At 41.9% G+C, this 121,964-nt stretch overlaps 13 protein-coding genes and 2 long non-coding RNA genes across 23 annotated transcripts; 8 read left to right on the top strand and 7 right to left on the bottom strand.

The window, feature by feature from the left end:
* Positions 1–712: 712 nt before the first annotated feature.
* Positions 713–7,014, top strand: aifm4 (apoptosis inducing factor mitochondria associated 4). 2 transcript variants are annotated; one of them, XM_086215824.1, is made up of 19 exons: positions 713–1,032; positions 1,810–1,896; positions 1,977–2,086; positions 2,377–2,486; positions 2,903–2,947; positions 3,037–3,118; positions 3,197–3,309; positions 3,395–3,481; positions 3,561–3,652; positions 3,736–3,866; positions 4,212–4,327; positions 4,421–4,492; positions 4,572–4,635; positions 4,885–4,961; positions 5,047–5,164; positions 5,266–5,364; positions 5,439–5,514; positions 5,605–5,709; positions 5,849–7,014. In XM_086215824.1, the coding sequence occupies exons 2-19, from the start codon at positions 1,811–1,813 to the stop codon at positions 5,877–5,879; spliced, it is 1,614 nt and encodes a 537-aa protein (XP_086071950.1). In that variant the 5' UTR covers positions 713–1,032; position 1,810; the 3' UTR covers positions 5,880–7,014. The 2 variants fall into 2 exon arrangements, with proteins under 2 accessions (XP_086071950.1, XP_086071949.1); XM_086215823.1 differs by having other exon boundaries at positions 1,798–1,896; positions 5,849–7,013.
* Positions 7,015–8,644: 1,630 nt separating this feature from the next.
* On the bottom strand, positions 8,645–13,408 carry LOC147254223 (arsenite methyltransferase). Of its 3 annotated transcripts, XM_086215817.1 has the most exons (10): positions 12,994–13,408; positions 12,557–12,687; positions 12,216–12,366; positions 12,004–12,140; positions 11,842–11,911; positions 11,675–11,756; positions 11,442–11,573; positions 11,036–11,178; positions 10,623–10,745; positions 8,655–10,015 (listed from the first exon to the last, which is right to left on the bottom strand). In XM_086215817.1, exons 1-10 carry the CDS (start codon positions 13,027–13,029, stop codon positions 9,938–9,940), a joined length of 1,083 nt encoding a protein of 360 aa, XP_086071943.1. In that variant the 5' UTR covers positions 13,030–13,408; the 3' UTR covers positions 8,655–9,937. The 3 variants fall into 3 exon arrangements, 2 of the variants coding, with proteins under 2 accessions (XP_086071944.1, XP_086071943.1); XM_086215818.1 differs by lacking the exon at positions 11,675–11,756 and having other exon boundaries at positions 8,645–10,015; positions 11,036–11,137; XR_015118132.1 differs by lacking the exon at positions 8,655–10,015 and having other exon boundaries at positions 11,036–11,137.
* A 161-nt stretch (positions 13,409–13,569) lies between these two features.
* prpf8 (pre-mRNA processing factor 8) lies at positions 13,570–30,061 on the top strand. Its single transcript, XM_086215815.1, has 43 exons — positions 13,570–13,775; positions 14,363–14,483; positions 14,586–14,754; positions 14,877–15,041; positions 15,165–15,383; positions 15,487–15,699; positions 15,816–15,941; positions 16,033–16,138; positions 16,505–16,695; positions 16,800–16,919; positions 17,039–17,228; positions 17,411–17,530; positions 17,931–18,065; positions 18,213–18,342; positions 18,457–18,653; positions 18,993–19,199; positions 19,582–19,745; positions 19,841–19,967; positions 20,291–20,483; positions 20,622–20,809; positions 20,992–21,230; positions 21,454–21,600; positions 21,704–21,914; positions 22,028–22,144; positions 22,224–22,471; positions 22,557–22,736; positions 22,872–23,007; positions 23,158–23,327; positions 23,498–23,627; positions 23,738–23,884; positions 24,038–24,198; positions 24,358–24,549; positions 25,038–25,275; positions 25,382–25,510; positions 25,602–25,715; positions 25,827–26,000; positions 26,291–26,484; positions 26,603–26,842; positions 26,957–27,098; positions 27,427–27,567; positions 27,682–27,821; positions 29,015–29,217; positions 29,442–30,061. Exons 2-43 carry the CDS (start codon positions 14,375–14,377, stop codon positions 29,594–29,596), a joined length of 7,017 nt encoding a protein of 2,338 aa, XP_086071941.1. The 5' UTR covers positions 13,570–13,775; positions 14,363–14,374; the 3' UTR covers positions 29,597–30,061.
* LOC147254221 (uncharacterized) lies at positions 29,408–31,236 on the bottom strand. Its single transcript, XR_015118133.1, has 2 exons — positions 30,799–31,236; positions 29,408–30,695 (listed from the first exon to the last, which is right to left on the bottom strand). It is a non-coding gene; the product is annotated as an uncharacterized LOC147254221 (long non-coding RNA).
* Positions 30,469–40,624, top strand: rilp (Rab interacting lysosomal protein). The gene is made up of 8 exons (XM_086215816.1): positions 30,469–31,063; positions 32,800–32,923; positions 35,010–35,131; positions 36,360–36,545; positions 36,645–36,811; positions 37,330–37,452; positions 37,654–37,743; positions 38,260–40,624. The coding sequence occupies exons 1-8, from the start codon at positions 30,731–30,733 to the stop codon at positions 38,384–38,386; spliced, it is 1,272 nt and encodes a 423-aa protein (XP_086071942.1). The 5' UTR covers positions 30,469–30,730; the 3' UTR covers positions 38,387–40,624.
* A 295-nt stretch (positions 40,625–40,919) lies between these two features.
* scarf1 (scavenger receptor class F, member 1) lies at positions 40,920–51,513 on the top strand. Its single transcript, XM_086215813.1, has 11 exons — positions 40,920–41,194; positions 41,435–41,496; positions 41,645–41,746; positions 42,292–42,832; positions 42,921–43,136; positions 44,200–44,328; positions 44,793–44,899; positions 45,119–45,230; positions 46,605–46,729; positions 47,421–47,558; positions 47,673–51,513. Exons 1-11 carry the CDS (start codon positions 41,094–41,096, stop codon positions 48,791–48,793), a joined length of 2,754 nt encoding a protein of 917 aa, XP_086071939.1. The 5' UTR covers positions 40,920–41,093; the 3' UTR covers positions 48,794–51,513.
* Positions 49,296–54,381, bottom strand: vtna (vitronectin a). The gene is made up of 8 exons (XM_086215814.1): positions 54,238–54,381; positions 53,456–53,575; positions 52,975–53,373; positions 52,716–52,855; positions 52,480–52,636; positions 52,226–52,381; positions 51,608–52,144; positions 49,296–50,450 (listed from the first exon to the last, which is right to left on the bottom strand). The coding sequence occupies exons 1-8, from the start codon at positions 54,293–54,295 to the stop codon at positions 50,329–50,331; spliced, it is 1,689 nt and encodes a 562-aa protein (XP_086071940.1). The 5' UTR covers positions 54,296–54,381; the 3' UTR covers positions 49,296–50,328.
* A 1,258-nt stretch (positions 54,382–55,639) lies between these two features.
* On the top strand, positions 55,640–62,174 carry sarm1 (sterile alpha and TIR motif containing 1). Its single transcript, XM_086215803.1, has 9 exons — positions 55,640–55,734; positions 55,996–56,590; positions 57,564–58,182; positions 58,257–58,469; positions 58,561–58,652; positions 58,729–59,055; positions 59,491–59,680; positions 60,227–60,348; positions 60,561–62,174. The coding sequence occupies exons 2-9, from the start codon at positions 56,127–56,129 to the stop codon at positions 60,670–60,672; spliced, it is 2,139 nt and encodes a 712-aa protein (XP_086071929.1). The 5' UTR covers positions 55,640–55,734; positions 55,996–56,126; the 3' UTR covers positions 60,673–62,174.
* Positions 61,754–66,949, bottom strand: slc46a1 (solute carrier family 46 member 1). 2 transcript variants are annotated; one of them, XM_086215809.1, is made up of 6 exons: positions 66,436–66,949; positions 65,074–65,465; positions 64,478–64,956; positions 63,661–63,744; positions 63,155–63,311; positions 61,754–63,051 (listed from the first exon to the last, which is right to left on the bottom strand). In XM_086215809.1, the coding sequence occupies exons 1-6, from the start codon at positions 66,742–66,744 to the stop codon at positions 62,997–62,999; spliced, it is 1,476 nt and encodes a 491-aa protein (XP_086071935.1). In that variant the 5' UTR covers positions 66,745–66,949; the 3' UTR covers positions 61,754–62,996. The 2 variants fall into 2 exon arrangements, with proteins under 2 accessions (XP_086071935.1, XP_086071936.1); XM_086215810.1 differs by having other exon boundaries at positions 64,478–64,707.
* LOC147254214 (solute carrier family 13 member 2-like) lies at positions 66,458–78,561 on the top strand. Its single transcript, XM_086215808.1, has 13 exons — positions 66,458–66,751; positions 73,002–73,130; positions 73,249–73,385; positions 73,487–73,740; positions 73,832–73,894; positions 74,054–74,225; positions 74,415–74,537; positions 74,617–74,826; positions 75,359–75,453; positions 76,332–76,447; positions 76,528–76,689; positions 77,338–77,475; positions 77,751–78,561. The coding sequence occupies exons 2-13, from the start codon at positions 73,032–73,034 to the stop codon at positions 77,877–77,879; spliced, it is 1,698 nt and encodes a 565-aa protein (XP_086071934.1). The 5' UTR covers positions 66,458–66,751; positions 73,002–73,031; the 3' UTR covers positions 77,880–78,561.
* LOC147254215 (uncharacterized) lies at positions 72,559–74,701 on the bottom strand. The gene is made up of 3 exons (XR_015118131.1): positions 74,672–74,701; positions 73,470–73,641; positions 72,559–73,329 (listed from the first exon to the last, which is right to left on the bottom strand). It is a non-coding gene; the product is annotated as an uncharacterized LOC147254215 (long non-coding RNA).
* Positions 78,562–78,833: 272 nt separating the features above from the next.
* Positions 78,834–93,274, top strand: foxn1 (forkhead box N1). Of its 4 annotated transcripts, none has more exons than XM_086215804.1 (9): positions 78,834–79,025; positions 85,611–85,740; positions 86,424–86,744; positions 86,878–86,973; positions 87,089–87,219; positions 87,724–87,820; positions 89,209–89,416; positions 90,334–90,771; positions 91,014–93,274. In XM_086215804.1, the coding sequence occupies exons 1-9, from the start codon at positions 78,853–78,855 to the stop codon at positions 91,307–91,309; spliced, it is 1,890 nt and encodes a 629-aa protein (XP_086071930.1). In that variant the 5' UTR covers positions 78,834–78,852; the 3' UTR covers positions 91,310–93,274. The 4 variants fall into 4 exon arrangements, with proteins under 4 accessions (XP_086071930.1, XP_086071933.1, XP_086071932.1 ...); XM_086215807.1 differs by lacking the exon at positions 78,834–79,025 and adding an exon at positions 82,335–82,397; XM_086215806.1 differs by lacking the exon at positions 78,834–79,025 and adding an exon at positions 82,594–82,723.
* Positions 92,963–110,163, bottom strand: unc119a1 (unc-119 lipid binding chaperone a1). Of its 2 annotated transcripts, none has more exons than XM_086215811.1 (5): positions 109,793–110,163; positions 95,941–96,054; positions 95,701–95,794; positions 94,530–94,702; positions 92,963–94,425 (listed from the first exon to the last, which is right to left on the bottom strand). In XM_086215811.1, the coding sequence occupies exons 1-5, from the start codon at positions 109,914–109,916 to the stop codon at positions 94,313–94,315; spliced, it is 618 nt and encodes a 205-aa protein (XP_086071937.1). In that variant the 5' UTR covers positions 109,917–110,163; the 3' UTR covers positions 92,963–94,312. The 2 variants fall into 2 exon arrangements, with proteins under 2 accessions (XP_086071937.1, XP_086071938.1); XM_086215812.1 differs by lacking the exon at positions 109,793–110,163 and adding an exon at positions 96,207–96,348.
* A 464-nt stretch (positions 110,164–110,627) lies between these two features.
* Positions 110,628–113,696, bottom strand: crybb1l3 (crystallin, beta B1, like 3). The gene is made up of 6 exons (XM_086215802.1): positions 113,667–113,696; positions 112,807–112,880; positions 112,588–112,706; positions 112,370–112,502; positions 111,702–111,844; positions 110,628–111,587 (listed from the first exon to the last, which is right to left on the bottom strand). Exons 2-6 carry the CDS (start codon positions 112,870–112,872, stop codon positions 111,419–111,421), a joined length of 630 nt encoding a protein of 209 aa, XP_086071928.1. The 5' UTR covers positions 112,873–112,880; positions 113,667–113,696; the 3' UTR covers positions 110,628–111,418.
* Positions 113,697–116,651: 2,955 nt separating this feature from the next.
* cryba1a (crystallin, beta A1a) lies at positions 116,652–120,131 on the top strand. Its single transcript, XM_086215095.1, has 6 exons — positions 116,652–116,793; positions 117,193–117,259; positions 117,414–117,532; positions 117,805–117,946; positions 118,473–118,615; positions 119,671–120,131. The coding sequence occupies exons 2-6, from the start codon at positions 117,221–117,223 to the stop codon at positions 119,816–119,818; spliced, it is 591 nt and encodes a 196-aa protein (XP_086071221.1). The 5' UTR covers positions 116,652–116,793; positions 117,193–117,220; the 3' UTR covers positions 119,819–120,131.
* The last annotated feature ends 1,833 nt before the right edge of the window (positions 120,132–121,964 follow it).

Here is a 121,964-nt window from a genome sequence, read left to right as displayed (position 1 = left end):
TCTCGTCCGTTTATGTAAAAAGGTCTGACAGAGAAGTATTCATACATTCAAGTGCTCGTTTAGTCCCGGAGTGATCAGAAATATTTTTTGTGTAAGTATAGAGAGAAAAATATGGATGAATTTTTAAGGCAGTAGTTTTATGTCCACGATAGAACTTATTTCCTCTCTTTTGTTCTGTGTTCTTTTATAGTCGGTAACATTACAGTGGGAAACAAACACACAAACACGAGTACAAAGAGGCAAAGTCTGTCAATTCCGAATTCACGAAAATAAACAGAATCATCTTGAATCAATTGAGGTTTCATGAGTTAATTTCTTTTGCAGCAACATCAAGTTACAAACGTCTACCCGTAAAATATTAAATTACGAACAACTTATGAAGGCAGCATAATTCTCCACCCACCTTACCTGTGACGAACCAATGTGGACTTATGGGTATTATAGTTTCTTATGTCAACAGAAAAATAAAGCATGGGTTTTGTTAAACACTGGAGGATATTAATTCAGATTCAGTATCACTGTGTTTTGTTCTGGTACCATTATGAGGGGTCGATATTCTCAGCATCGCTGTTTTAATTTACTCGAGGTGAGCAAAACATCAACGTCCTTATCGGTACAGCCTGCACAGACACGGCTTTACGTTTGATACAGCAGCGCCCCCTTCAGGCGCCTGTAGAAATAGCAGCTACTAGAGTTGATAAGCTTGTTGATAGCATCGGCTAGTCAAAGAAGCAAGGCGAGAAAACGGCTGTCGTCACATACGTTTTCTGTAAAATTAAAAAAAAAAATTTCCTTTGATACGATGTTGGCTTGAGGTGGTCAAAAAACATCAAATGGCTGTTTTATTTACTTCTTCTTCCGTCCGTAGCTAATTTGTCCGTTTGCCTGTCCAGCTGCATGTCCCAAGACTGGTCAGTAGGAGGAACCCGTTGGATCATGTGACGGACTTGTTCCTAAATGCACCATCAGTGGTTATTTTTATGAAAGCATCGGCGATTCTGTGGCAGGCAGAAGCTTCGTGGAGGAAGAAAGGTGAGAATAATGCAGATTAATGAACTGACGGGTACCCGTGCAAGATGAATGATCGCTGAAAAACAAATTTGCTACGTTCAGCTGTTTCACATTAGCGGTAGCAAAATAATATCAACTCATACTTGAGGTTACTGCTTTACCTACCAAAGGTTAAAAAAAGACTACTAATATGTGTTTGACATCATTTTCCATTTTACTGTTTGCGTTTGTCTGTGTCAAACAAGGAGGTGGAAGAGGGAGTGGAACTGGTTTAGAACACACAGTAACTAACTCCATCGTGAGCAAATACAGTATCCAGGTGAAACAGAGTGGCTCCTCTCTCAACCACGTGATGCAATATGTGGTTTAAATAATCAAGAACAGAATGCAGAGTGGCTTCAAAATGAGCAGTTGACTGTATTCAGTGTGAATATTTTCTCACATAATACACACAAGTATTTTGTTGAAGTATCCGTAGTATTTGATGCAGTTTTATGTAATGGCTTGAAGATGGTACATTAAAAAGTAATCCTCTTTAAATTGAGTTACCGCTCACTTTTTATGTTCAGTGACTGAAGGTGACGTAACAGTTGATGATTGGCAAATACACCAACCCCTCACCATGTTCTTACAGTTCAAATTAAATTGACTTACTTGGAGTTATCAGCAAGTTGTTCTTAGAGCGTTTTTTTTGTTTGTTTGTTTTTTTTTACAAATGTGTGTCTGTGTGTTGCGTGGTCATAATAAATCAGCAGTAATCCAAGCAAGCTGACTTTATTAATGCAGGTCCTGTTTTAGAATGAATCCACACCAAGAATCAAGTCCAGGTGAAGATGAGGAGGTGACCCAGCTGGTTTGTCAGGAGGCGGAGCTTAAAGATGGGCAGTGAGTTTCAAAACTGACACTAAGGGGGTGCAAAATATAAACCTCCCTCTTTCCCCTAATGCGCTTGTGTGTTTGTTCAGGATGAAAGAAGTATCCGTGGGGGAAAAGAAGGTGCTGCTCGTCCGTACAAGTGGGCAGTACAGCGCCGTTGGAAACCAGTGCACTCATTATAACGCTCCTCTGGTTAAAGGTAACGTCCTCATACTGCTACCAGTTTTTAATTTGTTTTCTTTGCATAAAATCTGATGTTTTGCATAGAACATTGATTCTTGGTTGGACTTTTACATGTAATTATAAAACCACTATGGACTACAACTATGATAGTACAATGAAATACGCATACCACGATGCACCAATATTGATTTAGAATATGATTAATTAGAAGTGAATACAGCTCTTTCTCCTTTAAACTGCACTAATCATTGAACTGGGGTGGAAGGAGCTTTTGCATTGACTTGAGTATCTTCCCTGATGATCCAGGGGCTCTGGTTGGTGACAGACTGAGGTGTCCCTTCCACGGCGCCTGTTTCAATGTCAAAACTGGAGATATTGAGGAGTATCCAGGTCTGGACTGTCTGCCCAGCTACAAGGTGAAACAACATTACAAATAGACTCACTGCTTCTTTGTTTTCCGACAGGAAAAAAAAAAACATAAAAAAGATAGGATGAAGACAAAAATAATACAAAAAAACAATACTTTTAGACGTTGCTAAAATCATGAAGGAGAGGGCAATACATTTGCCTGTTGAGCATCTGTTTAAAGTACGCCGCTGACCTCGCCTATTTCCTCTTTGTCGGTTCAATTTTAAAAATGAGTCACATTTCTAATGGTGTTAAGTCACAATTTCAGGCTCCTACTGCCGTGCATGAATCAGTAACATTGTACACCAGATTATATAACTTTTCTGCTCACAAATGTGATTTCATGGTTGTTGCAGCTATCATGAGTGAGACGGTGGTGATATCTGATAATACCTTAACAAATCTCTTAAAAATCTTTTAACAGGTCAAAGTTCAAGATGGACAGGTGTATGTTTCCGTCAACAGAAAGGTAACTATGGCGAGGTCAGATAGAGGAAATTGTTGCAAAGTTTTCTTCTGCTGTCTGTCAGAAAATTCAGTTTGAAACTACTTTCTCAGTCTCTGAATACGACCAGGAGGGTGAAGGAGATGTGCAGCGCTGTACCAGAAATCAAACACACGATCTTGCTCATAGGAGGAGGTAAGGACTAGGCTGGCTGCTGCTGCTGCCTTCTCACCACGTATCCGTTCATAAGAACTGTACTGCTTGTGCGTCCAGGTCCTGCCTCCCTGGTTTGTGCTGAGATGCTGCGGCAGAACTGCTACCAGGGTCGAATCATCATGGTGACCAAAGACACCCTCCCTCCATTTGACAAGCCCAAACTGAGCAAAGTAAGATGTTTCTTATCATGAAGCGTAAAGGAGCACATTTCCCCTTGAGCGTTTTGTTTCCCTTCAATAAAATATGCTTTTTCAGGCTCTGAATGTGGAGAGCAGCAGCATCGTCCTCCGCTCAAGTGAATTTTTTCAGCAGTATGGGATAGAAGTGTGGACCAAGAAGGAGGTGAAAAGGAGAAAAAGAAAGGAACTGTGTATGTGATGTTGTCTATGGTACAGAAGCAGATGTTGGTTTTACGTTCCAGGCGGTGTCATTAAACCCATCTGACAAAGCAGTGAAGATGAGTGACGGCACTCTGCAGCATTACGACCAGCTCCTCATCGCAACAGGCTGCAGGTTCGACTTTGTCTAGAAAACACGAATGAATAAAGCAGATGGAATTATTGAGCTGAAAGTGAAAGTCTTCCCTGCATCCTCAGAGCGAAGCTCCTCAGCTGTCCTGGTAACGAGCTGACAGGAGTGAAGGCGCTGCAGAGTTACGAAGATGCCAAAGAGATTCACAGCTCCTGCCTGAGTCGGAGGGCGGTCATCATCGGGGCCTCCTTCATCGGTAGTCTGACCTGAGTTATAATCCTTATGTGTATACGATGTAGAGGAGGGTGGGCCTTTCTCACAGTATCGGTTCCTTCATGTTAATCTAAATGAATGGAACCTTTCAAGTATGATAAAGATAAAACACAAATGAGTACTTTGACTCGACATCCTAGAATTGAAAGTCTGACTCATGTACGTTTGTAAGTCATCCCAGATGTGAAAGAATTTAGTCTGAAATAATTTTTTTGGCCGTTTTCTCTCATTAGTAACACCAGATAGTATTTTGCTAACATGAGATAAAGATATTTCAGCACACACACGATCCAATATTTGCCTATCAAAGTATTCATTAACTAAACAGGTATGGAGGTGGCCTCCTACTTAGCAGACAAAGCTGCCAGCGTCGCTGTTGTCGGCACCACCACGTACCCGTATGAACGTTCTCTGGGCCCGGATATCGGCAAGATGACCATGCAGGTATATGTTTCTTTTAAACAGCTTTTTGTAGTGTCTTTTTTTTTATTTATTTATTTAATGCAACACATCATAAACCCAGTCCTCTATTTGCAGATGTTGGCAGAACATAATGTGAAGTTCTACATGAATGACGGTGCCACAGAGATCAGAGGGGAGAACGGAAAGGTAGTGCAACCACATGAAGAGCGCCGACATTGAGCTGCTTCTCACCTTCAGTGGGTCTCTAAAGGTTTTGTGTGTGCAGGTGAAGGAGGTGGTGCTGAAGAGTGGTGCCATCCTTGAAGCTGATGTGGTGATTGCAGCGATTGGTAAGAAATCATTTCTATGTACTGAAATGCGCATTTGAATTAAAATACAACCGAAAATAAGTGACGTTTGGGCCACTCAGTCGTTAAGTCACTGAATCCCTCAGTCAGTCATTGGGGCGGTGAGTGACATGCTACTGCTCTCTGTGGGACTGGAAGATGGAACAAACATTTTGGTGTGCAATCATCACAAATCTGATTTTCCCTGTTCACCTTTACTCAACTCTAATTCAAACATGTTTTGTTTCTTAGGTGTAATCCCTAATTCAGACTTCCTGGCAGGAAGTGAGGTGGATCTGGATTCAAAGAAAGCAATAATTGTAGATAAGGTAAAAAAGAAAAATAGAAAAGCTAGTTGTATGTGAATTGTGTTTTTATTTGCACCCACTTGTTTATTTGGATGTGTTTCTTCAGTTCATGAGGACAAACATAGCGGACGTTTTCAGTGCAGGAGACGTTACCTCCTTCCCTCTGGCCTTTCATGGAGACCGAAGAGTTAACATTGGTCACTGGCAAATGTCACAAGCCCAGGGTAAGACGGTGAATGATTCACCTGAGGCATCTGTTATTTATTCAGTCAAAAACTACTCTCTTTGAGTGGCAACTAATATGACTTATGCTCATTTCCCTAAGGAAGAATTGCTGCCCTCGCTATGCTAAAGAAACCCACCAAACTTGAATCCGTCCCTTTCTTCTGGACTGTGTTGCTTGGGAAGAGTATCAGATTCGCAGGTAGAGAAAATATCTCCTCTCTGCTTGAAAAGTGAAACCAGTGCTTCTCTGAATTTCATTTACCTGTTTTACAGGTTATGGGGAGGGTTACACAGAAATCATATACAAAGGCAAAGTGGAGGACAGAAAGTTTGTGGCATTTTACATCAAGTAAGCAGATGTGAAATACTGCCTGACATCGATGAACATTAAATGCTGTCTATGCTACCTGTGCTACATTAACGTTCGCTTTGTCAACAGAGATGAGGTGGTGGTGGCGGGAGCAAGCCTGATGTTTGATCCCGCTGTGTCTCAGCTAGCAGGACTGATGGCCACAGGCCAGCATATACCAAAGGCACAAGCTCAGTGAGTGGTATCGAGAGTTCTTATTCTTAATTGACCTTTATAAAACATTCAGGCCCATTCACGGTGATAATGACTGATGATGTGGATCCCGTTTTAAAGCTGTGGGTTCTTATCCTTGTTTTGTCATTTCCTCGTCTAGAGCTGATGATTTGAGCTGGCTGCAGATGTAGGAGGTCCACGGCGAAAACGAGTGACACCTATCAGTGACGAAGAGCTTCGCCTCCTACTTTGTCGCTCCTCTCCAATTGTGCCACATCCAACCACATTTACTGCCTCAGACCTCATGAAGGCAGTCAGACCTCTGCTCGGCCTCAGATCACCGTTACCATGACACCAAACGGAGCTTGAATGGATTTACACCATCAGTAATTTCTTAGCCTGAAGGTTTTTGGCTAGAAGTTCAATTCATGGTCCAAGACGTTACACTTTCATGTTTTTTTATCCACTGAAAACTCTCTGAAATTGTAGAAGGTTCAGCATTACAATGCAAGACAATTTTAATCTAACTCTTAATGGTAATGTATTGTTGTTTTCAAACATTCTTTCTTTATGTTTGCATTTTAATGAATTGAATTATGTGTTAGCTTAGTGAATTGGCTCAGTTTTTTTTGTTTACTCAGATAAGGAGAAAGGAGGTAAGAAAAGCACTTGAAGGTAAATTTAACACTTGAAGATAAAACCTGGATGTCTTGTTGTACCTCACTTATGCTCAGGTAGGAAACTACTCCTGCACAAGTTTGCAGCGAAATGTTTTCCCTGGTAATATTTTGTTTTGTTTCTGTTACACTGACTAAGATAAACCGTTGCTCGTGTGGATAACCTTGGCTGCTTCATGTGTCTGTTCAGTTTTTTTTTTTTCAACCCCAGCTTGGTTTGGTTAGGGAAGTAGCAAAACTAACAAAGATGAACAGGATGTAGAGAAGTGAAAAAATATATAAACATCCATTTGAGGAATAAATGACATTCTCTACAACAAATCAAACACATGACACACAACACAAAACCTCTGATGTCAAAATGTCTTACTGCTCTGATTGTCTGGGTTGTACTCCAAACCAGGACCAGGTGAATCCCAGTATAGGACCTGAAACATGGTCGGAGGGTCAAAGTGTGGACACTGTTGTACAGATCTGTTTGTAGTTGTGTCCATAGTGCGTATTCCTGGATATTATATGTTCATCTGTTTTTTCAGTGGGTCAGTAATACTAGTCTTTGAAGAGTACAGGGAAAAAAATGCCATGGTTAAAGTAGAAGTACTTTAAATCAAGTAGGAAGGACACAGTTTGTCACTCAGTCTTTTAAATGGTAAAAATGCACCCTTATCCTTCTGTTGTCATTTTATTAAAATAACATATCTTACAATATAAAAAGGACATAAATAAAAATGTAGTTTTGACACTCTCATTTACCAATTTGGAGCTTGCTATTATTTTCCTCTCTGTACGTCTAAGGATTTTATTTTTCCACAGACCTTCATTCTCCTCAGCCTGTTGTCTCCATGACTACGGCTGCGTCCGAATTGCCAAGTGGCAACCTACGTCCTACAGCTACGACCTACAGTTACAGCCTACTTCTACAACCTAAACACGGCGGTACCATTCGGACACCCTAAAAGATTGGTGGTGAAGCACGACCTCTGCTGGCAGAGCACAGATACCGCAATTAGGTAGACGGCACCAACGAAAGTCCTAACTGTCGTACTGCACTCCACTCTGAGCGCACCCTCCATTCATTCTCAATTTTTAAGCACATCAACGCACCTGTAAAAGTGTGTTCACACGCGTCGCGTTTGGTGTGAACACACTTTTAGTTATCAACAACGACAATAAATGTTCGTGTTGCATAAGAATGGGAGACTGTTGGTGGCGCAAACTTGGCTTGCGGGTCCACACGTTTACAGGGGACGAAGAAGTCCGCGGTGCATTATGGGCCACAGGTTGCTCCGTAGGATGCACCTGGACCTAACCTTAATACCCTGTAGCAAGTTCGAGCTTCATTAGCATTGCCGCCAACATTGCACTTCCCGGGCTGCGGTCTCAGAGCCTTTGAGGTCGGGTTTATCCAATGCGCATGCGCAGACATGATGTTTGCTGCCGCGTGCACATTTGTTTCCAAATGGTCCGCATCTCCAGTTTAAATACCCCGACAGTCACTCAGTTGGGGTATTTAAACTCAACTTCAAGAAGCATGCAAGAAAAGAGAAGGAAGCACCGCGCCGGAATCGTCTCACCTGCGTCGCCGTCGTCGGTCAAGTGGCGGTCTGGGGAAGAGGAAGGCGGCGGGAGAAGGGGGTTGGCGGCCAATCTAAAGAGCATCCCAGTGCTGCCAGACCCACCTCCCCGCCCCGTCCGCGCGGCCTGGTCTCACCCAGTCCCAGCAACCAGCCCTGTGAAGAACTCTACCGAGACAGAAAGGCGGCTATTCTAAAGAGCACCCCCATGCCGCCAGGTGCATCTGCACCTCGTCCCGGTATGACAGAGGGAACTCCTCCCCCACGTCATCAACTCGCAGCTCCTGGTGACCACCTGACCTGCGAAAGCACGACCAAGACCTTTGTCATGGTAACGGCGGCTAATCTAAAGAGCATCCCAAGCCGCCAGTTACCTCGCAAGGTCGTGACCTCCTCAGCCAAAGATTTCAACCAAGTTCCTCCGGTCATCCGTGTGACGGCGGCGAATCTAAAGAGCACCCCATTGCCGCCGCCACCGGGACATGCTCCGAGCATGTTGACTGGTAGGAATCGCAATCCAGACTACAGGGAATCAGCCTTGATGGACGGGTATGAATTCATCTGACGACGTCGGAGGGAGGACAACCATCGTGCCGGCGTCTCCTTCTTCAGCGGCCACGCCTGCACCATGCCGTCCATCTACCAGCGGCCGATGACTTGCCACTTCCTGGACCAGTCCTTCGATGACCGGACCCGGTGAAACCAACGGTTCTTTTAAGAACCACGCATCCGTTTTAAATGAGCATTTGTTCCTCAGCAGTTGTTAGCATCGAGACAATCGTCATCTCTCATCTTCTTATTTATAAAGACTACCTTCATACTATTAATCCAAAGAATATTGTTATTTTCCCCTCAGTATACCATAAACACAATGCAGTCCATTTAATAAAAGTTCTTTATTATTTTGGTCAATACTTGTACGTCAGAAATACAGGGTGTTACTGTAAGTAATTTTTAAAAATGTTCTTTTAATATGGTAACCGCTTCTGTATGCCTTTATTTGTTTTGCCCATACATATATATATATATATATGTATGGTAAGGTATTGCGTGATAAATATTAGTATTTTTGTTTTGATTTGCTCTGATGTGTAATTTGGTTTATTTGCTGTGTTTAAAGGTATAGCGATGTTGAGTCTTTGACCGTTAAGCTGATGGAGTTACAAGAGCTTTCTAATTTCTTCATGCGTTGTTGTCAATGTCAGTTAATTTTTCATTTATGCATTTACGTATAGTTTTGTCATAAAGGTTATGTTTTTTTTAAGATTTTATTGTATTTTATTTAACTGTCTTATCCAGTTCTTACGGTGTTTCATGGAAGGTTAACGGCTGAACTTAAATAAAGACTTCTGAGAAACAACAGTACGCTTTACCATTGACTGGCTGGGGCCGCTACAGTTACTGCCGTTCCTCGGAATCAAGTCCCAAAAAGTATTCTGAGCGCTGATTGGTCAGTGGTTGGCCCAATCAGATCCTGGAGATGACACACTCTGACTTACATAATCAAAGTTTAACTACCAGGAAAGTTGATGCAGGCAGATTTCAGTGGTCAGCGCTGTCACTTCACAGCAAGTAACTTCTGGGGGCCAGACTCGAACACGGGGTCTTTCTGTGTGGAGTCTCCATGTTCTCCCTGTTCCTGTGTGGGTTCTCTCTGGTACTTCGGCTTCCTCCCACAGTCCAAAGACATCAAGTGGGGACCAGGCTGATTAATACTCTAAATTAACCGTAGGTGTGGCTGTGAGAGCAAATGGTTGTCCGTCTATATGTGTTGGTCCTGCACTGGTGCAACTGGTCTTGGTCCTCACACTGCTGCTTCATCCTACCATTTCATATCAAACATTTCCAATGTTACTGTTCATTGCTACTCTGAATCTAGGCTATTGTTCACAGTTCAATTCCTAGTTCCTGTAAGACTTGAAATCAACAATCTCCCACACAAGGAAAAAAAATAGGCTGCAGGTTTTCTTCTGGTGCACATCAGTTCCTTCAGTAGCTCTATTTGCCTGTTTTGGAACATTGTCTCACAGAGGATCCAACTTTGTCAGCCAGCAGAAATGGGTTGAGATGGCAGCACTGAGGACAAAAACAAAAACATAACTTGCTTCTTCTTTTTTTGTCTCAATCAGGAATGTATTGTCCTTTGACATGGTGTTCAATTTTCATCAGGAAATTAGTTTTCTAGGTGTGTCAGTGTTTACCCTGCCATGACATGCAAAAATGGATCAAGAGAAATCATATTTGCCTGTTTAAGAAGCAACATTGGCATGCAGAGTGCAGGTTTACTTAAACGAAGGAATTTATGACGTTCCTACAGGATAATAACAGTGAACATGCTTCGGAGGAAAGTTAAATGTTGATGCCCCAACTTCTGACTTTTATATTTCAAAATGTATCAACATGGTCTTGGATTATTTAATCAAAGGCTGTTATGAGATATTTTTTAATCACAGTAAGATGAAGTTTCACTGTCAAATTGTGCCACTGGAGACTCAAATACAAATTCCTATAAAAGCTCACACTGTAATTACTGGGAAAAACAATTTTTTCTGTAAATTTGTTACACATTTTTGTGTTTTTACCAATGGTAAAATATATTTTACCGCACACAAAAGCAGTTTATCATGACTTTCTGAGTGGGTGCAGTGAACATGCAGACAGGAAGCATTAAAACCAGAAATACCTGTGATGCTGACTGAGAACTGGTTGCTGGTTTATCCATAATTTGGATTTTAAAATCCGGGGAGAAACGTGAACTCTGAAGGATTGCAGCCATCTCACCATTTACCTCCAGTGGAACATCTTTCTGCAGAGCACAAAAGTTAAAACCATGTTTGAGTGTCTACTGACTCAAATTAGTATTTTTTTTCAAATTACTAATTAATACATTAATTAGTTATTACATTAATTAATATATATATATACACACAATATACATATATATATACATTAATTAATACAATATATTAATAATTCAAAAACTCAAATTAGTATTTATCTGTGAGAAAATGTGGAAAATCCGAGTAAGAACCGGACTGAATCTTCTTTAAACAGTCACAGAGTGTTCTCGTTGAAGTTATTAGAGTTTTATATTACCTTGAAACAGTGGGATGAATCAAAGTCCAACTGAGCTGGGAAATCTGCCACGGTTCCCTTGTAGGTCACTGCAGCCTCAGACATGACTGGAGTTTTGGGCAACTTAAAGAGACGATAGGTTCCTGATGCGTAGCGGATGTCGCCTGCATATTTATTAGTTTGCTCAGTTGCAGAATTGCTTTTAAAGGTAATCGAAAAAAATAAATGTTTTTTGTGTGTATTATGTGAATTCTCTAATATTAAATGCTCCTCTGCGATTTGCTGTCATTATCCCAGCAATGTTTGTTACTAAAACGTCACACACACACAAAACTGCTACAGCAGCTTCAGTTACGATACCAAAGGCACTCCATTACAAACTTGTTCACAGTGTAGTTACACTCCTCGATAAAAGCCACAATTTTACCTGCTTTTGCTTTGAGCTCACAGTTGTGGACCACAATCTGGCTTGCTGAGACCAGGAGGGGGGTGCTGAATCCAACACTGTGAGCCAGTGAGATGAGATCCTGCCAGAACAGAGAACCAGCCATCCCTTCACCTGAACCCGAAGCAGAGAACACACAGCCAGGGATATTTTAATTTATTGCATGTATTCTGAAACCTAGAGTTCAGATTTATTGATATGTATATATTTTTTACCCCACAAAACCGCATCTTGCTTCATGTGATCAGGTATGACTTTGCTGGCATACATGTCACTGAAGTAGAGTTCACCTCCCTCCTGAGTCAAACAAGAGAAAATCCCTTCTGGCACAATTTCCCAGGATAGTTTCTACTTCAATGTTGATAGGAGAAATTATTCAAACCTTGAGGACTCTGTGGGCTTCCTGCAGCACGGCTCTTTTATCAGGACACAGACAGATAACACAGTTGGATCTGCACACATTGTAAACTTAGTTCAGCCACTTTTCCTCATTTCCAACCCCAGATCTGGTGACACGTTGGGATCCATTCTTCCAAAGACTTACAGAACAACATCCATTGAGTCACTCTGAATGCCGGCTTCACCGAGCTTCTCCATGTAGCCCTGCACGAAAGTCACGTTGGGCTCCTTATAACCAAACTTCTTCTGATGGTACTCGATGTATTGACGGGACATCGTGATCTAAAGAGATACAAGTTAAATCAGAATGCAGGAGTAAAGCACGCTGGTCAGAGTTGATGAACGATGCGCCATTACCAGCTCCTCTGTCATGTCGATCCCTGTCACATGTCCACTCGGCCCAACAAGTTTACTGAAGGCGTAGCAGTCTCTGCCAGAGCCGCTGCCAAGATCCAAGACTCTGCAGCCATCGAGCTTGGCTGGAAATGGGAGGCCGCAGCCAAAGAATCTGAGGGAGAAGCAGTGAAAAAAATCTGCTAAGCACACGCAGCACGCAGACTGTCTGATGGATTATTACAGATTTTTCTGGCAGTACTGAGTATCCTGTTTCAATCAAGCAATCTAAATAATCTAGGAGACAGTCCAGTCATTGGTATTGATCCATAAATCCTCTCCCTGTAGTTTAAGGACAAACAAACCTTTTGGTGACCTCCGGGTGAACCAGGCTCAGAGCATCAGCTACACTTCTCACTGAGCTGCATGACAAACTGCAGGAAGCTGCGCTTGTTTGCAAATCATTGGAGGAATCCAGTCGACTGCCGTAGTACTTCTGCACGCAGGACACACAACACACACGCTCATATACTGACCAACTTCTTTGTCAATAAAGTGTCTGTTTAAAAAAATCCAATCTGTCATTTGAGTAAACTAAAGAGAGACAGACTTAAAAACTGAACCGAGCGTCCAGTTACTGATTAGCACTGACCGGCCTTTATGAAATAATATCCCAACAAAGCAGCTATTGTGTAAGATCCTAACTGACTGAAGTCAAAACTGAAGAAGAAGTAAAGCGTTGAGACCTCGGATGACTAAAATACGAACGGTCAGGTAAACAAATGAAGTAGTGCGGTGTTACCTTCACGTTTTCCCGCACGTCGTCACCATTCTCCATTCTGTCTCACAGACGCAAGACGAACTAACGCGTGAGAACTACAGGGACGGGCTGCGGCTCTCGAGCAGCAAATATACGACCGGTAGATATTCGCCCATGAAAGGGGAACGCCCCCTGCTCGGAGGCTACAGCCGAGTTTTATAACACAGAAAAGTTCGTGAGCGGAAACAGTATAGGTTGCAAATAAACACACGGAATTGCGCTACGAACAACATGCGAAATGACTCTCTAGCGTGTTCCTCAATCACTGTTTGAAACAGTGGAACAGGATTTTTTCCTTCATCGGAACGTGTGAACACGAATGAGTCCAATCAGGTGTCGTAGACTGGCTAAAGGGGGGCTTAAACTGTGGGTCTGAATCCAGTACTTCACAAGTTGGTCAAAAACCAAAACGCCGCGGATACACTCCAATCCTGTAGAGGGCAGTAAAAAAACGGAAGTAGAAGCATCCGGGTATTTTCCAAACTGCGCTTATTTTACGTTTGCGCAGTTTTCTGCGTAGAACCTCTTCCTTGAATGGTATGATACAGAGCCTTCTGGCGTAGATGTCGTCCTGATTACAAGTGGGCCGCGTCCATCGTGAGTCCGCCGTCGTTCGTCGAGCGTGATTGTAAGAAGACGAATCAACTGAACAGTAAATCCGAGTGAAAGAATCTTTCCGGAAGAAAATGTCTTGGTAGCCGTAAGTGAGCGAGAAACGTCTGTCTTCAACATTTAAAAATCGCCGTGGGAGTGAAGGCAGCAAGGTGTGTTAGTGTTGCATGCAATTTCGTTTTTGTTAGCTGAAGTTTCCGTCGTTAGCGGCTATGCTAACATTTTAGCTCACAGCTAGCTCATAGCTTTAACCGCGCTTGGCCTAAATTGTCTCAGACTTCCCCCTCAACCACATCATGTAGATTAGGCATGTAATCTTTGGAGATATAAACATCTTACATAGACTTCTAAGTGTTCTTGAGCGTGTAATATCCTCAGCCTTTGCGGAATGTTTGTGTGTTTCATTCTGTGAGCCATGTTGTGAAACTAAAGTTGGCTAGCATGCTGCCGTCGGCGAGCCAAATTCACATAGTTACGGAGGACCATCTCCTTAATAAATATACGCCAGTTAATACCGCCAATATTTATTTTCATAAGTAGTGACATTCTAAACTTTACCGTGTGTACAGTTACTGGTGTAGCTTCTGTGTAAAAGGACTTAATTAAAACGAAGTTGTATTTGCTGTCTTTGGGTTCTTAGATATTTTTTCTGGCCGTCGATGGCAGATCAGAAGATAAAAGAACCCTACACCCATGTGTCCAGTTTTTCATTACTGTTCTTTGTTCATGGTCTTTGTAGTTGTGAGGTGCCATGGCAGCAACCTTTCCCTTTAGGGGAGTCCCTGCGGGGATCCCACCGGGTGTACCCCCTCCTGCACAGGTCCCAGACTACATGACAGAGGAAAAACTGCAAGAGAAAGGTGTGTTGGTTTCCTGTGTAGTAACTGTATTTATTATGGTTGTGCAGTGGTCGCTAACAAGCAGAGCTGATGTGGTGTATTAAATTTCTTTTAACTCCACAGCAAGGAAATGGCAGCAGTTGCAGGCAAAGCGCTACTCAGAAAAGAGAAAGTTTGGCTTTGTGGATGCGCAGAAGGAAGACATGCCACCTGAACATGTCCGCAAGATCATCAGGGACCATGGAGACATGACCAATAGGAAGTTTCGACACGACAAAAGAGTCTACCTGGGGTAAAAATCACTGCTATTATGTTTGCATAATGGTATTCATTGCTTAACATCACCAGTTGTAACTGTAAACATTCATGTTGAGGTGAACTGGCTCAGCTGATGTTTTTCATTCTGTTGCGCAGTGCCCTCAAATACATGCCACATGCGGTGTTGAAACTGCTGGAGAACATGCCCATGCCCTGGGAGCAGATTCGGGATGTGCCTGTCCTCTACCACATTACTGGAGCCATTTCCTTTGTCAATGAAATTCCCTGGGTTATAGAGCCAGTCTACATCGCCCAGTGGGGGTAAGAAAGAGCCCCTCGTTGTCTGATGTTAACCCCCCCGTATTACTATTTGGCATTGATATTGCTACTACGTCGTGTGCTTATATGTGTAATACAAACACTGGTATTCTTTCTTTGTCTCAGCACCATGTGGATCATGATGCGTCGTGAGAAACGCGACCGCCGACACTTCAAAAGGATGCGTTTTCCACCGTTTGATGATGAGGAGCCACCGCTTGATTATGCAGACAACATCCTTGATGTGGAACCACTGGAGGCCATTCAGATGGAGCTGGACCCAGAAGAAGATGGTTCAGTGGTGGAGTGGTTCTATGAGCACCAACCTCTCAAGGACACTGCCAAGTAAACTTAAACTTGCTACTACTTAAACCCCCCCCCCTCCAAAAAATAAATAAATACAACTTCTCTGAATCTATTGAAATTAATGACTCATTTACCTATTCAGGTTTGTGAACGGTACCACATACCGCCGCTGGCAGTTCACTCTGCCCATGATGTCAACACTGTACCGCCTGGCCAACCAGCTGCTGACAGACCTGGTGGATTATAACTACTTCTACCTGTTTGACCTGAAGGCCTTCTTCACTTCCAAAGCTTTAAACATGGCTATACCTGGGGGTCCAAAGTTTGAGCCCCTGGTCCGAGATATTAACCTCCAGTAAGCACCTCCTGCTTTAATGTATGATAGCATAGAAATGCATATTCTTCTCCTTTAAGTTGCAGATGTACTCAAGGCTGTTCACCAGAGCTGATCTCCTTCTGATTCTTTCATAGGGATGAAGACTGGAACGAGTTCAATGACATCAATAAGATCATCATCAGACAACCCATCAGGACAGAGTACAAAATCGCCTTTCCCTACTTGTACAACAACTTGCCGCACCATGTTCACCTCACCTGGTAAGCAGCGATGAGTGATTCTTTAAGGCGCTTTGATATCTTTGATTTGTAGTGAGAAATCAGCTCATAGTGATGACTGTTCCTTCTCCAGGTACCACACACCAAATGTCGTCTTTATCAAGACAGAAGATCCAGATCTGCCAGCGTTCTACTTTGACCCGCTGATCAACCCCATTTCACACAGGCACTCTGTCAAGGTAAATGTGTGCATGGGCTTTTTTGTCTCCGGTCTACCTTTGGGATTTGAGGAAGGCTGACTATAATATCTGCTAATATCTTGATTGTGACAAAATTTCCTTAAAGTGCAACATGAAATCCTCTTACAAAGGCGCACTTGCATTGGCCTGCATGCCTGTGCGTAAGAACCAGAGGAACATTAACATGAATGTTGGTTCTTTTATTGTCACTGGCTGTGTTTGCAGTCGGCCTGTCACCATTCTGATATCACTTCATCATCTACTAATTGGAACTCACTTTGTTTGGGGTTTAACTAAAAGGATCCTTTCCTTTATTTCCAAGTTGATATTCATAAAAGTCTCATTGTATATCCTCCATCCGTTCAGAGTCAAGAGCCTCTGCCTGATGATGATGAGGAGTTTGAGCTTCCTGAGTACGTGGAGCCCTTCCTCAAGGAGACACCCCTCTACACAGATAACACAGCCAATGGCATTGCCCTGCTGTGGGCCCCCAGACCCTTCAACCTCCGCTCAGGCCGCACCAGGAGGGCCATTGACATCCCACTGATCAAGAACTGGTGAGAGAAGAGAAAGTTTGGAGCCCTTGGTTAACTTTTGTACTCACTTAAATCAAGTAAAATTGAAAATGGTGGTTTTCAGGAAGTTCTAAATGATCTTTCAGGTACCGTGAGCATTGTCCTGCAGGACAGCCTGTGAAAGTGCGTGTGTCATACCAGAAACTGCTGAAGTACTATGTGCTCAACGCTCTCAAACACAGACCACCCAAGGCCCAGAAGAAGAGGTGAGCGTCACTTGATGTCTCAACTATGATTTCCCATGCTTGTCTTTCCAGTTGAAGCTTTTCAATATCATATCAGTTTTGTTTTTTTCCTGAAACATTTTTCCTCTTTTGGCTTCCAGGTATCTGTTCCGCTCCTTCAAGGCCACCAAGTTCTTCCAGTCCACAAAGCTGGACTGGGTGGAAGTGGGCCTGCAGGTTTGCCGGCAGGGCTACAACATGCTCAATCTGCTTATCCACCGAAAGAACCTCAACTATCTGCATCTGGACTACAACTTTAACCTGAAGCCCGTCAAGACCCTGACCACAAAGGTATAATAACATTTACATTTATCACTTACATCTGAATTTTTACTATAATTTCAGCAAAGCTCCAAATGTTTATTAAATGCAAAGATATATTTATTGTCAAGCAATTTCTTGCTGTATTCCATTGCTAAGATCAATGTTTAATCTTGTTAACATGACATTGTCTTCTTGTTTCTGTCCTCCAGGAGCGCAAAAAGTCACGTTTCGGCAATGCCTTCCATTTGTGCCGAGAGGTGTTGCGTCTCAGCAAGCTGGTGGTGGACAGCCACGTGCAGTACAGACTGGGAAATGTCGATGCCTTTCAGGTTAACACAGTTACACTTATCATGGCTATTTTTTCCATGCAAGTTTTTTTGCAGATTAACTGGATATTCACTGCTTAAGAGAAAGTACAAGTATCCCCAACCCTTAAATAGTAGGAGGTTTGTCTTTCAGCCCAGCAACACTTAACTGGCTAGTTGGCTTTTGGTTGAAAACAAACTGACTGACTGTCATTTATTTCATTTCATATTTTTCAAATTGTTATACTGACAATATGGAATTTGTGGCTAATTTGGAACATTCGCATTATGAATTCGCCATGAGAACATTATCCACTCTGGGCGGCAGTTTGAAAGCGCTAGCTAAGTTGGCAGATTCATGAAACAGGTTGAACTCTGCTGGTTTTTACGTAGCCAACAACCAAACGTTGTCTTTGTGTCGTAGTTGGCTGATGGGCTGCAGTACATCTTCGCTCATGTGGGACAGCTGACTGGCATGTACCGTTACAAGTACAAGCTGATGAGACAAATCCGGATGTGCAAAGATCTGAAGCATCTCATTTACTACCGGTTCAACACTGTAAGTATGGTTTTAACGACACGCACTGACATTGTGCAGTAGGCCTGCCTGGAGTTGCTTTCCCAAAGATTAAAAGACTGTGGCTGGTCCAACTTTGACCACCTCATCAGTGTGACTTATTTTTGTATTTCATGCGTGTTTGTTCAGGGCCCTGTGGGCAAGGGTCCAGGCTGTGGCTTCTGGGCACCTGGCTGGAGAGTGTGGCTGTTCTTCATGAGAGGCATCACCCCCCTGTTGGAGAGGTGGCTGGGGAATCTTCTGGCCAGGCAGTTTGAAGGTGAGCGTCCCGTGCTCTTCTGATACACTCTTATTTGAGCAGATGGGGAAAAGGCATCCCAGTTTCATGCCGGTGGCAATTTAAAGTAGCTGCTGTTTTTAATTTGTCCAACAGGGCGCCACTCCAAGGGTGTGGCCAAGACCGTGACCAAGCAGCGTGTGGAGTCTCACTTTGACCTGGAGTTGCGTGCTGCAGTCATGCACGACATCCTGGACATGATGCCTGAAGGCATTAAACAGAACAAGGCCAGGACCATTCTGCAGCACCTCAGTGAGTCTTGGAGGTGCTGGAAGGCCAACATCCCCTGGAAGGTTTGTACCTCCTAGACCACTGACACCTTTAGGAGAGTGTTATTGAAAAACCTAATCTAACAGGTGTATTAACTTGTGAAACTGGTCATGTAGGAATTGGGAACAACTTGCACTGATATTGCATGTGCTTTAAAAAAAACAAAGTTTAGCAATACTAAGACAAAACTTTCATATAATTAAGACCATATCCAGACAAAATCAATTTCGATGAAGGTAAAAGGGCATTACATAAATGCTGTTATAACCTTATTGCAGGATGGTTTTGCAGGTTAATAAGCTCTTTTATATATATATATAAATAGAATATTGTTTGCTAATTTGTTGTTTTTTTTGTTTCAGGTGCCGGGGTTGCCCACTCCCATTGAGAACATGATCCTGCGCTATGTGAAGGCAAAGGCTGACTGGTGGACAAACACGGCCCACTACAACCGTGAGCGTATCCGACGTGGAGCCACCGTGGACAAGACTGTGTGCAAGAAGAACCTGGGGAGACTGACTCGTCTGTACCTGAAGGCTGAGCAGGAGAGGCAGCACAACTACTTGAAGGTAACACAATGTAGACCGCATAGACGGACTCTAGTTCACTGACTTGAGACTAGTTTTGCCCCATTAATGATTACGCGTTTTTTTGGTGAAATCCTCTTACAAAGGCGCGTTTGCATTGGTGTGCTTGCCTGCGCGTAAGAACTGGAGGAATATGAAACTGAATGGTGGCTTTTCATCGCTGGCTGCAGCTGCAGTTGGCCCTTCACCATTCAGATACTTCTACTTCTGGAAAAAAAAAAAAAAAAGGTTCCTGGTACGTTTGTGTATTTCCAGATAAAAGCCACCCGGATCCTAAAGTCATGAAAAACACTAGAACCACTGGATCGCTACATCACAACTACTGTCGTGCATTTGCATTGAAGTATCAATGTTCTGCCCCCAGGATGGCCCCTACATCACCGCTGAAGAGGCTGTAGCCATTTACACCACCACTGTTCACTGGCTGGAGAGTCGGCGCTTCTCTCCCATCCCCTTCCCTCCCCTGTCCTACAAACATGACACCAAGCTGCTCATCCTGGCTCTGGAGAGGCTCAAGGAGGCTTACAGGTAAACACATTTGATATTATTACCGTTACCAGTGAAGATGAAGTCTGCTGCTCCCTATCACTAAAATATATATACTTTTTTTTTGTGTGTTCCAGTGTGAAATCTCGCCTGAACCAGTCTCAGAGGGAGGAGCTTGGTCTAATTGAACAGGCTTATGACAATCCACACGAGGCTCTGTCCAGGATCAAACGTCACCTGCTCACTCAGAGAGCCTTCAAAGAGGTCAGGAGCAGGACTGGACAAAAGCGCTTGTTCTGTTCACATGCAGTCTTTCACAGTGAACTGTGGTCATTCAGATTACATGGAATTTTAACAACCGAACAGCTCGAAAATATGTTTTCCCCAACTGATAATACACCGTTACTTGTTTAAGACTCTTTATTATAATGCTACTTGTGTCTTTGGATTGTCAGTATTGACGTAAGCGTCATTATTTTGCTGCTCAAACGTGTCGTGACTGTCGCAGCCTCTGGTTTCTGCAGTGTTGTAACGTAACTGTTCTCAGTCACCTCCATCAGTCTCAGCACTCCCTCCTTCCCTCTCAGGTGGGTATTGAGTTCATGGACTTGTACAGCCACCTGGTGCCGGTGTACGATGTAGAGCCCCTGGAGAAGATCACCGACGCCTACCTTGACCAGTACCTGTGGTACGAGGCAGACAAGAGACGTCTCTTCCCTCCCTGGATCAAACCAGCTGACACGGAACCACCACCACTGCTGGTTTACAAGTGGTGTCAAGGTCAGTGCTCTGACATTCTGGGGAGAAGACAAAAACATTCATAACTCAAATTTGACCCAGCGGTTTCATTTCAAGCTGGGATTATTGAGAAGTTGTCAACACTTAAATTGGAAAACTGCATCCCTTTGTTCTTGGCAGGCATCAACAACTTGCAGGACGTGTGGGAAACTGCAGAAGGAGAGTGTAACGTGATGCTGGAGTCCCGTTATGAGAAGATGTATGAGAAGATTGATCTGACACTGCTCAACAGGCTGCTGCGTCTCATTGTCGACCACAACATCGCTGATTACATGACGGCCAAGAACAACGTGGTCATCAACTACAAGGTAAACAGGCATTTCTTGAATCTTAATTTCAAAAGCAATTCTCAAATACATATCTTCTAGTGCAGTGTTTTGACATTTCTATTTGCTTTAATCACCCCTTAGTTGCTGGGAAACTGCCTTCCTAGTTTTAAATGTTATTTGATTTAAAAGTCTTCTCTTTTTCTTTTTTTTCTTTTCTTTAGGACATGAACCACACCAATTCCTACGGCATCATCCGGGGACTCCAGTTTGCTTCGTTTATCGTGCAGTACTACGGCCTGGTGATGGACCTGCTGGTGCTGGGCCTGCACCGTGCCAGCGAGATGGCTGGTCCGCCCCAGATGCCCAATGACTTCCTCAGTTTCCAAGACACAGCCACAGAAAGCGCCCACCCGATCCGTCTGTACTGCCGCTACATTGACCGTATCCACATCTTCTTCAGGTGCGATTGACTCACTGAAATGACAAATCGCAGCTCTTCCTAATCATTCCATAATCACTGGAAATATGGCAGCATAGTGCATAATCTCCTTTGTCCACCAAGAAAAGTTTTTTTTTTTTGTCATATTCTTATTAAGATGAGATTGTCTTACAGATTTGTGGTCATGATGACGGTGACAGATAAATCATAATTCATGTGATGGTCTTGTTCATGTGTTCTCCAGGTTCTCTGCTGATGAGGCCAGGGACCTGATTCAGCGCTATCTGACAGAACACCCAGATCCCAACAATGAGAACATTGTTGGTTACAACAATAAGAAGTGCTGGCCTCGCGATGCCCGCATGAGACTGATGAAGCATGATGTCAACCTGTGAGTCTTCACCAGGCCATCATGAGTCTTTCATACTGTATTTAACTTACTTCACCAGGATAGCAAGAATTGGCTCCAACTTCTCTAATCTTGTTCTTCCCAGTGGACGTGCCGTCTTCTGGGACATCAAGAACCGCCTGCCGAGGTCAGTAACCACAGTCCAGTGGGAGAACAGCTTTGTGTCGGTCTACAGCAAAGACAACCCCAACTTGCTCTTCAACATGTGTGGCTTTGAGTGCCGCATCCTGCCTAAGTGTCGCACCAGCTACGAGGAATTCACTCACAAAGATGGTGTCTGGAATCTGCAGAATGAGGTGAGGAATCGATGCAGCTGTCGTCTCTGAAAAAGTACTGCACAACCAAGAATTAAGAATAATTCTGCTACTCATGGTTTACTGATTGTATTACACTGTATTTGCATGTGTAGGTAACCAAAGAGAGGACAGCACAGTGTTTCTTGCGTGTGGATGATGAATCGATGCAGCGTTTCCATAACAGAGTGCGTCAGATCCTGATGGCATCTGGTTCCACCACATTCACCAAGGTCAGCAGGCATCTTCATTCTAAAAAAACATACAAGATTACACTCGTTGGAATACTAATTTTCTCTTCTTTACCCCAAGATTGTGAACAAATGGAACACGGCTCTGATTGGCCTGATGACGTATTTCCGTGAAGCAGTGGTCAACACCCAGGAGCTCCTGGATCTGCTGGTAAAGTGTGAGAATAAGATCCAGACACGTATCAAGATCGGTCTCAACTCCAAAATGCCCAGCCGCTTCCCGCCTGTTGTTTTCTACACCCCCAAAGAGTTGGGTGGGCTTGGTATGTTGTCCATGGGCCACGTGCTGATCCCGCAGTCGGATCTGCGGTAAGTCACCATGTAAATTGTCGTTCTGATGTTCTCTGTAAAGTTTCTTGTGAATTGGACTTTAATTGTTCTCCTTCTCCATCAGCTGGTCCAAGCAGACAGATGTGGGCATCACCCACTTCAGGTCTGGAATGAGTCATGAAGAGGACCAGCTCATTCCTAACCTGTACCGTTATATTCAGCCATGGGAGAGTGAGTTCATTGACTCCCAGAGGGTCTGGGCTGAGTACGCCCTCAAGAGGCAGGAGGCTATCGCACAGAACAGGTACACCTCTTACCACGTCAGCGAGTCAGTCTTTGTTTGAGACATGAGCCAGGGTTAATGTCTGGTAATTTGGCACTTAACTACTAATTCAACAAAAGTGAGCTGAAACTAGATTGCTGTTTTTCTGTGTTTCAGACGTCTGACTCTGGAAGATCTGGAAGACTCATGGGACAGAGGAATCCCACGAATCAACACACTTTTCCAGAAGGACAGACACACACTGGCATATGACAAAGGCTGGAGAGTCAGGACTGACTTTAAACAGTACCAGGTATGCTGGACTGACTTTTGATAACATATTAGATAACTAAATAGCTTCAATTGGATTTAAATGGAAACAAACATACAGTGCCAAAAACTAAGAAAGAGCAAGTATCCCAGTGTTAATGTGTTTGTTTTGTTTTTGTTTTTCCAAATGTAGGTGCTGAAGCAGAATCCATTTTGGTGGACCCACCAGAGGCACGATGGCAAACTGTGGAACTTGAACAACTACCGCACAGACATGATCCAGGCTCTGGGTGGAGTGGAGGGCATCCTGGAACACACACTCTTCAAAGGCACTTATTTCCCTACCTGGGAAGGTCTTTTTTGGTAAGAGTACTTTACAATGTGTGTGTGATCCTCAAAAGTTCACGTGACCAAATCACTTGATGAAATGTAGTTAAAATGTAAGATGGTCGGTCTCCTCTTGTTGTAAGTGCTGTCAATGTGGTGTTTTGATATTTGACTAAAGCAGCATCAATTGTCTTTCCGGGTTTTAGGGAGAAGGCCAGTGGCTTTGAGGAGTCCATGAAGTGGAAGAAGCTGACAAATGCCCAGAGGTCCGGTCTCAACCAAATCCCCAATCGTCGTTTCACTCTCTGGTGGTCGCCAACCATCAACAGAGCCAACGTTAGTACAGCTAGCTGAAAGATGTCTCTTCCAAGATACAGGCTTAATTCTAAGGTGGGAAATGTAAAAGTCCTACTTCAGCTTTGTGTTTTCTCCCCTCTTGTCTGTAGGTGTATGTGGGTTTCCAGGTGCAACTTGACCTGACAGGAATCTTTATGCACGGCAAGATCCCCACACTCAAGATCTCCCTCATTCAGATCTTCAGAGCTCACTTGTGGCAGAAGATTCACGAGAGCATCGTCATGGATCTCTGTCAGGTAACTTGTTTTATTTTGTCTTGATGTGGTCCCCATCCTGCTGCAGCATGACAGGAATATTTCTGTCAAATAAATGTTTTGACTCATTTCACTCTTAAATACCTTTTAGTCAAACCAATTTATAATGCAATTTATTCATGTCTTGGTCCTCAGGTGTTTGACCAGGAGCTGGATGCTCTTGAGATTGAGACTGTGCAGAAGGAGACCATCCACCCCAGGAAGTCTTACAAGATGAACTCATCCTGCGCAGACATCCTCCTCTTTGCATCATACAAGTGGAACGTCTCTCGACCATCTCTGCTCGCTGACTCCAAGTATGATTTTAACGCGACTCACTTCCAGAAAGGTTGTGACTGATCCAAACATTTTTGGCTCCTGGTGCAATCAAAGTGCAACACGTTTGTGTAAACTGTCGTCATGACACTTGTGAAAATCCGTTCAGCCTCATTTACAATGTGCACCTCTTCCTCCAGGGACGTGATGGACAGCACCACCACTCAGAAGTACTGGATCGATATTCAGTTGCGTTGGGGTGACTATGACTCCCATGACATTGAACGCTACGCCAGGGCTAAGTTCCTGGACTACACCACCGACAACATGAGTATCTACCCATCCCCGACTGGGGTGCTCATTGCAATTGACTTGGCTTACAACCTCCACAGGTTAGTATTGTAAGGAACATGAGTACTTGAGACAAAAACATACGTAAATTTTGATTGCTTCTTAATTCATTTTATATGGAAAATGGCTAGCTTTCTTCATGTAAGCCACTGCTAAGCTAACTCCCTTGACCCTACTTCAGTTCACAAATTTCACTGCAGTTTCTTGAGTAACAAGGATATTCTATTCAGCGTGGCATGTTTTGTTATGGAAGGAGACAAGCCAGTGTTTCAAAGATGAATATGAACACTGGCAGGCTAGTGCTTGACAGTATTGTCTGGATTTTGTCATCCACTTGTTCATATCAACAAGAATGTTTTTCAGCAGCCTGTCAAGTCTTAACACTTGGTTTCTAACTTGTTTCACATCACGGTGCTGTAGTTCTCCACATTAGCTTAAAGGTTGCTGTGTAAGAGACAGACATTGAGGTGACATTGATAAAGGAAGACAATCAGTCCAATGGTGTAAGTCACTTCCTCTCCTCGTACAGTGCATACGGTAACTGGTTCCCTGGAAGCAAGCCTTTGATCCAGCAGGCCATGGCCAAGATCATGAAGGCCAACCCTGCTCTGTATGTGCTCCGGGAGCGCATCCGCAAAGGCCTGCAACTGTACTCCTCTGAGCCCACTGAGCCCTACCTGTCCTCTCAGAATTACGGTGAACTCTTCTCCAACCAGATCATCTGGTTCGTAGATGACACCAACGTCTACAGAGTCACCATCCACAAGGTGAGTTTGGGCCTTTGATCTTCTACTGCTACTTCTGTTGTCCTCTGATGATGAAAAATACTAGTTTCCTCTTTTCGTCAAATGTTTTGTTCATCTCTCTCATCAGACCTTCGAGGGTAATTTGACCACGAAGCCCATCAATGGAGCTATTTTCATCTTCAACCCCAGGACTGGCCAGCTCTTCCTGAAGATCATTCACACATCTGTGTGGGCTGGACAGAAACGTCTGGGACAGGTGGGACTTCTACCTACTGCAAGTGCAACTATTGTTAATTTGGTTGTTTTCTAGAAAAAGTAGAACACTTGGTTCTCTTACGTCTCTGTAGCTCGCCAAATGGAAGACGGCTGAAGAAGTAGCTGCCTTGATTCGCTCCCTCCCAGTGGAAGAGCAGCCGAAACAGATCATAGTAACCAGGAAGGGCATGCTGGACCCTCTGGAGGTGAGACCATCTCGCCCTGTACTGCTACAACAAGAACAGTGGTGTCAGATCTGCTGGTGAAGCAGTATTTCAATGCTTTCCTGCACTAATATCGTTCTTGTCTTGCTGCAGGTCCACTTGCTTGACTTCCCCAACATTGTGATCAAGGGCTCTGAGTTGCAGCTGCCCTTCCAAGCCTGTCTGAAGGTGGAGAAGTTTGGAGACCTGATCCTGAAAGCTACAGAGCCTCAGATGGTGCTATTCAACCTCTACGATGATTGGCTCAAAACCATCTCATCCTACACAGTGAGTCTCTCTCCAGCCTGCAGTATCACCCAAGTTGTAAAGGGAATCACTGTAATCAATCTTAATGAAAGTTTGTCATCTTGTCCAATTGTCAGTGCATCTTTATTTTTTTTTAACCAAGCAACAAATTTAGTTTGTTGTACAGTACGATGAGCTTATTTAAAAAAAGAAGAAGAAAAGAAATAAATGATTTTTTTTTTTAGAAATATCAAGGGAAGGCTTTTGGTTTCAGGATACAACTTATTCCCCCGTGGTAATGGTGTGTGTTTGGTGGGCTGCTCCATTTCTAGGCCTTCTCCCGACTCATCCTGATCCTCAGAGCGCTCCATGTCAACAATGACCGAGCCAAGGTGATCCTGAAACCTGACAAGACCACAATCACAGAGCCCCATCACATTTGGCCCACTCTCACCGACGAGGAGTGGATCAAGGTGGAGGTGCAACTCAAAGACCTCATTCTGGCTGACTACGGCAAAAAGAACAAGTACGTTGGCTGAACATCTGTTGGAAATAGTGTGTGTTTCAATTTCAGATGTAGTCTAAACCAGTTATAGTAAAATAACACACCAAATAATAGCACTGTAAATTTTTTCCCTCTCCAGTGTGAACGTGGCTTCGCTGACCCAGTCAGAGATCCGTGACATCATCCTGGGTATGGAGATCTCCGCTCCCTCACAGCAGCGCCAGCAAATTGCTGAGATTGAGAAGCAGACCAAAGAGCAGTCACAGCTCACCGCCACACAGACGCGCACTGTTAACAAACACGGTGACGAGATCATCACCTCCACCACCTCCAACTACGAGACTCAGACTTTCTCCTCCAAGACTGAGTGGAGGGTCAGGTAAACATCCACACACCCTAGATGCTGCTGGATTGAGTTTCTTCTCCAAAAGAATGAAACCGTCATATTTCATGTGGTTCGATAATAAAATGGTTGTTGCACCTCTGCTATCAGGGCCATTTCTGCTGCCAACCTCCATCTCCGAACCAACCACATCTATGTGTCGTCGGATGACATCAAGGAGACGGGCTACACCTACATCCTCCCCAAGAATGTCCTCAAGAAGTTCATCTGCATCTCAGATCTGCGAGCTCAGGTGTGTTTGTCCAGGTCATCGTAGTTTGTAGACAGTCTCCAAAGCTGCGTTCACCAGCTACATCACGGTGCTAATTTGTGTCTTCCAATAAGACGATGAGCATAAAACCTTTAAAACACTTGATTTGTGAAAGGAGTTTGGATTTGATTCCCTACAGCAAGTTTGGGATGGCACATAAGTTTTGGTTTAGGCTCATGAAGTTGGCCCAGCCGAAATGCAGATGTTACTACATCAATGAACAATTTTTACATGCAGGGTCCCTGATCACATCTGTGCAAAGTACTTCTACTGTCTCTGTAGACGGTAAGCCTGGTTTGTGTTTTTCCAGATTGCAGGCTACCTGTACGGAACCAGCCCCCCCGACAACCCCCAAGTGAAGGAGATCCGTTGTATTGTCATGGTGCCCCAGTGGGGGACGCACCAGACTGTCCACCTGCCCAACCAGCTGCCCGGACATGAATACCTTAAAGTAAAAGACTCATGCAGAGCCACAGCAATCTCAAAGCATTTTGGATTATTATTTGTTCAGGCGACAGTTGAACAGGACGATACTCAACCAAAACGTGTTTGTTGTCCCTGACAGGAAATGGAGCCACTTGGCTGGATCCACACGCAGCCCAATGAGTCCCCTCAGCTGTCCCCTCAGGATGTCACTACCCACGCCAAGATCATGGCTGACAACCCTTCCTGGGATGGAGAGAAGACCATCATCATCACATGCAGGTAGCTTTCAACACAACGCACCTGTTTAGGTGTCCACCGAAGTGTTTGTTTGCCAGCTGCTCTCTGAGAGGCGCCAGCTGGGGACTAAAAAGACTGAACTTTTGTGGTGCATCGTTTGGCTGCTCTGATGCAGAAGGTCGGCAGAAGTAAAAATGATGGCACAAGGTACTTCCTTCCTCCCCCAACCAAGGGGGACTGAATCATAGATGAGAGGGGACAGCCATGAGTTTGTGTGGGTTCATGAGATATTGTGGGCGAAGAAATGTGTTGAGCATATTTGTCATATGTTCTTCTGCTCCATTTGTTATGTGCGCGCACACACACACACACACACGTACACACGTTTTTCCTTATGGCATTTGTTCTACCCATCCTCAGCTGTAATTGAACTTCTGGATAAAAGTGACAGTGATGAGCGCTGCATTTTACCCATATTAAACACATTTGAACTCTTGAGCGGCCCGAGAATATTGCCGAAAGCTCAGTGCTGGAAAGTGCCTCGTCACACTGTTTTGTTTATATGCCATAACAATTAAAAAAAAAAAAGATGACTAACACAGCAGCTTAAGGACAAAGGCTTTTCTAAACACTGGCGCTTACTTCGACTGTAATAAGGTGAATTTGGAGCAAGTGACTGTTTGAGTTTAGTTTCTAGATTTGTGTGCCAAATAGTTCGGTGAACTTGTTTGTGCTGATATCAGTTGACAGTGAAGCCTGAATTGTCACCAAGATACAAAAGTAGAAGTGTAACTCATCTGTAAGATCCATACAAGAGGACTTTTTGTTGCCTCTCGCTTTATTCTTGCCAATATTTACAACGCTTGTGTTTGCCAAGGCAGAACAACCAGTTGAATGTATTTGTTTCCTCTTTTCACGTTGAAAGGGAGATTTTCTTCACCACTGTTGCCAAGTGCTTCCTCAAAGGGGGAATGCTGCAGAGTACAGTCGAGATCTGGCCTGCATGTAAAGTACCCTGACAACATCTGTCAGGATGTGGACACGTTTGGCCTGAGTGCAGAATTGTGGAGAACCGATGCAGAGGAGTAATAAAAGGCAGCGTTAAGATCCGTTGGTGGCAAACTAACCGTTGATATTGTGATTCCTTTTTTTTTTTTTCATGATGTTATGAATGACAGTTGGCACGTAGCAGGGATTTATTGTTGTTGTTTAATAGCATTTCACCTCATTTTCAGCTTCACCCCGGGCTCGTGCACCCTGACAGCCTACAAGCTGACCCCCAGCGGTTATGAGTGGGGCCGACAGAACACAGACAAGGGCAACAACCCGAAAGGCTACCTGCCATCCCATTATGAGAGAGTCCAGATGCTGCTCTCAGATCGCTTCCTGGGCTTCTTCATGGTCCCGGGCCAAGTCTCCTGGAACTACAACTTCATGGGTCAGCACTCTTGGTTTTACTTTTCATAAGTGGAAATGCGTAAGGGTCACATGCACAACATGATATTGAAAATAATGCCCACATCCGTCATTGCCTCAATACTGCCGCTCTATATTGACGTGTCCTCTCAGTCCCGGTGTCGATGTTATTGATTTGCACTGTGCAGTTACAGAAATCACGCCAGACTGAATGTCCTTGACAGTTTATTACTCTTCTCACCACAGGTGTGCGCCACGATCCCAACATGAAGTACGACCTGCAGCTGGCCAATCCCAAGGAGTTCTACCACGAAGTCCACCGCCCCTCGCACTTCCTAAACTTCGCCTCGCTGCAGGAGGGTGAGATCTACAACGCGGACCGGGAGGACATGTTTGGCTGAGCGGGATATCCTGTAGATAGCTCTGCCAGAATTCAGCCCTTGTAATATTTCTGCTCAACACATATAATTGTTGTTTGGAAACTTTTATGTAAAGGCTCCTGAGCCATTTTTAAGAATTTATTTCATGTTTTCTTTTTTTTTTTGGTTGTTTTTTTTTGTTTTTGTTTCCACTGTTGTCAACCCTCACTAGATTCAGTCAAGCTGATGCATAAAAGTGCTGTTCTAATTTTTGTGGCTTCTAGTACATCAGATGTGCATCTGTGTCTAGTTTTCAATACTTTGGTGTAAAATTTGATTCATTCTAATTGTTTCAAAGGAGTAAAGATGTACTTCCCCTTCACCCTTCTGAGAAATGAAATTGGAAGTTGTATTTCCAGGCCATTATTATCCTGTAGTGTACAATCAGTGACATTGTAGCTTGGGTTTAAATAAAGATCACCATTTTTATAAAAACATCTGTAATGTGATCATGATATCCACTGTCAATTATTTTTCTAAATATTTGCTACTGAAAGAGAAATGACGCATTTGTAAATATTTAGGGGAACTTGACCCGCTTGCTTCCCTCTGCAGAGGCCAGAGGTCAGCGCTTTGTGAGGTTGCACCGTCCTCTCAGGCTCCAGCACTTTGGGAAAACACCTAGTGAGAGACTGCAGTTTTACAGTCCTGCTATGCTGAGATACTGCAGTTACGCTGCTGTGAGTCTCCAACAAGCAGGATTAAGGTTAAATGTAGTGACGCTATTGATAGCTCTTCTGTACTAGTAATTATTTTTGACTGCAGCTCTACAGGGGGACTTCACGCTCTGGTGCATGCATGAGTCTACTGACACTGGCAGGAGAGTTAGTTCATGTGAAGAATTGTGTGTGTGTGCGCGCTCGTATTACATTGGTCAGAGAAGTAGGAGGATCCTGCAGCTTGATAAACCAGCCTGCTAATACATGGCTTTGTGGAGTACTCGATGTCCTTCATTTGCCGGGGCTGTGTGACCCTTCTGGGGATCGGGTCAAGTTCAGGCGTGTTGTCTCGATCGGAAGCGTCATGTTTTGTTTGAATAATATTTGGCGCTAACGAGCCGCCTCCGCAGGTTTCGATATAGCTGAAAAAAGAACAGAAGAGCATGTCAAGTGAGACATGGAGGGACCTGCATCCAACTCAGAGGCCAAAACTAGCTGCTTTGACAGGAGCTTCTCGGCTCTAACCGTGGATGATGTGTACGAGATAGCCAAGGTAGTCGGTACCGAGGTGGAGAAGCTGATCGACGGCTACGGCAAAGAGAGCGTGGTGGGTCTGGTACCGAGGCTGGTGAAAGTGCTGGAGCTGCTGGAGAGCTTCGCTTCCAGGAACAACGCACACAAGCTGAGGGAAGAAGAACTGCTGAGAACCTTCGAGACGTTACAGCTCCAACAGCAGAAGAAACGCGCGGTGAAAGAAAGCGACGAGGGACACCAAAGAAATGAAATACGGGTGAGGAAGTTTCCATTCTGCCCGTCACCTCGCCGTCCACCGGGTCTTATTAGAACCGAACCAGCTTCAATTAGTGCTTTCTTCCAACAATGACGCCCCCGAGGCTCCATGTCCGACGTTTTCCTCGTTTTTTAGGGCGTGTTGATGAGTGTTGTCACGGATCAACGTTAACTGTCTCATTCGAGCTCGTGTGGTAACGTCAACAAACAAACGTAGTCTTGACCTTATTCTCAACGTCAACTACGTCAAGTCTAGACTTGTGTACGTAGTTCAGACTAGCTTTTTACCCCATGTAACAAAAAAGGGGGATAACTTTGTAATTGCACGTTCCTTGAATTCAAATGAAGGTCCTGCTTCATGAACGCACTGCAGTGACCGAGTGTGACCATTTAAATGACTTAAAGTTGAGCAGAATGGCCGAATGGTTTCAACTGGAGGAGATGAAAATAGAAAACTGCTGCATAGAATTAAGAAATACTTATCGATTAAATAATTAATCCAAAGCATGTATAATATTGCAGTATATTCCCGTGGAGGCACCGTTTCACGTAGTAGCAACACGTAATAGATGCACTAGTACAAGTATTTAACTGTTTTTGTGTCGCACGAACATTTTACCTCTTTCAAAGTAACATCAGCGTATTAGCAGTGGTCTAGATTTACTGAAAATGAGAATCAATTAAAGCAGGCAATAATTTCTGTCAGATGTAGATGCACAAGTACCACCGGTGATGATGTAAATAGTGTAATATGTCTGTGTTGGTATTAATATGCTACTGAACAGTTGGCAGTGTGTAAAACCTGACTCCACAAAGTCAAGAAAGAGCCAAACCACAAATGAAGTAAAAGTAAAAGGCAAGGCAATTTTATTTGTAGAGCCCGTTTTCACAACCAGTTTGTCTCAAAGGGCTTCACATGGCATCATAACAACATCCTCTGCCCTTAGACCCTCACATCCACTGAGGAAAAACTCCATAGAAAACCCTTTTAACAGGGAAAAATCTGAGAAACCTCAGGGTGAGCAACAGAGGAGGGATCCCTCACCCAGGACGGACGGACGTGCAGTAGATGTTGTTACAGACAAGAAAACAGTTTACAATACAAAATGTGGGAAACATGGAATAAAGCTTCAAAGGAACTGCCAGTTCTCCATAAAAGTTAAATTCACATCGAAAAACTTGTTTAAGTGTTTTGTTGTTACTCATAATCTTTAGTTATGTTGCTTATTATATTTTACGGTACAGGATTATAAAGAGTTAAATTCATGCACTTTGATCTTGTGTACGTAAGGTTGATGTCATGACATCAACTGTTACATGCTGCCACCGCTCCGTACGGCTCATCATGAAAACGGTTTTGTAAACAAGGAGATTCAAGGTGAAATCATTTTGAAGTTCTGGGGAACTTTATGTGCTTTCACAATCTACAATTCCTCTCAGTGATATGAATTTTATTTTGTCACTGCCTGACCATGCATGTTGAAGACATTGTTGCAGTAATCATTGTTGAGAAATGTAGCAGCTGGGATTTACGTTCAACAAAACATCTGCAGTAACTTATCAGCAGAATGCCACACCCACTTGGATCCGAGCTTTTTGTTTTTTGTGCTTTGGCCAATCTTCTAGATACCCAAGAGACATTTAACAAGCACAGTACTGTTTTTTTAGTGTGAGTTAAGTGTTCCTCCTTCCCCTGAGGTTGCTGTTTGATCGCCTGGCTTTTGTTCTGTCCATCAGGAGCTGCAGGTGAAAGAACAGCAGTGGAGGAGGAGGTGTGAAGAGCTGCAGGTCCAGGTACAGCAGCTCCAGGAGGACAAGGAGCAGCTGCACAGCAGGTTGAAAGGCAGCCATGCACAGGAAGGTATGGCGAAGGATTTTCCTGTTAGCTTAGAGGAACATGCAAACAATCACGTGAATGCAGTTGTGTACAGTACCAACTGCAGCTCAAAGACTTTCACAGTGATAAACAAAAATGTAGGATGTTAAAAGGTGAATGAGACTAACGCCCTCCAGAAGAACTAAAACTTAAAGACAAAAGTCAAGGATATGTTGTTCAGACAGTAAAAGACAAATGAAATACAATAAAATAGGAATGAAAATAAAATCATGAAAGATTAAAAAAAGGATTGTGATAATTTAATAAAACCTTAATTGAGTAAATCATGAGTGACTGATGAAACACTGATAAAATAAGGGCTGATAAAATAAACAATAAGGATAATACAAAAATAATAATAAAACCATACAAAATTTGACAACACCCTATAAAAACCGGAATGAAATGATGGGTTTTTAGTCCATGTTCTGAAATATCGACATGTTCCTCTTAGATCCTCTGGAAGGCTATTACAGCGTCTTGGAGCATCATGGCCAACAACAGCATCAGAAAATGTAGCTTTCAACCTTCAACAGAGGTTGCAGTGGCTTTTAGGGCTGGTAAAATGAATAGATGCAATGTTCAAAGAATTGTAGTGCCTCCTCGATATTAATGTCTTGGAACACAGGTCCACCTCTCCACCAATCACAGTGCAGAGTGAAACTAGTAACTCATCTCTGCTGTGTTGATGCTTGTCCAGACGTGAGGCTAAGCAGTCAAACCAGTTAAGCACCCGTTCAATAATGTTGAGACTCGGAGCAGCAGCTGATGTCACTCCTAGCAGTGGACTATTGTGCAGACATTTAACAGATGCATTCACTAGTCATGATCTTAAATAGTTAATTTGCGAAAAGCGAGAGTTTATAATCATGTTTTGCTCCGTAAACTACTTGGAAGTTGAGTAAACAATAATCATTTAACTCGCATGATCCACTTTTATGATTATTGTCTTTCCTTGTATTCCGAGGATGTAGACGTCACCGCTCGTGATTTAAGACAGATGTTTACTTTTACTGACTATTTATGTGGTTCGCTTGACCGGCGGTCATTTGGCAGGCGAATGTGGCTGTTAATTTCCTCTGTCATGGCTGATACTCCACGCTCCCATGGTTCCTGAAACTGAGATGACATTAAAATGCACTTTTTAAGAAAACTACACGCTACAAATAAAATCTGCTAAAGCTGAAAACAGTCAGATAGTCCAACTATGTGATAACACAGCACTGTATCTGAACAGCAAGTGTATAACACACAGAAATATTGTATAGTGATGGTTTTTGCTTCATCCATGAACATGTTAAGGGTTAATTTAATAGAACTCACTATGTGGTTTTATTTGCTTGAGATTTCCTCCAACTAAACACAATCGATATAAATGGAGAGTTATTTGCGGAATGTTGGCATTTGAGATGAACCTTAGATAAACCCCACTCTCAACGGTTTTCATCAAAACTACTTTCTACTTTAAAAAAAAAAAAAAAAAAAAGCTCCCCTGATTGTCTGTGGATTAGCTGGATTTGGAGGAATGTTGTCTTAATTTTCAATTGATATATAATCAATGCTTTGACCACCACAAGCTGAACTCTGCTTGCCTCCAGCGATGGTGTTGTGTTTTTATTACGTTCATTCTGAAAACCTTGGTACTGCTACGTCTGGCTCGGTTCATGTGAGAAACAATATTTGTCACTTGCGACGTGAGTGAGCTGATGTGATAAGTCACAAAACATATCGAGGGTGTGTCCGTCACTTTGCTTTGCCTTTTGCGACACAGTAATGCAACTTGCTTGTGTGAGGTCATGTAGTGATAAAGCAGCTATGTGTGCATGTCCATGAAGACACTTTGTCTTGTGAGGTAACCTTCATCTCTATCTTGTCACATTTAACACTTGTTACAGGATTTACAGGAGTGTAATGATAATAGCAAAATGAGCGAAAAAAACATTTCAGGAAAAAGATGTAGGCTATGAACGCACTCTTCCCTGTACCTTATCCCCCTTCTGTGTGTGTGTGTGTGTGTGTGTGTGTGTGCGTGTGTGTGTGTGTGTCTGTGTGTGTGTGTGTGTGTTTGTAGATCGCATCCAGCGGCAGGAGCGAGAAGTCATGCTTAAACTGAAGGAGGTTGTTGACAAGCAGAGAGATGAACTGAGAGCTAAAGTCCAGGAGATCACCACCATCTCCAAAGAGGTGGAGGCGGTAAGACCACGTAAACGCAGACAGTTACAGTATGGGGGGGCTGTCCCATTCCTCCCCCTTCATAAGGCTCATTTGCACACAGTGTTCAATTGCACGGCGATATTTAAAACATTTGGTTCACGCTTTGTCGTGCAGTAGTTTGAAGTTGGGTTACTGATACTGCTCTATATGAACATGCCGCTGAACACGCCAGCTCCCTTATTAAGAGAATCCATAAACATTTACGGAGGGAAACAAACTCTTTGAACCAGAATGTTCTGCTGTTTTTCTGCATCAGATAATTCTAATTATCTCCACTTTTTTTGTATTCTCACTATTTCAACTTGCATACATCACCCCCTGGACACACACGCACGCACGCACACACACACACACACACACACACACAGTACCCAAGTGTATAAGTGTGATCAAGCAGGAATCTTGGGACAGACCCTCTGTACGATGATGCTAACGTTCAACTATGCACAGCAGCTCTTGTGTGCATTTGTGTAAAACACTTGTGTGTAAGATTTGAACTGACCCAGGGTCAGTTTACCTACAGGCATGTTGATTGTCCACACACATAAAACAATTTCGACCACATTATTGGTTTATTGGTGTCAAGAATTGTAGTATGTCATACATAACACACACACACACGCGTCATGCATCAGGGTGTGAAGTTTCATGGAGGTGTGTTACTGTCAGGGTCAGAGAGAAGCAAGGAGAGATTATCCTCAAGCTGACTAGTAGAGGATTACATGGCACTTTGGACAAGTCTGAGCAGTGACTGTGTTTGTGTGTGTGTGTGTGTGTGTTTCTGTGTGGTCATGTCAAGGCACGTATACCACATGATTTAAGTAGCAGCCATAACTGGGTGTGTATTTGTTAATGCTTTGCTTTTTCAGTCAGTTGACCTGGGTGAAGTGAAACAAAGAAACCAAGTTAACTTCCATAGTTTCTCTGTTTGCTCTAATGGATGACTGGAATTGTTTTCCCCAACGTGAATCCTACACTTGTCTTGACATTTGGTGGATTCATTCCGATTGTCCCTTTTCCCTGGAATTCTGGTCTGAATGTGACGCATTCCCCTTGCTCCTTTACTGCTGATACAGATTGTGTTTTTGCTCTGGTTTAATGGTTTGGGATTAACTTTATATCTGGAGAGACATACTGTCTCAAAACCAAGTTTATAGCCCAATCATAACAAAACTTTATATGCATCACTGTGTGTGTGCGTGTGTAGCTCCAGGAGCAGTTGGACCGCTTCATGAAGATGAACGCAGAGCTGCGACACAAGCAGAGCGTGCTGCAGGCCCAGCTGAAGAGCACCGTGGAAAGAAAGGCTGACATGGAAGCAGACCTGAAGGAGAAAACCAAAGAGATAGAAAACCTCCAAGCACAGCTGGACAGAACCAACAGCAACGGCCCCGTATGACCGTCTCTTATAGATTATCACTCTTTGTTCGTGTTTCTTTATTCTTTGCATAAAAAAGTCCCTAACACTAACGTCTTTCTGATCCCTCATTAGTCCAGCCCAAGTCAAATTGCTGGTGAAACTAAAAAGTCCTCAGTAGACCAGAAGGACCCTGATCAGCCATGCTTTACCAAGAAGGAGGTGAGAGACATCATTTTTGAAAGGAATGAGCTCAAAACCAACCTCTTCCTGGTGCAAGAAGAGCTCAAATACTATCAAAGGTGGGTCAGATGTGTGTTTGACTACACACTTGTTACGTAGTCCCTTGTGTGGTTTGTTTCATGAAATGCTGTTGGAGCTCACTGTTTGTGCTGGCAACTCCCTTTGGAAGTCATAGATATTCCAATTTTAACATAATCTTAAGTATCTTTGATGGGTTCATGTCTTATTTGGTGTATTCATCAACAGGACCCATAGATCCCAACAGTTGTTGGTTGCTGTTGCTAACTCCCTCTGGCAGCCATGTTGGATCATGCTTTTTACATTTTTAATAGCGCTAACCTGTGTTGATGAATTTTGTGAATGGTGACATTCAGTTGTTCCCCTGAGGGTTGGTGGCTGAATATTGGTGAGATGATGAATATGCTGCAGTCAGCGGACAATCCCAGCAGTTGCTTGCAATTTTAGTTAATTGCCAGGGCTACTTTTGGGTCCGACCCCAGTGTATAGTGATGTCACTGTGGATGAAGGGGGACTTCTACACTGGCTCCCTTATATTATGTGTGTGTTATTTCTACAGGGAGATCCTCAATGAGGAGAGGTGTCCAGGCTTCCTCTTGGAAGCTGTGCGATCAGCCATCACAAAAAGGAGAAAGCTCATCAAAGCCAAGATGCTTGGAATTCCTGCAAACGACTGCAGCAGGTCTCACACACACACACACACACACACACACACACACACACACACACACACACACACACACACAAAACCTAAATTCATTATGTCCAAAAGTGAAATCATAAATTAAGCAGCTGCAGAAATATGTCCAGAAGGGAGATGACATTTGAGTCAGCCGTTGGCACGCAGACCCAGAATGACCTCATGCTTAATTCTTCCCTCCAGCGATGAAGAAGACAAGAGTCCTCTGACAGAAGTAGACGAGTCAGAAGTAGACGGCAACAACAAACCAGCAGAATCACGCATTCGAAACCTGTGAGTGAAACTTCTAACATCTGAATAATCTCAACCAGACACTCGAGCTACACGGACGTGCCACTGCCTGGTTGAGAGTGAATTTGGTGTTTGGGGGCACACTGGATTTTAACAGCACAAGAGGAGAGCAACACCAAGAAATGGAACGTGGCACGATAATCATTATACCTCAGTTGTCACATTTCATTATATTGGAGGTAAAATTATACTTGAAAATGGAGTTTGATCACCTGCTCAGCCCCTCATGAAACATACTTTTGCTAGTAACTATACATTTGCTCAAAAAAAGTCATGCAGTTATGGGATCAACTCTCATATTATACGCGAAAGCAAGAGAATTCACCCTGATTGTTCAAGTAAACACACTACCACTGTCGTCATCTGTGAATCAAAGCATTGCTTTCGTGGCTCTCGCTGCTGACATTGTCACCAGTCAATCCTGGGTTATATTTAGCACTAATCCATCACAGCAGAGCTGACCTCAGGCCTGTCTCTTTTCAACTCCGTCTGCTGCAGCTTTGGCTTCCTGACGCGGTCGGGAAGCAGCCGGAGCCCCACCCACATCCCCAACTCCTCCTCCACCTGGGAGATCATTGGGGACTCAGAGGCCAGCGGAGAGACAGAGCAGCGAGCATCTTCCTGAAGGCGGAAGAGACGTGAGATTCTGCTGATCTGAGACCAAATTCCTCTCAATTTAGGCGAAGCTGCTTGTTGCTGGCTGCTGAACGCTCACTTGTTTGTGTTACCACACAGAAACATGATTAGTGAGAAGAAAGTATTGCTTTTCTCTATCTCAAGTTGTGCTCTCCCATCATAGTTCTTCTCAACTCCTCTGTTGCCAAACGTACATTGGTTGTTAGTCCTTGTATTTCTCCAGAGATGTGACAGACGACAAATCACAGCATATGCAAGAGACATCAGCAGTATTAAGATGGACTTAATACGAGAAAGATGATTTAATTTGTGTGACTCAAGTATTAATACAACAATGTCTTTCCACATTGTAGGAAAGTTTTTTTTATTGTTGGTAATACTAATAGACTAACTAATAAGTATTTATATCTATCCTGAAATGATTTTTAAAAACCAAAGTAATTGCTCAGGTATGCTTTGAAATCTGGGGAAGTAGAATCAGTTTTTAGGTACATGTCTGGTCCACAAGAGGGCATTGCTTCACTTGCTTAGCAACCAGTAGCCTTGATCTAGGGCTGCTGCACCCCTTGGCCTTGTAGGATGTATGTCCTGGGCCAAGGACACCCCCCAGCTCAGTCTCTGCAGTCAGGGATGTAACAAAAACAACCACCGCAGAAAGGTTGTCGTGAAATTAGTAATGTTCAATGGGTACAATAATGAGTTAACATAACTCAACAGAACTCGGGGCAGAAGATCTCACTATACCCATGAAATATATAAATGAATAAAAACTACACGGAAAACAAAAAGCACAAGGAGTGACACCAGTGTGTGTGTTTGAGCCGAGAACCATGCAGGACATTGGTGTTTGAACAATAACCCGAACTAATATGACCTGCCCTGATTGACTCAGCTGTACTGTAGAATGCTAAGCTACATGTAGCATAATCCTTGATTGCCCCCCCCCCCCCCCACCGGGATAAATAGTTTTCTGGGTCTGAATCTGAATATGAAGAGCTACTAACATGAAGTCACAGTCAATCCCAGCAGCCACAAGTGAGATTTCCAGTGTTTTTTATAGCTTTGACTCCACAGCTGACCACAATTAGCTTAATGAGTAGGTATGGAGGAGAAATCAGTGGTGGAGTCAAATCTGATTGGTCGATGGTCGGCCCACTTAGCATGTAGAGATGGCCCATTCTGATTTGTATAATAACACATAGTTTAAATTCAAGGGCAAGAGCTGCAGCCACAGTAACAACCAAGTTATTTTAAAACTTTTACTTCAGTTTAACCTATTTGAGAATTTATATGTTTCTTTTTTTCTGAGTGAAGGACTCATACACTCAAGGATAAAAAAAAAAACTTGTAATATTATAAATCTCTTAGCAGTGAGCAGTTGAACCTCATGAGCCTTAACTACTGCTTCTATTGTTAACAAATATATTTTTTCAATCATCAGACCTCAGACAGAGCGAAAGTGTTTGGCTGGTGTGTATTTAATGGTGGTGCCATGAATATATATGTATATATATATATATATATACACACACACACACACACGTGTGTGTGTGCAGACATGTCTTAGTTACTTTAATTTAAAAGGGAGTTATGTGCTTCCTTGTGGAAATAAGAGATTGTGTGTTCGGGTGTTTTAATCCACATCACCTTGATCTGACACATCACCATCTAATCTCCACATTTACGGTCTTTCTTGTAACAATATACTGACAATTACCTGGATATTTAAATACTTAATATCGCAGTACTAAAACACATGATAATGCTGTAAATAATCCAGCACCAATACGATTAGTACTGAGGTCATTTGTTTGCGTTCCTCCTGGTTGCAGACTCACTACACTTTGAGTGAATTTGTTTGCCAAAATAGAGACAAAACACACCAAAAACAGATTTAAAAATGAATTTGACTGACAGTTATATCATTGATTTTTTTTCTTATCAAACTTTATATAGCTATTAAATGATACTGTTATTGTGAGTTATTTTGGTCGCATCATCTGACTGCTGCGCCATTCAAACTGTTTTTCTGTTTATTACAAGAGAAAATATGCGGTGTGACCCTTAAATCCCAACAGTTTTCCTACAATACGATGTGTGCAAATTATTTTTTGAGGCATGTTTTACATAGAAACTTTTACAAATGTGTTTTTGGACAGAGGTTATTTGCGTGTGATGAATTCAAAAATCACATTGTCTGCGAGATTTTGAGAATCAATAAAAATCATGAAACAAAACTTGTATTGAAAATTGTTTGTCCCCTCTGGTCTACATTCAGATGTGTTTTTTGGGCGGCATTGAATGGATGCTCATGTTTTACAGGAGTGTCAAGTGGTCATGTGATCATCTCTGTTTTTGACTTATAAGGAGGCTTTCTTTATCGTCTCCTGGAAGATGGTCAGATTCTGGGAAACAAGGCAAGCAGGGTTGGGTGTTTGTGTGTGTTAGTGTTCGACCATCTTTAAAAAGCTCTGGCTGAATAGAAGGAAGTGGCTCTGACTTCCCCAGGAAATGGGATGAGGAAGCCCAGTGGCTTCGACCTCTCTGACGGCACTGGAGCCACAAGAAGATACACGGGAAAGAAAGAGAGAAAAGGAAGAAGAAGGAGAAAGGGAAAGGTTCACGGAAAGAAAGCTCCCTCTGACTGAAAGGAGAAAAGAGAGGGAGAGGCTGACACTGACAGATATCTGGAGAAGATGAAGCTTCTCCTCAGAGCTCTGAGTGCTTTGCTGTGCTGTTGGCTGTCCTCCTCACAAACACTGGACCCTGCTGGGAAGAACGTCTGCCATAATCCCAGGTACATTCAAATTTATTCATACCTTTAAGGTTTGGATGAGAGCAGGAGCCTTGTGAAAGAAATATTTTGACATCCTTGGATGGGTTGAGGAGATCAGGAGGATAAAAAACTTTTCAGTCATTTCTTGTATTTTCGGATACATTTCCTGCTTAGATAAGGTCGGTCCAAAAGCCTTCCCTTGTGTTATTTACTAAATTTCAATTTCATTAAGTTCTTTAAGTTTTTTGAATATGTACCCAGGGATCCTTCAACTCTGGTCTGCTGCACTGGGTGGAGACAAGATGGGAAAGAGTGCACCATACGTGAGTCACGCTCCTCAAATGATCAGCAATCTGCTAGCTTTATTTGAATTTCTCTTTGTTTCTCATTCGCTGTTGTGTGTGTGTGTGTGTGTGTGTGTGTGTGTGTGTGTGTGTGTGTGTGTGTGTGTGTGTGTGTGTGTGTGTGTAGCGGTGTGTGAGGGTCATCAGTCCTGTCTGAAGAATGAGGTCTGTGTGTATCCGGGAGTGTGTCGCTGCCCACCAGGCTACTATGGAGCTCACTGTAAAACACGTGAGTTTCAGTCACTGGCATCAATATGTGACTTTTATTGTATACTAACTGCTTTAATAACACTTAATTAATAAACGGTATTAGATAATCTGTTTCATAATCTGTCTGGTATGAGATATTTCTGTTTAATATGGTTTTAGACAGGTTCTATGGATGTTAGTTGAGTTTTTAATGTATACATTTTTCATCATTGCTGCTGTGTCTCAACTCTACACCACATTGTAAATACTTCTCATGGTTATGTGTTGTTCGCAGTGTCGACAAGAAACATATTTTGCCGCGTTACAGCACCAAACCCAGATTAAACACTTATTTTATTTTATGAGGTCTCCTGGAGTAGCAGTTTTTTCCTCCCAATAGTGTTAAGCTGATTAATTTCCTCCACGTCTCACACTGTGCCCCTTATGACCACTCTTTCTTTTTACTATTAAATTAAATTAAATCAACTTTTTGTTAACACAATATCTCAGGACAAATGTGAATGAAGCTGGATTGTTGTAGTGTTGAGTATTGTCTGTGTTTTTGCTGCGTCTTTACTAATCCAGGTTGTCCACTTGAGTTCTGGGCAGCAGACTGTCGCCAGGTCTGCCCGTGTCATCCACACGGACGCTGTGACCCCGTCACCGGTGAGTGCACCTGCAACGCCAACCGCTGGGGGCCATTGTGCCAGTTTGCATGCAAGTGTGCTCGCTTCGGTCGCTGCCACCCCGTCCATGGAAACTGCACCTGTGATGAGGGCTGGTGGACATCAACCTGTGCTAAACCGTGCCAGTGCGTCCCAAGGGGCTCTGTGGGCATGGGCTGTGACCAGCTGACAGGCCGCTGCCAGTGCAAAGATAACCACTGGGGAATGAAATGTCCTGCCACCTGCAACTGCTACCTGTCACCATGTAACCAGCGGACTGGTGTGTGTGAGTGTGAGGTCGGCTGGTGGGGACCCAGCTGTGACTGGAGGTGCAACTGTGACCTTACACACAGCAGCTGTGACACAGCTACAGGACAATGTCTGTGCCACCCGGGGTACCAGGGGGTCTACTGCAACCAGCCGTGCGAATCTGGGATGTATGGCAGCCAGTGTAAAACTAGGTCAGTGCTCAGTTGAAAAATGACACTGTCTTGCTATCAGAGCTTATAATGCTTTATAAACTCGCTCCTTGTCCCTCCGTGTCCTCAGTTGTGGTCACTGTAAAGACAACCAGGCCTGCTCCCCCACTGATGGCACATGTGCTGCCTGTGCGCCTGGCTGGAATGGGACACGCTGCGACCACCCGTGCCCACCTGGTTATTATGGTTCCAGCTGCCAGAAGTGTCCACGATGCAGAAATAATGAGCCCTGTGACCTGAACACTGGGAAATGCTCGAGGTGTGACCCTGGATGGAAAGGACCCAGGTGTGTGATGCATTCATGTACCACAGTGCACAATAAGCCAAGTTTCACATCTTTTCTGTTTGTTAATACCAGTAAGTTGCCACTGGAATTTGAAGAAGTTTTGGTCTGTATTTTAAAATGCATGGAGGGATATCTGACTGTAGCATTTCTAGACTATATTCAAACATGGTGTGCCTCCTCTTCCAGCAGGACCTTTTTAAAATAAACCTTTATCAGGAATGTATTGCTGAAAATTTGCCAGAATCTTTTCATTCTGGTTCATATAATTTACCCAAGTTCATAAATTTGAAACATAAAACAAACTTGTAAACAAATTACCGAATCAGTCTCATGAGCCAGATCATCCTCGGACTTTAATTATTTTCTTCTCTGTGGCGTGCTCTACCAATTTTAATTAAAATCCGCCAGGTAGTTGTTGCATTATCCTACTGGCAGACAAATGAATTGCACTGAATTTATAAAGAAAAAAAAGCTTTTTTCGAAAATAAATCACCAAACACCAAATAACACTAGCGGAAAAAATCCATGCTGCGGTGGTGCAGCTCTGCAACATCTGAAAAGTAGCTGTTAAATTCACTGACGATTCACATGATGTCAGAGTATGTTGATTTTTTACTTTATTGGCTTAAGTTGAATTTGAGTAATAAAATCCCCATGTGATGATCACATGAGATGTAGAGAGCAACTCTAATAAGTTTCATCTCTGCTAGTTGACTTTTGTACCGTATCAAAATGAATGGAAACAGTTCTCTGGAGGGGGAACGTGGCCAAAGGTCAGCAACGTCATGACGTTAAAGCAATTGCCACGTGCCTGCACACATCCAGTTCTGGAGTTGTTTTTTGGGTTTTTGTTTTTTTTTGCAACCTACTAAAGGTGAAAATTCTCCTTAATGATGTCTTGTCTGTTTATCTTGTCTTCATATTTCTAAAACCATCATCTTCAAAACTGAGCAAACCTCCTATGAACGGTCTTTCCCTTTCTTGCAAGTGATTGTAGATCACGTCAGTGTCCTCATGTGTAACCAAACACTGTTGTGTTCTTGTCATCATCCCCCTCTGCCAGGTGTGAAGAGGCCTGCTCTGACAGGACATACGGAGACGCCTGCGGCTTCCTGTGTAGCCCATGTTTCCATGGTAACTGCCATCACGTGACAGGAAGATGTGTCTGTCAGCCAGGCTTCCAGGGAGAGAGGTGAGCTGGAACTTAAATGCTTCTCCTCTGTGAAGAATTCATTTAAACTTTGTGAAAAGCATCTTTTATTTTAGAAGAGAATTTTAGAATTAAACTCAAAACAGTATAATCTGTAATTTTAAGCACTTAAGAGTTAGCAGATTAAAACAGAACTTTGTTAATTGAAGTGTGTTGTAAATCAGATATGACTCAGTGACCTCAGTCTGAAGGATTAAAGAAATAGCTTTGTTCTTCTGAACATGCAGGTCAATTAAGTCATGTGACCAGTTCATACAATAATCTAATAAAGGCCTCATTTAAAAACACAATGAACAACCAAACAACAAAATCATATATGAGCAATAAATCTGAACTGAGCTCCAATGCTGACACAGCCTACTTTCACTGAGTACCAGGGTAGATGATGAGTCATATGCAGACTGCTGTCTTTTCTACAGTGTAATTACATCATTCTCTTTTCTCAGTTGTAACAACAGTTGCTCCACCCAGCAGTTCGGCATCAACTGCTCCTCCACCTGTAACTGTGACGACGGGGCCAGCTGCCACCCGGTCACCGGTGTCTGCCCCAACAGTAAGTCCTCCATCCTTCCATCCTTCCTTCTATCCATGCAGCGATCCATCTGTCAATACATCCATCCATCCAGCATTTGTATTAATGTGTGCTCGTGCATGTTTTAGGAATTAAATGTATCTGTATAAATGTATGTGTGTGTGTGTGTGTGTGTGTGTGTGTGTGTGTGTGTGCGTGTGTGTGTGTGTGTGTGTGTACACACACATACGTGCATTTCAGGTAGCCGAGGCGCTCTGATTGCAGGTGTACTGGTTCCTTTGTTGCTGTTGCTGCTGGCGGTGTTCTGCTGCTGTCTGTGTTGCGGAGGAGCTCCTGCTGATGGCAAAGACAGGTCAGAACCTCACTCTCTATGTTCAGCTAGCATGGCGTCCAGGTCCACACACTTGGTTCTGGTCTCATTACTTGTTTTCAGTCGACGTAGTGGTTGGTTGGTTGGTTGACCAAGCGCCCATGGGTGTGTTAGGTGCACTGTTATCATGTTTCTGTCTTGGGGTACAGAAATTGTTTGCAGCATTACCAACAAAAAACAGGTCTAAAGGCTCCTGGAAAAGATGCAATGTTCAGATGGTGAACTGCTTGTGAGGGACGCACAGCAGCTCAAACAATAAAAGACCACAATTACATCATCCTGGTCGTTTTTGTGAAGATTGTTTCTGCTTTGTCTGAGGAAGCTTCATTTTATTCCCTCTGCTCTCAAAGCTCGTCTGCTCGACACTCATGCTGGCACATCTTTTGTCCAAACCTTTGCACAACTGAATTGTTAACAGGATAAACAAATGTACAATAGAAGTATATTTGCAGCAGAGCTGATAAGAGTAGATCATTTTAAAGTTTAGAAAAGCTGCTTTCAACCATTGTTGCCTTCATGCAATAATGTTCCTGTATTAAATATTTTGGGACATTAAAACAGCAAAAAATAAATCTGTACCTCTAAACTTGACAAGACCAAGGGAACTCCTCTGGGGAAACAGATCAACTTTTGCTTATGAAATTTATTTTAGACAGAAAAAGGAGGAAAAATATGTTTCTCAGTGGAATTTTACTCAAACGTCCATAATTTCATTTAATTAGCATTTAATTAGCATACCCAAAGCAACAGGAAATGTCATTTTGACTAGTTACAATTACATTATGCCCCAAACACAACTATGATACATTTATAGATGAACAACATCTTTCAGCCCAGATTTTAAATTGTTTAACTAATTGACGGAACATGTTCTTGTTGCACTTTAGACTGTACCCTATAGACTGTGTAAATAGGACCCTGTAACTAGCATGTGTAGAAATGTGGCTTACATGCCAAAGCACAAACTGTTACCATGTTGGCACACACAGGTTGTGACAACAAATGTAATCTTGATGGACGATGAACATCCATGAATCTGACTCAGACACAATGCAATCAGTGCGTCAGGATGTTCTGTGGAGGCAGTAATTCTCATATTCCATCTCACTGTTAGCTTTTAAACAGACAAGGTCCCGGTAAAGGTCGCTTCCCATGTTATGGCTTTGTATGCTAAATACACATGAATAAAACACACATTTGTAGTCCAGATCTCACTCATATGTCTTCCTCTTTGTGCAATTGTCAGTGTTTTTCAATTAACAGGACACTCAAGGCGGAAATACTTTCAGTCACCTATCGTGGGATTCAAACATGCAGTCAACAAATAAAACAACCTCTGTCCTCTTGTCTTCCCAGGGCAACTGTGGCTGAGGGAGGTGTGTCAGCTCGGACGAAATATCACGTCTACAACGTCCTAGCTAACATCGGCGCCGCCCTCCCGTGCATTTCGAATTGGTCTTCTGGCCTCCCGCGTGTGACTGGTCAGATTAATAATTTCACCATAACAATGCAGTCTACATTCATGTATGAATTATCTCTGTACGGTGGACGAGGCCGGACATCTTCTTTGAGCCTTATTTAACGATTAGGTTTAGTCCTTCGGTGTAGTATTTGGTGATCTTGTGACGAGGACAGTAAACGTTCTATGTAATTTTACTCAAACATGGCTCCACTTTCATGGTGTTATTGGTTAAAATAACACTTGAAGGAATAATATATATACTTAATAATGCAGTTACAAAAGAGTTTCCAATCTGCTTTTTCAATTTCTCTGTGATCAAACAATATTAACCAACCTAAAGTAATAATTCACCTAAAAAGTGTTTTCTTGCCCTAAGAAAGGTGTCCTGAGCTCACAAAGACTTTTTTTTTTTTTTTTTTTGCAGAAAGAGCAATTCATATCGAGTTGAGTTTGAGACTTTGTAAATGGAAGTTTTTTGGATAGGTTTGCTGTTGTTTGTAGTTGGTGACTATGGGGCGCCATTAGCTTCATGCTAAATATACATAGCTGACAATTTCTACATTCTGGAGTCACATGCAAGTAAGGGAGGGGGAAGAAAAAGTCTTTGTGAGCTCAAGTCACCTATTTATGAGAACTTTTGCAATCTGTCACTTGGAGCAAACAGAGGAAAACAGCAGGAGACCTTTATAAACAGTTTTCTCACCTCACAGTGTCTCATCATGACCCAGAGCTGACCTTCAACCACAGCTTCATCGAGCCTCCATCCTCTGGCTGGGTGATAGAGGGCTCATCTTTTGAAAGTGATGAAGAGGAGGGAGAGGCGCTCTACTGTATCCCCCCGAGAGAAGGTAAGAACCTCTCATCGCCCTCATTTGGTGGTGAGTGGAGCTGCCATTGTAAATGTACCTCTCTGGTTTATTACTTTGAGTATTTCCGGACTTTTCTCTCCATCTTTTTGACAGACATCCCGACTGTGGAGGGCCATGAATTCCAGGAGATGAGCTCCAAGTGTAACATGCTGATAGACCCTTCAGGATTCAGCAGCGAGGACATAGCCTCACCCTTCAACATCCCCCGCACCTCCAGCATCGCCAAATCCAAGCGTCCATCTGTCTCTTTTGCAGAGGGCACCCGCTTCAGCCCAAAGGAGAGACGTGGCTCAGGTCAGGACCTTGGCGCTCTCTCTGGACACCCTCGCAAATCTAAGTCTGCCTGGGGGGGTTTGATGCTATCAGCTCTTCAAAGTCAGGGAGGTGCAGCCAGACCTGGTGAGGAGGATGGAGATGAGGGTGAGGAGAGGGAGGATGGGGTGGATTTACAGGCCCCAGACAACCAGACCTGTGAGGCAGGGGACCAGGAAGTAGATCGAAATTCCTCATCCCGCAACATCCTGCAGAACCCTGGGGCTTCAGGCCGAAGACGGACAATGTCCAACACAGCTGCACATAAAGGGACCCACATGCCAGCATCTGCTTCTGATAGCCCAGCTGGGGTCTCAAATAAGGTCACCACAGTGTACGTGACGGTGGGCAAGGCAGGAAAGCCCGTACTGAAGACGGAGTCGAGTTCAGAAGGCCCTGTTCAGGCAATGCTGCGGCGACTTGGGAGCCTCCAGAGAAAAAAAGAGCAAGAGCCCAGCAGGCCCAAATCTGAAGGGATTACCAAACCCCCCAGGAGGAAGCTTGGAGCTCGGGCAAGTGTTTGGGAGCAGGGGGGGCCTTCAGGCGAGGAGGCTGTCATTTGTAAACCCACCAGGAGGAAACATGCATCCCTCAACTCCCCAGACACAGCGGGTGCTTGCGACACTGAACCGTTGGAGAGTGGACCTGCTAAAAGACCATTGTCGTCCATTTTGCAGAGCGTGCCAGAGATGGGTTTGGCCAATTCAGGGTCAGAGCCAAGGACCGAGGGAGACAAAGGTCAGGGTGACGGGGCCGGCTTGGAACAGACTGAGAGCACCTACCTTACTGTTGGAGCAGCAGGAGACACTGCAAGCCTCACCGAGGTCATCGCTAATGAAGCTGCTGTGGTCAGTGTGAAAGATGAACCCTGCTACGAAAATGTCATGATTCTACCCTCATGAGCTCTGAGGGGAACAACATCAGCAGCTCAGACTCCAATAAAGCACACACACACACACACGCACACACACACACACACACACACACACACACACACACACACACACACACACACACAAAACGAAGAGAGTTTAATTGCAGATATGAATAAATTGATCAAATGTGATATAAATTGATATTTATATTGTAATTTTAGTGTATCTATTTAATTACCTCAACTCATATTTGAACAGCGATCAGAGCCTACTTGCAGGGTTCTGCTGTTGGACACGTGAATTACAGACCCCTCATTTGTGTAATTACACAGAGATGCAAAAATACATTTTAAAAAGAATAAACTAGGGGAAAGAAGGAAAAGGGATTATAATGATAAAAAAGGAAGTAAATAAACATTAAAAAGCACATTAAACACATTCATCTCACACTTTATCAATGAATTAAGGTCGACTTGCATTTCCACAATGATTTTAGCCCGTTTAATGTGTTTAAGAGGTCATTTTTTAAAATCTCTTTATTTTCAACTGGTGCAGTTTTGGTTCTCCCTGGAAGTTTATAAGTCTAGCTTTGAAAATTAGATTTATGCAGTAATTTTTACAAAAAATAAACTAACATTCTTCCAAATTTTGTGAAATCTATAAGAAATAAGCATAAAAGAAATGAGTTTCAAAGATAATGATGTCATACTAGCTAGAGAATATTGCTGTTAACATCCTTCATGCCAGTTCAGCAGAATATTTGGGCAAAAAAATTGTTGAAATTTGTTTTAAAAGAACAGTTACATCCATGGTAGCTTTCTTGCGTCAGGAAGGATGAAGAAATATGAACACCAAAGGTAATATTGTCTTTTATGGAGAAGCAGTTAAAAAGATCTGAGTCGTTCCCAGAGGACAAGAACCAGAAATATAATTACAGCTGCTATTCTACATTTAAAACAGGGAGAATAAGACTTGCTGCTGTTCTATTTTTATTTGTCACGGATGAAAACACAAGTAAGTGTGGAAATAAAATAGGAACATTCAACAAAGTTGTAATGTCACACTGTGTATTACACGAGTAAGAAAACATGACCTATGGCTATCAAAGTGACCATGAACCCTTGGGTCTCAGGATCCTGCTGATTGATAAAATCCAAGTGATTACATATCTACATCTGTCAAGAAACCAAGTCAACACAGTCTTTAGGTCTGTGTAAATGCTATATGTTGACCATTAATAAAGGTTTCTACTGTCTGGATGGTTGTCATGGAACATGCATCATACAATATGTGATACAAAAGGATTTAGTGTGGATTTATGAAGACAGAAAGAGAGAAATATAGCTTTATTACAACTTAGCTTGAACAAAATGTCTTAAAAACTGTTTCCTCTGAGTGGGTCAGCTGAGATTGATTTGCAAACACATGGACCTTTATTGATCTTCAATATTTGCTAATGTTGACGAAGCAGGGAGCCAGAGTGAGATTCACCTTTGACAGCACAAAAACAATGATCTTCTCTGCAAAGATCTTGGTTATATTTAAATACCTAAAACAAGAAGCTACTTCTTCTCTGCCCCGGTTGTGTCTGAGCAGCCGAGCCAGTACTTGGCAATGGATCTGGGATACGGAGGCGTGGCAGGGTCCACTCTCTTGCTGCTCAGGTCCACTCTGTAGTACTTATCTGGAAAACAAAGATAAGCCAGTTAGTCATTTTCATGGCTGGGCAGCTTGAGAGAAGCGCGTTGTTATTTGTGTTATAGTTCTATTATTGCGCATGTGGAGGCTGTCATAGATGTTACAATTATAAATAAGAAATAAACAAAGATATGGTAGTTTTGCATGTTTTTTTTAATCAATCTGAACTTTATGAGTACATTTATAGTAAATGCTTACTTAGATATGAGTGTATAGTTAACTGTTTTTCAACGCTCTTTGTGACCCGTGTTGTGAAGTGGGGAACGTGTACCCCTGAAGAAACACTTCATCACACCACCACCTCCCCCATTTTCTAGGTCTGTCTGTCACCTGTGAAGATTATAAGAATCATAGTAAATGTTGACAGGACACTTGAGTAAACTTGGAACAAACAGTTCACTACAAGTGAATTAACCGTTATTAATGCACCCTTATTGTAAAGTGTTACCCAGATGAGAATGCCACTTAGAGGCAACAAACATCAGTGGAGCAGCAGTGACTCACACGCCTGGCTGTCTGAGGGACTAATACACAGCATGTGAATCTAATGATAAAAAAAACACTGAGGAGGCGTTCTTATGACTTCCTGTCTCCTCCTCTAGAGTCTCCACGTCTGTCAGTCTGATCAGAGTGTTTATGTCTGCCTTTTTGTTCTTATCGTTCATCTTTTTTTGACCTTATTCAATTTTATTTGAGCTCACAATTTAAAATCAACTAGAGGAAAGCTGAGAAAATCAAGTCTTGACTTCAGCTGTCTTTGCCAAATTAACCATTATTGTGTTCCATTGACTGTATGTCGAATGATCAGGATCTGGATTTGACGTGTCGATCATATGGAAACAATAAAAACAATAGAAATGTGACTGAAGTACTGTATAACTAATCAACAGATGTATTAATCAGAAACATAATGGTTCGTTGAAGATCAGAATGTTCAAAATATTCAAGCTGTTGTACACAGGGGTAGTGCAAGAAAAAGCCAACAACTTAGAATCAATCCCAAAATGAAAGCAATTCAGCTCTGAAAACCAAAAACAAACCACACATTATCCTACCCACAGATCAATGCTGGTAATCACATGAGCGCTTTGGTGGAAGTAATAAATTGATAATATAAATAATTTTATGTCTTCATTGTTTTACCTCCTTTGAAGAAGTAGACGCTCTGAGTGGGCAGGCTTCCCTGGTAAAGGTCCCAGTAGGACCTGTCGTCCCGGCGGTAGTCCCTGTAGTCATAATTGCCCCTGTTGTTCTGACGGTAGCCATCTCTCCGTCTGTCCTGATCCCAGTCTTGATCCCAGTCTCTGTCCCAGTCTCGTCCAAGTCGCTCCTCCATCTCCATCCTCTTCTCTGCCAGCCTCAGTCCCATTTCCATCCCTTTTTCAGCAAAGGTTCGGCCCATGTTCATCCCCATCTCTGCTATGGAGCCCCAGAATGGTGAACGGTTCTGCCTTCTCCGCCCCCACTGCTGCCCCCACTGCTGCCCGTACTGCTGGTATTGCTGGTTCCACTGTTGGCCTTGTTGTTGATCCCACTGTTGGCTGGGTATGAATCTGCTGCGGCCTGGTGGGGGCCTCCAGGGAGTGACATAGATTCTGCCAGCCATTGCAGCATCCAGCGGTGACGTGAGGCCCTTCCAGTCTTTGTCGATGAAGTGGTGATTACCATGATGCTGAGGCACTGTAGAGAGTTAAAAACAAAAATAAAAACATACATTCCTCACCCACAAGAACCATGAAACATCACGCTAGGATAACTCACAGTCAGAGAAGAGCTGACTGAAGAAACGCTCGTAGTTGTTGTTGTAGTAGATGTCAGTGTAGCGTCTGAACAGTGTGGAAGGAGACCTCTCGGTAAAGGTGATACACTCTTCATGGGACGGTTGGTGCAAGAACTCGTATGTATAATACTGTTCCCCTGAAAGCAGCCAGAGGCAGACACCAACAACAGAACATTACACACGATGAAGAACGACTCTTTTTTAATGTGTGTAACATAAAAAAACCTGGCTGCACCTTTGAAGAAGTACACCTTCTCTTTTCCATGGTGGCTGTGGGCCGGGAGGGCGAATGCTGCATCCACGTTATCAGGAATCTTGTCAAAGCCGACGCTGATATCCCGAGGATAGTCCTCATCCAGAACACCGTTGTCAAACCTCCAGTACTTGTTTCCCTGTTTGGATTTATTTAAGCTTTACTCTCTTATCACAACAGAGATTTCTTTTCTTGTTTACTCATGATGCTGACCAAACCTTAAAGATGTAGGTTTTCCCCTGACAGTTGACACGGGTGAAGGCAGCATCGATAGGCCCACTGATGCCCCACACATCCTGTATGAGCTTTGGAAATCCAGGGACTACTCTCTTCTGGTCCAGCTCAAAGAAGTATTCCCCTGCCATGGGGGAAGAAGCATATGAGATCATATCCCTCTTTTACTGGCAACCAGGAGGTTTCTTAAAGGTCAGGCATGATGGGAATGACATCATTGTTTTGTTTCTAACAGTGACTCACCTCTGAAGGCGTAGATGGAGCCATTTTTTAACTGCATAAAAGAGTCAAAAGACCTGCCACTGCAAGGTTTGGCGTCTGGGTCCGGAGCTGCGGTGGTGGCAGCTGTGACCTGACCCGTGGTCGTCTCGGGGTCTGTAGTGGTGCTGAAGGCCTGCAGGATCGGTGGGACTGTGTGGGGACTGTGTGTCATTGGTGCATCAGGGACTATTTGAACATCTGGAAGCTGAAGAGGTTTGGTCATGTCTAACGTGGTCTCTGGGTGCTGTGGCGTGTGGGCAAAGTCTGGAATGGGACCCTGTGTGGGACTGAGCTGACCGTCTTGTGCAGAACGTCTCGGAGACGGTGTGGTTCTGACAAGCTCATCATCGTCCTCTGCAAACACGAAGGTGTCTCCGCGAGCTGTATGAGGACAGTTAGACTCATTGTTAATATTCCAACTTACTCGATGGATTTTAAACAAAAACACTGAAGGGTTTCTTACTCATCATGCCACACGTGGCCTCAAAGTCAGAGCAGCAGCTCTTGTAGTACTTGCACATGGAGTCACACTGGCACGTCCTCTCAGAGTCAAAGCCATTCTCACAGCGGCCCATGCAGGACACTGAATCAGTGGGAATACAATAAACACGCCGACAAACATTGTTTTTTGGCCAAAGATACACACAAATACTGGGTCTTCAGTGTCTGAAATGGTGGGTCTCCCCTTGGGCGAGCCTACAACAAGGTGCCACCCCCCCACCCCTCCCTATATTACTATATAGGATCGTTATTAGATCCTATAGATAGTCAACTATATAGCAAGTTAGCCTAATATTGTTGTATTACATAACTCCAGAATACACTAAATAATAAATACTGACTCTGAGAATGTAGAAAAAAACATTAAATTACACCAAACCTACTGTGTATCTTTACCATATCTCAAACCTAATAACACACATTTAGGCTTTACTGCATGATAGTTAATATTTTTTTCCCTTCAGTCACTGACTGAACCTCATCTAAAACTATCTGGAGCCCTTTGAAGCCTTTCTGTTAGTCAAAAGTGGCGCTTCTGACCTCTTTAAGACTGATATTGTACTTTTGAGGAACAAAAAAAGCAAGTACAGAACTTCTCTTGTCTAATACTTCTAGAGTCAAGTGTGTAAATCAGCGGATTCAACACATTCCACCAAAAGCAAATTCAACCAACATTGCCAGATTTTCTTATATAAATCATTCCTGAGCATTAGAACTTGCTATTTTTTGTGTCTATGTACTCACCATCGACTGCTGAAGCGTGAGCGATGAGCGCGAGCAGCAGGGCGGCCCTCAGCCTCATGTTTCCTCTACAGTGGGAAAGGACAGAATGAGAGTAATGACAGACTGTGAGCTTCCAATCATTAGAAACATGTGTCACTCACCCCTCTCCCCTGTTTGCTTTTGTCGTATTTGCAAAACTTGTTCTACTCAAGCAAAAAAAGAGAGAGAGAGAGAGAGTAAAGAAAGTTTCAGCAGCATGTTTATCTGTTGACCTGGTCACCTTTGGTTTTTCTCGTCTGAGGCAACTCTGGGTGAGAGAAGTGATTTTTCTCTCTGCAGTTTCAGTGATTCATCTTCATCCAAAACTGCCTGCTGGGCTTTTGAATGACATGACAAGACTGTAAAGACGCGAGAGCTGCATGGCGCGTCATCTCATTGTAGAGGACTATGACCCCAAAGCATGCAGCCTTGTGTGTGTAAAGGTCAGAGTTCACACACATTTTTACGGATTAATTTCCATCACTCTCCAAGCTCCAGAGGAAAATTTTCATTCCCATCCATGCCAATGCTATTTCATTCATTAGGATTTGTTGTTTGGTTAATTTTTCTGACAGTGGTATCCAACAAATTAAACCACATAAAAATAAAACCCACTCATAAATGTTGCAAAACGCAAAACAGTTTGATGTTGAATGAAGTTGCTTTGTAGCATGTAGCATGAACTGGTGTCTAAAACCTGCAAATTAATTATTTGGGATAATTTTGTAAGAGGGGCTGCACGGTGGTGCAGTGGTTAGCACTGTGGCCTCACAGCAAGAAGGTTTCGGGTTCAAGTCCCGGCTCGGGCACGGGATCTTTCTGTGTGGAGTCTCCATGTTCTCCCCGTGTCTGCGTGGGTTCTCATCCGGGTACTCCGGCTTCCTCCCACAGTCCAAAAACATGCAATTGGGGACTAGGCTGATTGGATTCTCTAAATTGACCGTAGGTATGAATGTTAGTGTGAATGGTTGTTCGTCTCTCTATGTTGGCCCTGCGATGGACTGGCGACCTGTCCAGGGTGAACCCCGCCTCTCGCCCGTTGACGCTGAGATAGGCTGCAGCCCCCCCGCGACCCTTAATGTGTAGGAATAAGCGGAAGATGACGATGGACGATGGATGGAATTTTGTAAGAGATCACATAAAATGACATTAACTGTAAAATTTGGATGAATAAAAATGATAAAATATGATTTTTATGCGTTAAGTGAATAGATTTTTCTTTGATAATGCAGACAAACTGATTAATTAAGTAAATCATTAGCTACTAAATTCTAAATATTCCTTTTAGAACATCTTTTTATGGTGTTGTTCTGGGTTTGACCAGCAGAGGGCCAGCCGTGTTTACGTGATCTATCCATGGGGAGAGGCTGCTTCATTTTGTGCAGGCTGCGTCCCGGTCGTATCCGGATGCGGTGGGCGGTGTAGAGCCGGTGAAGATACAGGAGGCAGCTTGCGGATGCTGACCGGAGGATGCGATAGGTCAGTTTCTACATTTGGAGAGATGTATCTCATTTCATTTTATTTTCGCAGGGAAACACACCGCTACTCGGTGGGACGAGTGTGTGCGAACAACGGGGCTTTGTCCGCAAAGCCTGACAGCAGCAGAAGACACAGGAAACAATAGGCCAGAGTCTGTTTCCCTCGCTGATGTTTAGTTTCTGCTGGTGTTCTGGTGATGGATGAATTTATTATATTAGGTTAACGTTTGAACTCAGGAGTCTGTGTGTGTTTAATTGTCAGGGATGACATCGATGGAGAGGTGATGCGGTGTGCTGGTACCTGTCACCTGTGATTAACAGCAGAGGCCCATCACTCCCAGAAGACTTCAGGCCCTGCGAGGCAAACACATTCACTCGTGTTTCGGCCGGTAGATGCTGTTTTCTCTGACTCTTTTTCTGTGGAGGCTTGTTCGATATTTCTCCATCATGTTCAGCACAGACAGACTCACAGTGCCGGAGTATGTCAGTCGGCTCCAGAGAGGGAGAAGCAGCTCCGGAGCCGACCCCAGAGCGGTCTCTCCGGGGATCAGTGCCGATGTGCTGGCGGTGTTGGACACCACTCTCCCCGCGCTGCGCTTTGCCATCCGGAGGCTTAAGTTAGCTAAAGAAACATCTGACTCCGATGACACCCGCAGAGCCGTAGCGGAGATCTACCAGCTGGTAGAGGAGGCCTGGGTTTTACCCACCGTGGGTCGTCAGGTGGCCGAGGAGATCTGCAACAGGATCCGACTGGATGGAGGTCTGGAGCAGTTGCTGCAGCTCCAACAAACACCTGCTGTGGAGATCACCTACGAGTCAGCAAAACTGCTGGAGCAGATCTTGGTCTCGGAGAACAGGTAGGAGTGTGTGTGGGGTCTTACACGAACACACACACACACACACACACACACACACACACACACACTGACATTACAGGAGCCTTTTGTAACTGTTAATGCAGAGTGTGTTAAGATTGTGTCACTATCATTGTGTGAGATGCATACATCAACTTCACAAAATAATTAATAATCATCACGTATCTCTGCCAGCACAGATGTATTGCTTTAATTAGCAGCTATATCGATTTTTCAATCTTCATTTTTCTAGTTCATGAAATGCCAGAGAATATTTTCCTGATATCATCCTGATACAGATTATTGCTAAATCAAGGAGGCCAATAACTGATGCTTGCAGGTGATTGTCAGTTGCAGCAAATATTAAAATTTCAGTGCCAAATCTTACAGAGATACAAACCTGTAGACGTCTACCGTGATGTATTTGATGTAAAATTTATTTGCAAATAATTACAGTATATGAACAATAAAGTGCATTAAGTGTATGTTAATGTGTACGTAAAATAAACTCAAACATTTTTTTAGGATGACAACAAATAACTTCACTAATAGTTAACAGCATTTAGGCCTTTTTATGCTTAATGTTTTATGAATTGTAGGCCAGTATTAATAATTATTCTGCGGACTTATCGTTTAATAGACATTAACTCCACAATTTTGCTGACCTCATTATATTGTGTTTACATCTTATTTACATAAGAGCATCACCTGCATGTTCTGAGGTTCATTTTATTAAGGCTATTTTCATATTTTTCACATTTTATTGTCTACCTGAATATTAACAAGAAGTGAAAAATGAATCACTCTTTCAAAGTGTGTACTTGTATTCTTATGCTATTATTTTATCATTATATTGGTGTCATAAAATGCTCTTAAAATCCCAATATTGTTTATCACAATAATTTCCGGGACAATTGACAGTCCGAAAAAATTAAACACCAGGGTTTGAGTTACATTTTTAAACTTACATTGGCAGGGACTATGTGGCCCGTTTGGGGTTGGGGGTCATCCTCAACCTGACTCGCCAGCAGGAAGACGCCCAGCTAGCTCGCAGCGTCTCAGGGATCCTTGAGCACATGTTCAAACACACTGAGGAGACGTCGGTCCACCTCATTACTAACGGCGCCTTGGACGCCCTCCTCTTCTGGTGCCGGGGTACAGATCCCACAGTGCTACGCCACTGTGCTGTAGCCTTAGCTAACTGTGCCATGTATGGAGGCCACCGCTGCCAGCGATGGATGATCGAGAAACAGGCGGCCGAATGGCTTTTCCCACTTGCTTTCTCCAAAGAGGATGAACTTATCCGCTTCCATGCATGTCTGGCTGTGACTGTGTTAGCTGCCAACCGAGAGATTGAGAAGGAGGTAGTGAAATCAGGCACCTTGGAGCTGGTGGAGCCGTTCATTGCCTCTCTGGATCCCGATGACTTTGCCCGTAGTTTATTGGACAGCGCAGACTGCATGCAGGGGAGGACAGCGTCGGACCTCCAGCACCTCTTGCCATTGCTGGACGGCACAAGACTGGAGGGAAAGTGCATCGCAGCCTTTTATCTTTGTGTTGAGACCAGCATCAAATCCCGTCAGCGTAACACCAAGGTACGATCACCGCCCGCTCCTCATGGAACTGATAACTCCTGCTCTGCTGTGACGGACTTGTCATCCTTCCCCAGATATTTCAGGAGATCGGAGCAGTGCAGAGCCTACAAAGAATCGTCATGTACACCAGTAATGGCACAGCCTGTTCCCTCGCCAAGAGGGCGCTGAGTATGATGGGAGAGGACGTACCGAGACGCATCCTGTCATGTGTGCCCAACTGGAAATCCTGTGAAGTGCAGACGTGGCTGCAGCAGGTGGGCTTCAGTGCCTATTGTGACCATTTCCAGGTGGGTTTAAACACAGCCGAGGCAGATGCCAGCACACTCACATCTGTTCTTTGGTTGATCTGTCACATGATGTATCTGCGTTGTCACTCAGGAGCTCCAGGTGGATGGAGACCTCCTGCTGAACATCACAGACCAGGATCTGAGGACAGATCTGGGCATGACTGCTGGACTCTCACGCAAGAGGCAGGTGGTAAAACTTTCCAGCTCCAGAGCAAAAGTGAAATCAGTCTCATTCAACTTTATTTGCTGTTATCTCCAGGTTCCTGAGAGATCTGCGTGTGCTAAAAACATATGCCAACTACTCCACATGTGACCCAAACAACATGGCCGACTGGTTGAGTGATGTGGACCCCCGTTTCCGCCAGTACACCTATGGCCTTGTTCAGTCAGGAGTGGATCGCAACAATGTCCAGAGCCTGACAGATCAGCAACTGGAGCAGGACTGCCACATACACAATGGTGTTCACAGGGCTAAGATCCTGGCTGCCAGTCGCAGGCCTCTAAAACCCTGCCACACTGACGCCCAGCCTGCAGGACCCGACGTGTTCATCAGCTACCGGCGGACAACCGGCTCACAGCTGGCCAGGTCAGAACTGACAAAGACAATCATCGCCAACTTTGTGCAGTACTGTCAGAACTAAAACTGCTCATTGCATGTCACAGAGGGGTGTCCAGGGTGGTACTGGCTCCTTCTTATACCCCCAGGGTGCTCCACAAATTTAACTTGCTTCCCCGATGCACTTTAAAAACTTATAATATATATATTATTTTAAATGAGCATCTGATCAGCACCTTTTTAAAATCCATCAACCCCCAAGTTTGTTTCCACCCTTTTGGGCTACTTGTGAACATATTGGGCTTCATTTACATACATACACGCTGTTTTCTGGCAATGTACATTTTGGTGGGCAACCCTGACAAAACCAGCATTTCCGTGAAAGTAGCCTCGGTCACCCCAGACCACCCCATATGTAAAACTCTATTTCCGTCCCTTATATTTCATCTCTGTTTCGTACCAAAGTCTCCTGAAGGTGCACCTGCAGGTTCGAGGATTCAGTGTCTTCATCGATGTGGAGAAGCTGGAGGCGGGAAAATTTGAAGACAAACTGATTCAGAGCGTCCAGCGGGCGCGTAACTTCATCCTGGTGTTGTCTGCCAATGCGCTTGACAAGTGCATGGGTGACAGCACCATGAAAGACTGGGTTCATAAGGTTAGAACGCTGCATCCGGAGAACGCCATACTGAAATAGGAGGTTTTATTTTCTGGAGTCAAAGCTGTCACTCACCACTTCCAGACCAGCGACATTTAAGAAACGATTAAATCTGAGTGATTGAAAGTTACAACAGGTGCGTGAGATGTCAGGAGCAGGAGTTACAAACAGCCATCCATCATCTGCCAACCAAAACAGCTGTCTGTTAGACTCAATTGAAGGCTAAAAAAATGTCAAATAGGAACTTTTAATGAAAAAGGCCTGATGATTTTGGCAAATGTTCTCGCTGTAAGGTTAGGCCCCTAATGGATCACTGTACACGCTCTATTTTTGGCAATGAAAATTGAATTTTATCTCTTCAACTATTTACTACTTTTAGACGCACGAAAATGCAGGACGATCAATTGTCCTTCCAAATTAAGACTCGACAATCATAAGTGTTGTGCAAAACACAAGATGAGATCGTTAACCCACTTTTCTTAAGTCACTTGTGCTGTTGCATGTCTTGACAAGTATGGATTTTAAAGTCTTTCATTACCCTGGCAGGAGATAGTCACGGCCCTGGCTGGAAAAAAGAACATTGTCCCTGTCACCGATAATTTCTCATGGCCTGACCCCATGTCTCTGCCCGAGGACATGAGGTCGATTCTCAACTTCAATGGCATCAAGTGAGTCACTGAAAATTGAGAGATTCCAGATGTTTTTAAGTCTAACTGAGAGAGTTCCTTCCCATGGTGACATTATTAATCTTTTAAAGGCTCATGTTTAAAGTCATTAATATTTTATGAAAACAAGGGTTCACTTTTTATTGTGTGTGATCGTCTTTAGGGGAGATGTAAAATATTAATTCGAGACAAATTACTTGCTTCTCTTGACACAGATGGTCCCATGAATATCAAGAGGCCACGATCGAGAAGATCCTGCGCTTCCTGAAAGGTAACCAGGACCTCATGGACGGCTCCAAAGGGCAGAAAAAGGCTTCACAGACATAAACCCAGTTTGACCTCAGCTATATTAACAAATGATGCCAAATTCCAGGTGGACACAATGGCGCGGCCGGTGGCAGCGTCTTCCTGCCTCTGCCCTACTGCATGTGAAGCGAACTGGATGATATTTAGAGGACATACTTATAGCAAGACCTAAGATACTGCGATTGATTCAAAGAAATATAAAATAATTTCTGATTGTATATAAAAACTCCAGGCCTTTAATGTTAGTACCCTCAAACTGTTGTACATGTGTAGTACAGTATTCGCCTTTGATGTCTCAGGAAAAAAAAAAAAAAAAGATCAGCCTTCACTGGCATCCAGCAGAATCACCATGAGCATTCTCTCAAGCATCCACCACTAACAGTTTTATGCAATCAGTCTTTTTTTAACGCTCCTGTGCTGACACTTAATATAATCCTAATGCGTTGTGTATTTTGATTTTATATTTATGTTAAAACAGAGAGAAAACATTCCACTCAGATACAGTAGAGCGTCAATTCCTGTCATTAATACAAAGTCAGATGGAGGCGGAGGGAGTGGACCATGATGCGGGAATTACAGCGGGCAGATGAAGCTTTACTCTGCACTGCCGCCATCTTTCAAATTATACTGATCGCAGGCTATCAGCAGTTACGACGCAGTCTCACAAACCGTGTCTCTGACTCCTGGTCTTTACTCTCCACAGTATTAACAGATGAGTAAATATTGGCCAGCTTAGCAAATGAAAATGTGTCCTTGTTGGCTGAGCGTATTTAATGGAAACAAGTCGAGCAGAACTCGAGCAGCAATAGAAAAATCACCTGTCGCCTAAAGCCAAGACGCACCTGTTAGAATCACCAATCTAGACAAACGCACCGCGTTCATGATGCTGAGGTGGTCATCTGATTTTTGTCATAAGGCGCATTTTATTCAATAAAACTACTGTAGCCTGAATGTGCATCATTATTTGAAAGCTCATGAGAACGGTTTAATGCAGGACTGATTTTACATTAATAGAAGACCTTTTGTCCCACTTTTGTTTTGTTTTTTCAGAAAGTATGAAACAAGCAACATTTCTTTGACACATAGAAAATAAAAGCAATTATTTCAAAGTTTAATTCACTCAATCCATTCATCACAAATCATACATCTTGTTCCTGCAGTTGTCAAAGTAGATAAAGTGCACATGATAATGAGTGTGTTGTTAGACAATAATTCAGAAAATGTGAAATCAATTCAAAGTTGCAAAGTGAACACTTCACTTGACCTCTCAACTTCCCTCAGAGCATTTTAAAGCTGATTTGGCAGCTCTTTTTCCCTCCCTGGATACAGGACCTGACCCCTGTGAGCATGTCGACTGTGGCTCTGTGCATTGGGACTATCCAATGTTGTTAGTGGGAAGGGAGGGTGTATCTGGTTATGGAGGGGGGAGGAGGGTCAGGGTGTAACGCAGTAATCCCTGGCTGCTGCTACTCTGCCACTGGTCCTGTTGGAGATCGTTGATGGCTGCCTGTGGACAGATTTAGCTCAAACAAATTGATCTTTTTAAAGCATAAAAAATATCTCTGTATTATCTTCCCTAGTGCAGGATTTTATTGCCACTGGCCCACTGATGTGAGATTGTTCCAAACCAAATTAAACCTTCATAAAATAAAGGTGTAATGACTGAAATCAGTACACATACAAGATTATTTGATTAATTACTATTACTTACAAAGTGGTTATTGAAACAACCTCGTGGCTACAGCCAAGGCAAAGAGATTTCTGATCAAATAAACAATGCAACCCAAATAGCACATAAAAAAACACTTTTACATCCCCTCATGTTTTTGAAATTAACAAAACATCCACAAGTTCTAGGACATGTGGGAACAGCAGGTTCTGGTGCTGATTATTGCCAGCTGATTGCTTGCTGCCTTGATTAATTCTCATTACTGTTTGCATGATATGATGAAGGATTCCTAATGCAATCTGAGCACCAAAAGAATTATTAAAATGAACATGAAATGTGTTGACGATGCATAAAAATCACAAAATGAAAGCACAGAGACGTTCCAAGTCTGATTTCTGATGATAAAAATAATGGATATGACCCCTATTATCTCATTACAGAGACAGACAAGATATTTTGGTAGAAATATCAGTCATTGATTGGTTGATTCTTCATCCCTGAACTTGATCTGGCTGGTGTAGAGATGGGAGAATCTCATCTCTGAGACGATGCAGTATTCCTCCGTCCCACTGCAGCATTACGAGCAACGGTCTCTTCCCACGTCACAGAGAGACATAACAGGACGTCTTTGTGCTACACACACTGACAACAGGACAAACCTCCGTCTCCCTCAAGGTCACGATGCTGCTGAGTCCCTGTGCTCTCTCCTCTGCTCCACACAGCTCAGTATCCTGGAGAGACAACATGAAAAAGCCTCAATATTCTCTTTGTGCTTCTATAAACAGAATGCAGTTCAGAAAACAACTTAAAATGTCCAGGTAAGAGGAGACTCACCCGATTATTCCAGCAGTGACGAGGAGGATGATGGCTGCAAAGAGGAAGGGGAAGCCCTTCATGAAGTGCAGCGTGGCAGGGTAAAGCGAGTTGAAGAGACCGCTACCCACCAGAAAACACAAGCTCTCCACACAGGCAACAGAGGCGAACAGGGCTCCTGGGACATGCAGGACATGTGCAGTTCCATCAGGCAGAGGAACATGCGCTTCAAATTAAAGTGAACTGAGGCATTTAAATACCAGCAGAATTAAGGAACTCAATGACAACAGAGGCAGCTGTCATTTTTCCATGTGTACAGAATATCTGGTGTCTTTGAAAAAAACAAAACAAGCTTAAGCTGTTTAAACAGCTACATCTTTTTTTTTTTTTTTTAAATATATATCTGATAATCCCAAAGTCAGATTGTAAGGACCAGAGCTGGATTGCTTAATACTGAGGGTGATATGATACCACATCTTTGTTAGGTGCATGAATACACATGACAGCTTAGCAATGATTACACCTACCTTGTTCTGATTGGCCCACTAACTTGGAGAGCTTTGACCTGAGCACAGGTGTTGCAGCCACAAAGAGGAAACACAAACCATAACCTGGTGATAAACAAACAGCAGAACTTTGATTAGGAGGACGGTGGCGTGCTGAGATCTCACTTCACTTATGTCAACCTTTTGATATGACAGTTTGAAGTAATCCGAAAATATTCAGCCTGCTCCAGTAAATTTCATGAACTTGTATGCCTGTGTTTAATATCTGGAAATCTAAAATTTGACACCGAATCAATCCAAAAATAATTTGTTCCAATTTGATCACGAGATTCCTACATTAATGTTCAACTAATTTCGCTGAAGCTTAACTACTGACGACAATGTAAATTATTCATTCAGGCTGTACACAGGGAGTTTTCCACTTTATGAAAGGACAGAATGGAGCCTCTCAAAACCTGGGAGTCAAGGTTACCAACACACAACACACTGGATTCCTTATGCTTGATGAGAATCTGTGGCAAAACAACAGTGTGGAATAATAAAAGTCACAAGGGCATGAAATCTGACTCGAGATTTAGTTACGGGAAACCATAATGTCATAACTCTTTATACAGCTCAAATAATGTGAATTACGCTTCAATCAAATGGATGTATTTGCTTAAAAATGTTGAAATCAGACTTGTACATAGTCTCAGTTGTGTTCATCTTGGTTTTATTTGTGTTACCCTTAGAAAACCTTTCAGGAAAAAAGCCATATTTTTAACCACCAATGTCATTTTAAAAAGGAATGTGACCTTTAAACAACTGGAGGTCCATGATTCAGTCTTGAGTGTCTCACCTGTGAACATGAGCTGCGTGGTGTCCGCCACAGAGAAAACAACAAGCCCGGCAATATTGGAGGCCAAACCAATGACCGCCACCCAGGAATCCTCCAGGCAGCACTGCATCAGCTTCAGCCCCAGCAGACTGCTCAGGTAGGCCAGGTTGTGAGCTGCCGACCCGAAGCCAATGAGTTCCGGTCCCCAGCACAGCGGGGAACTCAGCTCATACAACACAAACAGCTCCCGGCTGCCGGAGTGTACCATGACCACCAAGAAGAAGCACAACATGTAAACCCACAACTTGCATCTCTGGAATCTTCCATTGCCCTCACTGGTGCTGCCACCTGTTGAGAAGAGACGCCACACAGCCTTGTGGTGGCGAGTGGTGAGGAACTTGGCGCTTGGGTCGCGCTGGACAGACTCGCGGACAAACAAGTAAACATACAGAGCTGAAGCTAAGTTGGTGGCCAGGACCAGCCAGAATGGGTTGATGTACCTTAGGAATGTAAGAGAGAAAAATATCCTTCACTTCATCTTTATGCACTCTACTACTTTGAGCATCCTGATTAAATAAAGCTTTTGAAGTGATTATATGACAACAACCATTTCTTACCCTTGTGCTCTCCGCCACTGCCCACCGATGATGCTCGCCAACATTCCCGACACTCCCAAACAAGCCTCCAGGATTGCCACTCTAAAGGTGCGGGACCTTCTGTCACTCGTATCAGCCACGTAAGCGAAGCAGCCAGCCAAGATGGCGTTGAAATCCCCTGAAAGTCCACTGAGCACTCTGCCCAAAATAAAGTAGGCCACAGGCAGCTTCAGGTACATCACCACTAGGTAAACCACTGCCTGCACCGCCAAGCCCAGGTTGGGGAGGATGAGGACAGGCCGGCGACCTGCGTGGTCACTCCACGACCCCAGGAGAGGTACCACCAGCAGGCCTATGGAGAAGCCAGCCAGACTGAGGTACAGGTTCCAGTGTGCAGTCAGGATTTCCACCTCCTGCAGTACAATCAACGCAAATGAAAGCTGGTCAGCTACATTTTTGAATGATCAGGAACAGATGACACACAATACAACTACGGATTCAAACTGTTACTACATGTCTACGACCAGTAACTGACATTCACCCTGCATCCTGAGTGTAAACTAGAGAGCACAAGGCGAGAACAACCCTACACTGGGTTGAGATAAACCTCACAAATGTGTGAGTATGCATCTGTTCTGTAAAGTGGGAGGGTGGTGAAACCTGGTAATATTACAATTTAGCACAAAGGAGAACACTAGTGCCTGTGCTGCGGTGCGCATTGGTCTCTCTCATTGATCATTCACTTCCCCCAAAATCGACAGGGCACTTCCTTTGTTCGTTCTCCTCTCCTCCACCATATCTGATGAATATTGACCTCAAGAGTTTTTGCATTATCTTGCTGAAATACAAACGCCACTGAAAACATGTGGATGTGTAGCCATTATTGGCAAAATCTGGCTGCAAAATTAAAGACACCTCCATACAAATGATGTATCACCTCATTCCTGCTGGTTAGTGTCAGATGGTGTCAGCTATTCCTCATAGTCAACACTTCTTGTTAATGCTCCAAACTTGGTTCTTGAAATTTCTCAGACAACGACGGTGACTGTATCCATGCGTCCTGTATCCTATATCCTATCTTCAGTATGCAGAATCGGATTTGAGCCTCTGGTACTCGGTAATTCTCATATTATCTTATACAATAATTTTCAAAAAATATTAATGAATATATATATATTTTTTATAGAATTTGCAGAATTGGGCTCCCTGACTTTTCAGTAGTGCGGGCGTTTATCACATTTAATCGTTAATAAATGCGATAAACACCTGTTTCTTTGCTATTTCATGTCAAAAATGTGACATGATTTTCCAATATTCAACGCCAGCTCGTCTACAGAGGGGTCGTGCTTTGGACCACCTGTTAAAAGACGTGGACTACCTTACTTTCAGAACAGGGTCGGGGGGCACGGAGCTGTTACTGCACTCCGGTCTCTTAGTTCCGTTGAAGCCCAGGTCCTCGCTGATGCGGTCCCACACATACTGAGTGCACAGGGGCGCCTGGAGGACCACGGAAAACATGGAGAGAAACATCACCGGCTCCACGGACACCGGCAGCGGACAGCTACACGGCGGTCCAGCAGAGTTGGTGGTCGGTGCATGGACGACTTCTTTGTGGCCAGGAGAATCGTCGCCTTTGGCGTCAGACGAAAGCCCATCGTCGGGAAGGATAGCGAGGGTGTCCGGTTCGTCCATGCTATGAGTGAGTAGATACCCACATGATATTTGACACAAACACCGTCTGAGCTTTTTAGCTAAGCTGTGGCTAACTCTCAATGCTAACGCTCCTAACTTTGTTGTGAGTACAGAAGAAGAAGAAGAAGAAGAAGAGTTTAACCGTGGAGCCAACAAAGGCAGCCAGGCGACTCATAGACATAATAAAGGCTACTGGCCGCAGGACGGCTACGTAGCACCCCCTGCTGGACAAAACGGAGAACCCTACGCCGTCATATTGTAGCATGCGATCACAAATTTGAGACCACGTGTTAAGTGTTTTAACCTCTTTAAAATGTTGGTTCAGACTCTCGCTTTTGATATAATAGTTTCGTTTGTTCAGTGACATTCTCATTCGGTGTTAATTTAATGGTTTAAAGTAATGAGTCAATACCAGAAAATAAGATTCTGATAAGTGCGAATAGTTGAAATCCTTCATTTTTTTAAGGGGCCTAAACATAGTTTGAATAAACGGCAAGGTTTTAATTTTAGATAAATAGAACAAAATACGTTTTTCATATCCAACAAGTTTTTTTTTTCCCAAGAGTTTCCATGATGTCACCTTGGCAGCAGATGGTCATGACAGAGCGGTTACAGATTATCAGAGTAAAGCTGCTGTTGACTGTGCTGCACGTAGTTATGATTGGGATTCATTGTCCGCAGTTTCAGTGAATGGATTGTGCTGCAGGCGGTTGTACAAGCACACACTCGGATCTCTCGGGGCAGAATTGGCAACGAATATTGAATTACGGTTGTTGTATTTAGCTAGTGTCAGTTCAGAGTAAACAGCTGATTAATTGAGATTATTGTTGCATGTTTTTGCAGTTCAGCATTTTTGCTGTGCTGCAAGAATAAATGCCATCGTTAAAGGTAACATTCACTGAGTGTATTCTACTCTAATAGATATGTCTTCGTTCTTATGGGTGGTATACAACTGTGTTTTCCTCTGTGTGGTAGCTGTGCGGGACTTTGAGCTTGAGAACAATCAAATACAAACTCAGGGTTGCCTGGAGTAATAAAACCTCATCTTTTCAGTTTAAACCCTACACTTGCACATGCTTCACTCAGTTTTCATCTCCTCCCAGGACATTGCATGATGTTAATGTCCGGGGGACATGTGCTGTCCTCGAAGAGTCCCTCCAAACAGTGTACAAAAATACTCTTTCAAAACACATTAGGGCATGCCTGATATTGTTTGTGCAGAATTGCAACTATAGACTAAATATACGCTGTACATATACCTTTTTAAAATCCTTAAAACATCACCTTCTCTTCTCCCTCATTAAAAATTCCAGATTGCATGAATATAGAATTATATTATTATGTCACATGTAACTGCTGGACACAAGAGGTGTCAGGTTTCTCTCTATTTGTGCCCGGGAGGCTTCAAAGTTCTACTTTTGAACAGGGTAGTTTAGACACAAGATCAGCGTCCAAAATATTTGTCATAAATGCGTGTTGGGCTGCCTCTTTAATTCCAATTTTTTTACGGAGCACACAGAAACTACACTTTCACCAATGAATGTGAAAACAGTCTTACACTGTCAAACTCTGGACTTCAAGGACTACACAGTGAAAATCAAGCATTCAACTATGGGAACAAGAAAGAGTTGACTGAAGTCTTTATATTTAAATATTTACATCATGCAAACTTGGTTTTTGACACTAAAAAGGAGCTAAGTCAACACAGTCTATGAAAACAGACGTATATAAAAAATATAACCCACTCAGAAAGCATATATCCTTGCTGTGGAGGCATTTTGGCCAATGGCAATGTTGTGCTGGGGCTCCAATCAAAGCCTCACGCAGCGATGAACGGACACTCGAGCCCCTCACACTCGCTGCAGTGGATGTCTGTTCTGTAGAGTGAGAGTGTGATGAAACCTGATGATATTGGGATTTCGCATGAGGGAGCAAACCCATGCAGCAGGAGTACATTGAAGTGTAAACAAACAAACAAACAAACAAAAACCAAAGAAAACACACCATTTCCTGTTGCCACCAGGTGGCGCTATGAGAAATCTGCTCCTGACTTGAAGGAGTTCTATCTCGGTCAAAACTTTAGTCCAATCCTGCTGATAAACAGTCAAAGGCCCAGCCAAAGAGTCCTCTGAAGTCAAAATGTCAGGGTTTGTTCACTCAAGGATCGGAAGACGTGTGTCTGTGTGTCTGTGTGTGTGTGTGTGCCCACACACGCACACACAGACGTGGGAGGATAATCTGGTTTGCCTGGATTTCATTGACAGAATTTCATAGTAATCATATCATTATATTTAGATGTTACGCCCAGCAGAGCTATTTTCAAGGCTGTTGACCTCCAGCGGAGCCTCGTTTGTTCACCTCCTCGAGAAGACATGGAAACCATCCAAAGATACATTTTTATGAATTTTGTTTGTGGTGGTGGAACGTCTGAGAACACAAAGGCAACTTGATCAACAATCCCTGTGACTGCAGCTACTGATTATGTTGTCTGTTCTGTCTCTTGTTATAAAGGTGTGACTGTATGGGCCATGTGATGGGATCTTTGATATCATTTTATCCTTTACATCTAACTCAGCAGCCCCATTTTAAGATTAAAGAGATTACTTCCTTGAGTTTATTGTTCCAAGTTTCTAACCTTATCTTTTGCCTTTGAAAACACATGGAAACACACCCTCTCCATGTAGCCCCTTTTGCACTTAAGTTAATTTTTAATCTTTGTCAGATACCCTGGTATATAAACTGTGACGGGTTTCTGCCATATAGATAGAACAGTGGTTTCACTCCTTGTTTTTTCGTCAGACCCTTGAAAACTTTGAATGTGCATCGCAACTTTGGGATCATGACCAGATTTTTTTCATGGCTTTACAAGGCCAGGAGTTACACGGTGATAACTGTGACTCCTCTCCTCCTGCTGCCTCTTCCTCTGGTCATCCCAACCTTGGTAAGATCGCAGGAGATGCCTGTGGACGGGTTCTGAATGTGATTTATTTGCAGTTGTGTGCTGTGAGTTGGTACTAAGCTCAATTGAGTTACTGTAGTTATGTGAGATGGTAAATAATTCATTCAAATGACTTCTCCAAAATAAGTTATACCAGCTAAGCATCAAAATCTAAGATTTTTGGAAATAAAAGCACGACCACCAGTTGCAGATCGATAGGAAGAGGGTCACTCTACTTTTTCATACTGATTTGACTTGAATTAATGCGATGTGACTTAAATATATTGGATGACAGCACTGTCACTTTTCTCTAAAATATACCAGCGCACAAATAACAAAAATATAATACAATAAACTGATAATGTGGCCAATCATAGCATAGATGTCAAGAATTATCTCCAAACTCTCTTAATATCTCTGATAATGTAATAATTCACCATTATCAATTATGAACTAATAACATAACTAGTTCTGCATGAAATAAGGCACTGCATTACTGGCTCCAATGATGTGTAAAAAAACATAATAAAAGCTGATAATCTTTCAATTTTTATCGTGATAAGAGCAGATCATTTAACCAATAATGTAATCAAATGTAGTCAATAACATTATAAGATATAGATGTTTTTTTTAATGAAATTTATTAAGTCACTTTATTGTTGACTGGTTTAAAAAATATCTACATTTTTTTTAAACCAGAACAAGTAATATAATAATGCCCTTTTTCTATCAGCTTTTCTTATTTTAACAATTTATAATGCATGAGGCTTTTAGCAGATATTACATTATTGCCTGCTACATTTTTTCCCTGGTCAGTGGTGTTTACCTTCTCCAAAAGAAATTGTGTTTTTATATTTTTAGTCAGTTATTGTATTATTGAGTATCATTAAGACTAAACAACAAAACAATAGGCAGTTATTACATTATTAGTATTCATTAAAGTACATATAGTATTGCATGTAGTGATCGTGCGTTGTATTCCCAACAGTTTTACTACTATTTGGCCAAAATAGTCAAAGTGCAGTTACCAAGTGTAAACTACAAAGATCATTAAAAAAATAAATAAAATAGTAACACGATTTAGATGTAATAACACTATAATTCTATGGAGGGAAGGTGTGTGAGTGATATTGTCAGTGCAGGAAAACAGAGAGCTGTTCCGCGCCACAGATGCAACATTTTATTCGACGGTGAAGAGTCAGGGGAGGGGAGAGACTTGTCAGGAATTCGTTTGTAACGTGACCAGCTCCATAAACACGCCAGTAAACACTCATCGGATCACCACTGGGTGGTCAGGTTTCACAAATGATTGTCTCATGTCCAACAAGACCCTCATATGTTCGTACACAGGTCACAAGTGTGTCATCGTGTTTAGGTGGAAAAACTTTGAAAAAGGAGATAAAATGTATGTTAAAACTTTGATTTAAAAGAAAAAAAAATTCAACCAGAGTAGTAAGAGTTTTAGAGGGTGAGACATGACTTAATCATAATTTCTTGGTTTTGGTACTCTGACTTGTGTTTTTGAGATTTTTTTTTTAAATCAACAAATTATATTTTAGAGAGAGAGAGAGATTGTTTTCTAATATTTATGTATCCAAAATTACGAGATCATGGCAACAAATTGAAAGAGGTAACCTTTGATAATCAAAAAGGATTAGAGACCTGAGTCTAGAAGTGCATTCACTGCTTCACATCGTCCCGTCCGGCCTGGTCAGTGACCCTGACTGCCGTGTAATCTTTGACCATGATAAATTGAAAAGTAGGCTCATGTCCATTTGACTAGAGATGGTATTTTAGTTTTATTGTCCAGCTGTTAGCTTTTTATGAAATATGATATGTGCCTGCAAAAATAAAAAATAAAAATACACTTCCATTGTATAGCATCTCCTCTCAGAGCTCCAAAAAGCATTAATGAGCGATCAAACGTAGTGAAACATTACAAAACTTTTTTTTAAGTTGAAAACTAAAATGGAACAATCAGCTATTGTAGCAGCTATTCTGCTGTTTACTTCTAATTACAGTGGACTAAAACCTTGCATAGTAGTACTAAATTATACAACAACCAGCTCAATATGGCCAAAAGGTTGTGATTCATGTTAGAGTACTGTGTCATAAATGATGGCTCATGAGGTTTCAACTGTCATAACAATAACCAAACGCAAGAACATGTTCTTCAGGAAATGCTTCCTTTTCTGATTAGGAAAACGTTTACCTGGAATTGGCAAGAATCCAAAGGTTCATTATTAAATGGAGGGAAACATAATTTTGAAGAGAGAGCCATTTATAAAGGTGAAATTAAAGACCTATGGGCCTTTGAATGGACCCAAAAAAACACAATGTAAAAAGTATTTCATCCTTTTTTCTTACTTTCTTTATTGATTAAAAAAACAACAACAACAACCAGGGGGAGGGTGGGGGGGGGAACCCCTGACGTGATACGATATGCTTCCTCATTCTCTCCACTCCCAGGGAGGCCAGAAGCACAAGTGAGCTATGATAAACAAAACAGGTTTTAATTTACTCAGAGGGAGAACAGTGCCTAAAACAACAAAAGTCTTTAAATACCCTACCTTTCCTATAAAAATAAATGATAAGAGATAAAACCTTACTCCTAACTGAGGTTAAACAGGAGAAAAGGGGTGTTTTGAAAAACAAACGCGCTTCTCCCATTCTGCCTGCTGAGGGTTTTCAGGGGTCTCAAACTGATCCAGTAAAGGGCCGTGTGGTGGCAGGTTTTCATTCCAACCAAGCAAAAGCATCACCTGATCCAACCAATGAGCGGTGTGGACACAGCTTGATTGATTTAAGTAGAATCAGGTGTTGCTTTTCCTTGGTTGGAATGAAAACCTGCAACCACATCCAATTATGTAACACCACATGTTTGCAATCACTTCACAAACACACACACACACACACACACACACACACACACAGACAAGCATGCACACACAGGAGAGGAGACAGGACAGGACAACTTCCAATTGTGAAGTTGTTGGCCCCCTTAAACAAAAGTCTCTTCAGTCTCATTTTTGTCTTTCACCAAAATAAAAGTAAAAAACCTGTTTTCCAAACGTACAATGTACAGATATTTGTGTTAAATTTCACGAAAAAACAAACAGTCAAACAAAGTACAGATACCCAGTTAATTAAGTGGTAAATCTCTGCATTCTTCCACCTTGATGGCTGCATTCATGACAGAATTAACCAGGCTAACCAGGCTTGTTTGTCACAAGTAACCAGTGCTAATACCCATCCCACCATTTCTTGTCATGTGGAACGTACATCACACATGTGACACAGTTCTTGTTTGTCATTGCAGGAGGCAAAATGTGGCTTTGTGATCATCCTGATGGCTCTCTACTGGTGTACTGAGTGTATCCCACTGGCTGTGACGGCTCTGCTGCCCGTCATCCTTTTCCCCATGATGGGCATCATGGAGTCAAGCGAGGTATTTCTGATTTCTAGATTTCATCCAGTGTTTTGATCGTCTTTTAAGCAGGAAATGGGATGATGAGTATAGATTGTGTCTGAATATGTTTGTTCTTCCTGTTTCTTCTCTTGTCCAGGTGTGCATCCAGTACTTGAAAGACTCCAACATGCTTTTTATTGGCGGGCTGCTGGTGGCCATCGCTGTGGAGCACTGGAACCTGCACAGGAGAATTGCCCTGCAGGTTTTGCTCATTGTTGGTGTGAAACCATCACTGTAAGTAGGACTTGTTGGTCTCTCTATTAGGTTTCTTTGGTACAGGAGCAAATCTGTTCCCTAGCATTGGTTATTCCTCCTTACCTGTTCGGCATCCCCAGCCTGATGATAGGTTTCATGAGCACCACAGCCTTCCTGTCCATGTGGATCAGTAACACAGCCTCCACAGCCATGATGCTGCCCATCGCCAACGCTGTACTGCAGCAGCTGTGTGACACGGAGGCCAGGGCCGATGAGAGGGATCAAGACCGGGCTGCTGCAGAGGATGGCCAGGAAAACCAGGGCTTTGAGATAACGGAAACCAAAGAAATAAACGGGCTGCAGCTCAAGCAACTGGACAACAACATCAACATGGGTGTGTCACTGTGAGAATCTTGTTATTGTTCTTGAAGAGAGTATTTTTTTGACTCTGATTGTTATTTACTGACTTTAATGGTGCGTTGCAGAAGCAGATAAAGATGAGGAGAGCAAAGGTGTGAAGGAAATCAACGAAAGCGATGTCATTCCAAGTAGGTTTTTGTTTTGCCAAGAATAGAAAATGATCAAATGGTAATAAAAGCTTAAAAAGGATTAAATGGGATTCCAGAGACAATAATCACGAAAAATGACACCGAAACACTGACAGTCCATTTAAATTCAAAGTGTCTGTCTCTACTCTGTCCCTCTAGAGGTCAAAGTAAGGAGCCCAGAGGCGGAGCAGCGCAGGATCAAGAGGGAGCAGAAGTATGTGAAGCTGTCAAAAGGCATGAGCCTGAGTGTTTGCTATGCTGCGAGCATCGGAGGGACGGCCACCCTCACTGGAACCACACCTAACGTCATCCTGAAAGGCCAGATTGATGAGTATGACCTGCAGCTCGCACGTGGAAAATCAACACAGACTTACACAACATTGTTTTGGTCATTAAGACATTTCACAGCCTTATAATTCTTATGATTATGGAGCTTCTTTTTTTTTTTTTGGAGAGTTGTGAGAATTATTATTTTCTTCCGTCTGAAAATAATACTTTATCTTTCTTAAATTATTCACAGACTATTTCCTGAAAATGGCGGTGTAATCAACTTTGCAAGCTGGTTTGGTTTCGCATTCCCCAACATGGTGCTCATGCTGGCTCTGTCTTGGTTGTGGCTACAGTTTATGTTTTTGGGTTTCAAGTAAGTCAGACTCCCAAACTGAGAGAAAATCATCAACATTACACAAAAAAAGCCATTCCTTTTTATTCTGTTATTCCAGCTTAAGAAAGTCCTTTGGATGCGGCACAAAAAAAGTTGGTGACGAGGAGGCGTACCAGGTAATCAAAGATGAGTACAAAAAGTTGGGCAGGATGAACTTCGCTGAGGGCTGTGTGCTGGTAATCTTCACGCTGCTGGTTCTTCTGTGGTTTACCAGGGAGCCTGGGTTCATGCCCGGCTGGGCCACTGTGCTCTTCAACCAAGAAAAAACGTGAGTATGGCAAATAGTCAATTACATTACATTTATTCATGTCAAGGAAAAGAGATCAAAGCAGTACTTTTATTAATGTTGTACTTTACCTAAAAAGTGTATTCAGTGTGTCTTGAGCTCATAAAGGTTTTTTGTAGGAATTTTTTTGTACAGCCATGAATATTTAGCTAACAAACAATAACCCTTCCCGTTTGTCACTGCTTTACGGTGTCATAGTGTTTTTGCTCAATACATAATAATACAACAATAATACTATATATATATATATATATATATATATATATATATATATAAAATCTTGATCATATTCTGGATATGCGGATATAATGATTGATATCTCGGAAAATGTTTGATGGAATTGTTTGAGGTAATAAAGTTTAATCAGAGTGACTATTAAGCTCCTTGAGATGGTACTGCGATCTGGAAGACCTGCAGTATGTTAGTGGGAAGTTGGGTATTTGCTGTCTGAATGATTTGAAAATGTTATTATTTAAAACAAAACTCTTTTACATGGGTTTTTTTTTCTCATCAGGTACGTGACAGATGGCACTGTGGCCATATTAATGTCAACACTCTTCTTCTGCATCCCCTCAAAACTGCCCAGATTCTGTAGGATGACTGCGGATGGTAGGCTCGCCGTCAGCTGTTGATTTTTTATTTATTATCTTAGGATCGTGTCAGGTCATGACACTCTATTTTGACATATTTCTTATATCTGCTTTCACAATCATATCCCTATTTTGCACGTTAAACGAAAATTCTAAATGTTAATGTCTCCCATTTTATCACCGTCTCTTCAGCGCGATAGGAAGTTTTCATTCTCTTTTTGTCACATTTTTTTTTGTTTGCAGCTTGTCACATAAAGATAAGTGTTCAGATTTGTTTTTACAACCATGTCTGCTCTCACTCTCTGTGTACTAAAACAGTCAAAGATACAGTCAGTTACTTTTACTGCCCCTGACAACCCATTTAGCTGATTCAGTGTTTTCTAATAAATGTTATCCCAGCTCCTTCCTGACTTGTAGCCTGATAGCCTCAAGGTCAAGTTTGTACAGCACTACACGCGGCTGCTTCAGACAAATCACTTTTGTATCAATGAATGTTTCTCTCTCTCTCTGTAACTTAAGTGGAGCATGTCCTTCTCCTGCCTACGCTATAAGGTCTTCGCTGAAGTGTGTTTTGTGCACTAAAGGGTGACATAATGATTAACACACACACTTAACTTTAAGCGGTATAAGGTAGCCGCTTTGAGGAGCCGCTGTCATTTCTCACCATGAAAAACAGAAGATGCACTCAGTTGCAAATAATGATATTGGGGGCCTCTCTGTTCATCACATTTTATCTGACAGGAGTGTGCTTATGTTCACAGCATGCAGTTATGTGGTGTTATCTTAAGTCAGGAACAGCTCGGCTTAGTTAGGGTGAGATAAACTATTATTTATGGCCGTCTTAACCATTAGCTCAAAGTAAACACTCTATAAAGATTTCTTCCTTTATCTCTTCAGGGGCCCCTGCTGAAACGCCCCCTCCCCTGCTTACCTGGGATATCGTCCATGAAAAGATGCCCTGGAACATCCTTTTGCTCCTGGGAGGAGGCTTTGCACTGGCTCATGGAAGTGAGGTAATGGTTGATTATTAAGGCAGCATTTTTCTTCATACAAGTGTTTGGATGTTAATGTGTTTTACATTCTGTGGAAAAAGAAATCAGGACTTTCTATGTGGCTGGGAGAAAGTCTCATCCCGCTGCAGAGCATCCCCCCCTTCGCCATTTCCATCCTGCTGTGTCTGCTGGTCGCCATGTTCACTGAGTGTTCCAGCAACACGGCCACCACCACCCTCTTTCTACCAATACTGGCCTCCATGGTGAGAAATGAAACGATACTCTCTTCCTCATGGAAACAAACCTCACTATGACCTCAAGGGATAAATAATAATTTGAACAGCATAATGGCACCAGTTTAATGTTTATGATACAGAATAATAGCAATACTCAGAATGAGGGATACAGCAGGAGTCCATTGTTTAGCCCAAGTTAAAATCTATTATCATTTATCATCCGTGGGGTTAATTATTGGAATTATTAAGACTGAAAATCTACATATAAATCCTGTTCCTTAGAGGGCTCTCCCCCAGTGATGAGCCATTGCACACCTGAAGGTACAAAGATGTACTCTTTCTGAGAATGAAGTATTGGTATCCTGGTTGACGTCACCAGAGAAAACAGTAAAAAGTGGATTTTTGGCAATCTAAAATCTGGATGATTACCTCGGTGTATCATCCCCATCTACTCAAACGGCCAGAAACATTCATAATATGAAATCAGTTAGAAACTTTTTCCTGAATTGGTTGCTCTCATAATCTTGATATAATGATATATTACCCATGCATGTCCGTTGATATGCACAAATGTACGCACAATCGTGCACACTTGTCAATGATGGCTCACAAATTCTGTGAGGATAGAAGCAGAACTATGAACAGCCTCCTGGACTTTTCTCCTGTTTTCTCCAGGCCACTGCCATCAAGATACATCCACTCTATGTCATGTTTCCCTGCACTATCGCTGCCTCGCTGGCCTTCATGCTGCCCGTGGCCACTCCACCCAACGCCATCGCCTTCTCCTATGGCAACCTTAAAGTTATTGACATGGTAAGACCTTTCAGAAAGAGAAGAAAACTTATAAGATAGTGAATTTAAATTTTATTTGGATAAAGATTGTGGAGTGTAGATCCAATTTACAAATAAGACGTTTCGACTAATCTTAATATCTGATCATATCATGTTATCTAATTGCATGAGTATTACCATGGATCTAAATAAAAAACAAAAAAACAAAACAATGGATGTATGCATTGGACAAGTATTCCTACATTGTCTTGTACCAGGCTTCCACTGTCTAAGGTTCTTTGTGTTTTATATTTCAGGCCAAGGCTGGATTCATTCTGAACTTTGTTGGAGTCATAACCATCAATATTGCCATCAACACATGGGGAGTGGCCATGTTCCAGCTGAATACCTTTCCCAGTTGGGCAAATTTTACAAAAGTACCTTGAATATGAACTCAGGAGAGTTGCAGTGTTGGTGGGGGGAAAATCTGCTTATGCACACCTCCTATACAGGAGGACAGAGCTGCTGATTATATAGGTGTTTTTAAATTCACTTCTACAGTCTGTTCAATACAGCCTGTTGTGCAAAAGTTGCCAAGTAATTGATACACAAATGATGCTGCAGTGATGCGTACAGGCTCCGATGAAAACTTTATATTATTACTGACTTGATCACGAGTGTACCAACAGTGGATGTTGCAGCGGGCTTGGCAAACCCCTAATTACTCTACAGCGACAGTTGTAAAAAAACTCCCTTGAATTCTATGACTGCCATGTCCAAGAGACTGCAGCAACCCTGAGGGGGCGCATGGGGAGAAGCTGAATTTGAGGTGAGGGGTACAGTGATGCTAAAGAAGAATCCATTAAATATTGTGCCAGATTCGTACATGAAGTTTTATTGTGTTCCCGGAGGTTAACAAGGGATCTCTGAGATGATCTCTCAACTCCTGTATTTCAGTAATGATGAGACCTGACCCTTTCCATATGGAATTATTGAAACTGTACTACATGCAACTACTCTTCAATGGCATTCACTCAAAATACATTGTAACCATTTGTGTGTTCTGTTTTATTCAGATTGCAAGAAAATAAATGTTTGTAACACGGAGGCTCAAGGGCTCACCGTGGTTTCTGATACCCACTTCAACTCAGCCTGTTTAATTTAATGATGAGCTCAAATCCCATTGCCATCCATAGGATTAGGACCGCAGGGTCTCCGACTGATTTAAAGGGACAGAAGGCAAATCCCTTCAAAGGGGTCAATATGGGAGAAAAGCAAAATGATTGAAGGAAAGGTAAATCAATTATAGGAAACTGATTGAAAACATTTCATTGAAGTCATTGGCAGGAGGCCGTTTATCTGCTCCAGGAGAGGCGGGTAGTGGGGGGGGGGGGGGGGGGGTAGTGGGGGGATTTTAAAATGGTGCATCTGCAGTACACTCGGGTCACAAGAGTGAGCAGTTATGACTGGTTTTTGCTCGATCTTGAATCCCGTCTTCTGGTAAACACTAAAAGACGACATCGCTCTCTGGTTGGCTTGGTCCTCACAGTGATAGGAGTTCATGAAGAGGCAATGGATGGGTGTTATAAGAGGTAAGACACTATGTTATGTCATGTTCCCCCTCGGCTTGATTGATGTGTTCTTTTTGCCAAGAACCAATTTATGTTTTCACTCCTGTTTTTGTTTTTTTTGTTTTTTACCTGAAAAGCTCATGTGGTTTGTGAGTTACTATGGTAAAACACAGTTATTCTACAACTTCACATTATTCAGACTTTCTGAAACAGTTTGTTTTTTTTTTTCCAAAAAAGGACAGATATGTTAATTGTGAAAATAACAGCAGTTTGGGGAGACAGCTGCACATTTTTTTTATGAATCACCCTTGGGACAAGCGAAGTAATTGCTTAATTTATATAACATCACCGTGAGCCAAAAAGTGAAGTATTCAGTGATAAATCTTGCTGCCTCGGGTACTGTGAATGTTTTACAGACAACCATAAATCCTCATCCTCATGACCTGGAATAGGGAATAAGATTGCAACATTATCTAACGTTCATCTTGTGTTTTACATCATTTCAATTTAAAAGAAATCGATAATACAATTAAACTGGACTGTGTCGTGCTTTTAACCATGGGGACAGACATGATTTGTAAGAGCTATCGGATCAGAGTTATCCCTGATAAATGTTGGAATTATTTTGATAGTACATGGTTGTGTGAAGGCGAGGCTCATCAGTGAAATTAATAATGAACAATTTTGTTTTCACTGATCGATCTAAGACTTATGTCATCATGACATATCCCCTTTTGCCCGTGTTTCCTTTCCTGTCAGCTGTCGACTGTGGCTCAGCTTTATAGTTGCCAGTTTATTGGGCACACTTAATTGGAAGTAATGTACGATGCAGCATAGCTGAAATAAATCTGACCAGCAAGAAGGTCCAAAGGTTTGGTTTTTGTTTGAGTGTTTTGAGGTTTTTACGGAGGTTTTGAAAGAACATGGAGAAGAATGGAGATGAAGTAATTAATAGCTGGAAAGTTTTCACTTCATGGAATTTATGTTCTTCCAGATACTCTAAACATCTTGGAAAAGCTTTCATGGAGTTATTGATTCATAACCAATTCAATTTAATTTTATTGGTGATAAAGTTAGTCTAATCTGTGAGATGTGTGTGTCCCCTAATGCCTAGTAGACTGTCTGATGGCAGACACAGGTTTGATGTCCTTATATTTCAGACTGATCTAAAAATAAGAATCAATCTCTCCCATGGGTATTTGCTTATTGTTTGGATTCTGGAAGAACATTGACAGAAACTTTTCTTTCAGTGGTAGAGTTCTTTTTTTAACCATTGTTTACTGTAATCCCGTGTCTCCTGTAGCTCTCCGCGAGGTTGAGGCTTACATTGATAATATTGAGTCTGTAAGAGATTGGTGGGGATTACGGTAGAGCGAGAAAGATGGTGGCGTTATCTAGGAGGCACTGCAGTTAACACACATCTACCCCCAAGTTAAATTTAAGTCATAGCCTGTTGTAACATCATTATATTTACATTTAAATCATGCTGTGTTGTCTTCATGTGATGTACAGCAACATAATATATGGTAAAAATGTGTGCTCTCCAGCACCATCTAGAGGAAACAGGAAGTGTTTTTGGTTTTTTTTGCACCGCGTGGTAGTGTCTGTCTGCTCCATCCTGATCCAAATATTATCAGGCGCCAGCTCTCGACAGTACAACTACACAGCTCAATGTGTGGGGTTGTGAGGTTCCACTCATTGCTGTTCGCAGATTTACCGGAACATGAAACCTGGCCTTGGCAGAGCGGTGCAAGTGCTCTCTGGTTATTTAGCAATTGCATGAGTTGAAACTGAACAGATGACAGTGCTGGAGGAAAAATCTGTTGATCACAAAAGTATAACTCTGCACAATGGAAGACACACTGCTACCTAATAACAATCACTATCTCTGAATAGAACAAAGCTGCACCTTGAGTTCCGTTACTGTAACTGCTACGATCACCACAACTCAGACACCACATTGCCATCCCCGAATTTACTGCACAGTCATTGCTTGTGAAGTTTTTTTAGCCGAAGAATGAACTGTCTTGTAAATGCTACTTCGAGTCACATGAATGAGCTGGTGCTTTTTAGCAGCAGTCAAAGTTAAGTTATTGTTTTGATGTCACAGATGGGTGTGTGTGGCCAGAGAAGCAACATTCTTGTAATTGCATTCGAGAGACGGTGGCTTAAACAATTCTTGCTGCAGGTACTTTTTCAGTTTGACAGATCGTCATGAGTATAGTTCTTTTGAAGCCGATCTAGCATGTAAACATGCAGACACACACACACACACACACACACACGTACACGTGACATCTACTGACCGTAATCTTTCACCACGTCATGATTAATACCTTCATGGAATTGAATGAAAATACCTCTTAAATCGCTGTGAAAATGGGTGTAACACTGGTGAGTATCAGGTTACTCAAATCAACAAATGTCAAAATGTCATTCGGGGACATCTGAACTCTGGAGATCATTACCTTAAGGTGACTAGTGCTCACAAATGTTGACCAGTTGAGGCTAGGATTTGTAGTAGAGTAGTAGAGAAAAACAGTTGCTTTTATATTAAAAATAACATTTACTCGATGTGTAAAACATGATATTGTAAATAACCTGAGAAACTCAGCAATTACCCTCCCTCGGAAGACAATGGGACTTTCACTGACATGCCCCCTGGAATCTGTTCCCACATTACACCCTCCACAAGAGCTGCAGCTTTGGCAGAAAGAGCCGTCGGCAGTAGCCCTCACTCTGTAACACAAGAGATTATTCAATCTGTAATGAATCCGCTGTCTCTCTGTCATGCTGCCTCGCCCTCTCACTGAGGACAGAGTTTGTTCAAGGTATAGCTACAAGCTAATGCTTCTGCTGTTTTCCTGGTTCATTTGAAGGATAGAAATCTACCTGTACATACCTGCACTCTTGCTCTCTCACGTTCTCTGTTTTATCCTACCACCACCCTCGCACTTTGCACCTCAACTGCTTAAGTTTCAGAGAGGAGCAAATCCAGCAAACCGCAGCAGCTGGTATGTTTACTAGCTAGGGGATATTGGAAACTGAAATTTCCAGATTTTCTGCTTTTGTTTACGACAGTAGCCAGTTCCAGTGATTAAATTATATGTGTTCTTGCATGCTACACGGATACCTCTGACTGTGTCGCAATTGTTTGTTTAAATGTGCCACAGTTACAAGATCACATTTGAGACAGCCCCCGCTATAGGCGAGCTCAGAAAGCAGGGCACAGTGCCTGCTCTTTGCCACTGGCTGTGTGCGATCCACGGTGTATCTAGTGTCCCATTCAGACAAGTAACCATTCAGTCAGGCTAAGAATGATGGAAGGAGGAAGAGAGCGCTGCCAGCTGCCAATGACTGCACCAATAGATCTTTTGGAACCTGTTGCAGCAGGTTTGGTTTTTCTTACTGTATATCTTATTCCTGGGTTTGCCTGGATGAGTGCCACATGCACGCACGCACGCACGCACGCACGCACACACACACACACACACACACACACACACACACACACACAATGAGGATGATATTGTGTGCAGCCTAAATCTGAAACCAGCCCATCAACTGCTTCAATACACGTTCAGACAGTCAATGTGATCGACGTGCTGCAGCTCCAAGGTGCAGGCAGAAAAATAGGCTCAAGATGAGATGTGGACAGAGGTTTCAGGTCTGAGTGGGAGAATTTGACTTAATCCACAAACAGGAGACTGAGTTCAAAGGTGAGGTGAGTTCACTGGACATCTTTCCTTTACATTTAATTTTACAGAAAACACATGATTTCCTCATTCAGTCTTGTTTTTCCCATCATGTTTGAAGGAAAACACTGCATTACTGTTGGCACTTGCTTTGCTTTGAGAGGTGCAAGTTATCATCTTCAACTCAATTTTTTCTCATGTCAATACAAATGAATCAGAGATAACACGCTGATACCTGCAGTGTTAACATTTGATTAGCTGATAAGGTACGTTCACTGGAAAGCCTGTTTACATGATCAAAATTGAGATTTGATAAGAAATATCTAAAATCAGTTAAATTAATTGAAATAAATTAAACAACAATGAGACAATTACTTCTTCTTCTGTGTTTCTTCATTGGTTGTCCAAATTGTTTCAACGCTTTATACAACACGTTAACTCATTTCACCGTACAATTTTTAAATAAAGCTATACCAAAATTAAATTCCAATCTACTGGACAAAAGAGCCAAACTGTTCTTGAAAATGTTTCCTTCCATGCAGGCGTTGATTGAAATGGGCAAATCTGTAGGATTTACATGGTAGGACCAAGTGACAGCATAAAGAATATCGTTGGCAAACATCAGTTACATTTCCCGGCAGGTATTTGCCAGGATCCTGCTCTCTTTGTCCTTTACAGACTGGATCATAGAGAAGTTGTTTCTGATGAAGCATGTGTTGATAATGAAATGAAAAGAATTTTCAAGTCACTAAGTAAAATCTTTAAATGCATTAAAAAAAAACCCAAAGGAACGCACTAGACTTGCAGGCAGGTGTTAACATGGCCCAAACCCCACATGCAAGTCCCACCCATTACCCCATGGATCATGATGGTCATGAAATGTTATGTTCAAAGTGCATTTATATAAATTTGATGTAAGCAAAACTCAATATCTCCTCTAAAAATTGAATTTACATGATGTTTAAAATGTCTGCCACTGTAACAGGTAGAATTTCAAGCATTGCTGGGTTGCGCTGCTGTACTGAGGTATGCAGGAGTGTGAGAAGGGATGGTTATCCTACAATGACTTTTTGCTTATTTATTTAATTCTACTATTTTTGAGTCATTGAAAATGTTTCAAGATAACAGGCTGGATGCCTGTCAGGACATAGCATTTTAAAGAATAAACACAAAAGAGTAAAATTCTTGTTTTCATTCCCATAAAGGTTGCTCCAATAGTAATATTAATTATTGTGTATTATTGTGTACCATATACACTGAAGCTGTGACATAACATTATACATTATGCAGCATTTCAACATTTTGATGGTACACTGACTTGTAATAAGCAGAGTGGTGCCATCTCCATTCCTCCTACAAGCTTTGCATCATGCAATTTGAGCTGGGCAGGCACAAAACTCCTGCTGGCTAGTGGTTCTTTCAGGTAAAAGAATCAAGCGTGCAATTCTACGGCTAGTGCTAAGCTAAGATAAGAAGAGAAGGGAATGCATTATTTACTACTAGTCACACAATTATCATAACTCTAGCTAACACTCATCAACTGCATTTAAACATTCTTGCCATAAGGCAGTCAGAGCCAATAGCGAGCACATTTTTTCACCAGCAGTCTTTGGTGGTGGTTTTGATTCATTGTGGTTGTAGAAAAGTGTTTAGTAAACCAACTTTACTTACTTATACACCCATGAAAAAAATTAAAGAATAAAACATGTCTTTATTAAATCAGTTGATCCATTTTTTGTTTGCATAGCACCTTTCATCTATCAAGTGAAGTTCAATGCACCTCATACTGAGGACGAGAAATGTAGAAAACACATTCGAAATGCGTGAGCGCCCATCAGTCAGCACTTGTGTGTCAGTGGTGCTGAAAAACTACCTTTAACAGGAAGACATGTTAATATGCATAGCGGGGATTTATGTGGGCGGCCATCTGCCTCAACCAAAGGCGCGAGAGAGAGAGCACGAATGAGTGAAATGCAATTGTCTTAGATTTGCTTTGAAACTGAGTAAATAACTACTGAAATTGTGTTCCTTACCCTTATCTAGATAAATATGTGAGTCATGGGTTTTAAACATCAGTTAATTCTATGCTTAGACATTCTCACACATCAATCCTGTTCCCAGAGACTGAAAGTGTCTTAAAGTTTTGTCCCCTACTCAGCTTCTTTCACTGGTCTTGACATTGAGAAAGCTTTACACGGACTTTCATCGCCGCTGCCGTTAAGTGCCTCCGTTCTGGCTGGTGACAGTGAGTCTGTCAAGCAGATGAGAGGATTTGTTGCTACAGAGGTGAAAAGGCAATCTCTCACCTTTCAACTTGACACTTTAGCCTCCTTTCAGCTGAACAGAAAGAGCTACGATTGCTACTTCTCTCTGATTTCACTTTGTCTGCTCAGCAGTATTTGGCTTTACATGAGCAGACAGCCATGGTTTGTTGGCAGTTTTAATGAGCTTGGTTTATGTCAGGTCTGAGATTACCTTTACTGGAACCTGGGCCACGTGTCCCTGGGTTCTGGTGGGATCAGATAACACATCTTTACACTCTGATAAACCTCTGTCCCCCATAAGACCACTGTAACGCTGTCGGTAATTTCCAGGCACTAAGATAATAACTGTTCCTGTGGCTGCTCTGATATTGTCAGAGGACATATTGTATTGTATCCCACAGCTTTATAGTAATGAGCTGCTTCATCTTATGAGGATGTACAAATGGAGGATAGAAAATTATTTTTTGCCACTTCCTTATCGGATGTCATACAGTTACACAACAGAAATACTCACGATCAGTGTAACATGTAATCTGTTGACAATTATGCTGCCAGTTTTCCCGATCAAATCAGATCAGAAAGATAAAGACTGTAGTCAAGATAAACCACCTTATGTTTGTAACTTAGACTGTCGAATTTCTCCGCAGGAGCAGATTTTGTTGCAGAATGTCCGACTCCCCAACATTTTCCCCCAGCAGGGGTAAATCCCCAACATCAACCCCACAGGCAAACCTTCACAACAGCAGGACCTCCTGCCAACAGATGGCGCAATCTCAGGTACTATTTTTCTTTTTTCCTGAAACAGCCTGCCTGTAAATGGAGATAGACTGAGTATGGATCGTCTCTTGTAAAACAAGCAATGGGGTTAGTCAGCCCTACTGTTAAAATGTGAGAATACCTCGCTCTGCTTTAATATGTAATGCAGGGTACAGTGTATGAGGTATATTTTTTGTGGTAATCATTCTTTCCAGTTGGCTCGCTTTCATGTTTATGAAACTGGATTGAACTGAACCGTTTTTATGTGAAAACAAAAACAAACAAAAAAACAGCAACTGATCTGGCAACAAACCCAAGCAACTTTCCACAGAGCAGCTCTGTAGTGAAGCTGCTCAAATTCTTGGTAGTTTGAATTTTATATTTTAGCTCAGCGGCGCAGCTTGGGTGCTGCATCAATCCATGTAATTTAAATTGCCACTCTATTGTTCTTGAAATGTTTTGGGCCAACAAACAAAGACAGTCACTGGAATAAATGTTTAACGTTAATGAATATGACACGTTTGTCTCTCTGGTTTATAGCCTATATGAGAAAGGAGGATTTCCAGAACAGCATACCAGGATACCAGGATCCTGGATTGATATTATCTTTACTTGGATGTCTGCATAGTACTTTCACACACAGTCAGTGCCATTCATGATGAATTATTAAAATCCTTTTTTCAACGGTGATGGTCACTCCACAGACGAAGGATGGCAGTGACATCTGCTTCACCCTGCAAGAGAGCAACACCTTCAGCCTCAGAGCTGCAGCTGTGAACAGAAGGCACAGTGTCGATGGGAGTGTCACTTCAGGCTCGGGACAAGGCCTCATTGACCCAGATCGTTTCCATCCGTATCTGCGACAGTCCAGTGATGGTGCAGTGGCAGTCGGAGGAGGCCTTCGACATTCCTCGTCTCCCTTCGGCTGCCTGCAGGATGTCTGCAGCCCTGACACTTCCTCTGTGACACAAAGCACAAGCACCAAGGCCCCGACCTCCTGGGAACAATACAACGGCAGCATTCAGGTGTTTAGACTTTGAGTGCACTTACTTACATATCTTAACTTGAATAAAGTAACAAAAGCAAAAAAAAAAAAGGGTACAAATTGAGGATTTGCAAAGTAAGACAAGCATTTCCATTTATGGGCTTTCTGCACAGTGTTCATATCCAGACCCACCAGCAGTGGCAAGGGATCCCTCCTATTTTCATTCTCATAGTTATCCACCCTACAGTTCATCGAGTCCACTCCAACAGGTAAGAGGGCGTTGCATGTATGAGAGGATCAATGACAGCTAAGGTCAGAGATAAAGGTAACGTTCAATATAAGTTAATCAAGCTGTGGGAATGAAGATGTGTTTGTTGTCTTCAGGTCTCACCGAGAATGTACCCTACTAATGAACAGTCAAACAGCTCAAAATATTCCCTCGAGAGTTTTTCCATTCAACCCCATCAGCGAAGCCCCTCACAGTCCATCTTCCCCAAGCCCATCTACTCCTACAGGTAATGGTACAGCTCACATTACACTCCCACAGATCTGTGAGTGTTATCCATGTTTCATTTTGATTGCCTCACTGAAAACCGATAATCTTGTTCAAATCCAGTATTATAAAATCATGAAATACGTGAAACGGTGTAACAGGGGTGCTATATATGGATATTTTTTCACTTCAAGGCAAACTTCTTTTCATTTTTATGGCAGAATAAGGTAGCATTATACCTGCTATTGACTCTGTTTATTGGCTTTATCTTCATCGGTGGAATCATGTACATGTCGTCAATCCCTAATAAATAGTAATTAGTGCTATAATAACACTGGTTATTCAAGATATAACAAAGAATATAATATCCCTTAAATTAAAAAAATAGAAACCAACAAAATGTATTTGAAAATCTTTGTCCACTGCAATATATTTATAAAAAGTGACTTAATTTCTCTTTTTTTGTGTGTGCAAAACATATGAATGTATGAGAATGCTAATGCTAATGTGTGTATCATGACCACAGCATTCTGATCTTCATGGCCCTGAAAAACAGCAAAACAGGAAGTCTGCCAGTCAGCGAGATCTACAGCTTCATGACTGAACACTTCCCCTATTTCAAGGTACAACTCTCAAGTTTCTTCTCTCACTAAATTGAAGAGAAAGGAAAAGTAGCTCATCATCAGCACAAATTGAACAGGTTTTAGGTCTAACTTGGAAAATGCTAAGCTGACAATTGATTGGTTGGCATCATAATGGCAGAATGTTGACTGCATTGTCCAAACAGTGTTTTCTTGTTGGTGTAAGATCATCTTGTTGTAACTGACATTAATTACTCACACCAAATCCCTCCAATGATTAATGACATACCACTGTGCACAGTGTACCACACCTGCTTGGCTTGAGACCAGCTGGCTACTAACATGTTTAGGAATGAGGATGCTGGGAACGTGTGATAAGATGATTTTGTATTTACAGGCTGCGTGTTTGAGTGTATGACGGTGGATTATGTGGCTTTTACAGGTTGTGTTTTGCCACTCAGGGAATCAAACCTGCTAAGGTCATCATCATAAATTCAAGCCACTGAGCTTATATAGCCTCAGTGAATCAGCTGCACGTTTGCACCTCCATTTGAACCCTTTGACTGTCACAAATAGTGCAGCTTTGTTAAAGGATTCCAGGTATCTACCAATTAAATAGGTTCAGACTCACCTCTGGAAAGAGCTCAAAGACTTGCTGCCATTCCTATTGAAGAAGGCACCTTGGATGGCTGCTGTCCAAACAGCTGCCTGTAACATTAAACACAGGCTGCAGGGCCAGAAAATGCACAAGACAGATAAGTAATAGAGAGTCAGGTGTATTTTTCAAAGGTTGTATTTTTTTTTTAAGATAGATTGAAATACTTTCTGAATATTGACATGATCTTTCAGTGCATGTCAGGCCAGTGGACACCTGCTTTGGCAAGCAGATATCAGTCTTGGCAGATGGTAAAAATGAATATCTGATATTCCCTCCAGGGACAGCCCTTTGCTCCTCTTGAAAGGACTGCAGTGATACTGTAACAGCACTCTTGTGATATTTGGACATTTTGACACTTACAGACACAGTCAGACTTTAACGTAATGAAGACAATCACTGACAAACAAATACAAGAAGTGTCATTTATGTGTCAAGTAAATATGTAGGAAAGCTGCTGGTTCCAAAATCCCAAATGAAACTCATAGAGCGTGTCTGCCCACATTAAATGTGGTGCTCACCGCTTCTAACGACATTGAGCTCTGAGTCCTCACTGGTGCAATCCTGCATAGTTTCATAGTCTTTACCCCCTCCACCTAGCACATTGTACTTACTCATGGCAAATGAAATGTGATTGATGAAACTGATGAAACTTTTGTTTTTGCTAATTGCTCTGGACGCTTTATTTCTCAGTTTTGTACACAAGAAAGCTAATAATCCTTCATTCTCCTACCATCGTCCTCTTTCTTTATGTTCCCACGCTTTGTGTTTTCAGACAGCTCCTGATGGGTGGAAGAACTCTGTGCGACATAATCTCTCCCTGAACAAGTGCTTTGAGAAGGTGGAGAACAAAAATGGAACCTCCTCCCGTAAAGGCTGCCTCTGGGCTCTCAACCCTGCCAAGGTGGAGAAGATGCAGGAGGAGCTGCACAAGTGGCGCCGCAAAGACCCCATCACTGTTAGGAGGAGCATGGCAAGACCAGGTGCGGCCGATAGACTGACTTGTATGGAGAATAGTGACTAGTTTTTGGACTTTTTCCTGTGGTCAAATGTTTTGGAATCCAAACAAGTACGATGGTGTGGGCAGTAAATGTATGCATTTATTGATGCAAATGAATTAAATGACTTTCCAAGTTTCTATGTAAGCAGTAATTTTAAATACAGACAAGAGCTGATGTCACCTGAATCCACGATGATTCCGTCAGATGTTGCTGCCATTGAAAAACACTGATTTCATCAGCAGCAATGGAAGAAATGCTGTTGCCTGGCAGTTAATTGATGAGCCACGATAAAAAAAAGCTCAATTTTATTCTTTGGTCTGATGAGAGAAACAGAGAAATATGCAAATGAAATCAACCTTATGGTGATTCAGACTGTTTCAATCACAGAAGCAGTAACAGAGAGCAGAGGGCTGGAATGAGGTTGAGCAATGATAACTCGGTGGATTGTGGAAGCGACACTATGGCACAAAGCTAGCCTTTTTAACAGCTGATGTTGTCAGCCTCCATGCGTGCTGATTTTGTCGGATGACCATAAAATAGTGTTCTGTTCATTCATTCAGCAGCGTGTCTGTCCTGAGGTTTACCACCATCTGTGTTAACAAGCATTGACACAAATGCTAACTTGCGCTGCAGTGGTCATGTATTGTATTGGTAACACTGTTCTTCAAGCGAAATTCTTCTCCTCCACTTATTATGACATATTTATCCTTGTATCCTTGAAATTATCAATCAGTCTGTATCAATTTGTTGTTGTGAAAGTAAATTGGCTATTGCTGAGTAAATGGTTATGGATTTACTGGGAAAACTGCATGAAGTTTTCCTGGTCTCCTTTATTTCAAATGTATCAAAGGAGAATTGTCATGTTAATAGATCGTGTTTGATTCATACCTTTTCTGCAGAAGACCTTGAACGCCTCCTGGGAGAGAAGCCAAACAAACTCAAGTCTTTGCCCTCCAACACGGCTCTGTTCTCCAGAGCTGGCCCTACCTACGGTACCACCTCGACGTGTTACACTCCAACACAACTGCGACCACCTTCTCAAACCAGTTGGCGTCCCCAGTATTTAAATATACCTCCTCCCTCACAACAGTCCTGCTTCCTTCCCACCGCTCACCCCAGCAACTCCTTTGCCTTGTACCCGCCAGCAGCTGGCATCCCTTCAGAGAACAGCAGTCTGAACTCACCCACGGCTGGGAAGATGCCCCCAGCTTACAACGCTGCCCTCCAGGCTGAATGCAGTGTAGGCCCCCAGAGCATTCAGGACTTACTACTGGAGGGGGAAGCCAGTTATGATGTGGACACGCTCAATCCCAGTCTGACTGACCTGCAGCTGCAAGGTAGGACAGCAGCACACCGGATATATGTGTGCTTCTGCTGAGATGATAAGAAATCGAGCTGTGTTGTACTGCAGCACAGACTCATTCACTCTCACGACAAGTAAACGATTCAGGAACATCTCAAGACTGCATTTTTGAACGTTCACATCCCACCAATACAAACATTTGATGCAGATTGATTTGAACAGATCGCTGCTGAATGATTCGAATCTCCCGTTACTACATCTCTCTCTTTTTTTTAGGTAATTTGTGGGAGGAGTTAAGAGAGGACAGCCTGGCATCGGAATCACAAGCAGTCACCACCACGACTCAGTCCACGACCTTCGCCCTGCAGGACTCGCATGTCCATGCAACGCTGCCAGTCAATCAGGCGCCAGAGGTGGCTGTGATTGGTCGGTGTAAAATCGAGGACGCAGGCAGGGGACAAAGCTTTGAGCAGCATGGCTGTTTTAATGGATTCTATCCTGGTGTTTATTCAGGGATGGACAGTTTGGCCGGGTATCTGACCTGCTGCACTGCATCCATCTCCTTGATATAAAGACTGTCAACCACCTTTGCGCTCTTTCACCTTCCTATCTCCATGACCTCTCTGGTACCTTAGTGAATTCATTAGATTGGTGGATATTTAACCCTTCGGAGCCCTGTTTATCAGTATTTGATAGACCCTTTCCCGCTTCTTTAAGATGCTGATTACAGACAATGCTGTTATTCAATCAGATGGAGTTACCACATTTCTTTTTTAATCTCAAAGATTATATTGTCACCCAGAGTTACAGATTTCACACTATTCCCACATTTCTGAGTAATATAAATGTATTTTTTTGTTCTGTTTTGTTACATCCTTATTTTAGCTTTTTTTTTTTATTATTATGTTAATAGAGTGAGCAGTGACATGACAGGAAATGAGAACCAGAACTTGGATGAATTTGAACCACGGATGTTACAGGTCATGATAACCGCTAAGCTGGAGAAGCACTTTTGATGTATTCGTTATAATTTATTGAATATATCCCTCTTTTTACCTAATTACATATACAGTATTTCACCTGTTTTTTCTTTTTTTTTTAAAAGATAAATCCAATATTGATTTACTAAGCTTTTCATTCTGTAATGACGTATGACAGATTAGATTGCTGTTCAAATACTTCCAGAGGTTTAGGTCCTCCACATTAGAACTAAAAACAAAACAAAAACAAAGATAAAATATTAGAGGATTTTCTCTGCTTAAGCATCAAATGATGGTCTGGCCAGCTGAAACCTGAATATCGACATGCAAGGCTTTTGATGTTGCATAGAAACTACGTTAAATTCACTTTGTAAGGTTTTCATTTGGATCTATTTTGTCTAATGTGAATCTAGTGAGTGGTTTTCAGTCCTGGTGAACAAGCTTCAATATGATTCTTCACCCCCAAATTATCTTTTGTTCATCAATTACTCAACCATAGATTTTTTTTTTTTAATTAATTAATGATATTCTTTCCCTGTATGGATGTGACCAGAATTTGGAAAATTGCTGGATGATAATGGACTTTTCGAACAAAACATCTGTCTTCAAACTCATAACCATGTATTTGCTCTCAGCTGAAATCTGTTTTCCCAGCTAACTCATTTCAGAGAGCCGTGGTCGCTCACACTTGTGTATTAGAGTGTAGAACTGGAACTGCTTAAGTTTTAGCTCGGATCCGAGTGTTTGTGGAGTACTGAGCATGGATAAAAAAAGAATTCTGATATTATGGAGGATGCAGGCATTATGCATAGTGTTGCTGCTGTTAATCTTGGTCTCCATTAACAAACACTTGGATGACCCTGTCAGAATTCATGACTTGCCAAAAATTCCTGCAGGATCTTCAGGAATTCAAGACATCTATGGATGACTAATGAATACACAAATTATCTTTTTTAGTTGAAGCATCACTGTAACTGCAGTAAATGGTCAGTCTCCAATTAGCTGGTGGTGACACAAAAAGCTATTTTTAGTTGTATAGTTTTGAAAGATAAGGTTTGACATTTTATCTGGCTTCAATAAATGCACTTTGGCTCTACTGTGATATGACCTCAGCCTAATAAAAGCTCTCCATTTGTTTACACTCGTCTGTCCCTAATGCTTTATGATTGGAGACGGGTGATGTCATGCTCATAGTGTAATACAATATTTGCAACAGAAGATGGCAGCAGAGATACAGCCCACCTGAAAACTTAACACTGTTTTATTGTCTTGTCATGAAAAAAAAAAGTTTCCATGTACAAAGAAATTCCTCCTTTGCCTTCTGACTCAAAACAAAACAAAACTAATCACAAAATGCATTTTCACACTTTAGGTTTCTGATTTCCAACAATCATCGTTCATTTAAAAGAAATGCCTTTTCCTGCTACCCACTATTGGAAAATGTGTTATATTTATTTTTTACAGTATAATACTGGATCAAATTAAACACTATTCGATAACACAACCATTTTAAAAAATAACTTTCTTTTGAAAAATGATCTGACCTCTGAAAATAAAAGAATGTGTTTGACATGATACATGTAATGATATGCAGACTAAAACACATGTTGCTAGCTCACCAAATTTATCTCACATTCGCTTTATTTGTTTCATTCAATCTAGAAAGCTCTCCTTTTTCATGTAGATATTCAATATTCATAACCTTCTTCTTTCCTTTTAAAAAAAAACCAACAATGTACCAAGATTTGGAAAAAAAAAATCCCATGTTTATTGCAGTGATAGAATTTCAGCTGTCAAAATTTTACATATGTTTTTTTTTTTATTTTGTACTTACAACATTTATCCTCAAGTTTACACAGTGTGCAGTACTACAGAGTACATACTGGATATCAAAATTGTTCTTTTTTTGTGTAATGTTTATCTATGTATAATGTCTGACACCTCAAAATGGCTATTTCTTTAAAAAATACTCCTGACCAAATAGCACTATGAACATGAACACATAAAACAAATGACACATTCACATTGACAAATTTCACATCTCTGATTGGCGTCCACCTGAACGATGACCACACGGAGAGGACTGACTCACTCAGATTCCTGCTACTAGAAATGGAATCAGTAAGAAACTTCAGTAGTAAGAAATGTGATGATACTTCTATACAAACTATATAAATATACATCTGAATGGTTATTATTTTACTTTTCAGGTCTTTTTTTTTCCTCTTTTCTGCCTCGTCTGCGAATCAGTAAAGACAAACAGAAGTCTCCTTTTACCCCTATTACTATTAATGGCTAATACACACACGATGTCAATGAATCTGTCTAATGAACAAGCAGAACCCACCTAAATCGATGCGTGTGTTTGCTGCCCACACACTCATGCACACATACTGATGCAAAGCTCACTGGCAGAATTCTGTGTTCCTGTAAAGTCGCCGAGGCGCAGAAGGAGACATCTGACTGGAAATATGAGCAGCTAACAAAGATGAGAAGAGAGCGTGTAACGTCAGTGATTTGTCCATCAGTTCATCTGTTTCTGGTCCTGAAGTGGTAGCGTGGGAAATGTCTAGAGGAGGGAGGGTTTTGATCCTTCTATGGTCCCCCACTGTAGGAATAATCTGCCTTGTTGTGCATCACCAGCTTGTTGTCCACAAAGTAGAAGCTGTCAGACTGCGTCTCATAAGGATGCAGGATCATGTCACGCACTGAGAGACAAAATGAAGACACAACATTCAGGATGATCCAGGTTTAAAACTCTGCTGCATTGTGTGTTGAACCAGATAGATTTAATGTGAGTGACTGAACTTACTGATGTCCTCAGACAGTGCAGGGAACTCATAAATGTGCTCGCATGTGTTCTTGCTGCTCGGCATGCAGAAGCCAAACTCGAAATCAAAGCTCTTGAGCAGCTGATCGCGGAAGTAGTGTCTCTCAATCATGCGAAAGTTGTTGATGGGTGTGTCACCCACTGTGAATTCCACTCTGCAGAAAACACCCAAACAACAGGAATGAAAATACACAACACTTTTGCTCAAAAGGCAAGGAAAGACATCAAAGAATAGTACTTTTTTTGCTTCTCTTATTTTTAGGGCTATCATCAAATTTCTGCTAGTTTTGAATACATTGTTTCATCCTCTCAATGTCTGACCTTTTCTGTTCTTGTGTGTCTTCCGCTGTGAAAAGTGCAGTGAAAGTGCTATAAAATAGCCAATAGAATGTACAGTCTTAAAGCAACTTAAAATGTAGATACTGATTGCATAAGAGAATTATGTGATAGGTCAGAGTTTAACATGGGATTAAGTCTGTAATCCAGTATTTCCCGTCCTCTTCCCTCGGAGCCCCCAGTATTTTTGTTTAGGCAAAGATAATTCATGCAACTTTCTTGGCAAGAGATGAATATCTTTTATACTTTCCCCTTTTTTTTAAAAAAAAAGTTGAACCAAAACATGCATCTTTATTTAAAAAAAATCTTTTATCTATTTATTTTTTTTTATAACCAGACAAGCTCTTGGCCTTCAACTTTCCTTTCAGAGTAAATCTGGTGTGTTGACTGTTCCAGTCTCCTGCTGGCTTTGTCTTTTGTTTTTTTGTGTGACATGATAAAAGCAACAGAAATAAGACATTAAACATGACTATGACACACAAAAACTACGATATATAATAGACACTGAGGTTTTTCATTAAGCCCTAGATGAGTCAGTCAGAGAGTAGGAGTCGGACGAACAGCACTCAGGAGCACTGACAGTTATTTGGTGCCTGACTCAGCAGGTGGGTTTAGACTCCTCTACATGTTCGCACTCATCATCCTCAGCCTGTCGTCCCACACTGAAGCCCACACTCCTCCCACATCCACTATGAGTCTGTGGTCGGAGCAGAAGGCCTGAAAGGACTCTTGCATCATTCAGCTTTACTTAGGCCCCGAGACGCCGTGTAACATTATTTCCTCTAAACTGCATTTCTTTAAGTTCAAGCAGACTTACGTGGCTCCAACCTGCCGCAGCTGCAGGAAGGCCGGGGTGAACTGGTATCGCACAAAACGGCCGGCATTGGGGTCACAATGCTTTCTGCCTCCCGCTAAATGTTTAGAAGCAATGAAGTGAAAAATGCAGTCAACATCAATACATGAGCGAAACAAGTAAAAATGCTAAATATACATCAATTATATTGTCCTATAAATAGGCCAACTGTCTAAATGTACGTTCTGAGGTGTCTATGCTAACCTGGTGCTGGAGGTTTAGTAATCTCGAACAAGACCGTCCCTGTTTCCATGTCACGGATCTTGAACCTGGTGAAGTCGATCATGTGGACATTTTCTTCTGGAGAACAAAGATAATCTGAAACACAAAGAAAAGGCCTTTAGAACTTTTTAAATTCTGTTTTTCTCTGGAATATCACATTGAATAAAGTAATTTCTTATATCAGACAGCATGTCGCAAATGAATGAAAATGCATCACTATATAATATCTGTGATCAAATTATTCTGACCCCCAGAATAAGGTATCATTTACACATCTGCCTGTGTCATGTGACAACAACAACAATAAGCATAAATTATGAAAGACAAAACAAACAAATGTCACTGAGGCCAGTGGAAGAAAGCAGCCCCTGGAGAGGGTGACAGGTTTGGCCATACTTACAGTGTGTGTGTGTGTGTGTGTGTGTGTGTGTGTGTGTGTGTGTGTGTGTGTGTGTGTGTGTGAGAGAGAGAGAGAGAGAGAGAGAGAGAGAGAGAGTCTAAGTATGTGCGAGACACTCCCTTCCAAACATGGCAGGATTAGATCTAAGAGGCTTATTGTGTTTTACCATCACATGGACTGACCGGTTGGGGAATATATGCGTGCTCATACACACACACACAGTTCATGTTGCATAAGAGCTCATTCTCATTGATGATTTCAAGCATAGAGGCATAAACTAAATTCATTATCGAGATAATCACATAAAAACATAAAGGAATTATTTTTATACCTGTATACACACACACACACACACACACACACACACACACACACACATACACACACACACACACACACAAACACACACACATAAAATCACAGTTGCACGCTCTACTATTTGTGAGGGTTAGGGAGCAGATGGCCCACACAGGCTTTAGCCACCTGCTTGAGGATATTTATAGATCTTTTCATAAAGAAGAGTACACTATACTCCCAGGCTTATTGAGAAACGGACTATTTAAAGCTCACCACTGACACTGTGGTTTTTCTGCCATCACGTTTTCATTAATAACTCAAGCCTGTTCCTCTCTGATACGGAAGCTGAGCAAGAAAGCACTAAATATGAATTCTTGTATTTGATTGAGAAAAATTGAAACATGTCCTAAACAATAGCTGTACAGTAAATTGTACTTAACAATTAACCCCAAGTATGTTAACAACATTTAAAAGAATATTCCCCTGATTTAACTTATCGGCATTCAGTGCTGCAGGACAAGGGATATTCTCCATACATTCTAATCATTTAAGATCAGAATGATTGATAATATGATATTGAGAAGAGCTAATTCAGTGGCCTCAATGAACCAAAATCTAGTCTTGACAGATAACTTGTGCAGGCAACTTCCCAGGGATTCTTCATAAATATCGACTTCTGATCAGATATTTGTCGGTAGGAGATTTTTTTTGCCATAAATACATGTATAAGCATGAAAAGTAAATTGCACACACACTGTACTAAAAGTTGCATCTATAAATGGCTACTTCTGTTGCATCTCTCTGCACTGCACTTCAAAATGATCTGGCCTCATCTCTATTTCATGTAAAGAAATTGTGGATGTGAGTGAACAAACATCACATGCTCACTGGTCCAGAGATTTCCATGTAAAGCTGCTCTGGCTCAAAAGTCTTTTTATGTTCCCTTCCAAAATACAGTAAGAGGGTTAGAGAGCTACCGCTGTTTGATGCAGTGCCCTCTAGTGCCAGTTCTTTCTGTAAAGGGAGCTTATCTACTCTCAGAATAAAGCCTTCTGCTGGTCTGGGACTGTCTCTCCTAAAGTGTCAGAAAGGCAAAACTTCCTTACACTGATGGTAGTGGTTTGGAGGGAAACCAGACGGAGAAGTAATTTCAATCATTTTGAGGTGTTTAATATGATGGCATCTGATACTCTTGGCTACAAACTGCATAAAGAGAGGAACTGTGGAATGGTCACGTAAGTCACATACTACACAATTGTTTATGTACATATGTATATTAGCAACTTCAATGGCGCAAGACTGGACAATTATTTCCTTTTTACTAACTTAATAGGTAGAAAAGCGCTATATAAATTGAGTCCATTTACCATTTACCATTTATAGGCAATAAAAGTGATGTCCCTGCAGGGATCAATACATTTTTTCTTATTCTGAATCAGTCGTTTCTGGTACCAATTCAGCACGCTGTACTGTGTGACGTTTGTGAACCCAGTTTGGAGAAGTCATAGCATTCCTGAATGCCCCTGCAAGCTGCTGTAGGTTTTCCTCAGGGAGGGGTGAGGAGAGGGGCGGCGGTCACCAAGTGAACTTCTGGAGTCACTAGATCCTACACACCTGAACTTTAAAGGAGAAAATGGAGTTTTTTTTAAACATTTCTAAAGTGAAGCATCCTATTTTGTTGCACATCATAAAGTAAGTAATTCACTACGATGACACGGGATGGTAACAGAGATCATGGTTAGACCTGAAAACCTGTCAAATTTTATGGGATTCAGTGAAATGGTTCTTGAGTTAGCAGGCTGCCTCCGGTGATCTGCTTAAGAGGACATGTGGAGCATCAAATTGTGCTGAAGGATTTCTGGGCAACAAAGACAGCGTCATAAAACTGCATTTGACTTTGGATTTAATCAAAGTTTGTAAACTATATGCTTACGCTGAAACCAGGCATGTTGTTGTTCTTCCATCTTTCTCTGCTTGCTTGTGTACACATACAGCTGATTGGCTGCACTTTGAAAGGTCAGCAGAAACAAGATGAAATAATTTCAACTTCGTGCTCAGTGGACACTCCTTCCTAAGGTGAGAGTGGTGGCGCCCAACAAAGTGTGACACAGACACAGCCAGAACAGAGTAATTTTACTGCTGATCATATCTGGCGCGCCTTTACAAAGCAGACGCAAACGCCGAGCAGCAGTTACTGGTGAAAAACCTTTGAATCCTCAATACCTGCGGACTGTGGAATCTAGAGTCAGGATGTCAGTATTTCAGGGGTCTGTGACTCTGTTAGGAACAAATGCAAAAACAAACAAAAAATCTTTAACATGTTATATAATGCAAATTCTGAGATCAATTCAAATCTGTAAGATGAATTAAATAATTTCTGACTTGAAACGTAAACATAGATATCGTCTGAAATAAAACTGTTTACACTGCTGCTAAAATATGTCCACATTGTATTGTCGTTGGCATTTGTTCCTAATTAGCGTAGATTTGGTGCCTGCCCTTTTCCTCGTGCTCCAGTTTGTTCAGGTAATTTGCACAGTTCTGTCTTTAGATGGGATTAGCATGTGATCAAACAGGATTCTTAATGAGTGATGTTTAAGCACCTCTTCTCACTGTATTCCGCCTGTATGTGATATGGAAACTAGAGTGTGTCATCTCCTGGAGCTGACTGGTCCACCCACCACCCAATCACAACTTGCCTCCACACCTTGCCCCGCCCCTACATCAGCAGTTTATCAAGCTGATTAAGAACAGCTGCTACATTTCAGCAGCATCTTTAAAAAGACATTTAAAGACTCATTCGGCTGCTGCTATTTCATGTGAGCAGCTAGCAAAGCCGTGTTCCACTGCATGTTAGTAACTGTGCATGGAACACACAGCTCAGACAGACACTCCTGTGGGTTTTGTCATGTTAATTCAACATTTTACTCATTTAACATCAATGTCTCTACATTTTGGAGAGGGGAACAAAGTTAGATGAAAAAACAAAACAAAAAGCAAAGCGCAAGTCTGAGAACTAAGAGGCAGAGGAGAGTTGTGATTGGGCGGTGGGTGGCCCAATCAACTCCTGTAGATGGCACACTCATTTGCATAATCACACAACGCTTATAGTACAAGGACAAGCAGTGCAGTGGTCAAGGAACACTTTGTCACCTCAAATCTCAATGCAAAGTGGAAGTGAGCTTAAGAAGGGCATCTAAATGTTCCCTCTGTTGATACGGTGAAATATCTGCAGAATTGATGATTTATGATGACGATGGGATCTATGTTGAAAATCTGCTGGCAAAGTCCTTTGAATGCATCTTCTCTGCCACAGAGCTGGTCTCTTTGTGGGCAGACAGATGGAATGTTTCATCTGATAGCACGGCCAGTAATGTCACTTTCACCCAGTTCAATGCGAGAATTTTCATGAGCATGTCACTCCTACAGTCATGTGTAAGCCAAAGCTTGCTACAGACGCTGCAACACGTCATTGAATACGGTTTGATTTCAGACTTCACAGCCTCGTCACACGGAACAGCTTGACAAAAGACAGCTGAAGCCACTGCCTTGCACGGGTTTCTAGGAGTAGCAACAGAATTCTGCCTTTTTTTTTTTTTAGCTGTACTTTAATAATGAGAAAATGACGGATGTATGTATATCTATGTATATGTAGGATGGAAAATGACCATAATACATGAATGATAAGAGTCATTCTCAGTTTAATAAGCTCCATACAGCAAGAGAGAAGCAGAGGACAGAGACATTTTTAATTTCACAGACTGTGCTTTGTCTTGCACGCGGGTACTTGATACCAAAAAAAACCTCAGACTTTGCAACAGTAGATGAGAGTACAGTTCAAGCCCTGTTTATAATGCTATGTTTCACAACCTTAACCTAATCAATGATGTTTTATTAACCTTAAATCTTCAGTCCCAGATACAATAGATCCTTGCTCATTGAACAAATATTATTGCTGAGCACACAGCCATGTTCCTTCTTTTATTAAAGGGTGGAGATTCTCTCAAGGATCATTTCTAACTGCTGCTTTCTGCAATTGTGTTCTGTTCTTAAAAATGACTGAGGTCATGGAATAAATGGCTCATTTTTTTTTAATAAAGTGGTACCTACTTTGAATTAAGACATAGAGCTCATGTAAGATGCTGTACAAATAAATTATTACTAATTTCAAACCATTATAAATTATGGCGATGTCGTTTATACCCGCGCAACATGATTGTTACTTTATACTCAAATTACAAGGGACAATTTAAGGAAAATTAATTATCGTCATCTCATTTTTTTCTTTTCTTTATCTTCCTTTATGTATAATATGTGGTCTATAGTGTAAAATTGTTGACTGTGAAACTATACTGGAGGCATCTTGGCCAGGACTCATTGATAGAAGATATATCCTGTCTTTGTGGTTAAATAAATGATAAATAAATGTATTGGCACATCATAAAATATTATATTCCAACTGTGAATATCATTCGAAGAAGCTGCTGTCTGTCAATTATTAAAAATAGAGCTGCAGTACAAAACAAGAGGACCAAAGGAGATTATCATGTTTAAATATATGAGCAGCAGATGTGCATATTTTGTCAACTTCATATCAAACTTGTTACTGTCACTCCACACTTTCTGAGGAAAGCTAAGCAGACCAATGGACATTTGAAACTTCATGCTAAAATATTATCCAATAGCTCCTATAATGTCCTTATCCATCCCACCTAGGCCCAGCACATCCCCTAAACTGTAGCTAAACCAGTCTGCACCTTAAAGCCAATTCAGTAGAGGGCAACAAAGATGATGTGTTTTTGTAAATCAACCCAGAAAATGCAGTAGATTCTGGATTATTCCCCCAAAACTCCCAAAAATAGTTTCTGAGAGTTGCATGTTATGTTCAACGAAATAATCTTCTCAGATTGTCACTTGTATGATACTTCTAGTGTAGCTGCAAAAGGCTGCATGTCTTCAGTGTCACTACAGCTAACTTTGCGCGTCCTCCTATTTTTGGAGCGATGATGTTTAATGTCTGTAATGTTTGTAGTCTTAAGTTAGAAACTTGACATCAACTGCCATTTTATAGACACATAAAAAGCTATAAAATTCATGAGTGTGGTATTTATGGATGTATTTAGTACCAAAGAGCAAAATGTGATAATGTCGTTACTTACAAACATTACTTCAGGCATTTAGCTGAAAACCGATTAAACAATTCCATTGAGTTTAAAACGAGGGAACAGGATGTTCTGCGATGTTAATTTATTTCCTGTTTTTAGGACTCAAGTCTTCTGTTCTCATTTTCCAAAAATATGCTAAATCTCAACTTGGTCTTCAGGAAGGGAAATGCACACACACACACACACACAAACACACACACACACACACACACACACACACACACACACACACACACACACACACAACAAGAGCTCCACTTCATTTCCTTTAACACCGTCACCTAGCAACCCTTCCTCTGATAGTATGCCAGCTCGATTAGTCTGCCTGTTTCCTTCCCCTCATCCACCTGGCTGCTCCGCAACAACAAGGTGCAGCAGCGAATCAAAGGCGGATATCTCAGGTTAGGTATCAGAAATGTTCCACTTATGGGAGTTGATGAAGGTGTAGCTGAGGCCTTCTCCCTTTTTTCTTTCCCACCTAAAGTTGTAACCTTGGAATGCAGGTATTTGGATTATGGATTCTAATCAGAATATTTACAAATTACTGTTTGTATTTAAATGTACCAACTCCTCATGATGAATATTAAGATGATGTAAGAATTATGAATGAATGAACACTATTTTAAAAAAACTGAACATACAACATAAACATAAAACTAAACATAAAAAACTACACTAGTCTTTCCATACTTGCACATACTGTAGGTGGAATAAACAATGTTTTTGTTTCTCCAGGTAGATCACATGTGACTATTTCCTGTAGTTTGATTTCTCACTTTTGATCTCATCACACACATAAGTCATAGCCCCGAAGACAACACCCGAATTTTGGTAAACATAATTTTGTCTCAATTGATCCGAAACAATCAGCAGGCACTTTAGAGAGGGTAAATTTAGAAGCCTTGAGTAATGCTACTTTGCTGCGTTCAGACACACAAGACCTGTATGACAGCAAAGTGGCATTCATAAAGAGCAAGTGAGCTGCCATTTATAGCTCCTTAATCCCCAAGATTAGCCTGGAGTTACAGACTTTCAGCCACAGGGATTGACTTCACAGGCCTTATTCTTTCCATTTGACTCGGTACTCTCTGATCGATGGGAGGCCATGTGCTGTATTAGTCTCGGTACAGTACATGAAGAAGAACAATTTAGGCGTGTCGTCATGTTAAAATAATTCAATACCAACAGCTGCCAGTGAATTTAATGTTACATTTTGATGTTCCCATCATGAAGTAGAGTGCACCTGTGTAAGGCAGGCTGGTTCATGTCTCACATTTAACAGCACCTGTAGGCAAACTGGCAAACAGTGAGGTTCATGGGGAGGTTGCACTCTGAGCAGCTGAATGCAGATGAGATTCTTTCCTCTTATCTTTCTCACACCCGCATCTCCCCATAGGAAAAAAAAAAAGAGTTGTTGCAATGGTTAAATCAGGATATATGATCTGATCTAAGCTCCCCAGGTGACAGCAACAGTCAGCCATGTCTGCCTCTCTTAAATATATGCACATGTCCTTTCTTGTCAACTTGCAGCTAGCTAGCTAGCATGAGCAGCTAGCCTGTCTCTTCAAAGAGACAAACCCCTAACCAGCATTCAGCTAACAAACAAGACGAAAAATATATGCTCTTTTAAACAAAGCTTTTTTAACCCATCTTAGCAGGTAGTCCCAGTCGGTTTAGTGTGTTCCACCTAAATAGAACATGACGATAATTAAATACACATAATCTAACCTTTTTTACCCTGTAAACACATGCCAATGTGGCTGCTGTGACAGGGTCCATTATCTTGCTTTTCGTGCTGCCGCTAGTACGAAGGTAGCCATGAGAAAGTGCTGTTCAGAGTTCGTGTTGCTCTCCAACACCTTACGAGATGCGCTGGCAACAAATGCACATGGGTGTTAGCCTCTTCCCTGCTGCGTCTGCCTCTCATGCCATAGTACTGGATTTGAGTTGAGTTTCAGACAGTCTACACAAGGTTACACTAAGTAGATTTTGTTATTTTAGAACTGAGCAGGCCAGTACAAAAGTTGAAAATAAAAGGACAAATTGTCCACGGATAAAGAAGACGTATCCACAAATATATGTAAATTAGATTTTAGACGCATGTTCTAGCGATTCTGCTAGCAAATATCTATCCTAACCCAGTTGTCTGAATGTGAATCATCATGTGTTTACACTTTAAAATGCATTTGCCTTTTCTTTATAATCTGTCCTTACACTGAATGCATACTTGAAGCAACCCACTGACAACTTCCAAAAACAGCAATGTCTCCAAAGCATCATGTATGCAAAGGTAAGAACATATCTACTTATCTACACAACAACCTCTTTGTCTTGTGTTCAACTGAATGCAACAACAAATGCCACCCCAATGAAGGGTAGTATTTCTTCAGGTCAATTGCATTAAAAAAAGCCTCTTTCTTTTATTTGCCTGTTGCCATGGTGAACTGTAGTATTGGAGCTCCATTAATGTTTGTTACTTTACATTCACAAGCTGAAATCATAATTAATTCAAAGGTAGATGAACGAAGTCAGATAAGCTACTCTGGAAAACTCTTGAGTGAGTGCTCACATGTTCACTTAACCCAGGTTTAGTCAAGCCAGGCTATGTTAAATGTGCTTTCTGTGAACCCCCCCCCCCCCACACACACACACACACACTCTTCATTTCACAACTTTGTAAACAATGTAGTAAAATTCCCCCTCCACTTACAGTCACAGTGACATTGAGCTCAGTCAGAAATGGCGCTCAAGGGAAGTGGAAATTCCTCCTTTCTTGCCCTGTAATCTCCCCAGTGCTTCTTACAAAGAAGCACAATTGGACTTGGTGGATTGAATGAAGAAGAGCATAGCAGACAAGTAAACACATTCTCACCACAAAATGACTTGAGGAAGACTGTAATAAACCAATATGTTACAACCCTCAAAAAGGCTTTTTAGAGAAAAGTTGCCACATAATCAAAGGAATCTCATAACCCCCCCCCCCAAAAAAAACCCCTCAACTAAAGTTTATTGAAAAAAAAACGTGACCATTAATCAATAAATAAACACAACAAAACAAAAGACTGAGAGGCTGGTTAATATGAGCTGAATGGAGGGAAGCCACCAAACCACAAATGGTTCACCTTAGCCTACATCAAATCTGAGCCTAATATATCAATAAGCCTCCCTCATTAATAGAATTTGCTAATATCCTTTGAGTAAATCTGATTCTGTAACAAATCTGTCTCCTGTAAAACAATCGTGTTTTGTTAGCTCAGTTTGAAAATCGTATGAGAGGCAAATGGGAGGGTTTCATTTTTGCTGCTTCTGCACCTTAGAAAACCAAATGGAATACAATATGAATCCTGGCCTGTTCATACTTATCTTTTGATAAACCAAATAATGAAAGCAGTCACACACACACACACACACACACACACACACACACACACACACACACACACACACACACACACACACACACACACATCACCACCAGCATTGCATCAAAAGCTTTTGTACACAGTCAACAACTCCACATTCAAATCACTTACACACACAACTGTTTACATTGGAGCAAGCAAAATTGTCTGTTTTTTCTGGTAGTGTGCAACATCTTCCTTTAACTCAGGCCAGAAGAACTGCAGCAAAAGTAAATTTTTTGACACCAACAAAAGATTCAATGTTCTGTTCAATATGGGAATGCAATAGGCATTCTCTCCAGTTACTACAACAACTTTAAACCTAGGAGATATGGAGGCATATTTGATAACCTCTTTGCACCTCTTTGGAATCATTGTCGACATCTTTTCACCAGATAGCAAGAAGTTTGTCCAAGAGAGTGGTGGATCATGCTATTTCCCCTAAATTCCCCACCCCTGAACAGGCCCTCAGATCAGCCATAGGCCACCTACCGTGATGGAAGGCAACACAAAAGACTGCTGCATTACCTGGGTGCCACAGACTGTTTAGAAGACTATAAAAAGGACCCAACTTATTTCTCTTACTCCAGAAAATATCTAGAAGGCACTGCCCACAGCTCTAAGGTCAGACTCCACCAAGATGTCAAGCAAAGACTGTGTCCTTTGTAACTAAACCAAACACAGGAGCAGACTAAGCAGACTGATTTGCAACTGTTTCCTGTAGCATCTTCTCATAAAGCTTAAGCATGTTACCAGGAAGTTAGATCACGCCATACAAAAACAACAAAATAAGTTACACATAAGTAACAAACCTGACCTGTACACCCCTGCACTTCTACTCAAAAAAACAAACAAAAAAAACAACTTTCAGTCACTTGCTAAAATAAGGTGAAACATTTGTGGACATACTTTTAATCAAACGGATGAAAATGATGTCTGTTTTTGCTTTCATCAAACAGTGGAACCACTTTAGAAACACATCTTCACACATGCAAATCCTCATTTTCAGTCCAAGATTTTTCATTTAATGATCATTTCAATCAAAATATCTTTTCTATCAGAGCCAAATGCTCTACTGCAACTCTTCATGTCGTAGCACCTCATCAAATGTGTGACTTGACCATGGGGTGCTACTCTGCAGCTCTGCAGTAGTTTGTTTAGAAACTGCTCCTTCATAACGGTCGGCAATTAACAGCAAATTATCCTTATTACTCAAATGAATCTCCATCAGGGTGGGCGACTCAACAAACTCCTCCAATCCAGCCGCAGAACAAACATGCTCAGTGCAACTGTAACCTCGTGACTCTCAAATTACTGCAACAAGCTCATTTGTCAAAGAACCAACAAAACTGCATCTATAAAGTCATCCAAATACAACATGGAGTATAACTGGATGCTGACGTTGCTGTTTCAGCCTCTGGTGTGGTTGGTTCCTGTTTGAGTAACTCACTTTCCCCTTGTTTTTTGGCCTCCTGGCTTACTTTCCTTTCGAAATTAAGTTACCTGTACTTCCTGCAGTTATACTTCCTCTTTTTTCATTTATACTAGACAGACCAGCACAGGCAGAAGTCCTTAAACTATAAAAGAAATATGTTAGTGTTGTTAAGTGTGGGGTTCCCTTATCCCAAATTCGGTGGGGTAATAAGGTATTTAAGGTCAGAGGCTCATAGCTGAATATATTACGATGATTTATTCTATGGAATAAAATAGAATACGCCATATGTGAATTTGTGTGTGTGTGTGTGTGTGTGTGTGTGTGTGTGTGTGTGTGTGTGTGTGTAAAAGCTTGCAAAACAAAGTCTAACAAACTGCCACCATTCAACATATCATTACAGTACTTTTGGTGCACTGGTCAACATCAAATCTGATGTGTTGGCGCTTCTACATCTTATTAATATTAGTTTGTTTTTAGTTAACTTTCCCACCCCCACCCTCCAGCAATCAGCCACATATGCAGTGGTGAGGAATAATGTCATTCTATACACAACTACTTGTTATCTTGTGTTCATCAACTGAACAAAAATGCCTTTGATGAGCAGAGTACACTGTTACCCTTATTTGTGCGATTCATCGTGTCTTGTTTTTCTTTGTGACAGAAGGCTTTCCATCACTAACTCACCATTCAGATCAGATAAAATGTCTTTTCCCTTCAGATGTGGTCAGATGACACATCATGTTAACTAACTGCTTTCAAGCATACCCCAACATTAAGAGTTTGTTTGGTTTGCAACATGAACCCTCGGTCTCTCCTCACCCGTAGCTTGGTCAGTGGCACATGAGTGCCGTGATCCAAATGAGCTGTATATCTTCATGGTTTGCATTCAAAAAGACTTACGCAAAAGGCACAATCTTCACTTTTCAACGGGAAATTCCTCCTCTCTTGTTCTGTATTCTGTGTCCGGAACCTCTTACGCAGAGGCACAATTTGATTTGGTGGATTGAAAGAAAGTGAGTGCAGCAAGGAAGTAAATGCATTCTCACTGCAAAACGATTTCAGAAAACCTTCCTTAAACCATATATATATATGGTCACCGCAAAGGCTCTTTATAAAAAGGGATCGCTGAAGAAAACATTGCATTTATTAATAAACAATAAATTTGATCAGCACTCTATTAACCAACTAGCTCACAAAAAGGTTGCGGGAGTTCTTTGTTTTAGCCACTGTTAGCGCCAATATTAAAACCAGCACAAAGAAAGCTGTGGGAACTCAACTAGCACAGTAGACACAAGCAGAAACAAAAGCCCCCCGCTGAGACTATGGCAGATCTTTATATTTTCCTCTTATTCATTTGGCAATAGTAGTGTTTTTAATCTTGTTTTCCTCATGTATCAATCATTTCTACATGTAAACAGCATCCTGATGATATGCCATTCCCTTATCACAGTGGTGGCTTTTTGTCAGGATTATATTTCTCCTCCTTGTTGCCTGTGTGACAATGTGGCGCTGTGCCTCACTTATCAGCAGGGAAACACAGTGATAGGCTGCCCCAAAATGGAGGCATTTACCTCCCAAAAACCTGAAAAATAAAAAAAAAAGGTTACAAGGCAGGTTGAGGCTTCTCCTCCCACAACAGCCTCCTCCTTTGTGAAAAAAAAATTCTAAAAATATCCAGTCATTTGGGAAAGATAGCATCTGATAACTTAAAAAAAACATTTCAATTAAAAGGAGTTGTTAAAATTTTTAATGAGATTATCGACAGTATCTTTCAACTGCTGTTTGAAGCCATTTGGTGAGTATCTATGGAACACACCTACATTCAGTTGTTGTAAGCAAACTCACTTCTGCTTTGACTTCAGGATTATTAATTACCTGCTGTGTGTCTCATCATTGCTTTGCAGAATGTTGTGTTACAGCCCTCCTGACATAATCCAGATTACATGTCAGTGGAGAGCAGAGATTACCGCACCATCATGAGTGATTTAGGTATTATCACACTGACACAGCCCTGGTATTGCTCTTCCACTGAGGAGCTATCAGAAGATATCTGAGGATGGAGAATTGTTGTTAAAATATTGTGGTTCAGTTTCTGGCTCCAACAGTATGGAAATCCCAGCTCCTTGTGTGCATCACTCCATAAACTTTTCTACTATTAATACAACTTTTACAGCAACAAAAAAAATTCATGTAAATACAGTGTTGTCTTGTATGTGAGAGCAAACGTGAAAGAAGGGTCCGGGTTTTGATTTGAACTGTTGTTCACTGGAACGTTTCAGCATTCATATTTGGATTATTATTATATGGCACATGAAAAATTCAAACACTAAACTTTGTCAAGAGCTAATGCATGATTTCCTCATATAATCTACACCTTCATAAGGATTCACAATATTTGCCCTTCGGTATTACGAATAATGATAATTTTTAAAATATGGAAAATGGGGAATGCCACCAATAAATTAGCGGAGATTTAACTGTAAATGCTTGTTACTCTTTCAGTTTGACCCAAAGTGGAAACGAGTTATCTGTGTAATCAATGTGTTCAGAGTTTATTCTGCAGGTAGTGGGCAGCAGTGAATGTCTCCGAGAACTCAACGTTGTTATTCCCTGGTGTTTCTTCTGGCTGACCACAGTGTCTGTGGTGAGCTGTAATCAGTGGATCACATCTCTGGCCACCTGTTACCTCACAGCCACAGGTGTCTTGAGGTGAGGATGAAGTCAGAGCCAGATTTTCTTTCTTGCTTTCTTTTTTGGGGGGAATTTGAAGTACACTTGGAAATAAATAGTCGCGTTTTCTCTATATGTATATGTGTATATACACACAAATACGCATTTATATTTGGTTACTCTGTTCACACAACATGATGTGTGCCTATTGTCCTTCCATGGGCTAAATATAAACATCTCAGTGCCCGTGTAAGTCTTCTGTGGAGAGTCCTTGAGGTCCTCCCAGACTGTCGCTGTCCATGGTATCAGTGTCTACAGACTATAATAACACATTGGGCTGCAGGATGAGAGCATTTACAGAAATAAAGAAGCCTGAACAAGCAGCAGCAGACGGGTTAATCTGCTCTACCTGACTGGTTTATACCTAGTCGTCCCATTGGGCCAATTACGGCAGCAGGTTACTTACTCTTGGTGATCTTCTGTAACCCAAGCACATCCTCAGGCGTTATTACGGTATTTCTGCGCAATTCTTCTTCGGTGGTAACCGGGATCCCCATGTCTGATGAGTTGCAGCCTTGCTGCACTTTCATGTCCACCGAGGAGGTCTGTTCGGCGAGCAACCTGGCAGGAACTGGGGCTTTCTGGTGCTCTCGGCGTCGTCGCCGCAGGAGCCGATTTGCTTGCGTCGAAGCCTGGCTAATAAACCGAACAGCGACCAGGCTGAGCGCTGCTGCTACAAGAATAACTCATTCTCCGTGCCTCCTCCCCTCGTCGATCCGGTAAAAGATAAAAATCAGCCCTTAGCTCCCTCCCTCCCGTCCTCGCTCAAGGCTCATCGGCTCTCTCACAAGCTATTTAATCCAAATCCTGCGGCTTTAAACCGAGCGCTGCTGCGCGCCGACAGACTGCGCTCCGCGTCATCCGCGGGTACATGGTGCGTGTCTGGCCGGGCTTTACCCAGAGACACTCACGCTGCTATCTCAAAACAGGGATGAGCAGCTATCACCAGCATGGAGGTTAGTTGATGTCAGAAGAAAAACAAGCTCTGATGTATTTGGTTCGCTGATGATGTTGCTACCCTGCGCGTTAGTTCGTATGAGGCGGATTATTTTGTTATTAGACTAAGTTATTATAAACCTTCAGAAAAGGATAAATCATGCTTTTATAAAACCTCATGATCTACAAAAGGTTGAACAATCAAAATGAGCTTTGGCCCCCTGCACTCTAAGGTTTGAAACGGTAATGATTCTTGTTCGGGTACAAACGACCCTGGAGGGGAAATATTATTATTCAAGTAAAGAGACACAACATGGGGAGTATTTCCAAGTTTGTAATAATTTTTTTTTAAATTTTATTCATTTCCACTGGAAAGTTGCTTTCCAGATGCCAGCATCCCTGAGAAAGTGTGACTGCAAATCTTCTGGACAGCCCCATCAATGAGCTTCCTTAAAGACCACCACAACACAGCCCTGCACAGCCACTTTTCTCTGGTTAAATCCCACTCAACTTGATCGTGTTGTGTGTGGTGCTGAGAAGACAGTGCCTCCTTCTGCTTGGTAAACTTATTGCAGGGCATGTGCAGAGCTGCGAGCTGTCCATGGTTGTACTGTGTGAGGAGTGAAATCATATCTATCTATGCCTTTACTCTCTAACATCTAGGGATCCCAGTGGAAGGAGAGCACCATGGTGAGCCGGCTTCGTGGCGTCATTTAAGCGCTAACACATAGGCAACTAGATAAAAATGAAATAAAAGGGTTGGAATAGGATTGAAACAAACTAATAAACACAAACCACTAACTCAAATCTACCAATCCCCTTATAATACCCCCCTTTTATAAATATGATAAATCATGAGGTCTGTAGACAGAGAGCATTGCTATTGTTTTTACCAACACCACTGTTAATCTGGAAGTCTGTAACCACCATGGCACATACTCTCAAATCCTGCTGGCAAAAGCAGTAACAATATTCAAAAGCCGTTAGCTTATGTGGCTATGTGGCCATTGAAGAATTTTCAAGGGATGATTAGCACCATGGCATGTCTGACCCTTGTGTTTCCCTCCTGTTTGCCCACAGTCTGCTGGACTCCTCTTTACGCAGTCATCTCGAAGCAGCCCCTGCGGTGCGTCTGCATGTCTCTCACCCTGCGGATGGACTGGATCTGGGGGTGGTGGGCTCCCCATTCATTCCAGTGCTTGTAAGGGCCCATTTCAAATATATACTGGAAGCCGCGATAGCCAGGGTACTGGTAGCCCACCCACCTGTGTGGAAGGGGGATGGAGACGGATGAGAACCTGTCTTGTTGTGGACTTAATGCAAACCTAATATTTACTATGGTGGTTTTTCATTTCAATGAATTGAAAGAACAAGCATACGTTCCACCGGTGACTTGAATGCTGGCAACACGGTCCTGGAAGCCATAAGACCAGAGACTTGGAATATCCTCATCGCACACCTCCATCTTACGACCTTCGAAGTTTGTACATTCATACAAGCAGATCTTGTGGTCCTGGGGGTCCTACAACACACGTGCAAGGCTTTCAATCTCATTACTCTTTACCACTTTTCATATAGACACAGTAGACAAATTTATGTATTTTCAGGTTCACTCTTTCCAGATTTGAGACTATTAAGAGACTTGAGGTAACAGATATTTTGTTATATTATATATATTCTGGGAAGCATGCTGCAAATGGTGCACATGCATGCCCTTACCTGGGCTTTCAAAATAGCCTTTTGCTAACTTGAAAGCAAATAAATCATTTACATGCATAGCTCAAATAGACTTTTCAAATGTTATCTGACCAGATGGATCAAATTCTGTTGCAGCAACAGAGGAAGAACAGTCTAGTTCACAGGTAAGCCAGTAATGAAATGTTCTGTACTATAAATCTGAAGACACTTCTATTAAGATTTAATCTAAAAGATTACAAAACAGCCACCCGGTGTCACAAAAGTTTAAAGAAATATCTTGAATCCAAAAATACAGTCAGGGGAATCAACCCATAAATAGACCAAAAGCATTTCCTTGAAGCCACCTTACCATTCGGACGGGCCTGACCGACATGAGGCGGTCACACCTGTAGCTGTTGGACCAAGTGTCCCAGCGAGGGTACTCTCCCCTCTCCAGTATGAACATCTCACCAGTCAGGTTCTGCTGCTCAAAACCTACCCAGCTGGACAGACAGACGGGACATATAATTTTCATTTTACCTCTGATCATACTGGAAGAAGCTATGAATTGGTGATCTGGCAACTTACGGTCCACTTTCTACCCTGATGGAACCGATTCTCTCAAAACCTTTCTCACACAGGTTACGGCACTCTCCAAACAGGTCCATCCTACGGCCTTGGAAGTTTTCATATTCAAAGAGGTATATCTAAGAGCAAAAGCAGACAGAGAGGTTTGACTTGAAATATGTTAGATGTACAGTTGCTTCATCTTTGTAAGTTTCAGTCCATGAAAACTTGTGAGAGTACCTTGGAATTGCGCAGCCCTATGGCAGAGTGGCTGCCGATGCTGCCTTGAGCACCTGAGTGAGACATGACGAGATCTGGAGAGAAGAAGCCCATAGACAGTCAGACATTTTCAGAAATCGTAATCACTATTCAGTGAGGGCTGGAGAGCATCATATATGCTGATATGCCAAGAGTACTGTAAAATTGGCAGATGGGTACAAAAACCTCAAGATTCAAAAGTCAGCATGAAGACAAACCTGGCTTAAGTGCATATTAAATGGAAGTGCAATTTAAATGAGCTCCAACTGCTTTTATATCAGCATAAGTGTATTTTTAGATGCACCTCTCTTATATACAGTACTGTGAAACTGCAAACCTCCATGAAGGCAAAAAATGTGGATGTTTGGCTCAATATTTTTGCATGTTACATAATCCTCAAGTCAAATAGCGTTTCCTGAGTGCTATGCGGCATTAAAGTGACATACAAGCATATGTAATATATTCAGCTAATTTTTTTCTGATACATAAGCATATTGAAGATTGATATTCAAGTCCACGATAAGAGTTTTTTTTGTCACATTTTTGTCTCATTCTGTCTTTAAAGCAAAAATCCATAAATCCAAACCTGCCACAATCCATTCTTAAGAGGAAAAGAGACTGGACGCCTCCCGTCTTTCTCACCAGTTTTACACTAAACAGAAACCAAAATCACACCCTGCTGCATCTTATGACATCATTCCGCCTGCTCAGTCCAAAATTAAGGCTTAAGAGAGGTGTCACTCTTGCATCTTTCAAGTCCAAACCGCGAGTAGACAGGAACAACACAATCTTCTCCTAAAAACTCGCGAGTGATTCTTTTAGAGTTAGAAGTGAAAACTTACAAATGCAGGTTGAAATAGACCGACCTTTGGAGAAAGTGATGGACGCAGGCGTGGTGAGTGGGGATATATATATACATTCACACCCAATCCCAGCCCATAGAGACCGGATTCAGACTTTCTATTGGCTGTTTGGAGCATAGTGTGGGGTCAAAGGTCATGCTGCTTATCTGTGGACAAGTCGTGCTGACTTTGCTGCCTGTTTTGTTGTCCAGTACCATTGTGGAGAACTGGGGACAGTCACTGCCATCAGCAGAAAGTTTGCCTGCCTGCCTTCCTACACACACACACACACACACACACACACACACACACACACACACACACACACACACACACACACACACACACACACACGCACACGCAGGCACACATTTTCTAAATGATTTTTCTATTCTTGCCCAGCTTTCATTTCCGCCGGTTCCTCCAGTTTCTTGCTGACCTGTTTTGTCTTTGATAAATATTCACTCTTTTCTTCTTGATCCTCGGTGCAGCCATTCCAAGCCTTTGAGCCCTGTGTGTGTAATGTGCTGACATCGGGAGCAACATCCAAGCATATTGTTTAGACTGGCGCGTTTTAGCCACTCACACACTCATATCAGATGTACACTTGCACATGCAGAGTGGGATATACACACAATATTTTATTTCTTTGTGAAATTATGCATGAGATTGTTGTTATCGTGTGAAAAAAACAGCTTTTCATGATAGATTTTAGAAACACTAAATCACTGTCAAGCAGTAAATGGGCTGAGGCCTATTTTACTTATGTGGCATTCAGACCCCTCAGGTCATCAGGCACAGGTTTACTGAGTGCTCTCGAAAAAGATGAAGCAGCTTTTGGTTACCATACACCACCTGTGGAACAAGCTTCCTGAACACCTGAGGTCTGCTGACTCTGTCAGCTAATTGAAATCAGGGCTTATAGTTTACAGTAGCTTACAATTAAAGAGGTAACTTCCTTTTATCCAAATGTGCTTTGTTCTTTTTACACACATCGCACTTAATGTAACATTACCTGTAGAGGGACTATGGAGAGCAATTGGCATTCTTGCTGACTCCAGCATGTTTACATCCTGTGTGTAAACTGATGGTCGCTAATGTGCTCTATTCCTATCAAAAAAAATAACAATAAAAAATCAACAAAACAAAAATCTTCCTCCTGTTCCTGTTGTCTTTTCAATGTAACTCTATTGTCTCTCATCTTTTATGTTTTTATAACCTGTCAATGCACTTGCAGCTGAATGCTTTCTGTTGTATGTTCTTTTACATCCTACAGTCCGATGATTTCATGTGATGCAGTAGTTGGCTAGAAGCAAAAGATCTGTGTGGTTACAAAATGTAACATTTAATTTGAATTTTAGTAATTGAGTAGACAAAAAGAACCCTCAGAAAAAAAAGAAATCTTGACAAAGACAGCTTTTATGCATAGCAAGAGCATAGACAACGAGACAACATATTTTCACTTCATATCATTTTACCATGAAAAACAGAACAACAGTTACAGATAGGGCTTCCTGCCTGCTATTAGCGTGACATGTTTATAAGTGATTGTAGCACTATAATGAATAATAACCTTTAAATTTTCCCTTTTTCATTTTGTTGAAACTTCTGAAGGCTGGGTGGCTGAAAACATTTCGTATCAGTTTAATATTTATGCTTTAAATAAACGGTCTTTTTCCGAGGGCGACCCATCACGAGCTGCTAGGTTAGGGTATGTATGCAGCCCTTAGTCACATACGTGGACAAGCTGTAACATTTTTATGGAATTTAGACGTGCTTTCAGGCTATTTGTATATTTGTGTTATTTGCACTTGAGTTTTACAACTCACATGATATTTTACAGTGACACCAATATTAGTATGGATATTTGTTGCCCTGAATGCAGTGCAGCATGGTTTAAATGTCAACCTCTCATCATCTTTCTGGGTGTGACAGCGATAAAGCTGCTGATGTTTACTCCTGCAGTCATCAAGTTCTCACATATGCACATACGCAGTCGCACAAAATCTGCCAACTTTGGGCAAAACACAGGAAAGAACACATGAAATATTACAGTATACTTAAAAAAGGAGTCGAATTGAGTTTGTGCCCAACTGGGATACTAAAGCACAATATTTTTAGATTCACTATATTCATGTCTGATACAGGAGGATATTACAATTCTAAAGACATTTATTCCACCTAAATATAAAGATGTTTTTGTAGCTTTGTAATCTGTGTACCAACATCGAGGAATCATGCGTTTTCTTAATAAAAATTGTTGTGTGAAAATCCGTTTTGACAGCTAGGCTTGAAATAATTCAAAATTAGTTTGGTTGTAACGTGGCAAATAATAGATTTTTCACAGCCATAGAGGGAAAAAAGTTACATGAATTTGTAATTCAGAGACGGTTAACAAGGTCAGTAGTCATCAACGTAAATGGTGGAGAGCGTCTTTGTGTGCACTGAATGAAAGCGTGCCCGCATGGTCTTTTCATGTCTGCCCATGACTGTGTGTGTGCATGACTGAGCATATGTACAATATAAACACAAGTGAGAGCAAAGGTGAAAGGATCGGAGATGTGGGGTCAGTAGAGGTGGACGTGGTGCTCACACTGGAGACAGAGCACAGCGCGGAGCAGAGGGAACTCAGTGAGTACATCACTCAAATTGAAAAAGGAACTTCTTTCCAAAACATAGGAGTTCTTCTTGGATTTAGAGTTGAGGAAACCAGTTTGAGATTTAAGAGTAAATATGTTCTCTGTCTCTTTTTTTTTCTTTTTAAAAATTTGGACACTTCTGTACATATGCATCGTCAAGAACACACGCGTCTGTGATGATGTGTTTCCTGGACCAGGCTGTGCCAGAACGTGGTCCGGCCTGCTGCTCATAGCCCATTGGGAACTTGTGCTTATCGGCACTGGGCATGGTGCCCTTCATCCAGTTCCACTGTGGAGACGTAAAGCCCAGCAGCTCAGTGCTGAACAAAGGCCTGGAGCAGCAATGTGCTGACTCCTGCCCTGACCCACAGGCCCAGCTGCTTTTCAGCACCGCCATGTATAAATAGGCCCGTTTGCTCTGGGGTCAGGACATCGTTTTTGTGGAGCCCCCTGTGAGCACTGCACTGCTATTCTTTGGGGCCGGTCAGGTAAGCCCTCCATCTCAATCCCTTCATCCTATAGCCATGAGCACACCATTGTCATCTCTGTGTCTTTTGTCTTTGCTGTTTCTGCTGAGACACATAAATGTATAGAGTGAGGTCATGATGAGCGAAGGCTAACAGCACTGTGCATATGTTAGCAGCTGCAGACTACATGACATTTACGTCACCTCTAAGTCACCATTCCAGTTGAATACATGATTGTGGGATTGTGTTTTGTGTCCCATCACATTTGTCGTACATCCATAAATAAACATAGGAATAAAAGCATAGGTTCAGGCTTCTCATAGCTTACATACTCAAGTGTGCAGTCTTTGACAGGTTGATTCCCTTAATTTCCCTGTAAATTTGAGTGTCAAAATAATTTTCCTGCTCTGTGTGCTGAAGGTGAATCACAACCCAGAAACACGGTAGCATGGCTCTGAATAATCCCAACCCACTGGGACCATGGAAGGTGAGTTTGATTTCAGATGATCACCATAAACAGATTCAGTACTCAATAATTGTATGCCTGGCCTGATTATGTCAATGATGTGTGTGTCTGTACACACATCAGTGTGTGTGTGTGGCATGTGCATACTACATGTATGCATTTGTGTCTTCTCCAGATCACAGTTTATGACCAGGAGAACTTCCAGGGGAAGCGTTTGGAGTTTACCTCATCATGCCAGAACATCATGGAGTGTGGTGTGGACAATATCCGCTCCCTGAAGGTGGAGTGTGGAGCGTAAGTCAAGCAAAGACTATTTTTAGCTGGGGGAAAAACATGTCAGTAGGGTAATAGTCTTAAACTCAACCAGATATTAACATTTTAAGTGTTACATTGATCCAATGAATCCAGTGAAGCAACTTTAAATACATCTTGATAGCTTAGTCAGCCATGTTTTGCAGACAGGCTGGTTGTCGTGCCACAGAAAACATCTGTCCCAGTCTGTCCTATCAGCGTCCAAATGATCCAGCTATGTTGTTTAATGTATATGTGTCTGCTTGGTATGATAGCTGGACAGGATATGAGCACTCCAGCTTCTGTGGACAGCAGTTTGTGCTTGAGAGAGGAGAGTATCCTCACTGGGAGTCATGGAGTGGCAGCAACGCCTACCACATTGAGAGGATGATGTCCTTCCGCCCCATCTGCTCTGCTGTGAGTCTCCCTTCCAAGCCAACCAACAGCTTCTGTCACCCGCAATCTGACATTTGTTTCCAGGAAAGATTTATGATTTACAAAGTTTTTAAAGAAGCACACAATCTGACTCATGAAATGGACCGAAATGGAATGAGAATATAACTCCAGTATCTCGTTTGAAATGCTGAAAGATTAGTGCTGATGCACCCATAACAGACTCTTAAAATTATTTGAATTTGGACACCTGACACAAATTGTTATTAAAATTTTGGGTTTCTTGGAACCTTTGTTCTTAACACCTATGTTAGCCATAACAATGGAAGAATACATAGTATACTGTTACCTGAAGAAAATAGCATTCTCATCCAAAATGCTTTTCTCTCCTGGTGTCTCTGAGTGCCCAATATGGAAAGTGAGTCTGTTACATAATGCCTCTGTAATTGGAAAGTGCAAAGTACAACACAAAATATTTATGAGTATTTATATCCCATTGCTTACAATACATGATGAATCCCAACTCTCCCTTTGCATCATATTCTCACAGAACCACAAGGAGTCCAAAATAGTGTTGTATGAGAAGGAGAACTTCATGGGACGCCAGTGGGAGATCAACGACGACTACCCGTCTCTGCAGGCCATGGGCTGGGGCAACAACGAGATCGGATCTATGCAAGTTCAGAGTGGCGCGTAAGTCTCAATTCCTGCTCTCTCTGATATAACACAGAATAACGAATACAGTGTATACTTAATGGCACAATATACACAAGGAAATAACACTAAACATACTTGTTTGTAAGAGAAATCAAGATATCAAGCAATATTTTAAATTTCAAAGAGCTAATGCTGCCATTTACAGAAACCAAACCTATTCCTCTTATGCAAGTTCTGCTTGTTTAAAGCAAAAGAATTCTGTGGGAACAACTCAACATGCAGTAAATTAATTTATATCTTGTTTGGTTGTTCAGTTTCCCCTTCAATTGATAAAATGTCTCTTTTTGACATACACCATAACAATAAACCAAATTTTACATTGCTATATTTCATTCACTTATGTGCAAGAGACTCAACTTTTACTTCAAAAAGAGCTCTAGTGTGGAACATGACATCAAAGACTCCTCTGCGGCTTCTTTATCATTAATTTCAGCAGTAAAACCACTGTATAAATTGTATTCAGCATCATAAAACCCCTGCAAAAAGACTCATGTCCCTGTCACAATTTGAGGAATTTGGCATATGACATTTGTAATGTTATAAGAGCTGCGCAACTAAATTATTTATCTACTTTTAAGTTAGCGGAGGGTTAAGCAGAAGTACAGTACTCACACCTGCTCCGGCCTACTCAGTGTTTCCAAATGCTCTTCTGAGCATCACCTAACCATGCAAACCTTGTTTCAACATCAGAATTTGATCTATTTGGTCTGATAATGAGCTAGGAAGTCTAGAAGTCTTATTTATCCATATTTAATTTACAAGAAGGCGAACTGAAAGTAGATCATGTGCAGTATATGTCCTTCTGGCAGCAAGGGCATGTCGCCACAGACAGCACCGCCATCTAGTGTGAAATGCAGAGACTTACTTCCTTGTAATGAGGTTAATGATCATTGTGAGAACTAATTTGGCAAAAGCATGACATGGAAATATGACGCAGTATAGCTTTAAATGACAGTTTGCAACATTTCCATGCAAGCCACATTTTTATCACTGATGATTCCTTTCCCTGTCCCCTCCCTTCCCTCCTCTAGCTGGGTGTGCTACCAGTTCCCTGGTTACCGTGGTTACCAGTACATCATGGAGTGTGACCGTCATGGTGGCGAGTACAAACATTACAGAGAGTGGGGCTCCCATGCTCAGTCCTTCCAGGTGCAGTCGCTTCGTCGGGTGCAGCAATGAGACATGCAGCCACCTCTCCCAACCTCTCACTATTTACCTCCTCCAGCTCTTCTTCCTCTTCCTCCCCTCACCCAGGCATTGCAGCGCTCCCCTCCCCATCAAGATGTTTACAGCCCTTTTGTTTTTTTTTCTGTTAGCAAATAAAAATTTAAAGAGATGATTGACTGACACCCCACTGAGAAAAGAAAAGGGGAAATAAAAGGGTCTCATGGTGGCAGCAGGGTAGTGATGTCACTCATGGTGCTAGCAGGTGCAAGAAGGAATTGGCAACTTTAAATAAACAGCAAAAAAAGCAGTCTGCTGTTAACCTTCATTTTGCGTGGTTGTGTTTTTTTGTCATGGTTTTAAAGATTTGTGTGTTGAAATATATTATTGGTATAGATTTGTTCAACCACTTAGTTTTAGAAATGTTTTTTTATACCAGGAACTGTAGGTCAACAAATATTGATGGATATTCACCCACTACCTTAAAAGCTGAACGCTATAAACCAGAGTATTTAGTGAGTTTTGGTATCACATAAAATGTTTCCCTGCCACAAAATGTGACCCAAACCTAGAAACTGCATTCTCACACAAATTACAGAACTGCATAAAGGTAACAGTCAACAGAAAAACAGCACAGACCTGATAGATATCCACAGATATCCATATTTAAAATCATTTTCCCTCTTTATGGGATTGCTCATATTGTTTTTTTTTCCAGGCTAATCATCATTTGGAGTCAGACCAGTAAATCTGTGGTATTTCAGGTTGTTGAGACCATCAGACGTAAAAGTCATCAGAAAAAGAAAATCAGTATACCGCATTGTTGTGCCGCTTTAGTGGGAGGGAAACATGAAAGAACTGTTTTTTTCTTTTTCCATGCTACATGCAAATCCAGTATAACTAACGACAAGAACAGGTGAAGGCCGATCATCCTCTGGAGTCAGATCAGTAAATCTGTGGTATTTCAGCTTGTTGAGACCACAAGACGTAAAAGTCATCAGAAAAAGAAAATAAATATACCACATTGTTGTGCCACTTTCGTGGGAGAGAAACGTGAAAGAACATTTATTTTCCTTTCACATGCTATTTCGCCCCAGAAGATATAGGAGAAGACTAAACCCTAGATGCTAAACAGATAACAACTTTGTTCCTCAGTCGGTCAGCCAGTCGGCTACAGGAGCAGTTGTTAGGCTTACCCTCCTTGGTGTCAATTTAGGAAAAAAGATTTTGTTAAGTTTTAGAGGCCCAAAAGTACTATAAAATAATTTTGCTTCATGGTGAATAGCAAGCCGTTTGTTACTGAGCACTAACAATTTGGGCTCATGCAGGTTCAAGTAAGACAGGTCAAACAAGCAAGTTGACAAAATGATTTACTGGATTGCTGTGTGTGCAGCCTTCCCTAATAGCAAGTTATTATTATGACTACATGGTGGAGCCAATCCTGTGATATCTGTAACTGAACTATATATGCGATGCTCATTACTTTGGTATGGTGTTTTTTTGGGTTTTTTTTTTGTCAATGTATGTAATGTGCCAATGACTCAACAACAAAAAAAAAAGTCTGATTCACATACTGCTAAATCTTGAGACCTCTTACTGAATATTTGTATGTACCCTGCCTTTGACATGTTTAATGCTATTTTTATTCGCTTTATCTTTTACTATTTACTAATTCATTTACTTCAGCCTTTTGAGCATCTTCACCTTACCTGAATGGTTTGTACATTTCTGAATGGTAAAAACACAAATCATTTCTGATGTGTCTTTTATTTTCCACGTCAGGGAGCAAAGATAGACTCCGAACATCAGTTTGAATGTCTGTCTGAATACATTTCCTCTTGTTTGCTTTGTGTATAAGTTTAAAATATTTCTCACATTCAATCTTGAAAGATTCAAATAATGAGTAGGACTTTGTTGATTTGGATTCCAGTGGTTGAAAGAAATATGTATAATAACCAGATAGAATCTAACTTTGGTGAAAGTAAAAGTCCCCATTGAAAATTCCACTGATGTAAAAGTAGAGACATATTTCATAATGAGTTTGCTTTTGTACCTGAAATAATGTACACATTTAGTGATATTTGCGTATTCCAGTGCTTGGTAACATTCACTCTAAATACCTCGATACTCTCCACCGCTAGAATTTTCCCCATTCAAATTT

This window comes from Aulostomus chinensis, chromosome 10 (genome assembly GCF_037954235.1).
Source record: "Aulostomus chinensis isolate RoL2024-O1b breed Wild chromosome 10, RoL_Achi_v1.0, whole genome shotgun sequence".
Lineage (NCBI taxonomy): Eukaryota > Metazoa > Chordata > Actinopteri > Syngnathiformes > Aulostomidae > Aulostomus > Aulostomus chinensis.
The sequence above is the reverse complement of the archived record's forward strand: the minus strand, read 5'-3'. Positions and strand labels throughout refer to the sequence as shown.

What these genes read in the sequence shown, in the direction of transcription:
- aifm4 (XM_086215824.1), top strand. Translation starts at nt 1,811, where the DNA reads ATGAATCCACACCAAGAATCAAGTCCAGGTGAAGATGAGGAGGTGACC. An exon ending in TCGGCAAGATGACCATGCAG is followed by an intron (nt 4,328 to 4,420) that starts GTATATGTTTCT and finishes CTCTATTTGCAG; the next exon opens with ATGTTGGCAGAACATAATGT. An exon ending in TGTGGTGATTGCAGCGATTG is followed by an intron (nt 4,636 to 4,884) that starts GTAAGAAATCAT and finishes TTTGTTTCTTAG; the next exon opens with GTGTAATCCCTAATTCAGAC.
- LOC147254223 (XM_086215817.1), bottom strand. Translation starts at nt 13,029, where the DNA reads ATGGAGAATGGTGACGACGTGCGGGAAAACGTGAAG. An exon ending in GACTCAATGGATGTTGTTCT is followed by an intron (nt 11,912 to 12,003) that starts GTAAGTCTTTGG and finishes CAATGTGTGCAG; the next exon opens with ATCCAACTGTGTTATCTGTC. An exon ending in GCAAGATGCGGTTTTGTGGG is followed by an intron (nt 11,574 to 11,674) that starts GTAAAAAATATA and finishes CTTCGGGTTCAG; the next exon opens with GTGAAGGGATGGCTGGTTCT.
- prpf8 (XM_086215815.1), top strand. Translation starts at nt 14,375, where the DNA reads ATGGCAGCAACCTTTCCCTTTAGGGGAGTCCCTGCGGGGATCCCACCG. An exon ending in ACGTGGTCATCAACTACAAG is followed by an intron (nt 20,810 to 20,991) that starts GTAAACAGGCAT and finishes TCTTTTCTTTAG; the next exon opens with GACATGAACCACACCAATTC. An exon ending in GCATGCTGGACCCTCTGGAG is followed by an intron (nt 25,716 to 25,826) that starts GTGAGACCATCT and finishes GTCTTGCTGCAG; the next exon opens with GTCCACTTGCTTGACTTCCC.
- rilp (XM_086215816.1), top strand. Translation starts at nt 30,731, where the DNA reads ATGGAGGGACCTGCATCCAACTCAGAGGCCAAAACTAGCTGCTTTGAC. An exon ending in TCTCCAAAGAGGTGGAGGCG is followed by an intron (nt 35,132 to 36,359) that starts GTAAGACCACGT and finishes GTGCGTGTGTAG; the next exon opens with CTCCAGGAGCAGTTGGACCG. An exon ending in GAATCACGCATTCGAAACCT is followed by an intron (nt 37,744 to 38,259) that starts GTGAGTGAAACT and finishes CGTCTGCTGCAG; the next exon opens with CTTTGGCTTCCTGACGCGGT.
- scarf1 (XM_086215813.1), top strand. Translation starts at nt 41,094, where the DNA reads ATGAAGCTTCTCCTCAGAGCTCTGAGTGCTTTGCTGTGCTGTTGGCTG. An exon ending in CCTGGATGGAAAGGACCCAG is followed by an intron (nt 43,137 to 44,199) that starts GTGTGTGATGCA and finishes CCCCTCTGCCAG; the next exon opens with GTGTGAAGAGGCCTGCTCTG. An exon ending in CTGTATCCCCCCGAGAGAAG is followed by an intron (nt 47,559 to 47,672) that starts GTAAGAACCTCT and finishes TCTTTTTGACAG; the next exon opens with ACATCCCGACTGTGGAGGGC.
- vtna (XM_086215814.1), bottom strand. Translation starts at nt 54,295, where the DNA reads ATGAGGCTGAGGGCCGCCCTGCTGCTCGCGCTCATCGCTCACGCTTCA. An exon ending in CTCCATCTACGCCTTCAGAG is followed by an intron (nt 52,856 to 52,974) that starts GTGAGTCACTGT and finishes CCCCCATGGCAG; the next exon opens with GGGAATACTTCTTTGAGCTG. An exon ending in CGTCTACTTCTTCAAAGGAG is followed by an intron (nt 50,451 to 51,607) that starts GTAAAACAATGA and finishes TTTGTTTTCCAG; the next exon opens with ATAAGTACTACAGAGTGGAC.
- sarm1 (XM_086215803.1), top strand. Translation starts at nt 56,127, where the DNA reads ATGCTGTTTTCTCTGACTCTTTTTCTGTGGAGGCTTGTTCGATATTTC. An exon ending in CCTATTGTGACCATTTCCAG is followed by an intron (nt 58,470 to 58,560) that starts GTGGGTTTAAAC and finishes GTTGTCACTCAG; the next exon opens with GAGCTCCAGGTGGATGGAGA. An exon ending in CTCAACTTCAATGGCATCAA is followed by an intron (nt 60,349 to 60,560) that starts GTGAGTCACTGA and finishes CTCTTGACACAG; the next exon opens with ATGGTCCCATGAATATCAAG.
- slc46a1 (XM_086215809.1), bottom strand. Translation starts at nt 66,744, where the DNA reads ATGGACGAACCGGACACCCTCGCTATCCTTCCCGACGATGGGCTTTCG. An exon ending in CAGTGGCGGAGAGCACAAGG is followed by an intron (nt 64,957 to 65,073) that starts GTAAGAAATGGT and finishes TACATTCCTAAG; the next exon opens with GTACATCAACCCATTCTGGC. An exon ending in AGTGGGCCAATCAGAACAAG is followed by an intron (nt 63,312 to 63,660) that starts GTAGGTGTAATC and finishes TGCATGTCCCAG; the next exon opens with GAGCCCTGTTCGCCTCTGTT.
- LOC147254214 (XM_086215808.1), top strand. Translation starts at nt 73,032, where the DNA reads ATGGCTCTCTACTGGTGTACTGAGTGTATCCCACTGGCTGTGACGGCT. An exon ending in GTTGGTGTGAAACCATCACT is followed by an intron (nt 73,386 to 73,486) that starts GTAAGTAGGACT and finishes CGGCATCCCCAG; the next exon opens with CCTGATGATAGGTTTCATGA. An exon ending in TACCAATACTGGCCTCCATG is followed by an intron (nt 76,690 to 77,337) that starts GTGAGAAATGAA and finishes TGTTTTCTCCAG; the next exon opens with GCCACTGCCATCAAGATACA.
- foxn1 (XM_086215804.1), top strand. Translation starts at nt 78,853, where the DNA reads ATGGTGCATCTGCAGTACACTCGGGTCACAAGAGTGAGCAGTTATGAC. An exon ending in CATCGAGTCCACTCCAACAG is followed by an intron (nt 86,974 to 87,088) that starts GTAAGAGGGCGT and finishes TGTTGTCTTCAG; the next exon opens with GTCTCACCGAGAATGTACCC. An exon ending in GACTGACCTGCAGCTGCAAG is followed by an intron (nt 90,772 to 91,013) that starts GTAGGACAGCAG and finishes TCTTTTTTTTAG; the next exon opens with GTAATTTGTGGGAGGAGTTA.
- unc119a1 (XM_086215811.1), bottom strand. Translation starts at nt 109,916, where the DNA reads ATGAAAGTGCAGCAAGGCTGCAACTCATCAGACATGGGGATCCCGGTT. An exon ending in TACTAAACCTCCAGCACCAG is followed by an intron (nt 95,795 to 95,940) that starts GTTAGCATAGAC and finishes CTAAACATTTAG; the next exon opens with CGGGAGGCAGAAAGCATTGT. An exon ending in TGCACTGTCTGAGGACATCA is followed by an intron (nt 94,426 to 94,529) that starts GTAAGTTCAGTC and finishes TTTGTCTCTCAG; the next exon opens with TGCGTGACATGATCCTGCAT.
- crybb1l3 (XM_086215802.1), bottom strand. Translation starts at nt 112,872, where the DNA reads ATGTCTCACTCAGGTGCTCAAGGCAGCATCGGCAGCCACTCTGCCATA. An exon ending in ATCAGGGTAGAAAGTGGACC is followed by an intron (nt 112,503 to 112,587) that starts GTAAGTTGCCAG and finishes CTGTCTGTCCAG; the next exon opens with CTGGGTAGGTTTTGAGCAGC. An exon ending in CGGTCAGGCCCGTCCGAATG is followed by an intron (nt 111,845 to 112,369) that starts GTAAGGTGGCTT and finishes CGTGTGTTGTAG; the next exon opens with GACCCCCAGGACCACAAGAT.
- cryba1a (XM_086215095.1), top strand. Translation starts at nt 117,221, where the DNA reads ATGGCTCTGAATAATCCCAACCCACTGGGACCATGGAAG. An exon ending in ACCCACTGGGACCATGGAAG is followed by an intron (nt 117,260 to 117,413) that starts GTGAGTTTGATT and finishes TGTCTTCTCCAG; the next exon opens with ATCACAGTTTATGACCAGGA. An exon ending in ATGCAAGTTCAGAGTGGCGC is followed by an intron (nt 118,616 to 119,670) that starts GTAAGTCTCAAT and finishes TCCCTCCTCTAG; the next exon opens with CTGGGTGTGCTACCAGTTCC.